The 121,896-nt window shown below is 40.8% G+C and overlaps 6 protein-coding genes across 11 annotated transcripts in view; 3 read left to right on the forward strand and 3 right to left on the reverse strand.

The window, feature by feature from the left end:
* extl2 (exostosin-like glycosyltransferase 2) overlaps positions 1-246 on the forward strand; it is a 3,050-nt gene extending 2,804 nt beyond the window's left edge. For both annotated transcript variants that reach the window (XM_075483444.1, XM_075483445.1), the window contains exon 7: positions 20-246. The gene's annotated coding sequence lies outside the window, so the exon portion shown is untranslated. The remainder of the gene's footprint in view (positions 1-19) is intronic.
* An 801-nt stretch (positions 247-1,047) lies between these two features.
* Positions 1,048-6,024, reverse strand: parla (presenilin associated, rhomboid-like a). Its single transcript, XM_075483438.1, has 10 exons — positions 5,917-6,024; positions 5,003-5,186; positions 4,648-4,752; positions 4,400-4,532; positions 4,223-4,318; positions 3,888-4,037; positions 3,300-3,370; positions 3,118-3,219; positions 2,734-2,831; positions 1,048-1,587 (listed from the first exon to the last, which is right to left on the reverse strand). The coding sequence occupies exons 1-10, from the start codon at positions 5,994-5,996 to the stop codon at positions 1,425-1,427; spliced, it is 1,182 nt and encodes a 393-aa protein (XP_075339553.1). The 5' UTR covers positions 5,997-6,024; the 3' UTR covers positions 1,048-1,424.
* A 10,043-nt stretch (positions 6,025-16,067) lies between these two features.
* Positions 16,068-47,565, forward strand: fgf12a (fibroblast growth factor 12a). 5 transcript variants are annotated; one of them, XM_075483449.1, is made up of 6 exons: positions 16,081-16,642; positions 23,934-23,981; positions 26,833-26,943; positions 34,859-34,962; positions 42,645-42,843; positions 44,735-47,565. In XM_075483449.1, exons 1-6 carry the CDS (start codon positions 16,552-16,554, stop codon positions 44,848-44,850), a joined length of 669 nt encoding a protein of 222 aa, XP_075339564.1. In that variant the 5' UTR covers positions 16,081-16,551; the 3' UTR covers positions 44,851-47,565. The 5 variants fall into 5 exon arrangements, with proteins under 5 accessions (XP_075339565.1, XP_075339564.1, XP_075339566.1 ...); XM_075483451.1 differs by lacking the exons at positions 16,081-16,642; positions 23,934-23,981 and adding exons at positions 18,739-22,682; positions 22,742-22,842 and having other exon boundaries at positions 26,892-26,943; XM_075483447.1 differs by lacking the exon at positions 16,081-16,642 and adding an exon at positions 18,739-22,682.
* Positions 47,566-55,608: 8,043 nt separating this feature from the next.
* Positions 55,609-78,499, reverse strand: LOC142399516 (uncharacterized). The gene is made up of 49 exons (XM_075484243.1): positions 78,428-78,499; positions 76,554-76,607; positions 74,585-74,674; positions 74,348-74,392; positions 74,196-74,240; positions 74,012-74,074; positions 73,838-73,891; positions 73,710-73,736; positions 72,545-72,604; positions 72,335-72,397; positions 72,225-72,260; positions 71,788-71,832; positions 71,565-71,651; positions 70,397-70,462; positions 69,587-69,631; positions 67,909-67,987; positions 67,697-67,732; positions 67,431-67,607; positions 66,548-66,637; positions 66,235-66,342; positions 65,979-66,043; positions 65,710-65,898; positions 65,301-65,472; positions 65,117-65,206; positions 64,921-65,028; positions 64,704-64,798; positions 63,745-63,886; positions 63,541-63,642; positions 63,067-63,231; positions 62,497-62,583; positions 62,160-62,288; positions 61,907-62,005; positions 61,718-61,816; positions 60,594-60,730; positions 60,303-60,429; positions 60,108-60,188; positions 59,910-60,008; positions 59,774-59,812; positions 59,194-59,376; positions 58,722-58,852; positions 58,358-58,430; positions 58,008-58,082; positions 57,708-57,827; positions 57,351-57,446; positions 56,854-57,063; positions 56,556-56,733; positions 56,252-56,366; positions 55,990-56,162; positions 55,609-55,726 (listed from the first exon to the last, which is right to left on the reverse strand). The coding sequence occupies exons 1-49, from the start codon at positions 78,497-78,499 to the stop codon at positions 55,609-55,611; spliced, it is 4,839 nt and encodes a 1,612-aa protein (XP_075340358.1).
* A 5,199-nt stretch (positions 78,500-83,698) lies between these two features.
* Positions 83,699-98,984, forward strand: LOC142399517 (uncharacterized). The gene is made up of 39 exons (XM_075484244.1): positions 83,699-83,760; positions 84,393-84,437; positions 84,881-84,997; positions 85,293-85,358; positions 85,695-85,757; positions 86,003-86,027; positions 86,207-86,290; positions 86,458-86,502; positions 86,589-86,779; positions 86,865-86,918; positions 87,304-87,331; positions 87,821-87,913; positions 88,230-88,391; positions 88,695-88,784; positions 89,494-89,556; positions 89,676-89,748; positions 90,043-90,149; positions 90,293-90,467; positions 90,559-90,630; positions 90,770-90,877; positions 91,032-91,232; positions 91,382-91,540; positions 91,640-91,807; positions 92,034-92,177; positions 92,884-92,990; positions 93,392-93,519; positions 93,811-93,874; positions 94,089-94,163; positions 94,321-94,428; positions 95,627-95,705; positions 95,991-96,062; positions 96,680-96,715; positions 96,953-97,117; positions 97,205-97,312; positions 97,415-97,543; positions 97,670-97,798; positions 98,038-98,232; positions 98,352-98,635; positions 98,724-98,984. The coding sequence occupies exons 1-39, from the start codon at positions 83,699-83,701 to the stop codon at positions 98,982-98,984; spliced, it is 4,335 nt and encodes a 1,444-aa protein (XP_075340359.1).
* Positions 98,985-99,412: 428 nt separating this feature from the next.
* Positions 99,413-120,350, reverse strand: nyap2b (neuronal tyrosine-phosphorylated phosphoinositide-3-kinase adaptor 2b). Its single transcript, XM_075483453.1, has 7 exons — positions 119,480-120,350; positions 116,940-117,141; positions 113,002-113,318; positions 109,132-110,208; positions 105,012-106,274; positions 104,761-104,864; positions 99,413-101,733 (listed from the first exon to the last, which is right to left on the reverse strand). Exons 2-7 carry the CDS (start codon positions 117,116-117,118, stop codon positions 101,446-101,448), a joined length of 3,228 nt encoding a protein of 1,075 aa, XP_075339568.1. The 5' UTR covers positions 117,119-117,141; positions 119,480-120,350; the 3' UTR covers positions 99,413-101,445.
* Positions 120,351-121,896: the final 1,546 nt, after the last annotated feature.

Genomic DNA, 121,896 nt, shown 5'->3' on the forward strand with positions numbered 1-121,896 from the left:
CTCTTATGATCCTGAACAGTTTCAGCCTGGCATCGCAGGACATTGATGGACTTAAAGAATTTTCTGCACACAACCTAACTTGATAAAACGTCAGTATTTGATTTAACAATGGAAAGGCCTCCTTTTCATCAGTGTATACAACTCTGGGTGAATTGTCACTTTAAAATCTGTAGATGTTGGTCTAAGGTCCAGTTTGACATCTTGACTTGTTTGTAACTGTGAACCATTAAATATAATCACTCTGCGCCCCTTTGTCCTCGCCCCAACTTTTCACAATGTTTTACAAAATTCAGCCTAATAGATTTCGTTTAATCAGCTGACAGCTTTGATGTTTAAATGATTAAAATATGTTTTGGTTTCACCTGAGAATCATCTCCCCTTTCTCCAAAACAGAAAGCTTGTGCTCAATGAACTGCAGGTTTAATGACACAAGATTAGCTCACAGCTCTCATCTAAATCACTGAATAGGATCAGCACGCTTTCCTGTCCATCTGGAAACTCTAATACGAAGGCTTTAGGTTAAACATCTGTGAAATACGAACAAAAAGGAGTTGTATTCATTTTAGCTACAGCGGACAGCGGAGTCATTCTCTTTGGGAGGTCTGCTAATTATACATCCTCTTATATCGGAAAAAAAGAAAAAAAAAAAACACACTGTAACTGTACATTTCTGCAGCACCTCAGAACCATCTTTTAAAACGCTCCCGTCTTGTTAAAGGTCCTGAATTCAACCTAAGGAAACCATAGGTTGATGGCAAAAGAACAAAAGAAGCGCAGTCCAAAAATAATCGAATCCAAAACAGAGTGCGGAATTTAACTTTGAGCCTCTTGAGCTGCTCTTGGATTGTCTCACTTGGCTGATTGTGGTCTCATCCCTTGTTTTCTGCAAGGCTTTTTTTTTTTTTAACCAAAGAAAAAACGCTATTTAGAGAAGGAAAATCTGGCAGTTTGCTCACTCTGTACTTCTCAGCAGGGACTCAGCATGCACAGCCAGCCAGCCAGACCAGTCACCACAGAATACAGCAAATAAGCACAGACTCGGAAATATATACAGTATGTTGTACTTGGGTTCAAAATATCTCAAGTTCAACCTTTGAGGCCCCACACCCATAACATCCAACTGACTGTTACCTCCCTTTTGGTGTGGACTTGATAATTTGGAAAAAAATTCTACATGCATGAAACCACCTACGTAACAAACTGAAGTAGGTTTAAAAAAAAAAAAAAATTAATAAAGGCCAATATGGCCTAATTAAATAATTGAGTCTCACTGCCATTAAATCTAACTCTGATCACTAACTTTGGATGGAGAACTATATTTATTGATGAATAATAACAGCACACTCCATATCAATGGATAAAAATGTCCCAGCTTATTCCAAGGTAAGCAGAATTCTGTTCCCTTGAAAGGAATGGAATATTCCTTATTGGTGTCCAGGTCCTCGTCCTCCTCCTTCTCCACTACTGGATCCTGGCCCTCCACCAGGCCTGGATCCTCTGGTGCCCGAAGAGCGCATATCATGCCACAGCTTCACAAGGGGCTCCCTCTTTCTCCAGATTAGTTTGTGACCATATGCCACATACCATCTACAGGGCACAATAAACAGAGATGGTTAAAATGAAGAGACTGAATAGAGCAGCTCTTTCAAACCACATTTAAAGCAGACACAAGTCCTTTTCAAGGATTTAAGATGACATGACATACAAAGAAGTACAGCAATGAGTGTAAAAATGCCCAACAAAACCTTGAGTCACAAAAAGTGTACACAAAGAGCAAACGATGACCTTTACAGCAGTTTGGCCTTTGGAATAGCGAATTCCTCTACTGGTCTGATGCAACTATTTTTAGTCTGTTTGAGTTGAAGGTTCATTGTTGACCTTCTCGATAGTAGTTCAAATAAATCATCTTGGGCTTAAAGGGATAGTTCGCCTCTTTTAACATGAAGCTGTATGACATCACATATTAGCAATATCATTTATTAATTTTGACTTACCCCCCGCTGCGTCCTGTGAGCCGAATTCCAACCTCGTTTTGACGTTGACGAAGGTAGTCCAGCTAGTTGGCTGGGGTTGCAAAAATAAAGCGTTTTGCTTTTCAAAACAATATGCATTCAAAAGAGTAATACATCTGCATCACAAAATCGTTCATCCAGGAAAAGTCAGACCTCACAAATCGCTTGGCGCTATTTTCTCTCTAACTTCATATCATTGCATGCAGCCACCTGCCGATAGCTGCACCTGTTACGGTGTTTACTGCTCGGTCTGAACTTCGGTCTGCACAGCGCGCAGTGATACAAAGGTAGAGAGAAAATAGCGCCAAGGGATTGTGAGGTTTGAATTTTTCTGGATGAACGATTTTGTGATGCAAATGTATTACTCTTTTGAACGCATATTGTTTTGAGAAGCAAAACGCTTTATTTTTGTGGCCCCAGCCAACTAGCCGGACTACCTTCGTCAACGCCAAAACGAGGCCGGAACTGGGCTCACAGGACGCAGCGGGGGGCAAGTCAATGTTCATAAATGATATTGCTAATATGGGATGTCATACAGCTTCATGTCAAAAGAGGCGAACTATCCCTTTAAGTCACACAGATTTAAGTTTTCACATGACCAAAGGTAAATGCTAAGATCATGTGGAAAAAACAAACAAAAAAAAAAACAGGGATTACATATTGTAGCTGTAGAACACTGAGCAGTCAATGTGCTTAGAAAGTAAGTAAGCTGGGGACTCACATTCCAAAGAGGGCTCCGCCGAGGTGAGCAGCATGGTCGAACAGCCGCCATCCCAAAATGAGCCCCGCCGTATCTATCGCCACAAGTGCTTTCAGAGCCTAAAGACAAACCAGCAACAGAAACCCAAAGTCACGCTGAAGAGCACCAAGAGCAACCGTCTCGCTACCCTGCATACAGACATGCACACTGACACATTCACTCATTCTAACACGTGCCCGTTTTGTTCGTGCACAGATTTACATCTTTTGCCTGCGGCGAAAAACACAGCACGGGGGTGCCGACATGTTATCATCTGTATAACTGAGCCAACAGTGTCTTCAGATTACGCTTCAGCGCTACCTAATTAACAAACACAGATATGCATACAAACCGTGCGTCACTTACACTTCCCGCTGTAAAAGACACCATGGGAAGCAGAATTATGCCCAGTTTGGCCTCTGGTACCTTTGCGCAGACTGCGGCGAGTACCGCCATGACGGCACCTGACTGTGGATAAAACCAATTCACAGGTCTCAATCTGTACTGAAATAATGGAACCATGTTTGAAGAGTTAGAAAATATCTTACTGCTCCTAGTGACGGATAGAGTCGCCCAGTGGCTGTTTTACACATGTAACTGACCATAGTGGAAATCACACCTGAAAAAAAACACATACAATGAAGAAGGAGAGTTTAATAATAAAAAAAGAGATAAGTTAACCACCTCTTGTTTCCCATTAACATTTCCTCAATCAAAACAACCAATCATGTGTATAAACTAAGACCTCAGACTATTACAATGCCTCCATAGTAACTAAACGGAAATAAAGTGAAATTTCAGTCCCTCTGGAAGCATAGAAGCATCTGCACTGGGATGCTGAACGTAGCTGAGGTGACGGGATTAAAATCCCCTGGAGATGAATGGACTTTAGACAGCTGAAGTTAAAGGGAGCTCACTGACGGCTGAGAACAAGAGGAGATTAAATTCTGGGCTGAAGGGTTTAAACATTTCACTGTAAACAGTTATGCATTACTGAGAGCTGTCACAAAGAAATCATCAAGAAAAAAAAGGTCTTCAAAATAGATTTGGATTACATGGGCTCAGTTCCAAAATACAGACGTTTCTATTCAGAATTGATAGTATTGACTTCAGCTCCTGTTCTGCATTTAACTCACCAGCAGAGAGGTAGACTGCTAGAAACTGCTCTCTCCCTAAGAGAGAGACAATTCCAGAGGAGAATGTCCATAGGACATACATGTTGGCCATCATGTGGATGATGGAGTAGTGACTGAAGGAGGACAGGACCATGGGAAGGCACCGTGTTTCTGGGGGGGGGACAAAACAACGGAAACTTTTGCACAGAGGAAACACAAAGAGCATTTGATCATGGCCAGGTGATCGAGCTACAAAACGTCCAACTGTAGGAAAGTGTCCCGCTTCGCCTTGTGTTCCCGCTCTCTAAGAATGATCTCATTTCCCCTAAATAAACTTAGAAATAAGGCATACTCACTGGAGGCTGGGTTGGATGTGAAGTATTTTATCATGCTTCTCTGCATTGACGGGATCCGCCAGCAACACAGCACTGCAATATTTATTGCAATAATTCCTGGAAAACATGAATGAAAACAATGATGTTACTATTAGTCGGATTTGAAGCAACATCCAATGAGACTGCAAAATAAGCTACCAGTGACAGTCTTCTGTCCTTCTGTGAGGCTGCTCCAGAAGTCGTCCACCACTGACATCAGGAGGACAACCTGTCGCTGGAAGTTGGACAGCTGGTTCCACCAGTCATGCCAGTATGCCATGTCCTGGGAGCCCTGGTGGCAGAGTGCGGTTGGGTGAGCAGTCGGAAGCAGCTTGCCAGTTAAAACTGGCAGCACAGGTCGACAGCGTTGGCAGACACAAACCACGACAACTGTGTTGAATTCTCACCATCATTAGTTTCTCTAACTCCTCTCCATCTTTTGCAGTCTGAACTCTCGCCTTTAGGGTCTCGTACTGAAGAATGGCCGCCGCACCGAAGGAGCAGCCTGTAAACTGGCATGGAATCAGACGACAGCCAACAGCACCCTTCTATCCTTAATCTCGTTTTAGCAAGCATCTAGACCGGTCAACCTCTACTTGTCTCCAAACTTGTATCTCGCTTCATCAACTCAGCTCTGACTCCTCGGGGCACCATAATCTGGTGTCTATTCTGCATCTATTCTTACTGTACTTTCAATAATGAATTAAATCTTTTTTTTTTTTTTTTTTTAAATTGTTGAAGAAAGAAACCCAAGGAACCTACCCCTACTGTGAACATCAGCGGTCTGAAAAGTGCCGGCCTTCGGACTTTGGGAGGAGGTTGGGGCACTGGTGTGCCAGTGTCGGGGGGTGAGGCTTTTGTTTCTTGGCTGACATTTTCTTTCTTGGTTTCTGTCCGTTTGGCTTCCCGACGAAAACCGCACCTCTGCTGGTTGTAGTGGTTGAGTCTGTCAAAAGATTCAGTTTTACTCATTAGACGCACGGACACCTGCACAACTGAGGGACAAGCTGCGCCGAAGCTCTGCTCTGTACATTGAGAAGGTGAAAGGAGTATGTTCAAAGTCTAAGTAAAGTGCAATGTCTTTAAATAATTCACTGTACATTAGTTTAGTATAACGGAGACAAAGCTTCACAGCCACAGCAGTTGGCAACAATGAGTCATTTTTATTTTGGGAACAAAAGTTTAGTCAGTCCAGTTGTGTTTTTTTCTGACTAAATAATCAGTTAATGACATTACAGAAAATTGCATGACACTACAGCTATGACCAAGCTCCTTTTGTTTTCTTTTGTAAAACTCACACATGAAATATATCAAATAGTGACTGAGTGGCACCACTGACACTGGTTAGCTCTGATGGTTGACACCACGCAATGCTGGCTGCATGTTCAGTGTGCAACACATTCAGCAGAGCTCACCATATGCAGTGTCCATCAGCTAGTTTCAACAAAAATACACTAAAACAATGGACAAATAACACCGACTGCACAGGTTCTGCAGGTCATTTTCGTTAATCGGACCAAACAAGGGTAACTTTAGCTTCGTTTACAATGACAGTCGGAACGGTTAGATAACCTCACACTGCTGGACGGCAGGCAAAGGCGCACACACACACTTCCTGTCAGCGCGTTTCTGATTTAAACAACCACTGCTACCAACACGTCGCTTTATTTGCTCACCTTGAGCTTCGAGAGAGGGTGTTTTGGGATCTAACGAACTCTGTTTTGGCCCATTTCATAACACATCCTCTCCACGCCATGATTGTTGTGACCTCCTGCGCGAGAGAGGCCCCTCCCACTGAAGCCAATGCTGCGTTCACAGGCGCTTCTAAAAGCTCCGATTTATCAATGAAGCACCTCACAAGGCTTTACCATTGTTTGTGCTAAATTTCCACAATTATTAACCCCTAATACACAGTTTAAAGAAAAAGCATTCGCATACTCTACTGTGCTGTATTTTATATTGTTATGCCCTGTTTGCCATCCGGTGTGTTTGTAGCATACAGTGTAGTTGTATAGCTATCTTTATCCCTTAATTTTTTTCTATTGTAAGTGCTATTTTATATTCTAATTTGACTTCATTTCAGATGGTTTATTTTCAGTCCACTTGGTACATTTATTTGACATACTGTGGTTATATGGATTAAGATGTTTTAAAAAAACAACTCGTGCTTCTTTCAGTAATTCACAGACATAAATGATAAAAGTAAGGATAGCTGTATTCCAACTGGCATTTAGTTATTATTTATGTTGATTTATTGATACACAGGAGCACAAAAAGTATTTTTCTTTGTAAAGAAAACGCCTGACTGCTACTGCTAAACATCATAACAGGTAGTTAGAATTACATGTTAAGGGAAGTTAGCTTTTGTATTTAACATGGGTATGCTGGTATTTCATCAAGGTTATTCTATCATTGTACTTTTGAGGTAAATGAAACCAGGTGTCCATAATGAAACTATAAAGAGAAACTAAAAACACAGACAGAAAAAACACACTCAATATTAGTAAATATATACCAAAATATTCTTAGATTTGTTCCTCCTATCATAAAAAGAGTTGGCAAGCACACAGAAGTTTTCTTTTGTAAACAAAAAAACAAGAGAGACGGTAGGACCCTTGGACAACAGTTAAGCAGTATTGACAGCACCGAGAGTTGCTATTGGCTTTTGGACAAGTTCCACAAACTTTTCGCATACTTGCCTGTGACTCCAGAAATAGGTAAAGAAGGTAGAATTTGCAGCGAGAAGGCTGCACTGCAGTGTCTGCAGAGGGCTCTCCTCCTATGCAAAATCTGCACTTGCTTTATTGCTTTAGCTCCACACATTTTCATTCAGAGGGCGGCTGTACTAGAGCGGGGAAAGAATAAAAGCTTCAGAGAAGTAACACAAGCAATTCATCTTCACCCAAAGAGACAATGCATCCTGTTGGTACATTACAAAACGATCGCATTTTCAAATCTGAACAGAAAATCACACGGTTATACAGAAAATAGGGGGTGTTGCAGATTCAGGGCAAAGATACAGAGTACAAAGAAAGGAGAGCAATATGCCTTTGTCACTGTATGGACCAAGGACACACTGCCAAGTCAGATGATATCCTATGGGTGCAGGTTTGGGGCAGGGGAGGACACAGAGATGTGGGAGAGGAGTTGTTGGAGGAGGATGGATGTAGAGAGCAGAGGAAGGAAGGGAGAGACTACGGTGATAGCGGTGAGACAGGGACGAGGTGGAGAGGCCGCATGGAGCAACAGAAAGAGAGGAGACGGGCAGTGAAATTAAGTTAAAGATGTAGGTTATTTGATGTTTATCAAATATATGTTGTGGTGCCTTTAATAAAACAGTACACGTTCGTCTCTAACTGATTCTGTGGGACCCTTCTGATCAATGCAGTTCATTTTTTTACCGAACAGAGGTGTCTTCTTTCAGGCCCTCTCATTGATTCACAGCTATCCGACGCCAGCCTGTGCCGGCAATGGAGGAGGAGGGGGGGGGGGCAAGGCCTCATCCATGTGACGAGAGAGTACGTCTGAAACCAGAACAACTTGTCATTTGTGTAGGACAACCATTCACCCTATTGAGAGTGTACCTACGCAGGGAAAACAATAAACCAACTCTGGCATTCTCCTTTTGCATTTGTGCTGAGATGTGGATCCAAAGACACATGACGCCGCACGTCATTTGGCCTTGAGGCTTCCATTTCAGCAAAAGTCTGAAAACATCTGATGCCAGCAGCACGGTCTTTTTATACCACCAGAGGAAACTCTAGCTGTTGTCATGGCGTCCCATCAGTGTGCTGACAGAGCGGTTTCGAAGACACTGATCAATGAGCCAGTTAGATAATACCACACTTGTTCTCTGTATTATCCTGCACAGATTTTGCAACTCGGTGCTCAGCACATGATTCTTTGGACAGCTGTCTGCAGCATTTCATGCTGTATGAATTGGACAGTGAGTGCTAATGTTTGTTTGTCCCATGAATACCACAGAGTACAGCGTACATCATGACAATGTCAGCCCCAGAGGGTAACACTAATTGTGTTCATGCATGTTAGTTTGGGTTGACAAAAACCTATAGAACAAGTGGGGCATTTACAATAAATATGAGGAGCACACTTTTATGCACAGACCGTATTTTTGTGTTCATTTCTGTCCTGACAAAATTTGATTACACAACACTAGCAAGCTCCCTGAGCGCATTTTGCACAAATCCATCACACTGGAACATGTACCTCAGTCTGAATGTACAGCTGTTGTGTATGCACGACACAAATAGCACAAATCTGAATTCCACTGCAGTATTATCAAATAACAGAAACAAAATAGCATCAAATGCCCAGGACATAATATTGATTTGATTCATACATTAAACATTGATATCTATAAGCAAACTGTGATATGCCTTTGGTCAGGGTGGAGCGACATGGTACATGATGTCAGCAAGTGTGAACGGAAGGAGTGCTTTGCTGTAAAATGAACAAGAATATTTTTAGTTTTAGCAGAGAATGATTTTGAAAGAAAAGAAGAAAATATGTAAAGTCAACCAGCACAAAATTCATAGATAGGAGCGTGTTTCACTGTAAACATGCTCTCATTAGGGGGTGTACTAAAGCACTACATTTTCCATTAAGTAGCTCAACGTAAACCTGAGAATATCAAGTGTTCAGGTGATGAAAAGTGTAGTTGCTGTTCAAATTTGACGAGTTCAAGTTAGAAGCCAAGAAAATGAGGCCAGATTGGATCAGACAAAGCACAGAGCAGGCACCATTTCTAAAAATTTCCACTTCCAAAAGTTGTGGAAAAGTTTATGTCGAAAAAAGTAGAATTTGCCAAGGTTGCCATATCTGTTTTGCTACAGTAATTCTGCATGAAGACACAAATGCACACCCAGCAGCCGCTCACCCCTGCAAAACACACGAGCACACACAAGTCCCACCCCTCGCTCACTCTTTACCTGAGACCTCAGTCCACCTTACTCAGAACCACCACGAGGGAAGCCAGCACGAGCTCCCTGGAAAGCTCATCATAGTGTCGCTCAGGGGTGCTCGCAGGATATAATTTTGCCAAATATTACAAGACACAAGCAACTTGCCTCCTTCTGCTCGGCTGTCCTGACTGAAGAAGAGGACACGCGCGACAGACAGACCCACATTACCTCAACCTGCACCTTATCTAACTTCTGGAAAGCTCTGGGACATGGGGGATAAAAACGCCGGTAAGAAACTCCCACGTGCTTGTTGATGAATAAACCATGAGCTTATTTCGTGTTTGTTTAGAGCTATTATTTGGGGGTGGAGGGAGGCTATTGCTTTTTTTTTTTTTTTTAAATGTGTTTTCCCACCGTTTTTTCAATTTTAACTCAGATTGCGGACCAGAAAACATTTTTATTTTGTTCAGTTGCATGCAAAAAAAAAAACGTTTTTAAAAAAACAAAAACAAAAAAACAAACCGTTAGAAAATTATGCACTTTAAGATAAAGGACATAAACTTGCAGTGGGAGACGAAAAAATAAAAATATCCACCGTCAGATCACCATATTCTTCAATGGTGCAGCGCGATACTGCTGCTGTGTCGCTGCTCCCTTTAGTTTGCTCTCCCCAGTGTTGCACCCTTACTTTTCCTGGTCCTAGTATTAGGCTGTATGCATCTGTCCACGTCGTTGTGAAAATCATTAGCACCGCATACAAAATGCAACTTCTGTGAAAATGTTGTGCCTGCATTACCGTCCCCCCCCCCTCCCCGAGTGTTGCGCAGGGTAAACGGTTTAGTCTCCCTGCACCCTGCTTCCCTTGACTCTGTCGGTGCTGTCAGCTGATTTAGACAAAAATGCTGCCTCTCCACTTTCGCCGGTGAGATGGGAGTGTGGGCTGCTGTTCCCCGTGCAGCGGCGGTGTGGCCCCAGCGATCAGCATGCGTATTGTTGACAAAGCTTTTCAACTCTTTCAGTAAATGTCACATCGGAGAGCTATTGAATACATCGTCTGCTGCATTGGAACAAACTAGCCTAGATATTGCCTTTGAGTCATACACTAAGATATTACAGCCCCCCACCCCCCGCCATTATGGGTCCTGTTGGGTTTCTGATGCAGTGTTTTGCAGATGTTTTAAAGATGCATGGGGTTATGGCACAAAGCAGGAACATTACCTGCTCAGCACACGTTTGGATAAGGAGATGACTGCCCTTGTTTAAGTAGGGTAACCTTCTCTCATCCTGCCCTGTTTTACCCAGAGTTTACTGTAAAACTACAGTGTAGCAGAACACAAGAAAGCAGACACCATAGCCTCAGCAGTGTCCCTGTCTTGTGTACACTTCACATTTTTCCTGCATCATCTTCCAGTTAAAAACTTTAGACAAAACACCACCTTTTACCCAGCTTGGGATCAGCAGAGTTCATGGCCACATGTACACAGAAATAAAAAGCCTCAATTAAACCAATATTGTCGCATTGTGATTTGTGTCATCTAAGTTGGACATAGCATCTTTAAAGTACCTCTTTCATACTATATATTTAAAACTAGAAAAAAAGCATCTACATGGGACATTACATCTATCAGCCATGTGGCTTATATCTACAGTAAAGAGACAATGCCAGCTTAAACCGGCAATCAGTCTTTTTTTTTTTTTTTGTGTGTGTGTGTGTGTGTGTGTCCGATCAAATGTTTCATATACAAAATTAGCAAATAATGTGATCGATAATAAGGACCTTAAATAGACCTTGCTTTGCTATGATGAGACCTTGTCTTGAATATGGAAACTGTGTGCTTATTCCTACATTAATTTTGTGTTTTGTCACCACACAGTTGTGGGGTTGTGTGTAGCTGTTCATCATAAGAGTAATGCATTTCTCCAGGATCCAGTATAGGTGACTGCAGCCATGAGGGCTGGAGTTTATATGCAAAAGTGCGTGTTTGTACGTTTTAGTTGCTTAAACACTACTTGTTACAATCCCCACCATGCTGTGCATATTAACATAAAGCACATTTTTCTCTGTATTTGTTAGCTATGTTGGTGAAGTTCTCACAGAGCGGGTCTTTATGTATATCCCTTCTGAGCAGATAAAAAAAAAAAAAAAGACCCATTTCATGCTGCTGATTCATTTCTTTTGCATCCATCTTCCAACTCTCTCTCCCTCAACCTTTTGAATCCCATCTTACTTCGTCATGCAATGTCAAAAGCAATTTTAACCTTAGGCCTCCTACACCTTTGCTATCTTGCCTGTCCTGAGATTTAACATTTACTATATTTGCATGATAAAGAGAGCTTATGTTTCAGCGTTTTGGAATTCAGCTGAGTTTATGCATTGATGTGTGCTAATTGGATGGGAAAGTCACTAAAAGACCGATTTAAAATGCTGCTTGCACATTTTATACCATCTTGGCAGTCTGTTATCTGTGACGGGTATCTTGTTGCTGTGGTATTGTACATAGACTCAGCCCCAAACCTCAAGTTTGCACACTTGTCAATTTGCAAAAGATTTTTGGCAGCACTCCTTGCTGCAACCATTACCGTTTTGAAGGGCTGCTGTTTTTAGGGACGGGCCTGTCTTTAGGCTTGCAGAATAAGAGAATGAGAATGCTTTCTGAAATTTCAGCAAATGGTTCCATGCTTTTTAAAAAAAAAAAAAAGAAATTCTATTTTTTTTTTTCATTTTACTGTTTGCACTGTTTTACCACACAGTGTATATTTTATTCCATTCTACTGATATGCACCTCTTCTTCCGCTTTGTGTGTGCATCGGCTGCCTTAGTTGAGCAATGGTGGATGTTTATGGACTCTTTAGCTGTGGTAAACTAATTTGAAAACTCTGAAGGGTGTTTCAGCGTGGCCTCTGAGAGAAAGCACATATGTTGTCACAGTTTAAAGGGCCTGATGAATATTTTAAAATGAGGTAGGTCTGTGTTTGCTTCAGCTTCTTTGCTTCAATACATCTACACAGTGGTCTTAGTTGATGGAGTTGCAATAATGTAGTTGCTCATACAGATAACTGTGAAGACTCTGCACTGCACCAACACACAAGAATGATGCCAAAACAGAGCGGCAAGTGCAGATACGTCCACATACAGCAAACATCCAGAGAACAAAAGAAGAGTTAAGCACACTCATTGATTCAGTGAGTAATTGTGAAAATAGCAGTCTTCAGTTTGAACCATACTGCGCCTTCATCAGAGTGAAAGTGGACATAACATGCTGGAGACAATCAAACCCAGCCTAAACCAGTAGTTCAGCTGTCAGATCATTTTTACCGAACAGGAACTTTGTCAAAACCAGACAGCAATTAGATGTTTCCAGCAATGGATTAGACTGTATAGTTCAGAGAAAGACAACTGGTAAATTATATTTTGCCCAGAAAGGAACTGGAACCATCAAAAGAGCACAAGCATCACTGTAGGAGCCATACATTGATTTTTGAGTTGTTTTATTTTGTATTATTCTATTTTTTGTTTGCACATGCATGATGTCAGCAGGAGGCTGTCGCCGGTGTCTGTGGGTGGCACTTTGGGTGTGTTTTTCCTTTAAATGAGCAGGTGAGCTCAGCTGTGAGGGGATGAGCTTGGATCATGGCGGCTGGGTGAGCTTGGGGAAAAACTTTTTGTTGACCGTAAACGTAAACGTAACCGTAACCGTAAACGTAAGCATAATATTAACTGCACTGTCAGAGGCATCCTTGCACGGCTTGTGAAATGCATCAAAAGGAATTAAGTGTCTGTCTTTTACGTACAAGCTTGTGAGATGGAGCAATAAACAACACCATTTGTGCAATAGTTCTGCGTGACGCGTCTTCAGTAGTAAAACCCCATGTCTTAGCCGGCCGCGGCGTTTGTATTGGTTTTTTAGTTTATACGCCGCAATAATCACATAAAAAAAAACTAAAAAAACCCACCAAAAGATAAATGGAAATATAAGTATATATGAATTTAGCTGAATATACTTAGATATACAAAACTATAGTACCTTAAATAACTTAATGATGAAATGCAGGTAGTGTATGTAACAGTATACACAACCGCAGTGAGAACATTCTCTACTGTAAGACCCTCTTACACATACAAATATTAGATGAGAGTGTGTCTCTTCATATTTTTTTTAATGATTTGTTTTTCTCAGCCAACATGCCCCACCGTGGGCAGCTCTGGTGTGGACACTCAAAAAGAACTGAGTCATCCACACAGTAGTTTACAGTCGGATTAGTTTTACACTTTATCGGCACTGGATAATGTACTTAAATGTAATGCTTGGACCGTTTTGATACAAATTCATTTACATGTGTGTTTTAAAGCTATAACTGATGGATTTATGAATGGTTGAGAAATACTTTACAGATATCTATAGATCAGTTGAATCAATTTTAAAAACATTGGCTCACTCGATTGTTGAGGATTCCTGCAGAAATACTCTTTATCTTTTTAGATGTTCTCCAATGATCTGTTTAAGTGTTTCTTTTACTGGAAAATCCTTCAGAACATCCGGACTGAAGTCTTTTTGTGAAATGCAGGCTAAATATGGCATAGTTTCATATTAATGCATGCAGTTTAACAGTTGATTTGTGTTGTGTGTACAATGTAATAATATAGAGATTCCAAAATGGTAAGAATAATTTTTCTTAGCTGTAAAGTGAAGAAGATTCTTAAAGATTGTTTTTAGTAGTTAGAAATGTAAGAACACCATTACTAAAGCATAACGTGTAAAATTGGTATAATTTTCTCAGGAGGCAGTAGCACGCGCTATTAAGTCATTTGCATTTTTAATTTGAATAAGTCTTTGACTCTCTATTCCAACAAGTTTGCATTTGTAGATGTCATCAAAGAGTTTGCCAATTCATTTTGGTCCTGATTTCCTTAGAGCAATGTGTCATTCTTCAATTCTCAAAAAAAATATTTCTTCTATCAATGTTAATTAAATTCACATCGGTGTATAAAATTTATGTTGTGTCACTGCTCATTTAAACACTTTGTTGATGCTGAGTGCAATATCAAAACGAAAAACACAATTTGAATGGCTGTCTTCTCTACAAAATTGAATGGAAAATGCACGATGTCTTGGGCATTCATGTGTTCATAATGGTGTCTAATCAATGCTTTATAATGACGCAGCCACCTTTGTATTTGATGGTTTTAATAGTTTGAGGTTGGATACAGTTGAAATGCAGTAGTTTAGTGCATTAAACAAACCAACAACCTTCTTATGGAGAAATAATGAATTGATTGATTAAACATTTTGAATCTGAGAGGATAGTGTGAAAAGGCTTCAACTCCTCTGACCTGTGTACACGTGCCTTGTTAATGACACGGAACAAATTGGTGCTTATTGTATTTGCTCTTGGTCTCAAGGGTTACTTAACAAATCTTGAGTTCTATGCTGTGCTCGTCTACTTTTAATTTAAACCGATGCTAAAATGAAATAAAATAACTCCACAGCCTGAGTTGTTTTCTCATTTAAGTGCATGTTAGCTCCGCCACGGGATCTCTGTGATAGTCTTTTTTTAAATCTTCCTTTCTTGCCCTCTCTGGCCCTTTCCGCTGGTGACTGGCTCTGCAGTGGGACAGTGTAGTGGGAGCACCAACCCCATTTCTGTGACTCTGGGTCCTATGCCAGCTCCTTCACTCTCTGACCTATTCTGATTTGCAACTTGCTGACCTGAAGTGTTTTTTTTCTATACACTATATTATGCATGGTGGGGTCATGTTTTCAAGGTGTTAGGTGAGGTTTAATTAATTGTCCTTGTGGTGGAATGTTATGTGTGTTTACATTATTTATTCATATGCATACACACACACACATATATATACATAATGTATACACACAAATTATTGTTTTCTGTTTTGAGTAAAACTGTAAAATTACTCTCTGTATTTGTCTCCTTTTGCAGCCACTAGGTCTTCGTCATATATTCAGTGTCCCTGACTCTATGTTTTATATTATAGCGTCTTCTAGTGGCAAAAGTGACACATTGCCCTGCTTTAGGATTGCATCTGAGAACAGAGCTGGTCATCCTGGGCCAAAATGCATAAAAAGATCTTGAAACTTGGCTGTTGGATCATGACTCATAACTGAAATAATCTCTCTAAATCACTTTCCAAGATAATTACATTTCAATTAGCACGCAACATGTGCATTCTGCAGCCAATTTTAGCCATTCCTTAAGTTACTAAAACTTAATGGCTGCATCGCTTGCCGGTGGGGTGCATTATTCGCTTAGCGCTCCATCTGAAGCTGTGTAGGCGTTGATCAGTAGCCGTAGATCTCACACCGATCAATCGGTATTTAAAGTGCTATGACACAAAGTTGGTTTCTGCCTGAGCTCTGTTTTGATGTTGACGTCATTTCTGCTTAAATATTTGTGTCCCCCTCTTTTTTTATGTGGAAACATTAATTTGTTTCAATGGACTGGCGACTTCTTGCACTTGTTGTCTTTAGTGCGTAATTCAATTTTTTTCGCTGTTTGATTACAACAGCTAATTAAAACAGTCAAAAATAGCTCTGTCTCGGCCAGCATATAACGATGAAATGCTGCTTTTACACCGATGCTTGACAATGCGCTCATGAAGCCATTGCATGGCAGACAGAAAGGACACAGAGGTGGCCTCCGGCGACTCTTTCATAACGCAGTGGCTGAGCAATAAACTTTCTGGTAGGCTACTATCAAGCAGGAGCATCGTTGACTTTAAAGCTACGCTGCAGCTGACGTAGTCTCTGCGTTGTTCACTCGTTCCCAATGGATTTTCGGGCAAAAAAAAAAGTCAGGAAAAAAAAAGAAAGAAAGAAAAAGTACTGGCTCTCGTGCTGCAACATCTGTGCAGACCTTGTCGCCCTAACTGTCAGCTCCGCATTAGCTCACTGGTGGCCGGCCTGCCACTCACCCCTGCAGTTTAACTTTGGCGTGCAGGCTCCTTTCCTCCCTCCCTTCTCCACAATCTCTCCCTTCTCCTCTCCTGCTCCTGCTATTACGTCCGTTGTTGGGAAAGACGCGGAGGAAGGGGGGAATGTACAATTAAGAGCACATTGTAACGTCCTTGCGTTGCCTGCTGTGGCGGAAGAGGAGAGTGTGCCGAGAACGCGAATGACCGTCGGTGGATGAGAAGAGGGTACACAGAGAAAGAGACAGGGCTAGAGAAAGAGAGGAGAGGGGGATCAGTCAAGATGCCTCGTTTTAGCGTAATTTGTCCTGCAGACTGTGCCCTTCCGGCGTTTTGAGGGCTGCTGTGAGCCTACCGAGAGAGGCTGGCTGGCTGGCTACGCTATGCAGCCTGACCCTGCTGTGTTGTGATAGCGCTGCCCGATTGTTTGGATTGAAGAAGGCTCCCATCAACCCAAATCAATGAGGATTCTGAGGCCATTCCTCCAGAAAGGAGCGCATATGCTGCAGTGTTTCTGTGGACAACGATCGAAGACGACCACTATCCCCGACGGTGAGATACAAACATAGCTTCACAGCTGCCTTTGCTTTGCTTTCTCTTTTGAGTGATAGAAAAAGAAAGGGGCTATACACAGGGTAGGAGGGGGTTGAGTGGTTTCATTAAACGCTCGAGTGTTTGAGTAACACCTTCCGACTCTGCAGTGGAGAGCGCTTTCTCCTTGTGTTCCTCGCATCTTTCCCGAGTTTTGTGTGCAGTCTTAGCCCGCCGATGGCTGCCGGCAGCCAGCATTAAGCCGCACTGCTCCTGAGAGGAAAGGATTCCGGATGCTTGATCTAATTGAGATGTATTGGCGGATGAGCGCGTTCCAGTGCTGCATCTGAAGCGGGCCAAAAATAAAAACGGACAATGCAGAGATCAAGTCATTAAACTTCAGGGGCCAGATGAGGCGGCATTCAATGAGGGCCCCAAACAAGCAGCGCGGTTCAGCACCACGGATAGCTCCATAGCAGACGCACTCCAGGGCAGAGGCTCAAACTTTTCTTTGATTAGATTTATATCAAACCCGATTGACTGGTTCGGTTTGGTGTAAGGAGTCCTCACTAGAAACTCAACAAGGGTTACCTAACAGCATATGTCCTGAGCAGTTAAATTGCTTTGGATGCTAGTGTGGATTTTCAAGAAAATTGATCTGACAAAACCCTGTGGAAAGTCGTCAAACTTAATTTTGATTGAGCTACTTGAATACGTATATTGATACAAAGTGTCAGTAACTGGGGAATCAATAAGTCTCTTTAAATTGGACTTAGTTTATACCCGTCCACAACAAAACATACTACGTCTAATGATGTAAAACCTGACTGACATCCATATGCACACACAGGCCTGTACACAACCATCACTTACCAGTGTTTGGCACCAAGCCTAAGATCCCTGCCATGTCCTCTAGTCATCTCTGAAGCGGGTGACTGCATTGCTACAGTTGTTCACTCATGACAAAACCCTACGGTCTTCAAAGCGAATAAAGAAACTATCCAGTATTTACAACGCAACACAGAATTCTATTTTACTGGAAAACCAATGCAACACATTCTGCTGCCTCCTCTTGTCTCTTGCAGCGTCTCGGCTCTCAAATTCAGGGCAGACAATTAGAAAGTCCATTAAGCACAGTTGATTTCTCTGAGGGAGTTGGACCAAAAGCAGCATGCACACTGGGATCTGTAGGACTCGGATACAAAGTACTATCAGTGCTTATCCTGCGCCTCTGCTCACTGTTACATGAACCTTATGACCTCAATCAAAACTTTATGAGTCAGCTCATCGGTGTTGACAGAAATGGGTGCAAAGTGTGAAAGCGCAAATTTAGTTAGAGCTGTCTGAGATGAAGCTGTGTAAAGAGTTTGTTTAAACTATCTTTGATTCTTTTACAAACTTGCCAACTCCTTGACAAGTTTAAACTTGGTGAACTCGTATAGTGGAGTTGATTGTTTTATTTTAATTTCAAGCGGGGATTGTCCTGTTGGCAAGGGCGTCACTGGCTACTATTTCAAGTTAATTCAAGAATATTTCCATTCCTGAGCACCTTTGAAATAGAGTAAATCACTGGTAAAACAAAGAGGAAGCCCACATGCTTAACTCTTTGGAGGAAGGGGCTTGTACGTGTACTCTGTACAGCATTCTCACTGCATCATTTACTGATCATGTATACTTTTGCCATTAAAAGCTCATGGAAAGGAAAGCAGCTGGAGCAGAGAGTGCGTTGTTTCTTCAAATTCAGGTTGTATGGCAAGTTTACTTCTGAGCGATTTCTTATGAACAATGTTTTTGATTAGGCTTGAATTCACTTGCTTTTTAATGTTACATTTGCACTTGGCTTTTTCTCTTAATGTTAACCCCGAAGATTTCCAGTTGCTGAGACATGCTGTCTTAGAAGAAGTTAAGCACACTAGTTGTTATAAAAGTCAAGTCTTTCTTTCTTCATTAATTTACTTCTATTGATGCTTTCATGTGGATTTACCGTGCCACCCAGATTGAAATAGCCCAGGCTATGCCTTGTGTCCTATTGTACTGACAATCAGTGGCCAAGGCTACAGAGGGTCCTGCAAACTTATATAGTGGGCAGTACAATAGATAAATCACAGATAATCAAGTCAAATCTTTGTCTGTGGTTACATGCAGGTATATGTCTCACTATAATGTTTTACAATTGTTGTTTGGTCAGTTTTTAGTGACTTATATGAATATCACATCCACCCATCTATTTTCTATACCCGCTTAATCCAAATCAGGGTTGTGGGTGAGGGGCTGGAGCCTATCCCAGCTGCCATTGGGCGAGAGGCAGGGTACAAATTGGACAGGCCGCCAGTCCATCAATATAACATCAAACATCTTTTTTCTTTTTCTTTTTAGACAGCTTGTGTTTCATCAGGTGCTTTTATACGATAAGCACATTGAGTTGCCTGTGGTATGAAATGCGCTATATAAATAAAGATTGATTGATTGATATACACACACATATTGCTGTTTTTTGTGTCCCTTGCTCTCACGAAAATTGATCAGGGATGCAGGTGTCTTTTCTTTGCATCGAGTGCAGTTTAAAGAAGAGTTTTTCCATACAGATTAAGTTTAACGTTTTATTTGCTGAAACTTGTGTCTTTTATTGATGATTTATAGCAGAAGTGTGTTGATGAGCAGTGTGAGATACGGAATCGCTTTCATTCTCTCACATTTGACCTCTTCACCTCCCACGTACTTGGTGAGACAGTTGAGTAGACATTACACTTTGAAATCGAGCTCCAGCTATTGTGAGTCAACAAATCTATGAGGCATCTCAAGGACACTCAGAAGTGACAAACTTCAGAATGGGAACATCCCGACTTTCTTTCTGGGGACTCGTAGTTCATTTATTAACCACATGATGGCAGCAGACACAAAGACTTTACGAAGTTACTCGTGTAGGTTGCATCGATGGCAAGGAGCACACAGATGCTGAGACTTTGATCCATGTCTGTTTCATTTAATTGTTGTGATGCAGTATGACTGTTCTACACCTGACAAGAAACATTACAACAGTATTTTATAGCTTGTAAGCGTATCTCTGTTGGAATGAGGTGAACATAAATTGTTTCTGGTAGAAAGAAGAAGCTTAGCAGATACTCATTGGGGGATTCTTTGTTCTTCTCCTGATGATGAAATATGTCCATGTCTGTAGCTCTCATGAACTACGAAGTCCCTCCCTTTTCTGGGCAAATCCCTTCATACCCCACGCTACATGCTCACTTTTTTTTCTTCTAAAAAGTGTACAGTATATCACACTCCTGCATATTCTTAGGAATAGGATGTTATATTTTAGAAATTTGTATTAATATTTCTTTGTACTACAGTGTCATGATGTTTTCAACCATACACCAACATTTCAGTAGCTGCAAAGCTAGATAAGATGATAAATTTGGATTTTTAATTTGAATCTGTCTAACTTGGTATTTTTAGTCTGTTTATCTCACTCTGGGAATACAGTAATTTTCTCTGCCCTCTGTCTTTCTCCTTCTGTCTTTCTCTCTCTCTCACACACACACATAAAGAGCACACAAAGGACTAACCAGGGTCCCAGCTCTTCACATTCAACCCCCTCAACCACTATATTCAAGTCTTACATAAGAAAGCCATACAGTGGCTGTCAGTAAAGAACCTCTCCCGCTGTCTCCGTGGATTTGGTTTGGATAGAGAATGTCAAACCAGGTCATAGAGAAAGCCTCTAAATGTTTCATAGTGTTTCATCATGGGGACAAGAGACATTTTCTGTGCTGCTGATTGCTGGTGTTTTCTTCCTCCCACAGTCTGTGTGCAATAACAGATGAAACCAAAAGCATCTTGGCACGACAACTTATTTAGTTTTTGTTCTACAGTAAAAGACATACAAACAGACAGATGTTTGCTGGGGCACTTAGTATATATCTGTACACCAAAAAACCATACAGTATAGCAATACATAAGGGTGTAATGAAGCATTTTGAATTTGTGTTGGGGGCAGCTAGAGTGGAAATAATTAATTGGTTTGCACGTGGCCCCACTCAGAGGTTACTCGTATAGTGCTGCACTGGGCTCACATACACATGAACCAAGAAATGTTTTAGAGACAGTTTTCTTTTAATGTAATTGTTGCAGTGCGTGCTGTTGATCATGTTTGTAACATTTTCATGCAGCCTTTGTTGCACTAGTCCATCTCATTTGTACCGGTTCACACCAATTCATTTGTTGTGACACTGCCTCAGTCTCCACTCTTCCATTCATGTTTTTTGTTTGCTGATACCTGTTGCAGGTCATCTTTTATGTGTCCTTCATTGCACGTGCAGACAGGGGGTTTGATACTAAAATGCACATTCAGGTTTTGAAATAAGCTTTTAGTGTAAGGCCATTCTGTGGAATCCAAGCCGTGGCTGGCTAAGATTGATCTTTTAACACACCGTGCCTTCTTAACAGTTAAATGCAGGTATTTTTCTGACCCAAAGGGTCTAAACCAGCTCCAGAATTGAACACAATGTCTCGCTGTGTATCCAGATTCATGTATCGTGTATTTATTTTCCTCGAGGAAAAAAAATGGGTAATGAAACAAGCAGCACCCTCATAATCATTGAGTAAATGATAATGATAATTGGCAGTAAATAAAAGAATGCATCAAACGACTAAAGCTCACATGCGTTCGACCCCCCCCCCCCCTTCCCAACACACACACACGCAGAATTTACCCCCTCTATTTTGGTGTTTTACCTGTTTTTATATTCACAACTTTTCATCACAGTAATGATCGATTTTTATTTATTTATTTATTTTTTTTTTTTCCCAGTACGACCCCAGATAATCCCTAATGCAAACCTCAATCACGTATGATTGCGTTAAAAGAGTTGGGGAGGCAGAGATGTGGGAGAGAGAGGGGGAGAGAGCGAGAAAGAGACAGAGAGGGGGAAGGCTGTGGACCGCGACCGTTCACTCTGTCTCGGCGATGTAACACACCTTCTCGTTCGCTCGGGACGCACAGGCAATGAGGCTACTTTATTATTTGTGCGCTACAACGAAAAGCACTCTGGCGTGCACACGGCTCGACTAATTGTTGCGTTTTGAGACTTGAATCGCTCCCTGCTGGCTTCAATTCCAGCTCTGCAGCATCCTTGCAGAGTAGCGTTTGCCGTCGATTCCATTTTCCAGGACTGCATTTTTAGGTGCCATCGACGGAACCAGAGACTGGACTAACATATCTGGGCTCCTGTCCCGCATCCTGAACCAGCAGCGGACGGTCTCACTGTTAGATGTGCACGGAGCACACGTTTTGAATCAGAAAAAAAAAGTTAGGATATTTTTGTCCATCCATGCTCAAGAGCCCGATGCTGGGGTTTATGTTGATGCGACTTATTCAAAGGCGTTAAGAATCCAGAGAACAGGCTGCTGTGCAGATGAGGAATCGTGCCCGTCAGACGCGGCGCTGTTCACCTGGAATACCTGAAGCTCTCCAATGACAACGCAGCTGCATCAACTTATAAACACTGTTGAATGTTTTCACGACTGATATTCCGGCCCCTGTGGCCTTGCCCGTAGATTAATGTTCAAAATATGATCGGTCTTTGATATCAAGCCCTGAGTGTAACGGAAAACTCGAAGCAGCTGAAATCGGCTACATTTTACTGTCTCTTCAAGAGGATGCCTGACGCGCAATGATGCACGGGAGTCGAAGGATTTTGTGATCAGGATGACATTTGGTTAAAACACTCGTGGACCACAGCACAGAATCAACGCCCATATATATAAATAAGTATATTTATATATATATACTTTTTGCGTCAAGAAACTGCATCAAGACCCGACCTCTGCCGAACTAGACTCGCATTTCAGACTCGGTTCGGGGAGATGGCCGCGATCGCCAGCTCCCTGATCCGGCAGAAACGCCAGGCGAGGGAGTCCAACAGTGACCGGGTCTCTACATCGAAACGTCGCCCCAGTCCCAGCAAAGACCCCCGCTCTCTCTGCGAGAGACATTTCTTGGGGGTCTTCAGCAAAGTCCGTTTCTGCAGCGGCAAGAAAAGACCAGTTCGGCGGCGACCAGGTCAGTGAGAAGAATTTTTTTTTTCTTCTTTAAACCTAATGTGTGTTATGTGTGTGTAGGGAAGCGCCCCCTTCCCCCTCCCCACCGCACCCCGCCCCTCTTTGGAGCAGCAGAGGCATTACACTGCAGTCAGGGGCTTCAGTCTGAACCGGGGGAGAAGGTAGATTTTCTCCGCGGTGCGAAAAATCCACCTGTTCCATTATTGTAGGTATTCCTGTTGTCTGTCGATCCCCTGCACGACACAACCCTCCCATACCGACCAGGGACTGTACAGTAAAAAAATCTATATGCTGTGACAACCCTCCTTTTGGTTTTCATAATGACAGGGGACTGATCAGAGCAATCAGTTAAACTGAAACAAAATTGATGCTATTCTTTCCCAGCCAAAGCTTAAGTAGGTTTATTTCCTCCAGACATTATATAGCCTGAAATTAAGCCCCCCTGCACCCCAAACCGTTACCCCCTCTAAACACAAATACACACTTGAGTACATTAAAATGAACTGTTTTAAATAGTCTAATTCAATATTAATGAAGATTGGAATATTGAGGGGAGATAAATTGCACCGCAGTGCACCAAAGCTCTTTTCAGATTAAATGTTTTAATGGTAAATGTTTATTGCAGAGAGGGAGCTTTGCTGCAGTGAAGGGAGGTATAGCCTTTGTCATTAAGAGCTGTATTGATATACATGTAGGCTCTGTTCATACAGCGCTTCATGGTAGAGCCTTCTTCTTTTGAATCCACTGGTTCTATCCTGGTGCACAGATAACAACCCAGTGGTGCAAGTCACCTCCCTCACCATCATCCAGATAGTTCTGTTGTGTGATGTATGGCAGCCAGGTCCTCTCAGAGTTGTGCAGACACACTGATGAGAAGGGAGACAGGAGGACATCAATTTATAAGGCAGACTGGGAGGACAGCAAACTCCGCCAGACAGACCCTGTTGTCTTGCAGCATCGTCATACAATCTCTATGCCAGAAAGGCCACAAACTGCTTGAATCTAGACAGACAGACGACAAAACAGTTAGGCTCCAGACATTGTTGGGCAGGTGGGTAATTATTCTCGGTGGACAACTGGCTTTAGACAAGGAAGCAAACAAATGCTATATGTCCTCTCTTTGATTATCCTTACATTTCCGCTGATGCCTTGCCATATATTTGCCTATAAACAGCCGATACACTGGAGAATTTATGAATTCTGCCTGTTTAAAAGACTGTTGTTTTTCCTTTTATCCTCCACCCCCCATAAGATGCACCCTCGAAACCTCCACAGGTGTCCCATAAGGGCTGCAGGCTAGGTCAGTAGCTCAGCCTCCATCCGTGTGTGCTGTGTTTCTCCTCGTCTCCACCCCATCTCGCGCCCATGTCGACAACCCCTACGGCCAGGGAGGGAGGGCTGGGTGGGTGGGTGGTATGGGTCAGGAAAGAAGAGGGAGGGGAAGGGCGGGGGCTTAAACACCTGTCTGACAGCCGACGACCCTCTCCCTTTCTGATTTTCTTCTTCTTTCATCCCTCCTTCTGTGTGGCTTTTTCTTAGATTTTCTTTTTTTAAGCTTAATTTCTTACCCTTACCCTTTCCTATAGTAGCTAAAGCTCTCCTACAGCCAGTCGTCTGTTGCTCTCTCTACCTCTTCTCATTTTGTTTCAGCCTCATTCTCTTTGTCAGTGAATGTCAGATCAGTCCTTATCCTCGCTCCTCGTTCTTTGTCTGTAGATATGTGTTGAGTACTGTCGTGTCAGTGTAGAGGCTGTTATTGTAGTATTTATTGGTGTATATTGATATGATGTGTTTCTCCTTGTCAAACACTATATCAGAATAGGTGATCATAAACCATTTCATGGTCATGATGCCATTTGTCAACGTACTTGAATGTTTTTGTCCTTTTGTATTAGTATGAAGTGAATCTAATGGTCCATACACTCACAGAATGATCTTAAGTTTGTTGTCATTGAAAGACATTTTTTCATGCACAGACATAACCTCTACAGGTCTGTGTCTACCTACATATAAAACCACACACATGAATATACATGCACACATGCTCTCTGCTAAATGACTAGAACAGATGAGCCGTCAGCATTTGCTCGGGGCCCGTGCTGTTGCTGTAATTTATGGAGGTGTAGTTATCACATGTGATTTACTGATGTGTACACTCCCATGTGCTTTCACACACGCATAAACACTCACACATGCTCACATTCTCCTCAACGTGCCCATGATGGATGATGAAAGGCCTGTCCCAGGAATTGATGGCCCTAACCCAGGGCTAGGTGAGTTGGGAATTGATGGTCAGAATGATGTACAGCTGAGCAAACGTGAATACACTCTCGCTGTGGGTCACCATTGGCTTAGTCTTTCTGTCTTTCTCTCTTCTCCATATACTGGTCCCTCGCGAAACATAAATAAGCTTTTGTAGAAAAAATTGCTAAGAATCTGTTATTACTGTCAAATTCAGCTCTAGCTAAAAGTGTCCTCTTTGTCAAGGTACAAGGTTGAAAATTATTAATTTTACCTAAATCATTCGGGATGCTATGTGCCTGGCTGGACTGTTATGAGGTGTGTTTCCTCCAAGTCTTGTTGTGACCTTGGGGGACAGTACAGCTCACTCATATCCCTTAATTCCAATCGTATACATCATTTATCTGAGCACAAAATGTGTACCCATATCATTCATGAAATTGTGACTAAATGCTGAATTTGTTGCCTCAGTCAGATGGTAGATAAGAAACATGCAACATAGTTTCATTTTTCCCAGAGACTTATGAGATATTTGTCTGTATATTCTCTTTGTCCATCTTTTCTTTTATTAGCACTGACAATTATTTAATTGATTTCAAAGCGGCTTTCAAAATTGAGCAATCAATACGATTTTACCTACACGACTGCTCCGTGAAAAGCCACTACCAAAGTTTGGTTAACTCTAATGGTGTTGCCCGACACTGTCTTCTACTTTTACACCAAATCAATAAACCCGCTGGATATTAGATAGACCTATAGACAGAGTCTACATGTTCCTCTTAAATAAGAATTGTTTACACCTGTATATATCCCCGGAATTGCCTGGAGCTGAGAGGCTTTCTTTGCCCTGAGCTAATACTCGTTTCCACCTGCTCCCTTGAAGTATGGAGCTCTTTGAGCAGCTTTCTGGCCCGGAGCCAGAAGTCCTACCTTTCAAAGGTTGAGGTCAATTTAGGGTTATTGTAACGTACAAAAGGAGACAAAAAAAAAACCTCTAGGTCAGCTTACTAAAGGCCAAGAAATTCAAACGGAACCAGTCAGGTTGAAGAAAAAACCTGTAAAAATGTGTCTGGAAAAAGGAGCAATGTTACTGAACGTCAAAAAGCAGTCACTTCATACCTCATAAAGAAAATACTGTCATGTCAGTGATCATTGAATGTGATTTTCAAAAGGTTTCCAAATGATGCAAGACCCGTCAATTTTCTGCATTCGGTATGATAAATCGTATGAGAAGCATTCTCATATTTTCAGTTGTATCCTCATTGTAAAGCCTGCCAGCCATATAGCCGTTTACCCTTTTATGATATTACGTGCAATAGATGATTTATGACAAACCTTCCTTCATCATTAAATTGATATCCGAGTAAAAAAAATCTAAGCTATCTGATGCTGTAAGTTAATTCATATAAGAGCAGCTGTGAAGGCTGGATTGTGCCACATGATTGATTAATTGCTTTTAAACGTGGTTATTTAGAATTTGAAAATATCAATATATTGATAAATAGGTTTCTATTTATGTTTCACGGTTCAATTTTTTTTTTAAAGATGCAAGTATATGACATTAAACCCAGCAGCGAATGTTCTTAGGTGGTATACCATCAATTTTGCGATTGTGTGTAAGACTCAGATTCTTCTTGGTGCACTCCATTTTTCACAGTCAACCTGCGCGCTTGTAATTAATTATGCGTTCCATTTTCTGTTTGTGAAACACTCCTTTGTGATGATTTCAGCAGTGGCTTTTGATAGAAGCATCTTTGAGTGTGATAGCAGTGAAAATGTCTTTTTTTTTCTTTTCTTTTTTTTTTCTATGATCATGAGCATGTTTTTCTGACATATTCTTGGTGGGGATGGGGCTGTGGCTTTGCCGACCGTTGGTGTGTATGTGTGTGCGGTATGTGTGTGGGTTTCAGAGCCACAGCTGAAAGGCATCGTGACGCGACTGTTCAGCCAGCAGGGTTTCTACCTGCAGATGAAGCCGGATGGAACCATCGACGGCAGCAAGGACGAGAACAGCGACAACAGTGAGTGGAGCATTATGGAAGCTGTGGCTTTCCGTTTAAAACATTTGATGTCTGCGAGTCAGTCGGTTATATAACATTTTACAACCTTTTGTACCCGTTATCATTTTTAATTCTTATGTAACTCAGACCCTTTGGGACACCGCGAAGAACTCTAAAATGAGTTTAAGACACCCTTGCAAAAATTGATTTGGTTTACTTGTGCACAATTTGAAAAAGAAACCGTTCTGCCAACTCCACAAGGCATGGATGCCCTCTTTTCTGCATCTGGTTATGCAATTGTAGGGATGGAAATATGTCAAATACTTACCAAAATAGTTTGCTTTTTTAGCTCATCTATGCAACAAACTGCCTTTCACAGTATAACATTTGTGGAGATTCTGGTATGAAATTAGTGAAATTAATTCTGATATCCCTGCCAGGGCCTTATTAAGTAACCCCGTTCTGCTGTGTACACTACATGATTGTAACTGTCACATTGTGTTGATTGATAGAGCTCCAAAGCACATGTGATCACAGCAGCATTTCTTCCCGGAAACCCCTGTAACCCCGCTGCCTCATCACAAAGATCACCACCCTGCAGTATACCGCCACCAGTCTACCTATAGTGGTTCTCCGGTGAATAAATGGTCTCCCGGGTAGAGTCAACTTTATGCTCTCATTCCCTGTTCACCTCCAGTAAAAGGAGCAAATCAGTTATGTCTGCCCAAAGTCTTCTACACTAAAAAAACAGGCTTTTGAAAGAATTTCTCTTTAGGCATTAAGGAGGAGATATATGTCAGAGCAGAATGGCCATCAAAGCGATAATGATGGCACTCCCAGTGTGGAGTTAGGCCAGACAGGAAACCAATCATGACCTTTCTTCTCTGAAACATCCTGCCAATCTTTAAGGAAGCTGGAGCCAAAGCTGCTGGATGGTAGCAGTCATGCAGTGAAAAGAACGGCCTCTCCCCGTCACATGTCACTTCATATTTTACGACGAGATAGCTCATCAGCTAAACCTATTCACTGCACAAAGGAGAGGTCTTCAGGACAATACCTTACCGGGAAGGTAACGGGATTACCAAGTAAGGGGGAAGCAACATCAACACAATACATTTCATCCGTGCAACTGGAGCACATTTCTCATTTTAGGGGCCCCTATTGTGTTGTTAAGGTTATAGCTGGTGAGGGTTCTTTGTTGGATGTGAGGGTTTTCCCCACCTCTAGGTAATCCTTTGGTTAAGCAGTCCCGCTGGCCCAGGGATGGAGGAATGCAGTGAATAATTCAACCGTAGAAAACTAAAAATACCACCATCTCCGTTTGTGCCCAATGAATAATTCTCTTAGCTTAGAGAAAGTCCAAAGGAAAACAAAGAGAGAGCAGTAATAAGCAGTTGAGCAGAGAGAAATTTGAAATGTTTTGAGCAGAGACGGAGAAAACAGGAGATTGATGAAGAGAAATAAAAAATGGAGGAGGAATATTTGATATGCAGGTCGTGCACTGAACTATTGATTGCCTGGATGGAATATTAGAATAATAGATTACCCCCACCCTTGAACCACGCCACCTTTTGACCTGCAGTATCCTTAGCAGTAGCAGATATAATACAGTAATTTGTTTTCAGGGGGTGGCTCAATGGAACTGATTGGATTGAGGGACACGATGCTGCCTGCATGGAAGTGCGACCTGAACTCGGAGCACACACAGCTAAATTTTTTTTAAATTATTTTCCGAATCTCTGTGAGAACAGACAAGTACAGAGAGAAGAACACAAGGGATTAGAAAATAACTTTTGAGATGAAATGCTTTTAAAATGATAAAGGAATTATGCTTTAATTAAATATCACTGTTTGATAAAAGTATAGAAAGATGAGGCTTTCAGCCCCTGCATCAGAAAAAAGATGACCTTTAGTGGAACGCGTGACTTGGTGACAGATCTACGCTTAATTAACTGCAATTGCTGTGAAAGTCCCCAGAGTTATTGAAAATCATGTTCAAATTTGAACATTAATTCATTTGATTTCACATCAGCTGACTGGTACAGTAATTACCTTCACACTCTGAGGCTCTAGAAAGATACAGCTGGTAATGACCACTGTGGTATGAGGCATTCACTCTCCATCTTTTTGTGATGGAGTTTTGATGGATGTAACAACTAAAGACTTTTTTATTTTTTTTATATATATATATATATATATATATATACACTGAAGACCCACCCTTTAAATTCAACTACTCTGTCTCAAGGAGTGCAGTAAAAACGAATATTTTGAATCGACCTGTGTTTTAATTAAAGCTCACCTGTATTTATGACTCACTAAAAGAAATCAAAGCCTATCTATGATTTATTCATCTTTTTTGTTACCTTACACAACACATTACTTATACAAACTGACATACAAACCTACTGAGTGTGAGGATGTACAGCTTTGTTGTGAGAGTGAGGACACATCCCTGCTTTCATCCTTCAGCCAGCACAAAATGGTTTTGGTGAAATGCTTTCACAATGATGGATATCTTCTGTCTTTCAGATAAAATTCCAGTTTAAGCTCACTTACATCAAAACTTGGCTGAAAAATTACTACACTTGTTCCACTGTGATATAGCGCTGCTGTAATTCAAAATACATTAATAGACTGTGAAATGAATTGATGCCCTATTTAATCAGAATTTACTGGTGTTTCTGCAGCCAGTATTTTACTTTTACTTTATGAATTTTGTGATACTGTAGATCTTTCCGAATATACCAACACAGGAGAAATTAAAGAAATTACTGTACTCCTCTATTCACTAGAATGATTAATTGATCTTTAGCTACTCAGGGAATATTATCTTTACTTCGAAACTTCGACACAGGAAATGATAATAGTAGATGAAACCCCAGATGAAACTGCGTTAAAAGGAAAATTAAAAAACGGAATGCAATGATCTCAGAAATCGGTATTTCATTCAGAATAGAACATGGAAAACAGATGTAATGTATCAAACAACATGAGAAAAATGTACTCTTTAATGAAAAATATTAGCTGAGGTTGAATTTGATGCAGCAACACATGTCAAAAAAGTTGGGACATGGACATGTTCACCATTTCTAATATCTCCTCTTCTTATGACAACAGTCTGTAAACATCTGGAAACTGAGGAGACCAGTTTTTGGATGTAGGGGAGAGGAATGTTGTCCCATTCTTGTCTAATATAAGCAGTCTTGGGTCTTTGTCGTATTTCATGTTTCATCTTGTGCCAAATATTTTTAATTGATGAAAGATCTGGACTGCAGGCAGGTCAGTCCAGCCGTACTGAGACAAAGCCACTATTGCTATCACCACGAAGCCATACTTATGTAAAAGATGCAGTATGCTATTTAGCGTTGTCTTGCTGAAACATGCAAGGCCTTCCCTGAAAATATCTTCCTGCTCTAAATCTCTACATAACGTTCAGCATTGACTGTGCCATTCCGGATGTGTACGATGCCAATTCCAATGGCACTAATACACCCCTGTGCTGCAGGCTCTTGATCTGAGCACTGACAACAAGCCAGATGGTTCCCCTCTGTAGTCTGTGGTCTCAAACTTTAATTAATCTGGCCACAGCACAGTTTTCCACTTTTTCTCGGTCCATTGTGAATGACCTTTGGTCCAGAGAGGAAGAGTGCATTTCTGGATCAAGTTCACAAATAGCTTTTTCTTGGAGCTTTTCCCTGTATTTGTGAACAGAACTGTGTTCCCAGGTGATAATTTCTAGAAGTGTTAGTGAGTCCAAGCAGTTTATCCATGACAGATTAATGACTGTTTTTAAAGCGATTCCACCTGAGGGCCTGGAAATCATAGGCATCCAACACTGTTTTTTGTCTATATCAGGTTGCAGAGAGATGTCACCAGATTCTAGTATTCAAGTATTTTGGTGATATTATATACTGTAGATGATGGGATATTCTAAGTCTTCACAATTATATTTTGAGGAACATTATCCTGAAAGTGCTCCACAATTTGCAGATGCAGTTTTCGCATACTGCTGAACCTCTGCCCCTCTTGTTTCGTGAGAGAGACTGCTTCTCCAAGGTACCCAAACATGTTACTGATCTGTTGCCAATTAACCTGATTAGTTGCCTTCAGGTGTTTCGTTTTGGTACCACATACTTTTCCAGCCTTTTGTTTCCTCTGCCCCAACTTTTTTTTTTAAATGTGTTGCTGCTATCAAATTCAAGATTAGCTGATATTTTTCAAAAAACAGTAAAATGTCTCACTTTCAGCATTTGACATTTTTTGTATGTTTTGTGGTGAATAAGATACTTTTTATGATATTTGCAACTCTTTGCATTCTGGTTTTTATTCACACAGGGTTTCCAACATTTTTTTCAGGTGGGTTTGCATCATATCGGGGTATATTTTATGATTGTCTTTTCAAAATAGTTTGTATCATTAAACTTGATCCATTCTATACAGTTCACTTTCTGACCAATGTACTTAAATAGAATTTTAATCATTGTGTAGTATTTAGAAACACAGCAAAATGCTTCCTTACAGTGAGGAGTAAGGGAAGATGAGGACATAAATAAATATGTATAAAAGCACACAAACTTGCACTGTAACCATGTATCTTGGGATTTGATTTTCTCTCTGGATTTGGAGACCTGTCCTTAACATTTCAAATTTGCTCACTTTTTTTTTTTCTTCTTTTCTTTCCTGGTGGGTTCCTGCTGCTCCAGTAGTCCTCGCATGAAATGTACTTCCCTTAGCATACCTGCAGGATTTGGCTCGAGCCAATTACTGCTCAACTGTAAGACTTGCAGTTTCATGGATTTCGCTTTATTGATGTGTTTGAACCCATTTTGTCTGGACAATAGAAAATCCTCAGAAATCTCTTAACTCCCCTTTTACCCCTTTTTTTTTTATCATTAAGGTTATTAAGGAAGAGAAATCGTCGTCAAGATAGTCTTCAGAAACTGTAACAGCAGTCAGTGAGGTTATAATTATGCAATCCATCAGCTGCTTGAGCTGGAAATAGAAAAGCTGGACATTTAAGAGGTAGCTGAGTGACAATTCTTGTCGGTTCAGTTATTGTTTTCTTTTTTTGTTTTTGTTGATTGGCAAATTAAAATAGGAATAACATGTAACTAAAACTAAAATAGTGTAATGGCCATTTTTTTTTAAATTTCAATTTGTCTTACACTTTTCAAGACAGAATAAACAGTTAATGGCACACCTGACAGACACGGACAATCTTCAGAGAGACAAAGGCCACAACTATGAAATGCTTATAGAATTAAGGTTGAGAAAACAGGAAAAACTAAAAAAAAAAAAAAGACATACATATACCCACATGAGTGGGCAGTGTGTATCATTCACTCTCGTAGCCTGAGGGCAAGCTGAAACCATTGGCAAGCAAAAGCAGCATGTCAATATTTATTGAGTGAAATTGAATCTTCTCAGAGGACAGACCATTGTTGGCATGTCTCCACTTTTTCCTGCCAGCTTTATCTGATAGCACTTGCAAATCAATCATTTCAGCAATACAGGGAGTCCGCAGGAGGTAGAGAGTGTCCCCATGCCGTCTCCAATCCAAAGCCTGTCAAAGCCACAGTTCAGTCTGTAGAGCTCAGTGAAATTTCATTAAAATCTCATCAAAACCATAGTCACTCAGTAAGTAAATAAGTAAAGTTTATCCACTTTTCACAGGTTAAAAGCCACAAAGTGCTTTACAATAGTCAAAAAATAAAATGAAAAACAAAGCATAAAAGCAGTCACACATAAAAACATAAGAGCACATGAGATAAGAGATAAGACAGAGGGGAGATAAGAGCAAACATCAAATACAGCATAAAACCAAACAGACAGAAAAACATAAAACCAAGCGTTTGTCTAATTAATAGCCTGTCTACATAGAAGGGTCTTTAGCTGCTTTTTCAACACAATCAAGGCAGCGTAAAGACACTAGCAAAGGGTTCCACAGTCTGGGGGCCACTGCTTTAAAAGCCCTGTTCCCTCGAGACTTAAAATGAAAATGGAACCACTAGCAGTCTTTGACCAGCTGACCTCAGACTGCGAGGAATGATGTGGATATCTAAAGTGATCAGCAATGTATGCCGGGGCTTGACCAGAGAGGGCTCAAAACGTGAGAACTAAAAAAATTTAATTCATTCTAAAATACACCAGTGGCCAGTGCAAAGAGCCCAAGACCGACACATTTTACTCTTTCTGTTGATATAACTGCTCACTATCTGACTGACGTTTTGTCCCGCTAAAAGTTAGCAGTCACTGGAAAGTTCCTGATTTCTGTTTTTGCAGAAGTGTTTCACTGTCTGGTGCATCAGTGTTCCCACTGTCAGTGCCTTGTACTGTTCACTTTAGTGCTGACAGTTAGCCAAAGAGCACAGATCGGAGACTGTCGTGTCTAGAAGAGTTGAGTGAAAAGTCAATGGCCCTCATTTATCAAACTTGCGTAAGACGAAAAACATGCGTAGGTCGTGTGTACGTTCTTTTCTGCGCAAAGGTTGGCATTTATCAAATCCATCGTGAGCGCAGGAAAGATGAAATCGCCACGACAGGTCTGAGGCCGTGTACGCACTTTTCCATTTTGACTTGCGGTGACTGTAATAGCATACATAAACAGCAGCGTCACTAGTGCGTGCCTCATGAGTCGCAACAAATCCCTAGGTTAAAATTACAGACTTATCACTTCAAAGAAGGCCCATGTTTTATTTGACTTCAACATAAATATAAACATAAACGCAAATTAAATAAATAAAAAAATTAAACAAGTACAACTCCGTAATTGGAAGAGTGATGGCTCATTATTCAACCGCCTATTTAAGAGGTGATTCTAGCGGCGCGGTAATGGCGAAACGATGGCAGAACTGGCTTTGTTAGAGGACCTGAACGCGCGAATCAGGCGCGAGAGAGTGTTCCGGGACCGGCAGGATTTCTTTCGGGAAAATGATGAGTGGCTTATTAGCCATACAGGAGAGGCGGTTTAACACTGCGCATAGTACGCTTGCCACTGTGGAGAGGTGTACAGGGCTCCTAAAGGGCAGGTGGATCTGTCTCTCGGCTGCGGGGGGAACCCTTATATACGCCCGATAAGGTATGCAATATTATTATTGCATGCGGAGTGCCATTTCCAGATGTACATCCAGAGGACCCCATACCCAGAGATTCTTTCCACCAGCCTGCACAGCCAAGAGCGCTCAGGAGGAGAGAGGAACTGATTCAGCGATTCTGACTTTTGGTAAGCATTCTGTTATTCAAGGAAAAAAGACGTAGCTCCGATCAGGCCAGCCACCCTCTCCTCCAAGGCACTCAAATCCAAACCTGGATCGGAGCTCTCTCCCCCCCCCCCCCCCCCCTGTTTGTGACGTCGGAGAGCTGTGCGACCTTCTTTGGTGGCAAATTTCATATCGGACCACTTCTTCCTGATCTTATTGGAGAAAAAGTAAAACATCGTTCAATTTTAGATTTCATTTAATCTGGAGTTTATCACATTTTATTGACCATCACAGTAGGGGGAAATACATAACTCGTCCGGTCTGCGATTTACATCACCAACGCTGTTGACAGCCGTCCCAGCTGTCAACGCTGTTGACAGCGTTTCTTTGCCGCCTTTCGTCTATCCATGTCGCAAATTCTAGAGGTGCGGCCTTTTGTAGAAGGCGTGGTTAGGATCATTACGATGGATTTCAGCCGCCGGATTTATCAACAGCCGCTCGGTCTTACGATGGGATTGGTGTGGTACGCATGTTCTGTAAATCTCACTTGAACCTCTGCGTACGACGAGTTCTCCGCTCATATCAACGATGCTTTCTACGACGGCTTGATAAATGAGGGCCAATAGCCCTATTCTGTCCTTTCTGCCTGATGTCTCTCTTTGTTTCTGCCTCTGTGTAACTGTCTGTCTCTCCCTCTCCTCCCTGCGTCTGCCTTTCTCCGCTGTGCTCTGCAGCCCTGTTTAACCTTATTCCTGTGGGTCTGAGAGTGGTGGCCATCCAGGGGGTGAAGAGTGGATTTTACATCGGCATGAATGGCGAGGGAATGCTCTACGGATCGGTAGGCTCCAGTCACATTGTTGGGGTGTGCTAACCTGTGTCACAAGCATGCTCAAGTCCTGATTTACACGTGTTTTGTTTGGTTCTGCTTGTTGTCTGTTTTAAAATCCCGTTGCAGCAAACACTCAGCCCTTTCAAAGTCTTTCATCACTGCTCAGTTCAAGAGCTCCTGAGATATGCCTTTGTGTTGCTCTGCGGCACCCACCCCACACAGCCTTTGATGCAGCATGGCACTTGTTTTTCATTTGATTTAACATCAAGTTTTGGGCTTAAATCTTTTTAAAAGGGATTTCAAAATCCCTACCAACAGAAGCTTATCTTGTGGCAGCTATAAACTAAAGTTCACATGAATTTAATTGTGCTTTTTCAAACCATACTTTCTTTTCAGGATTCCTGCTGCACTCCAAAAATATCCTTAAATGAATACAATCTACGTTGTGTGCCTTCTTTGTTCAGATTAGAAAACTGCTTAATGACAACAACAGACCAGCACCAGCCTTGGAGAAAAATAATCATCACCCAACACATTATCAGAAATTCTCTTTGAGGTGAAGAACTCTGGAGTCTTTAATCATTTAAGAGCTATAAGCATATAGGCCAGTGTGGGTGGAGTGTGCGCAAATGTAGGTGGACCTGGTTGTGGATGTCAGGTGGAGAAAGGCCATATATGTCCATTGCGGATGGACACATCAGAGTAAAATTAGCTGCAAATGAAGAGCGTGAGAAATGGGTCGGGGACATAGACAAAGGTATAGAGGCAAGAAAATATCGTAGGTGCCATGGTTATATAACCTCATGTGTCATGATTCTTAATCCAGTTGAAGGTAGAGTTACTGTGGAGAGAAGAAGATGGAAGAGCTACATTGCCCACATACCTCTGCTGAAGGCTGTCTTACTGCCAGTCAGCCGGCAAGAAGTTGACTTTACAAACTGTCCATCAAACTTTTTCTACTCATAAATACTAGAAGGATACAGTGAGAGCACTGTGATATATATCGGATAACTTTTGCTTGAGAATAATTTGGCAGATGGAGGGTAATGTATAGTAAATGCTGTTATGACTCTTCCAAGTACATGGATTCATTCATAACTAAAGGTTCATAAACAGGTGCACGATTCATAGCCCAGCTATGAGGTCTATAATAAAACCCCACCCATCCAAACCTAATTAAAGTTTAATCACGCTCAGAGAGGTCTTTTCATTTATCAAATTGACTGTTGAAGTTAGTGATACTGTATGACCCTCATTCATAACCATCCCTTTAAGAAATCATCATTCCTGTCAGAGTCCATGATTATTATTAATTACAAGTGATTGAGTACCTCTGTGTCAAATGGCAGCTTTCAGCCTATCGAATGTAACCATATTTTTATGGGTGAAGGGGGAAAATTTTGACCTTTTAAGAGGGGGAAGATGTTTGTGAGGTAACGCGAGAAAGACCATTTTAATTTAAGCCACAAATTGAATGCACTCTCTGGCCATGAAGAGGAGGTGCAGTATCTCAAATGGGAAGTATGAGTGGATCACTTAGAGACTTATAAACCATGGAGAGGTGCACAATGCTCATAAAAAGTCTAAATTATCCTGCAAACAATTGAATGAAAGCACAGGTGCCCCCCCCCCCCCTTTTTTTCTGTAATTTCCATTATGTACCTGTTTAATTTGTGTGTGTTTAAAGAGGACAGTTAAGGGGAGCATTTCTGTTCTTTATTCACACTTTTACGAGAGCTCTCGTAGAGCAATCGCACCCATAAAGCAAGTCCTTCACTTTCACTCCTCACAATTACATTTACTTTTTATTATTGTTTGCCCATGTCTCTCGTTAAAACCAACATCTTCCCTTTTTATTCTTCTCTGCACCCCTCTTTTTTTCGTTCTTACTCTCTTTTGCCTCTCCAAACTATAAAGTTTGTCACTGCTTGTCTGGTTGTCTTATTTAGTCTTTGTACTATTTCAGAGTGAAGACGCGCAGCCCCCAACCCCTTGGGACACAATTACTGTGGGATATCCTTCTACCTCTCTGTCATCCCCCCCTTTTTCCATCTATTCTCTACTTCCTTGCGCTGTCTGGTTAGTGAGGGAATGTGACATGCTTTATCTAGAAGTTGTGTTGCAGCTCCGAGGAACCTTTCTCTCAGTCTTGTAAAGTGTCAGATATTTGGCCAATCTTTAGAAGCCAGTTTATGATTGCTGTTGATCTAAGGGGTTGCATGCAGTTTATACTGGTTGCTGGTTGGCTTCTTTTTTTGTGTGAGTGCAGAACTCACTGTTGAGGCTGTTGCTGATTGGAAGCTGTGGGGTGGGCCAGGTGATAGTGCTTATGTGGAGTGTTTAGTGATAAAGTGCGTGGGGGCTGAGCATTTACAATGAAGAGTTCCCTTCTATTATTCATAACACACAAAATGACCTACTTTACTGCACAGCAGTAACCACTGTGCTTTATCTGATTGCCTCTGCTGCACATCTATCTATCTCTCTATCTCTATCTCTCTTTCTAGCTCTTACTGCTTTTAATGTGTGTGTGTGTGTGTGTGTGTGTGTGTGTGTGTGTGTGTGTGTGTGTGTGTGTGTGTGTATGTATTTATGTATATATATACTGATCTTACTGGAAGTCCTTGAAGAAGAGTCATGGACATTGGTGTTTAAGGGTTAGATTTAGTTTGAGTGATAAAAATGATGACGTGTATTTGTGAGTGGCTGAACTTCTCCTTGATACCTCGCTCTCTCACCGTCTCTAGAAGAAAATTTGTTGGTTAATGTTGTGTTTTGGGGTGCAACTATGATTAATATTGCTTAATGGTTTCTTCTCCAAAATGAAAGAAACTGGAAAATATTACATTTTTAAATCTGACATTCTGGTCTTGTTGTTGCTCTCCTTGTAATCAGTCGGTGACCAACTATGTCAGTAATTTGTGTGGATACACATCAAGTGGTTGCATTTCTGTGTTAATTTTGTGCTAATGATAGCTAATGGGTGAGAGGAAAATACAAAGTTGAAAGCATGAAGAAAAGTAACTATTTCCTGTAAGACTATTAGAGTCTTAGCATATTTGGGATTTCATTTCAGCCACTGATCACCAATGCCCTTTTTGAAAGAGAGCAAGAACAGAACAAAATTTCAGAGTGAGACGGAGAGAAAGATAATTAGAGGCGGGTGTATAATAAGTGATCAAGCAAGACTCTCAGTCTAAGTAATGTCTAGACAATCACTGACCTGAATCTTTTTCGGAATAATGGTGAGCTCACTGGGCAGGCCTAAGATTGTCACAGAGACCGAATCCAGGATGGACTGCTGGTTAAGGCCCAAATTGGAAATTAGGTAGTCCCCATATCCTCCACATCTTTATCCTAAGTCAGAGGGAGGATTTTTGTCAGCAGCTCCTTTATGCAGAGTAGGAAAACTGCCTCCCTTTTCAGATGGAGCAAGTAGCTGATTTAGATTCAGGATACGTTCATTTCACTTCTTCTGGCGACACAGTTTCACATCCATTACATATTGTTCTTCCACTTTGTGTTTCATTTCGCACTTATACTCATACCCAGCACCTGTCCCCAACACAGGTATCAACGGCCAAATCGCCTGACTCACATCTGCTTGAATGCACAAAATCGCCAGGGAATTTGTTTTGTTTTGATTGACATTTTGTAGCAACTTCAAAAATGGAATTGATAAACTTGTAATCCTGTGAAAAAGATGACACACATTCTGCCAAAGGGGCAGCTCTTGTAAAAATAAGTAGAGCAGCTTTACAGGGACTTCCCTGTGGAATATTTTGAGCTCTAGTGGTGCTTTGGAGCTGCTCTTCTATGAGAAAGTCCCCATTTTGTTTATCTTAAGCAGACGCACAATAACTCATGCGCTTGCACGTGGTGACAAAATTTGCCGGCTGATGATTTAACGCTGTTCCACCAGAGAGATGGCACAAACTAAGATCTAGTGCTGCCAGTTTTAATCAGAAATCACAAATGTAGTCAAATTAAGTCCAATTATGCACCTGTTGTGAAAGGCCTCAGCGTGTCCAACACTTGGCGAGGGGCACCACCAAGGGAACACCACAATGAAGACTAATGTACACTCTAAACAGGTCAAAATTCTGGATAAAATGAGTACAAATTATGGCTACGTTACACAGCAAAATTCTAACTTTGCTTGTTCCTCAGAGAACCATTCACTCAACTTTTGAGTTGAAAGGAATGAGGCACCTCAACAAAAATGTGACGGAAGGGCAAACCACCAAAGCTTGTGCACCAGATGAAAATGGGATTGATCAGAGATGTAACAAAGAGCCCATAGATAACCATGCAGACTCTACAAAGATCCACGGGAGATATTTCCGTGTCTGTCCATTGGACCACTTAAAGCTGTATATTCCACAATGGATGGATGGATGGATGGTCTTTGTGGAAAAGTGGCCATTGTTTCCAGAAGGAAACAAAAAAGCATTTTTGGAGCCCATTGAAAGGCATTGGCGACTCCTCAAACATGTAAAGGAAGGTAGTCTATTTGGCAGTCGGCATATTTTTGAGGAAAATCTGTAACATTCCTCTAGAGAATGTAGACTGGAACAGAGGCTCGTACCTTAACATTTCTTGTTACCCTCTAAAGACCCAGTTTGCCCTAACTAGGTAGCTCATTGAATCAAAATGGAGCAGTGTTAACTCTTAGTATTTGTGTTAAGTTACCACCAGACAGACATTATGTTAAAAAGATTTCAAGGCGATGTAGTGAAAGATTGAGGAGCAAAAGCCTGGACTACAAACGGGGCACTCCTTCTCTGGAGGAGGATAATGGTTTTTGGGGTAAATTATTGGTTTAGCATCCCTAACAAGTCATTTGTTTCTCTCTTTTGAATCACTGCAGATCATTTTTTAATGGCAGATATTTGATTGTATATTCCTAGCACAGAGAGAGTAGCAGAGCAAACTTGTAGCTGTGCATTTTGATGTGTAACCACATGTGCATTGCAAAAAGTTTGAACACACATCTATATGTGCACCATTGCGTAGTTCAGCGCTTTTCCTCCTCTGTGTGGTTCTGTGGTTCACATCCATTAAGTATGTCATTAATCGCAAGACACACCGACCTCCTCTCTTCACCTCATATTTCTTCTCAGTCATCCACAAATGCAATACTTTGTCAAAGACTTTAAGGTCACTTACACTCCACACCTATCATTCCCAAGCCCATGGTCAGGGTGATTTCTGAACTCCTGCAATCCTTTTTATAAGCACTCGCAAGCTTTGTCCTTGTGGAGAAATTTGGAGCGAGTCAGAAGGATACAATGGTACCAATGAGTGTGCATGTGTTTGTGCTCAGCCTGATTTGAGCTCCAAAAGGATAATAAATAAGGGACAAAGACTAGTGGTTTGTAATGTATCAGTGTCCGACCCCTAACCACGCTAACACATATGTTCACACACCAACACACACACACACACACCCAGACAGGCACAACGTGACCCCTTGTGCCCCAACGGCGAGCGAGATATCTGCTATTTGACAGCGTGTCAGCAGGCCCAGATAAACATAGCCACCAGCTCTCCACAGAGCTCTTCCTCCCTCCTGCTGACCAGTGAGACGTTTCCACACCTCTGACCATGTGACCTCACCTTCCCAAGTCCTTTACCCAGCCTGCTAAGCACTGCTGTGCCTTGTAAATGACCTGACATACAAGCTGTGACTCATTTAGCTGGACTCAGGCATGCAGTGAAAAGTAAATGCTTTGTTATATTTATTTATGGTTTTTTTTCTGTTCAGTGTCCCACAGCAGACATTTGACATAAGTGCCGTGGTTGTACAGTCTATTTCATTGTTTTACAACTTTTTGTGTTTGTTCCCCTAAAAAAAAAAAAAAAAAAAAAATAGAATTAGCACTGCCTGTTTTTTAGAGTTGTTTTATCATAATGTAGGTCATTTCACCTGTATTATAAAGGTTGATATTTGCTCATATTTCTGCAACTCTTACACTGCCTTTGCATTTTAAAAGCCCTGTAATTTTGGAAATCCTGCTGGAGACGATAACACAGGCACCCTCCTTTGTTTTGTAATTAGGTTTTTTGAATCAGCAGGTGTCTGTAACAGTCTATGTTTTCCACTGCCATGACCTTCAAATACTCATGTGCCGCTGTCTTCACATCCATTTCATCACTGGTCCAAGCACGCAAATCTCTGGTCTTACTTTTTTGCCATTACATCTCTTCCTACAACTAAGCAACCATGTGTCTGCTTCCTGTTTACACTGACACAAGCTCATGATGTGTGCATGAATGGAAAGTATAATGTTAGAATCATAAAAGATAATATCTGAAGTGGCATTAATGCTCCGGCCAGAACAGTGATTTTTGTCTTTCCATCGAAATGTCTAAATAAAACCGTATCCAAAGATCTCCATTTAACCCAGAGCTGGTTAACGAGATTCCCATAGCAACCTTTTGATATTTTTGTATATTTTTTTTTAATCAGATTAAATATTGCATTGATTTATATTAAAATGAGAGACACTCTGGTCATAAATGTAAGCATTCTATTAATTTGTGGATATACAAACATGTTTTGGTGTGTGTCTTTATCAGGGTAACCTGAAGCAAGTTTAATGCTTTATGATGGGGACATATGTGTAGGCCTATTAATGTAACTGGGTAAACAGATTTTGGGCCCCGTAACACGAGTAATTCCTGGATCACACCTACACCTTCACACACGTTCGAAAACAGTCACCTCCAGCAGGAAGCAGAATTGGGCTGTCAGTCAAATAGACAACCTTAAAAGGGCACAGAGCCCTGGAGGAGATATTAATAAATGAAATACAGCTCAAACACACACACACACACACTTAGTACAACTCTGCCAAAAGTGAGACGGTCCAACATCGTCTAAACCAGCTGTTGTGGATAACTGCATTTATTATGGGCATGCACGACTTGCCCTCCCTTAAACCGAGCCTTGTTTGCATTGAGGAAGCATTGGGACAATGAGGCAAGCGGGGACAAGAAGTAAAGGTGATGACTGGCATCCTTCTTGTCAGCATACGTTAATCAGCACACTTGGCTCAGTAGATAGAGGTTTTGTTTGGGAAAAGTAAAGGTATACATTTTGCGGCCTATTTTAAACACAGTGCCACCATTATACTAATTAAAGTTATATAAATTACACAAATTACTGGTGCTCAGATCTGGGATGCATTAGTTTCCTCTCACTCGATGCCCATGGCCATGATCTGGCACCACATTCAGTCCCAACTGTGTGTCCAATACTAAGTACTATCCATTTCCCTGTCATTTCTCTCCACTTTTCTGTCCTCTCGACTTTCTCCTTGACTTACTGATTTGATATTGCAGCTGTGAGATAAAAATCTTCCACCATTCCCTGCTATTCTAATAACACTATAATTCTTATTACCTCGATTTTGTGTTAATATGTGTGTGTGTGTTTTTGAACACATAAATGCAGTATGTCAGCTGACCTTGGCAATGTTCACATGCTGCTTTTGAGCGGCAATTTTGGCAGTGAAACAGACCATTTTTCTTAATCAGAGTCTCCTGTCTCTTGTGTTTACTATTTATTTTTGCTTGTGGCATTGGTATTGAGTTTGATGCGAGTACATTTTCAGTATAAGAAGTATTTTTTTCTCTGTGCATTCCCTAATTTTTGCATCTATGTCCTTCACTCAATCTTTTTGCAGGAGATGTTCACGCCAGAGTGTAAATTCAAGGAGTCAGTATTTGAAAACTACTATGTGATCTACTCGTCCACTGTGTACCGGCAGCAAGAGTCAGGCCGAGCCTGGTTCCTTGGCCTCACCAAGGAGGGACAAGTCATGAAGGGCAATCGAGTCAAGAAGACGAAACCCTCATCGCACTTTGTGCCCCGGCCCATTGAAGGTATGAGAAAGTTTGTTGAAAAATCTTTTGAAGCAGCTTTTAAGTGATTTTCCTTCATTTGATTACGCATGTACTTCATTGTCAATTATACCTCCATTTCATGGTGATATGGTGTATGATATGGATATCTTCGCATCTGTTGTTTACGATTGTAGCTATTCTTTAAGAAATGTGCCTCTTGTTAGTCTTCCAGCTTTATGAAAGGGCTGAAATGTTTTTGAACTTTTTTCCAATCTTTCTGCATATACTTGACAAAAAGCATTGTGAAATTAGCACACAATCTGCAAAGTGAGAGAGAGAGCAGGTTAACCGTATTAATAGGATTATGGAAGAATATATTACTTGGTAACTTATTCATTGAGAACAATAATTCAGTTTTCTTCTGTTTGAGTCAGCTGTTTCCTATGATATGATTGCCTATTTATTTTTTTTTTCTTTTGCACAAAGATCAGTCTAAATCTGATCCTTGGCACACAAAATTGGGGAAATGTATGACAAACAAAACGGATTTCTGCGGAGCTCAAAAATTAAAAAAAGGGATTTATTTAGATGGAAAAACTAAAAAAAAAAAAAAAAAAAAAAAAAAGCATCTTAAAAGGGTTTACTCTCCAATAAGCCAAGGTCAGGCAGGTTTTTTGCAAACTGAGGAAGTTTAAGAAAATATTTACCCTCCCCAAAAGGAAAGGAACTTTAAATGTGACCGTAATTGTTTAAGAATTGACTATAGAACTAGAGCACTATAGCACTACAAGAACATTACTGATGAGATCAAAATTTCTCGGTTTCAATGAGAACCTTTATATTTGGAAAAAGAACACTTTGCACTCTCTTATAGGTTTCATTGTAGTAAACGTTACATATACCTATGTCTTTATAACTATCATTCCTTATCTATACTATCATCATTCCAGTTCCTTTTATGGAAATTCTATCTTAATTTTGTTTCTGGGAATGAATTTCGGTTTAGTTTCTGATGCACCCATCTATGAAATATAGTGGTGATGCTGTAGAATCACAATTCGGACCCGTTTTGCTGTATCTGGGATCTAGATAGCTTGCCAAAGTTGCTGGGACAATTAATTCTAAACAATACCAACAAAGTCTATATTAAAATGTGTCTGTGAACTGACTCCCATGAGAAATTTAATCAATGCATTAAACATGACCTTAAACATGCAGATTGTGATGCCAAATAATGGTAAAAGAAGGATGAACTTAACATTTTGGAATGGCCAAGTCAAAGTTCTGACCTTAATTGATTAGAATTATATTGTAAGAACCAGAGAGGAATAATTCATGTGAGGAAAACTGCTAACATTGCAGAGTTAAAGCTGTTCTGCACAGAGTAATGGGCTACAGTTCTTTCAGTCTGCTGTCTGGTCAAACTTTTAGTCTTATTTTTGAAGAAATACAGGAAATTATAGAATTCATTACCTTTCAAGCACCACTATAAATGTCTGGAGTGCTTCGTTAAAGCTCATCACATTGTGCAGCATTAGAGTGAGCTCAGAATTTACTCTGTTTATCAAAACCGCCCAGTTTAACTATCAAAGGGAACATCACGGCAGTCATTTTTTGCGTCCATCTAGCTGTTTTGGATACAGGTTTTTTTTATTGAATGTCACCTGTTCATGTTAATGGTGAGATCAGTTTTATAAAAAGCATGACAAGCAGTGTGATGGGGGGGAAAAGTGCTGATGTAGCCCTCATTCTCTTGTCTTATACCTCTCAGCCTGGTATAATTGTCCCAGCCTCACACCTGACCTTGTCTGTCTGCACACCCATCTCTTCAATCTACTCTCCATTGTCCCCCTTTCTGAGCACCTCCTATCTTTGTCCTTCCCTCTTCTTTCCCTCCTTCTCTTTGCCTCTCTTTACATCTCTGCCACAGTTTGTATGTACAGGGAGCCATCAATGCATGAGATAGAGGACAAGCACCGCTCCAGGAAGAGCTCAGGGACCCCCACCATGAATGGAGGAAAAGCTGTCAATCAGGACTCCACATAGCCCCGGGGAGAGGGGCTTCCAGCAGGGGGGAGGGGCCTCATCCTGACTCAGGGGAAGGGGCCAGAGAAAACTTCACCCCACCCCCCCCTCTCAACAATACGCACCACTGTACCCTCTTAATAAAAGAAGGATGTTGCGACAATGACGAGGAGCTACTACTGTACAACTGAGACAACAAAACAAAAACTGAACTCTTGCCTGTGAAAACCTTTTAGACAAATTACTATGAAACCAGAGAGGTATATATATCTATCTATATAGATAGCTATATATATGTATATCAAAAGAATATCATTTTCAATCAGGACTTGACCAACATTTTATGCAAAAAAAAAAAGAGAAAAAGCTGTGATAAACAAACAAAGAAATGGTTGTCTCCCCTCAAATAGAAATATGTCATTTCCAATTTATGCTGTGAAACACAAGCTTTAATACATGTTCGAGTTTCATACAATTATTTTTCCTAAATGCTATTGCACTCTCAGATGCTTTATGGTTTTATTGTTGTCAGTAATAACTATACCACTGTCATTACAGCCACTATTACTAATCTGCTGAGCATATCATCACAGGTACTGTCATAGTAATTCTGGCTCAGTTTTGTTTTTGACACAGAGTCTCTCTTTAATTACCCCCGATTTGTTTTTTTTTGTTCTTTCACCGTTTTATCTTGAATGCACTATCACACTCTAGTGTGAGGGTATGACCGGAAGTATTGATAGTTCTCTGTGTCGGACTCCAGAGTGCTTTGGGGGAGATGTAGTTTACTCAGGTGTGTACTGTAAGTCAGAACAACACTGATACAAGCAATATAATAGAGGGTGACATTGTATGTCTCTGAATAATACTTATAGTAAGCTGACAACACATCACTGTAATTGTTGTTTGTTGAAAAGACTGACTAAGAAAGTTGTATAAGTAAGTAAATGTCAGAATAAAAGGAAATGTGTTTTGATATAGTTTCAATATGACTTTAACAAAGATTATTAGATTATAAGCAAAGTGATGTCAAAATGACAGAGAATAGGATTCTCTCCTAAAGCTGAAAGGAGTTAAATGACCAGCATCAGCACTATGAGCCACAGCTAAAATGTTGACATTGCATTTGCACCTCAAGAAACACAGATCCTGTGTCTCTGCTGTTAGCTGTAACAACAAACCTCGAGTTGTAAACCTATAACAGTTTTCCCGCTCATGAACTATATGGACAAATCGGGAAACGATTTATGACTTGTACTGTTTTACCTAAGGACAAGAAGGAGATGGAAAATGCTTTGGCAGGCTTGGCAGAGAAGAGTTGCGTTGATGAATTTTCAAGTTCTTCCATACGTGTTGCTTTTTATTGTGAAATCATTCAAGAATTTTCAACATTGGTGGACAGGGTGTCTGACTGTTTAACAAATCGTTGACCTGACATATTGATGTTTTCAGCACGAGGTCACAATCATTCTGACTTTCCCATCATCACGGAAGCAGAGGGTTTCATTGAGGATCCAGTTCATCCAGATTTAGTCAGGTTCGAGGAGGGTGTGAGCTTTGGTTTTCCGAGATGGCACACAGTTTCCACCCCACTGTTTTTTTGTGACCCATGAAATGAGCCATTTGCTGCATTGTGGGGGAGAGCTTTCATAAATCAACATACTGACAGGGCTGTTTAAACAAGTGAATTGAGTGGTACACCTCATACGCTGTGTAGGCTGCCGTGCTCATTCCTAATCCCCCATTAGTTTGTCTAACTCAGGAAGTTCCATACTTGTTCTGTGAATGGGGCCAGGCTTAAAGGATAGCCGCCCATCGTCCAGCGCTTGTTGCACAAAGGCTAATGTTTGAGGACTGGTCTGAGGACACACAGCTAACTCTAGCCAGGTTAGGAAAGCTGGAAACGGAAGACGGCGTGACGAAGCATGATCATCGCATGACTGTAAAAGTTGATGTGAGTTTGGTTTCAAGGGGAGATCTAATTTAAAGAAAATCTTTTGAATTTGGGGAGAGTAGGTCCAAAACTTTTATATGCAATATTTTGATGAGTATTTTAGTGATCAGTCTGAATACATCTCTCCTACTGTTTATCTGTTTGGAAACATTTGCTAGGTTGGTGGTATATACAGTTAATAGCACACATTCAGTTGCACAGAGCAAACAGCAGTGATATATCACCATGGATCTGGGAGGGTCTTTCACCTGGAATCCAGGTCCACAGCTGATGCAAGTTACCTGCAAGAGGCAGTGGTAGAATAGTTTAAACTTCCACATCACCGTCTGCATTACAGTGATACATACATTATATTAGATGTGACACTGAAAGTCAACAGGCAAGACCAGCATACAAATATCTTTTTACAGAGGTGTAAAGGGGTGAAAATGAGATTCACGTGGACATAAAGAAATGCATGAAATTGAATGTGTACATTGTTAACTGACAGCAGAATGAAAAAAAAAAAATCAGAAATGAACGAAGGAAGAAAAGGTAAAGGAAAAAAATAGCTGACGTGAGAAAACTGAAAAGTAAAGCACTTTTTCATGGATTTGTTGATGTATGATAGGGTGATTGAAGGCCTTGGTGGTATGAGATACTGAATATAATTTGATATTTTTTTATGTTTGCAGATGATTTCACTGCATTGGAACACACTCATATATGCATTATGAATTGTGAGATGACAAAAATATGCATTGATAATAAAATTCCGAATGAAGTTAGTGATTGTTTAAGAATAAAGACTATGTTATCAAAAATGTTCCCCTTCGCAGTGATTGATTCGGTGTGTTATTGATCATGCCCCTCTTTGCAACAGTAAGTAAACAACGAGCTGACAAAGGTAATCCGTCACTGTGGCAATTTTATGTGTTTTTCAAATCAAGAAAATCCAATCCGTTCTCTCTCATTCACCAGCAATGATTTATCCTCACACTAGCCCCTAAATCCTATGTGTCGTTTTGGGATGGTGCTCCTTCGCCTTTAATTCTCTCGTTGTCATGGAAACAGACCTTCCGTGCTGTCTGCAAGGAGAATGAGGAGGAGGAAGATGAGGAGGATGAAGGCTCCCCTGACTTTTAGGATGCGGAATGTATTCTCTCCTGCTCAGTGGCTGCACCACTGAACAGCAGGGTTTTGGGAAAATGGTACACTTTTTTTTTTTTTTTTCCATTTTCATGTTTTCCTCACTCAATGTAAATAGCAGAGGAGACTACAGGGATGGAACTCGAGAGAAAATAAGTCCTCACATTGAAATGTTTTTTTTTCTATAAAAACACTAATTGTCACTCACTCTCATGCACCAAGTGCTTAATGTCACTCCAACCCAGACTGTAATGACTGGAACAACCCTAGTTTAAAGCAAATAAAAGAGAATATCTTTAACAAGAAGACAGGGTGATCTGATCCCAGAGGTTCAACGACAGTGTGGCTAATGGATCTAGACTCAATATTTTGCCCAAGTTAATCCCAGCTAATCTGTCTGCAATGCAAGATACCAACTACAATATTAAAAACCAGAGTATCCTGACTGATAAGCTGATGTCCTACTTTGACCATGTTGCATCTGAATCTCGGTTGTGCAGCTTTGCACTTTGCAACATAAAAAAAAAATCTGACTGTATCTGACCCAGTATGGCACCCAACTCCTGGATCTCCTGCATTAACAACTGTAAAGCTCTTTAGCTAGGTCTCCAAGTATTCACAGTAAAATGCTTGCTAATGGTCCAGAAAGTGGAAGTGTGTCTGGTATTTGATCAGCATCAAGGGTGCATGCCACTCCACTACTCATCATACTCCTCTGGCAACCCACAGCTGACCAAATTGAAATACAACCCCTATTGCTTGCTAACACAATGACTTCAATGCTTGCACCCAGCTATCTGAACTCATTCAGGCTTATGCTCCTTATCAACCACTGCATTCCTCTCAGGAACGTCTAGCACAGCCATCCCTGTGCACAAGGCAGTCTCAATCCAGACTCCATCTGTGGTCTCCTGATTGTGGAACAAACTACAAATTGCTTTCGGAGCAGAATGTCTTGAAGACTCATCTCCTCCCAGATTACTTTCTCTCCTATCACATCAAACAACCCAACATGTAACAACTTTGCTCTTCTGTTCTACTTTTATTCTGGCATTTAAATAGATTTAATCTATGTTAGGGCTTCTTACTCTACTGAAACTTGAATGTTTTTCCTAATTTTTTGGGTTGTTTGGATAAAAGTGTGCGCCAAATGACTAAGTGTAAATTAAGAATTTTGTAAAGGTACAAAACATGTCACCCTTTTGATGGCTGAAAGGGAGAAACTCATGTGCAGTCAATCATCAGAGTCGGCAGGATTTATCCTCTGTTTTCATGGCAATCCATTGAGCTTCTGAAATATTTCCATCAGGATCAAAGTGTCAATTACTTGTATCAGTTTCGACATTCACATTCACAAGCTTCCTTCACTGCAAACATCAGGGAATTCTTGTTAGTTTTGTTCAAGATGTCACGTGGCAGGCAGGATCTAAGAAATTTGTCTGGCTGCCTGTAAACCCCACTATGTATCCGATGTGCAATTTGATACTTTAATCTTCTGTCTAACATCTAAGAGACAAAACATTTGGAAGAGTTTGTGATAAACAGCTTTTACTAGCTTAGAATATCATTTTGTAAAGTAGAATTTATTTTTTTATTTTTTTAAATTCACAACAAGTGACTCAACAGAATTCCTTTCTCTCCTAGTTACTCTCAAACCATCTGTGCTACCATATGGCAGATTTGTGGTAAAAGTGTTATTGCATTTTAAGGGTCACCGCTGGCACCTTTTACAACTTCTCTGTGACCCATCACCAGGATATTGTCAAATCAAATTGTTTCAGAAGTTACACTTCATGTGGAACCAGTATCTGAGGTCGAATTCACCTGGAGCTGTTCAGTTGGAACTACCACATTAAGAATCTGGCTACAGATTGGCTACAGATCAATTAGTTTTTGCATTGATCTAGATTAATACCATGGACATAATTCTTCATTTGTTGTTTATACAGGCTTGCACATGAGTTTGTCTTTTACAAGCACATGAGTGTGAAGAAAAACAGTCTTCTTCTATGTCTGTCTTCTTCTATCTGCTTTGTTTTTTGGATATGAGCTTGTGCCTCTGGGACTCAACTCGCCTCTTTCCTTTCATCCTCCTAGGAAGTGAATGAAGGAACTCCTACTAAGAAGTAGGACAATCAGTGCTTCTCATTAAAAATAATTAGCCTGTGTTCAATTAAGACTCAGTGATGCTTCTTTGATGTAGCTGGCTCGAATTTTTAATCTGATTGCTTGAGAGTGATACTAGAAGTTTGATGATGCTCCGATGGTTAAGAAGGCTGAATCCAAACCTTCAGGTCTCTGCTGCTGCACCTTGTCCACGGTGAAATGACACAAACAGACCATTTAATAGTGCATGGATACAGGATATGCACACCCTCACATATACAAAACCCACTCACCAAGCTGGCTGCCCACACATATTTTGAATTTCCTCATGCACTATTAATTTATTGAAGGAGCTCTGCAGCATGTGCATGTTAATGCGCTGGCAGTGGTTTTTACAGAGGAAAACTGTCCTGTTGCATCTCAGTAGCCTGGGGACAGAAAGGATGCTAAGCCAATCTTTGACTCCAGTTATGTTCCAACACTGTTAATTCCCTCTCTCATCATGCCTCTCCTTCCTCTGCTTTCCCACTCTCCTAATCTCTATTCCCTGTCCATCCTTCTATCCAATTTGATACGTCTCCTCAATCTGGCCTTGTTTTGCAGCAGCCTGATTCTATTCTATTTCTGTCTACTCCTTCTTTACCTGTTTCTGATTGATAAGTTCACATTCTTCACTTCAGATTTTCTTCAGTTTTATATGCATGCATTCTTTAGGCATAGTGAAGATCTACGTGTTTTTTAAAGGAGGGGTTTATAGGATATTCTATTATGATCATAAATGTAACAATGAGTTATGATCCAGGGTGTTTTTCATGCAGAGAAACAAAAGAGTATCGAGAGAATTCTGGAGCAATATGTGAGCCTCATGTACGTATGCCAGACATTTATACATAAGATCTGCTATCTCATGTGTAGGAGTCCCCTGGTAGTTCAAATCCCAACATGCATCAATGGTATAACAATTCTTGCAACATCAAAGACGTAGACAATCGTAAAGTTGCTGTTATATTTCTCTGCTGGTCTACCACGAACAGAAAGATCAAGCACACTGCAGGCATTCATTTCATATAAGAACTACATGCTCCAGGAATTAAAACAAGTTGTTCATGAAATACTAACAGAACAATGCTCTGTGGAAATTAATACTGACAAATAAGTGGATACAGGTTATCCTGGTTGATTTTCCAGATTCACAATTTAACATAGCACTGCAGGGCAGTGGAGCACAGCTGGCCATCAAAAACTCCTGCTGAGTGTTTCAGCTTTCTGCAGGGGCTCATTTAACGATGTCTTTTTCACATGGAGGACAAACAGGACTTTGTAGCAGCGTCTTCACCATGACTTTTCATTTACTGAGCATTACAAATTCAGCACCAGGCTGGCTTCTTTAAACATTGCAGGCATACAGGATTAAGGTCAATTATTGCTAAACTAAGTGCAAGAATGCAAGTTGTCTGCAGGGCTTTTAAACAGATGTGAGTGTTGGTACAGGCTTGAATTTTTTTACATCTCAAACTACTAAAACTACTTGTAAAATTACTTCTACTGAAGAAGGGGCTACAGCCAGACATCAAGCACTGTAGCCACAAGAGACATTTATGGCACATGCAAAATCATAATTCATAAATCATGAACAGAAGCAGTGGAGGGGAGTTTAAATATCTATTTGTCCATACCATATTGGCCATTCCAGTCTGTGACACCTTTTGCTGAATTGTGCTTGTACAGCTTATGAATTCAACTTACTTTGGGAGAAAAAGGGTGTGATGAATTTTGTTTGAAAAGCCATACATCTGTCTCTATCATGCATAATAACAGATGTGTGGCAGGATGCTAACAACTCAGTCCAACTCCAGATGTCCTGTTTCTAAGTTTTTTTTAGCCTCCCTCAAATAAAGTTTCAGTGGCAGGTTATTCCAAAGTTTTGGGATAGTTTTCATAAACATTCACGAATAGTCTGTGATCTTGCAAAGCAAAATGTTATGATAGACATACAGTAATATAGACAATACATTTATGAGAATGTTTTATTCATTAAGGATGTTTTGTGAGCATGAATAGCATAAAGTCCATGTTTTCAACTGGGGTGGTGAAATAGCAATTAATTAGAAATGTTAAAGGCAAAACTAACTCTTGGCTTTGACAGTAACTCTACACATTCATTTCATGAGGTCTGGCTTTCAAGTGAGGATAAGGTTAGCAGGAAGCCCAGGATTTCCAGTAGAAGGTTCTGCAGGGTTTGGGAGTTGAGACACCACGTCCTGATCCACGCCGATTCTTCTTCTGCTCCTCTGAGTCTTTAGATTCTTGGGGGATAATTCCATTTTCAGATATGGAGAGTGCATAAAGCAGCTCAATAAGATTCTGCCCGTTTGCTGATTCCTATGGAAGAAAACATAAAATGAGTGCAAAGAATTTTCTAGACAATTTTCCGCTTCTACTGATAGGCTTTATTGCCATTGTACCACCTGGGAAACTGTGAGTCAGCGTACAGTCAAGTCAAGTAAATTGGACTGCACTTTTCTCATCTAGCTAACCACTTAAAGCGCTTTAACACAACTCATCACATCCACCCATTCACACACACACACACACGCACACACACACACACACACACACACACACACACACACACACACACACACACACACACACACACACTCATACTGCACGTCTTATAGTTTATACAGTGTTGGAGGTTGCGCAGTGCCTTTTTCCTCTATTCACACACCGATAGACGCATCACAGGCAACACGGGGGTTCGGTGTCTTGCCTAAGGACATATTGACATTTTGCCCGGAGAAGCCAGTGATGACTGCCTTTCCTCCTGAGCTACAGCCGTGTCTGAGTTTTCATGTATCCTATAAAGTATAGTGTTGGACTGCATCTTTTTTTGTTCTCTTCTTTTCTTTTGCATCTGCTGCCCAAAAGAATAGGGGATACATGCAAAAAAATTAAATGTACCGTTTTATGGATGCACACTGGACAATTATGAAATGGCATAAATTTACATTATGTAACGATGTTTAGACTGTAATTGGAGCCATAGCCATAGAAAATATCAAGGACCGACATTAGGAAATTACATGGGAAAGTACAACAAGGAAATCAAAGACCGTACCTGACTGTCTTGTAATTTGTCAGTAGATGACATGGATTCTCGCTGAAGTTGCAGGTTTCCATACCTTTCCTCAAGCTCTGTATTTTCCACTGTACACAATACAAAGTACAGAAGTCCAAAAATGCACAAGATACGGGCCATCCTTACAAAGAAAATTGTGCCTGTCTTTTTCTTGGTGTAAGAATTCTTTTTTTTCCCAGCGGTACACCACAATACCGACTACTTATGTGCATCACCTGTAAAACACAGGGAAACACCTGTTTTATAAGTAGCACTCAAAACAAAAAAAGGAGGAGTCTGTAGTTAATCTGCACCAAGACTGTCCTCAACGTTGTGTTTGTCCCCATCAGTGCACTAAAGCATGTGCTCTCTAATTTACAGCAGTCAATAAAAGTGAGATAGAAGTTCCAAATAAGAACATTTTTGCCATTCCGGTCTTGGTCAGTGTCATGACGTACATAAACCCCTGTAACCATGCCATGTAAGTGAATTACTTCATTGGTCTCCATGTCTCCTTGTTCAAGGGTGTGGGGTTAGGGCCATATGATGTTATGGCAAATCCCCATAAACCAAGTGCTCTCTCATGTGTACTCCTGTAAAATAAACTTAAATGGCACTAACATGAGGGAAATAATGATTTTATTAACCCTGTCATACTATAAAGCTGAATCATCGACATTCCAGAGACATTTGGACATCCAAAGGCCACAAAGGTCAACTTATCATTAGTTACACCCTGGTGAGTTTACGCTGGTTATCTCTTTAATGGGATTTCTGCTCTGTTTAACTTTACAGTTCTACTGCACCTGAAGGAAGATGTTTTGTTCCAAGGCAGTAATAATTTTACAACAGTACATAAACAATACAGGTCCATTTTTTTTCTATAATGATTACCTGGAAATTCTATTTCAGGAACATTCTCGAAAGCAAGTCTTTACATGCAAAGGTTATCCGAATTAAAATAATATTCAAATTGGATCTAATTATTTTTAAGCATTTTTAAAAAAAAAGGTACTCTTTGATGTAAGAATCCAGCCTGCAAAAATATTAGTAGGTATCAATGCAGACCATGTGAGGCATGTGAAGAAAAGTAAAAGGATGAGTCCTTCACATGGGAGGCAACCTTGAAGTGCGTAATCTTTTCCACGAGTTGTCACTCTAATCCAGTTATAGAGTTATGGATATGTGGAAGCATGACACATGCTGCCTAAACAATTAGTAAGAGCACTGAGTAGAATAATCCTATTAAGAAGGCTATGGCCAGCACTGTACAGCAGGAGTGTTTCTATCCATTCTGACAACTGTCTGTGCAAGGCCGTGTAAGGTTTGTATAATGTAAGGTGGCAGTGTTTATGTTACAGCAAGACTTTAACATGTGTAGGAGTTTGAATAAGCTGGATTTTTCTCCAATATGTCAAAACCTTATTGGATAAGATATGTATACAAACACATAAATATGTGTGTGTTATATGATTAAAGTTTTTCACTGGTTTTTAATTCACTGAAGAGGTTCAGCTCATCTTCAGCATCCTCTTGTGCTGGCTGAGTCACTTACATAACCATAAGAGGCTATTTGTTATTTCTGACTCTGCACAATCAATACCTTGGAATATCTGCGTGCCAAAAAGCAGCTCTATTTTAAACACAGTGGTGTTTAAGGGCATCATTGCACTCTTTTGCATCTGTCAATCACAGTGACAGATAATGGATGAGTACGTTTGAACAACTGTTCCTTTGGGAATTACTTTAGTGCTTGGAGTGAGTAGTGTAGTGAAAGTTACATGGAAATCACAAGTGAATGGGAGGTCAGATTTCAACATTTTATACCATATTCATCCAGCATTTACTCTCAGCAATACATTTACAAAACGATTGGAAAGAGTTTCAGGCAGTGTGAGTCATAAAGTTAAATCTTTTCCATGCTCCATTTAACAGGCCTATTTTCAGAGTGAGGGAACAAATCACTCAATATTTGTGTGTTAAAACACAGCAACATAACAATTCCATAGCAAACACGTCACATTTACAACATCTAATTGTTTTAGGAAAATGAGTGTCATTAATGGCGACTCAGTTAATAGCGACATCATTCACTGACTGGACTTCAACAGTCCTGGCAGGTCACTTGGAATCTTACATGGAAATTACAATAAAGAACTAATTAACTTAGACATCATCCCAACTCAGATTTGTTTTGGACAAGAACGCCTTGTTCTCATTATTTCCCTGGATTTTTTGGAAGAGTAAGACAATACAGATGGAAAATTTGAATCAAATTGTCAGAGGAAACAGAAACACTTGAATAACTTGCAGCACAAAACAACTGTAAGGCATAAAGGAATAAAATCTTCATCTTTAAAGATGCTACACACATGGATTTGCAGCATGAACACACCGTTTTCAAAAGCAAGTACACCCGACACACACACACACACATTTAAAATACTGCTGTATGTCATTTCTCACGTTTTTATACTTTCAAAAAGGGTCTGTGAGCTGTGCCATATTGCTGCAGTTTTCTGCAGACTTGACAACGGCTGATGATACTTTGTGGAGAAGGTCCCTTGACTGTCTGGGGAATTGGTTTACTGCATGAGAGAGGAAAAAAGCACACACACAGACACACCATTTTAGAAATGTAACTACAATTAAAAAAAAATCAATCCAACATAGATTTAGATTGAGAATACATGTATTTCTCCTTGGGAGGATGAGAAAGCCTCAGGAACAGCATTGAGTTCAGGAAGACATTGTGTGAAAGAAGCAAAAGCTAAAGAAATTCTACTTTAGGAATTTAAACTGTGAAGCAGAGACACCCACCACTGGCGACCCGGAGAAGTGAGCAGTTTACCTGAACATGTTGTTTGGGTTGAGGGAGGCTAACCAGTAGCTGTAGGAATCAGGGTAGTAATTACATGTCCCTCTGCCATGACACTCTATAAAGGGCACTTGGCGAAAATTTTCCAGACATGAGCCAGGAGAAATCAAGGGTTGAGATGATCCTTCTGCCCCAGCACCAGTTTGCTATGTTGATTGAAGAGTAAAGGAAAACAATGGGAAATGGGATATGACAATATCTTGGGATTCAGGAAGTAAAATACTTGATTCCTTACCATTACAAATGAGTACCCAGTCCACAGGGATTCCCAGTTTCTCGGACATTTAGGTGTCAGAGATGTCTGGCTGTGGACAGCTATGACATTGGAGGTGGTTTCACACACTGAACACCTAAGCCATAAATGCACACAGACATCCAAAAGAATGAAAATTTTAAGAAGGTGAAAATTTTCTGCTCATGATAGCCAATCTGAACATGTATATTTTCACTTTTAAATAAAAAGAACATCAATGTTGTATGTTTTGTTAGGAAGTGTTCTGCAATAAATTTGTGTGTGTGTGTGTGCACTCTTGTCTCACCTACTAATGTAGGAGGCCAGCTTGTCTGCTGTGATAGCAACCATGTTGGCAGGCATTGGTTCGTCGGTTGACAGCCAGTATGAGTAGTCATTACGAGATGCATAACGGCAAGTATTCTCCGTGTCACAGAACAGGAAGGGCATGGTGGTGAAACGAGGGAGACAGCTCCCCATGGTGCCTGGGAAACCACAAGAGAAATCAGAGAATATAGTCCTATTTGGGCCCAAGTAAAGATGCATCTGCATATAATGCATAGGGTAAACATTATTTCTGGATGAGATGGTTTCCATCTTCTTACCAAGGTCCTGACCATGAGCTTTCTCATTTGCACTGATGAAGAGGAAGGAGTAACCGGAGTAGATGAGACTGGTACCAGTGGGGCAGTCAGGGACATGGATGCTCTGACTATGCCTGGCTATCAGGAAACTGTCAATATGACGTGGACCAGCTTTGCCAGGCAAGCCTGTCTGACCTTTGTGGCCTGAGTTTCCAGGTCTGCCTTCTGGACCTGGATAGTACAACAAAGTATCATGTGGGCAAGGGGAGGGGACAGTTCTACACTTTTTGTCACTTTCTAAGTCACTGTGTTGGACTCAGGAGTGTACTGACCAGAAAACGTTAACATAATGTAATCTAGCTAATGACATTGCCACAGATAGCTTGAAATTGAACTGAACTGGATTTTCTCAGTAATTTTATTACAGCACCAAACTGTTGCACCACAGTGTGGTATTTTATTGAATTAGAGCATTTCAAGCTGGTAACCACACGCATAAACCATACACATGAACATACCTGGCAGGCCTGCTATTCCTTTGTCCCCTTTGTGGCCATTGAATCCAGGTGGGCCATCTGGGCTGATTCCACGGGTTCCTTTGACACCTGGCTTGCCTGAGATAGAAAGCTTCCACGTCACAGTAGCAGTTCAAAGAAAAAAACATTTCGTGGAACTTGACAAACTCGTTAAAATTTTACAATCAAGTGGGCAGAATACATCCCAAAACATACAATCAGCTTCTATTTTTTTTGTCAGTGGCATGTCATTTTTAAAAAAAAATTTTAATTGCTGAGTAGAATTTTAGAGACAGAAGCTAAAACATGTGAAAACATCTTAAAATTGCTTTGCAGTCAATGGACAGAGATAATTCTAACCTGGTGGTCCTGCTGGTCCTGATGGTCCAATGAAACCTGGGGGTCCTTGATTGCCAGGAGGACCAGGAGGACAGGGAGGTCCTGGTTCAGGTTTTGCACATGTAGCTTTACCCTTGGGGCCTGTAAATACACAGCAAGTGAGGATTTAGAAAGTCAATATATATGTCACCAATGCTTGATAGCTACATGTTCCAAAATGTCTCAATTACAAACAAAACAAAAACAACAGTAGTGTGCTCTGTGTTAGGGTGGTGAAATACACCATTTATTGATTCTAGTAAAAAAAAGTTCTAGCCACACCTCGGGGTCCAGGAAAACCTTTTCTTCCAGGCAGACCACAAGAACCCGGGATGTATCCAGGGTCTCCTTTGTCACCTAAAACACAGTGCAAAAAAATTAAGAACATTTTCTTGTTCTTGCATCCTATTGCAAAAATCCCAGCTTTTCACGAATTACTGAAAAACATCAACTGATTCCTCATAAATTTTATTTCTCCTTGTCTCCTTTGTTTTCAGTTCCATTTGCTCGTCTCTATTATGGGAATGTATATCTGGTGTGGACTATTATCCTCTTGTGTGTTTGATCACACTTTGTCTGGGGTTGGAATTTCTTTTTAGCCTAATAAGACTAAATCTGAAATGATAGATTACCAGGAGCCCCTGTGTTTCCAGGGGGACCCCTATCTCCTCTTGGTCCTGGGTCTCCGGGTCTGCCTAATGGACCCTGGAGTGGGAAATGAAACAATGAAAAGTCAAAGATGAGAATGTAAGTCTTGCTGTGAAGATTTAGCACTTTATACTGCAGTGACCAAAATAGATTTTGTTTGATGTGCAGACAATACTGATGAAAAAAACTTTTTACATGCGCTGCCATACACACATTTAGTCCTTTTTCAAGAACCTTTCTTGAAAAGTAAATTAGACCTAATTTGTTAAGTGCGTATATTTATGTAAAAATATTAATCAGAATATTTGTTAAGCCTCCTCCCTCATGACAAAGCAAATTCTTTCTTACAGGTGGTCCTTGATCTCCTGGAGTCCCTGGGGTCCCTGGAGAACCAGGAAGTCCCAAAAGACCCGGGTCCCCCCTCTCTCCTTTGAACCCTGGCATTGAGGGGCCTGGAGGGCCAGGTGGGCCAGGGTCGCCTATATTGAAAATCAGGCAGATTGATAAAGAAAGTAAACAAACAAACAAACTAGAACAACTGGGCTCTTATATTTCAACATCAAAGTTCCCCCTGTTTGAGATCAAGAACAAAGGCCAAATTATACAGACAGCAAATGTGCAGGTAGCTTGTTTGTGTGAAGAATTTCTAATATATCAAAATAGACCTAAAACACCTTTGTAGGGGAAAACATACATGACAACATCTGGTTGTAAGCCACTTGTTCTTCAAAGACGTGCAGCATGAACAGTTTAGAGCTGTTATTGTGGACTTATATGAGGCGTTATGAGATCCTTTAGTCCAACAGCAGCGCATCCTCACCTTTGTTCCCAAGTTTACCAAGTAATCCACGATCTCCTTTAGGCCCAGGAACACATGTCCCTTCTCTTCCAGGTTGTCCTTTTTTGCCATAGTCGCCAGGTGGGCCTGGAGGTCCTTTGTCTCCGATCGGTCCTGGACTTCCTGTGGTAGACATGCCAGGAGGTCCAGGATCTCCAGGAGAACCTATAGGACAAAAAAAAGAGGACAAAGTAAAAATCAGTGGTGAGGAAACAATTTCATTAATTGGGAGTCAGAGTGGTCACTGCAATAGTCCAATACAACACATACCTAATAGTATAGCATCAGTGAATGGAGTGGCTTTCATATGATTTATGTTTGGAGAGGGTTTCAGTTTTAAAGATTTGCCTAGTGTTCCCCATCTTTCTGATGTTCACAGTAACAGCACTACTCATAGTGTCATCTTCAAAATTCAAGAAAAGCTTTTGCTAATGTGCAAAACATTTGAAAGCAAAGAAAACCCAATGGATCCAAAAGCATTTTTTTTTCCAAAAAGATAAATAACTGAGTACTGTATATACAAAATCAAAAGGTAACTTGAATTTTTTGACCAGTCACTCACCTGGCTGACCTTTTTCACCAGGTTTCCCTGCCTTTCGTTCTATGATTGCAGAGAAGAGATACAGTATAATAGGTTAGCTTTTACTGCAGCCAACTACTGGACAAACATTTTACAATTTTACAAGGTTTTGTCCTACCAGTGTCCCCTTTCTGCCCTGGTGGCCCAGGGATCCCATCCTGGCCCTGGTTGCCTTTAGGACCAGAGTCACCACTCTTACCTGTCATGCCTGGGGTACCTGAGGCCAACAGATTGTAGACAGTAAATCAATTTTTTTACTGATTTGGGGTAAAAATGTTGTGGTATCCTTATTGATTAGAAAATTAAAGGACTCTGCCTGGCAGTCCGTTCGGTCCTGGTCGACCTTTAACTCCTGGTGGACCATCGGAGCCTTTCAGGCCTTGATAGCCTTGGGAACCTTGAACATTAGGGTATGGACAAGAGTTGGGTAGTGAGGTAAAGTTACAATTTTTTTTAAAGAAAACATCAAATCCATCAAAGCTTCTGAGATAGAACGACAAGTATTATTCACCATTTTTTCCAGTAGGTCCTGGGTTTCCTTTGGCTCCATGTTTTCCTGGCGGACCTATTGGCCCTTCATTACCAGGTTCTCCTTTCTGACCCTTTAGCACGGTAGTACTGTTTGATCCTGGTTCACCCTGAGGACAGAAGGTTGAATAAACAAAGAACAACAAAGAAAATTATCAATAAATACATTTTTGTTAACAAATACCTCATGGTGTTGAATTCATGTTCATTTTATTAGTTTACCAGATGGGACAAGGCCCTGATGCATTAATCAGATATATTTGGTCATCACCACCTTTTGTCCTGTCGGTCCAGGTGGTCCATATCCAAAGCTTGGTTCTCCAGGAGATCCTTTGCAACCAGTTTGACCTGGAACACCATCTGCTCCCGGTCTCCCGGGGTTTCCTAGGTCTCCTTTTATTCCTTTGGGCCCTGGTAGGGGTTAACACAAACAACTATAGTATTTTTTGGCAAGATTACATTAAGGAAATAACCATTACTGCACATGAAAGATCCTCCTTAGTAGTGTTCAAATGCATGAAAATAGGCTACGCTGCACTGCTTTCAACAAGTATTTGCTAAACCTGCTATTTCAATGACAATGAAAAAAAGTTGAAAATAAAAATAAAAACCTCTTTACCTGGTTACATTTTTTTTAGATAACATTAATCATATCTCTCTCTCTCATTCAAAAATCTAACAATGACAATTCAGATTTCAAAATTGAAAAAACTGTTCATATCTGCTTCGTAACTGAATGACCACTCTGAAACGTGACACAGAATAAGCCAAAATTGTCCTCATCATGCTGGCATATTTGAGAATGTAACAAATCACTTGTTATGGGTGTCTTGATCTTTAATTCAATAAAACTAAGGGGGCATGAAAGGGGGTCAGTCAGTCTCTGTTGTAAGGGCTGGAATCTTGTGCTCTGCTTGACTAATCTTGATCTGTTGATGATGGGGTAGTATTCAGAAAATACTTAACCTTTGACATGCAAAACTTGCTATTAGGTCCTTCAATCCCAAACACGTCCTTTATGAATACTGCAAGATTCTCTTGTATCTTCAAACTATAAAATAGTTGTCTGGATGCTGAACTGCGTCTGCTTGTTTGAGTTCTACCTTTTATGTGTGGTCAACATCACTTTATAAATTAAAGTGTAAAATCATGTGGATGTAGACTCTTATTCGATGGTATCCTGATCTTTAAGTATATACAACTTTTAAGCCGTTTCAAGGTCAGGTCAATTTTCATGAATGTGCAAAATTTTGTACAGTGATGGTCAAATATCAGAAGACATTGAAGAAAATGATCAATTTTTACATTGAGAAGAGTTTAAATTTTACATTGAAGGTAAATTTTTACGAAATCTTCTTTATAAGAGTTTAAGGCCCAGGGGTAAAAAGTGGGTCTTACCTGGAGGTCCTCTGTGATCTGAGTCTCCTGGTTCTCCAGGAGGTCCTCGAATACCATGTAAGTATATTGGTGCATCAATGCCCGGTTCTCCAGGGGGACCTACGCACATTGTAGTTAAAATGTCATAAATATCATGAAAGAGATTTAGTACACAAAATATTGAAAAACTAACTAGTACGAATTTCAAACCGCTTTCTCCAGGACACCCTGATCGTCCCTCTTTTCCTTTCCATCCCTTTGATCCAAGACTTCCAGGTTCACCATTTGGACCCTGTAGACCAAGCTGACCTGACAGAATAGAGTTAGAGCAATACCATCTTGAATTATAACATAATGAATAACATCTTTAAAAGCCATGATTATATTCTGTGTTGTATCTCCATCTCAAATTAGTTAGCTGTGAAATCACAGTTTCACAAAAAGGGTTCACTATGAATTGCACCTGGTTGTCCTGAATCCCCTGGTGGGCCAGGTGGTGATGATGTGGGCCCTGGAGGACCTCTGGGGCCAGGGTCACCAATCGTGCCTGGGCAGCCTCGGCCTCCTTTGGCTCCTGCCGGGCCAAGATCACCTACAAACCGTCATTAGGGATTTAATTTTAATCCCAGCTGAGAAGCATACATACATCTTCAAAGAATTGCCATCAACACAGAGGTTGAGACTTACATTGTTTGTGATCTCACTTGACATTTTGTAACTTTCTTCCGTTTTGTTTGATGTTACATATGTCTGCTTGATACATAAAAGTGACAGTGTGTATTTGCATATATGTGTGTTACCTAATTGACCAGCTGGTCCTACAACCCCTGGCAATCCCTCTCGTCCTTGTCCCACCTTTCCTTCAGGTCCAGGATCTCCTCTCAATCCTATCAAAGCCCAAATGGAAGGCTCAGAAACGAGTTTTAACATATGTACAGTACCAGTAAAATAGTCTGACCGCACTTAGTTATAGATTTGTCCTTTTTTGGCAATTTTCAACAATGTAGAACAATGAAGACATCCAAAATATGAAATAGCATATTATGAATTGAAAGTGCTAAAACAAAATGTGTCACAAGCTTTCATCCTATTCCCCTTAAAAAGCATCTCCCTTTTGGTCATTTTTTTTTTTCTGCTGAGAAGGATCTGTCATCCTACCGAGGACAATAAAGCAGCACAGTCATCAATTTTCTTGACAAAAGAGTTGGCCCCCAAAGAAAGACTTGCCTGGACTTACTGAAAGAAAAACTTTAAAGTAAGCAATAGTTCTCCCGTCTGAAGGTGTTTCAAAGGTTTTCTTTCGATGTTGCCTGATTTTTCACAGATTTTCAGATCAGATTTTGTACAAGAAAATAGAAAGAATGCCATACCTGGGAGACCAAGCGGGCCATTTTGTCCTTTAATCCCTTTTTGTCCAGGAGGCCCATGTGGACCCGGCACTGATAATCCAGGAAGACCAGGATTACCAAGACGGCCAGGCTGACCAAACCCAGGCAAACCCACATTTCCCTTTTCACCAGGCAAGCCTTTTGGTCCTGGGAGAAGGAAGACATGGAAACATGACAATATGAAAGTAGGGAGCACAGGAAAATTTGGAGTTTTAGAGAGGGCAGTAGCTATTTAAACCTGTCACCTTCAACACAAATTCTACACACCTTTTGAAACTGACATTGTAGAACATCCATGAACTTAACATTGTAGTGTAGTGGTAAGATTGCTGCCTTTCATGTGGGTGACCTGGGTTTGAATCCTGACCCCTACCCCCAGTACGCTACCTGCCTATCTTGTGCCTTATGAAAATAAGTTGCTTTGGATGAAAGTGTCTGCCAAATCCATAAACAGACCTGTATGACCTGGATTACCAAATGGTCCTGGTGGTCCCTCTCGTCCTGGCACACATGAATCATTGCCATTGGGCCCTGGAGGGCCCACAGAACCTTTCCTTCCTAAATGAACCACAATACAGAAAACAGACAGAATATGAATGTACATGTCAGGAACTCTAACGGTTTGTGTTTTTTATAGTGTGATACTTGCAATATAAGTACCCTTTTCTCCCGGAGACCCAGGTTCTCCAGTTGGTCCTGGCTTCCCTGAATAGCCAGTGATTCCAGGATCACCTGCTGCCCCCGGAGCACCATCTTCACCTGGGGGGCCTGGAAAGCCAGGATTTCCAAGGACGTTTTCACCCTAAGAAAGGGGAAACAAAAAAGGAATTTGAAAAAAGAAATTAGTATTTGTATTTACACTATATATCAGATTATAGGCATGCAAGATTAGTGCAACAAATGATAAAAAAAAGTTCTTGTATTGTCATTAGTGATAGTGCTGAATGATACAAGCAAGACAATTCTTTTAGATTTTTTGATATCACATTGTTGACCTTTGACTTTTGGTCTTCCTGAGTGAATATTAGTTATTTGTGCGTAATCTGAAGAAGTTCCTTCAAAGTGTTCCGATCCAGATCTGGGGGGGGGGGGGGGGTTAATCACCTTATGTAACAGACCTGGATACTGTAATAACTTTCTACACAGGGATATGACTAGAACACATTTCTCATGTCTTATGTAAACATCCCGTCCAGAATATGATCAAAACTGTGCATGCAAATAGCCATGTAAACACACTCTCTGAATTCCTATGGTTCCCAGGCATCCTCACAATGATGAGAAGACTCAGGAGAATTAGTGAGCTTTGGAAGTTCCGGTTGTCAGATTTTGTTTCTAACAGAGAGAAGCTTAAGCCAATACTGCTGACTGCAGCTAAATATTTACTTTATAGAGAGAGACATTAATCCTATCATTTGTTTCTCTGCATAAGAAAAAAAAAAGCCTTTTTCAGTAAAATGTTGAACAATTCCTTTTTGATAGATCTTCTCTCTCCACCACAAAGAAGTGTACTTTCTAGTTTTTTTTTAACAAGATGCTGAGCAAAGTGCTTTACAATATTTAATAAAGTGTCAATATAGTCAACTGTCTTTGCAGAAAATTCTGTTTGTGCTTCTGACCTTCTGTCCTGGAGGACCAGGAGAGCCTTGTGGACCTGACTTCCCAGGAAAACCCCTACCTGGAGGGCCTTGGGCACCTGGCAGCCCCTTCTCACCTGAAGAACACCCACAGTGATACAAATGTGAATGGCCCATTAAGAAGAATTTTAACGTGTATAAAGGGATTTCTTTTCTCAAAAAAAAAAAAGAAGTCCATGCTTTGTTTAGCCTGGATTACCTATTTGTCCTGGGAGTCCCGGACTTCCGGGAGAAGACAGATGTCCTCTTTCTCCTTTTTTTCCTGGAAAACCTGGTAATCCTGGAGTACCTGCTGCCCCTTGATTACCTGGATGTTTGATGGAAAGCATACAAGAATATACCACCCTCCGTCATATGGTGATTCGAAGACAGTGCATCCATCCACCAATACTCACCTGGGCTTCCCGGTGAGCCAGGCACACCTTTAAATCCAGGTGGTCCTGAAAGCTCTGTAATGATACATCGACCAGGTTCTCCTATTTGGCCTAGCAATGAAGGATGGTGAAAGGAATACCTGTCAATCTGTCTACTTCTGTCTTGTTATATTAGTGTTTTCTGGCAGAGTTTACATTTCTTCACCTGGAATTCCAGGCTGTCCAGGTAGGCCAGGTACCCCAATAACTCCTTTAATCCCTTGAGGTCCAGCAGGTCCATATCTTATTGGGCCGGGGAGGCCAATTGCTCCTGGTTTGCCTGGGGGCCCCAGTGGACCTGGCAATCCACGATTTCCCTCTGCACAAGGATAGAGATCCTAGAAAACAGACATGATTACTTTCTGACATAGATCTTGTGCATATCTGAGAATCCAAAAGCACAGAAGAGTCAAATGTTTCAAGTTGATTTATTTAACAAAGGGACAGCATATATTACTAGCATTTAAAACAAAATGCAAAATATACAAGATTGTAGCCATAAGGCTAATTTCCATATTTCCAGGTTTGATGTTCCTTAAAAAAGAAATAAAAAACCAAGTAAGAAATGGGTTTACCGAATCTCCGGGAAGCCCTTGACTGCCTTTGCGACCCGGTAATCCAGGAGGCCCGGGCAAGCCATTGGCACCGAGTCTGCCAGGCGGCCCTGGGTCTCCTTTCCCCCCCTTCAACCCAGGGGAGTCATAGGAATATGGGTCTCCCTTCTGTCCTGGAGAGCCTGGCAATCCTTTTGCTCCACTGAGACCCTTTAGAGTTTAAGTGTTTATAATAAATAAATGAAAATAAGAAGGAGGAATACTTTTGTAAATAAAATACACTGTCTTACTAGTTGTCCAGGTAAACCTTTAGGTCCAGGGAGGCCTGGATCACCTTTTTCTCCTTGCTTAGTGCCTGAGTGACAGCAGAAACCTGTCTATATTAAATGTCTACATTTTCTATGCTCTCCAATAATACAGTAAAAGTCAATTTGAATGTCAGATGAGTGGAATTTGTGTGCTTTTATGAGATGAATAATTGTACATTACATTACATTACATTACATTACGGTCATTTTGCAGATGCTTTTATCCAAGGCGACTTACAATGAGTGTGTTCCACATCGGTACCAGGAAGGCCAGGTGGACCACGGGGACCTGGAAATCCAGGAAGTCCGAATCCAGTACACAAGTAACAAGTCTCCCCCTTCTCTCCTGGACAGTGCATAAATGTGGGAGGAATTCTATTAGTTGCTTTTCATTAAACAATGCTATTTCATGCTTTTTGGAAATTTTAAAGGATTGCATAAACCGCTGTTAGTAATAAATGCTCATAATATTTTGCTTATACAAGTAGGTGATACAAATGTAAACTAATTAGATAGTATTTATCAGTTTACAATTTACACAAATTTCCAACCTTTCTTTCCAAAATGTCCGTCATATCCCCTTGGCCCAGGTAAACCCTTCACTCCCTTTATTCCAGGGAGACCCTTTGCAGTCCTGTTAGCTATGAGCAACACAACAGCAAAGTGAATTAGTTTCCTTTGCACAACATTGCCACATTTATACCCTACACTACACCCTTTTCATTGACACCGTTTTGTCAGAATGACTTTGTGTCTCCGATGGTAGCTCGGTCCTGCATACTCAGCCCAGGCATGTGTAATGAATGAGTCATTCTACAGTAAGTTAAGCTGGTGTGTCCTAGAACTTCAGAAATCCCCAAAGTCTTTGATCATGGAGAATTAGAAATGCTGCTCAACACAGGCACACACAAAATGATAACAAGAAAAAAGGTTGCATTAAATGAGTTTCAGTGCAATTTAGATTATTACATGTTTCAGCTGTGACACATTTGCCTGAAACGAGAACAAATTAAATTTAAATTATAATGCTCAACATGGGCTGCACGGTGGTGTGGTGGTTAGCACTGTCGCCTCACAACAGGAGGGTTTCTGGTTTGAATCTTGGCTGGAATATGTTCCACGACATGACTATAAAGATGTTTCAATAAAACAGTCTAAGTGCTCTCATAGGGGTTACCAACCCCTTTTAACATATTAATATCAGAATTAAAAAGTCCCAGGTTCACTCTTGTCTTCTATACCGGCTGCTCTCCCTTAAGTTTGCTTTACTGTAAGATAGTTGAAGCCTTACAGCAAAAAATATGTATGTATATCAAAGACTGATATAACCTAAAACATTGCGTAGTATCATAAGAAGGTTAATGGCTTATGGCATTTTCTTAACTAGAAGTGATTGATAACTAAACCTTTTTGAAGACCAACATTTTCACCTACTTCTATCTTCAGGGAGACCAGGTGGGCCTGGATCCCCATGAAGCCCTGGATCACCAATATCCCCATCTGGACCTGGTGACCCTGTGTAATTACGCCCAGGCTCTCCAGGGTCACCTTTGGGGCCTGGACGACCAGGGGAACCATGGGGGCCTGGCATATCAATCCCAGAGTCATTGCCTAAATAAATCAAAAAGGGCTATGATATATATATTGGTGATAATTACGCAGAAAGAAAGATTGGTATAAATAGCCTCTTATCTACATACCTGGAGGTCCAGCAGGACCAGGAAGTCCCACAACACCTAAAACAAAAACATATAAATTGGTTTGTTTTACAAAGTTCTAACGCTCATTCTTCTAACATAACAAATCACATCATTCAAGTTAGACACTGACCTTAGTCTTTGCTGTACCAATCTGTTAATCAACTCATACATTTTCATTTATTTTTTTATCATAGAGCATCCCGTTCATCTACCTTGTTGTCCAGGAACCCCAGGATCCCCAGGAAGACCGGGATCTCCCCTGTCACCTCTCCGTGGCTCAGGTCTAAATATCTGTAAACAAGACCACGTAAGGGGGCATGTCCGAAATTTCATTTCAATCCCCATATTTGATCATATCTGTGGATGCTAATCTTGGTGGTCTGCTAAATGCTCTTACTCTGCAAAGAATCTCATGGTGCTATTTAATGTCAACCTCTGCAATTATGTTCAAGTTGACATGTTATGTCTAGTTTTCTCTTGCATGCAAAGATTTTTAAAGATGTTTGATTATATCAAATGTAGATTTGCAAAAACACTCTGCAAGGGAAAATATACGTTGCGATGTTGATGAGAATCTGTGGCCAGACAGACAGCAACGTCTGGACGGCCAGGAGGGTGAGGACAGTGGTCATGAGGGAGGGGCGGGGGAGGGTGAGGGTGAGCGGGAGGGGGACGACAGCGACCAGTAAAGTGTTGCTATAGTGTTTTCTGTAAGCTGCAGATTAATTTACATTTATTTACAGTACTGTAGGCCACATAATTTTGCTTGTTTTTTGTTTGTGTTTATATTACAGTATATGTGTGCTATGTATATTTTTCTTTTCCTTCTACAATACTATACTGTATGGAAGTTACGTACTTCACAGTATTTGTGTGAATAAAAATGGTTGGTATGAATATATTGTGTGTGCTTTGAGGCCACTCTTTCTGTGAAAATGTTTTCCTTCAGTTTTATACACTATTGTATTCTGTTATGTAGTCCTATGCCATAGTGACAAAACATCTAAACATTTTGACTTGTAGTGCTCACACAATGCCAAAAGGACAATGCATTTCGGGGGCACTGACTATTTGAATGAGAAAGAAACTTCATTTTGACACATGGGTGAACTGTTTAGGGGGAGATATGAGCTTTTCCTGGTGAACCATGGTGTTTTGCTGAACCATTCAGTTTAGTTTTGCAAAAAGTACTAAAGAGTGTTGAAAACGTCCGGTCTGTTTCAAGAAATGAGCCTAGGCAATTGAGAAAGATCTTTGAAATTTGGGTTGCACTGACTCTTTACATGGGAAATAAATCAGGTCTGAAGCATGGGTGAACAGTTTTGGGTGATATATGTGCTTTTGCAGGTTAGCTATGGTGTTGTGCTGAACTATAAGAGTGTTATACCAAATGATCTTAGAGTTTTGAGAATGTAATTTCTGTTTCAAGAAATAAGCCAAACCAATAGAGAAATACTGTAATACAAACTTACCTCTCCAGGTGGACCAAGTGGACCCGTACTTCCCCTTTCACCCTAAAGATCGGTGAATAAAACCAACGAGTTATCCAGACAATCAACCCAGTAAAGGATCATGTTCTGCGATAGATAGATAGATAGATAGATAGATAGATAGATAGATAGATAGATAGATAGATAGATAGATAGATAGATAGATAGATAGATAGATAGATAGATAGATAGATAAATTGATTGCTTGAAGACTGACCGTCAATCCTGGTGACCCTTTACATCCTGCATCACCCCTGGGTCCAGGCGTTCCCTAAACAGAATTGTATTGAATTCAAAAGTTGTATGAATAAGTAAACACATGCACCCACACACATGCACACAAACTTGTAGGCAACATTATGATGACTTTGCACACAACATGCTCTCAGTAGTTGATTACCCTATGTCCAGGTTGTCCTGGATCACCATCCTTCCCTGGCTTTCCCTGTAAAGACAACAAGGATTTACTAGATTGTGTTTCTATTGTTTACCATGACCTCCGTGCCTTTTTTCTATTGTTATTTTTGGTTGGGCCACATCATAGTAACAGAGATTTACACATACTTCATCATTATTTGTGCCAAGCACAGCCTAATATCAACTTACGAAACTTTAGAAATCCTCAGAAAGGATGATCTGGTTCGAGGGATATTTTATTTCAGATACACGGGGCTCAATTACATTGGCTTTTCTTTTCTTTGATGATCAGTTTTTTTAAATTAATTTTAGAACTTTCACAGAGAGATAAATTAGACTGACCATAGGCGTTTGGGCCCTCTTGAGGGCATTACGATGCTGCATGCATCCATGTGTGTGTGGATTCAGGCTACACATTCTGTAGGTGCACTGAAGCTCAGCACCTATAGTTTTGTCAGAGTAATTGCTGTCAAAGTTTTGGTCCAAAAGCAGGAGCTTCAGGAGTGTGGCTATAAATATACCGTGTGATTTAATTTGGACTGAGAATGTTTATTCGTGCTGTTATAGTGGCATAATCAGTTCTGTTCGGTTGAGCTTAATGCTGCACCACTGCCCTCTGCTGATCATCTTCTATTCTTTATCTACAGTGGAACTGTGGATTGTCAATGCAGTGAAAGGCAGTGAAAACGTTTGTTTATTGGGAGCTACATGGTGCAACAGACAGATAAAAGAGTATTTTCAATGCGCCACTAGATGACAGGAATGAATAAAGTAGGGTGATGCTGTGTCGTACTTCTGGGCCCTGGTTTCCTACATCTCCCTTTGTTCCTTTTGTTTCAGAGCCATAACCAGGGTCCCCCTGGTGAAAGATTGACATAAAGACAAGAATTAGAAAAGTATGTTCCTTTCAAAGCCTGGAAATGTTTCCCAAAGTGCAGTTTCTAGGTCAGAGACTGTTGTGTGGCTCTTAAAGAGGAACTTACTTGCTCACCATTGCAGCCTTTTTCTCCCACATTTCCTTTGTCTCCCTTTACACTCTGAAACATAGGCCTCAGGTTATTGCTAACAATAACAACAATGCTGTCTGGTCATCTGTGAAAATAGTGCATGCTGTCAAAGAATGACTCAAGTTTGCTTTTAAGTGGCTTTCTGTTCAACTATTATATCTTCATTGTTCTTTTGTTCACACTGTGTAGATTACATCTCTCTTTTCTTGTTATTTTTCAGCACTGACTATATCTTTCTTTTTAGAGCAGCTGATTAAATATTCTCTAGACTTGTTACTTATGAGAAGTCCAATAACTCTGAAAACTCTGAAATAGGCCCTGACCCTTTCATCTGCAGATTACAGTATTAGACCATTCGGCAAAATAAGTGAAATAATTTGTGAAATCAGCTTAAAATCCCACAAGGTTTACACAAACACGATAAAGATAGTAACGTGGAACTGAATCACTGCAAACTCGTGTAACTATATCCAAGAATACATCTGCAACACCTGCTATTAAACATTATTAGACATGTATTACTCTACTCCATAGAAGTCACAAGAGTTAACTAAATTATTATTAGATGAACTGGAAGCATTCAGTTAAAGCTTCAGTTAAGTTTGGCTTCATTTTTTTCATCTACTTCTCTTTCTAAAAGTACATCTCCCTCTGTTGGCTCTGCTACTGACACCATTTTAAACCTCAGCAAGATGGAGGTTGTGTGAAAACCTGCTGTTCAATCAGCCACCACTAAAGTTGGAACATGTCCAGCTGTTGAGGTGAGATACCACTGGGGTAATAATTAATTTTAATGTGTGAAGCTGCTAGTGTGGTGAGAACTGTCTTTTCTCCACTGCGCCTGCAATGTCTCAAATAGGCTTTTGCCATTACAGCCATAATGTCTTGTTACCTTAAACAAACAGGAAACACCACTCTGAGAAAATTTTTTAAATTTCTTTTCAATGACATCACCTTTAACACCAGACTCTCAGAGAAAAGCTCCTTTATTCTACCCCATGGCCCAGGTGGGCCTGGTGGGCCTTGTGTCCCATGTGTCCCCTGTGTCAAGCAAAGAGAAATCGAGATCATCTCAGTGAAGATCAAATCATTTAATGACATAAAAAGAGTAAAAAATGGCACAATGTTATACTTTTCTTTTTAATCTACTCTTTACCTAAATAGAACCTAAAATTACCTTCTGTCCTTGAGATCCTAGGACACCACTGGGGCCTTCTTGGCCCTGCAGGATGGAATTTATAACTTGTTATAAATAAACAGTCAGATTTAACATCTTTGTATACTACACCCCACAAAACACCTTTAGTGCCCCTTCCCTGACATTAATCCTGTTTCCAAAATGACTATAATTGCATATTTCACAAGCAACTAGGAGATGTCACAGCATGTTAATAGTCACACAATGTTAATGCTGATAAATCAACACTACAGCAAGCCAGCAGAAGGAGCTTAAACAAATGAATTGCTTAGTCTTTCCCAGGTGGTGATAACCAGGGAGTCCGACCAAACAAAGGCCCTGCAGGTGTGAATTTGTTTTCAAGAGACATATTATCAGAAATAAGTGGTCAACCTTGAGCATGCATGTCAAAAATAAGTAACACTCCTCAGAATTACCTTAGATCCAGTTTCCCCTGGGCGACCTTGTAACCCCTGAAATACAAACAGTAATATCAAGCATAACATTAAATTTTTGTCAAAGGAACTAAAATTAAGACTTGACTCACTGCAGATCCCCTTGGTCCGAGGTCCCCTTTTCGGCCATGCTGTCCGGGGGAACCTGGATATCCCTGAAGTTAAAGGAACAGTTGCACAACGTTTGTAGAAATTCTTGCTGTAGAATTTTTGCATCTCAAGTTTATGGCAGTATGTTTTTCCTATAAAAACTCATTGTATGGAACAGACTTTATTAGTGCAAATGTGACTTAAAAAGTTACTTGGTTTCCATCTCTCCCTGGTGGCCCAGGTGGTCCTGGGTTTGAATGAGGGGAGTCACCCTGTAAAACAGATGCAGGTTTTGTGCATGTCATCATTCGTCTTTTTAGTTTTGTTTGATCTTTTTTTTGTTTGTTTCACATTTTATTTACTTGCATTTTGTATCTTAAACAAGGCCAGTCAGAGCATCCACTGCTTGTTTCCCAGAGGCATCATAGAACAAAAGCTGGGAGGTGGTGGGGGCATTAATTTAAAGCTTATATACATACTTCTTCGGGCTATCTGCAATAGAGCTTTGCAAAAGCACATTTAAATCTTATGGCATTTAGCTGCCACTTGACTGCTCTCACAGAAATATGTGGAATAATCTGAGCTGTCCTTGATTGTGTAGATGCTATTGTTGGTACTTTACCTTTGTTCTAATACTGGTGTGGAAAACACAGAAGTGAAAGTGGACAAAAATCTGCTTTGTGGTGGAGTGTTAAGGGATAACTAATTGTCCAGTGCAGCTTTTGTGTGTGCTTTTCACCTTTACCTCTTTGCTCTTTATAATCTTTGGAATTTTGTCCTTATTGCTATGAAATAATTTATGCAAGTATATTTATGCAGTTATTCAATGGGCTCTAACACCCTGACACCCTGACACCATCACATGATATGTACATGAGCAGACAATGAAATGCAAATTGTTGGTCCACAGATAAACAGATGTGATTCGGCCTACACGGACCTACACGGATTCTACAGATGCACATTCAAATGTAAAACCTGCAGCTGTCATCTACAATTAAAAGCATAACCAACCTGACTTTTTTGTCAAAGTTCAAAAGAACATTAACTGTTGTCAGCAGTTTCTGCCCCATTAATGAGCTTTGAGAATTAACACAACTTTAGAGTTTAAAAGACAAACAAAGAAGAATCTTCAAACAAGTTATTGGTCTCACATGGAAAAGGTACAAAATGAGCTCAGGGAGTTTGAGGAAACAGTAAGGGTAACTGTTTGTGCAGCATCAGGCTATTCTTTTTTTTTATAATTGTGCATCAGGATCTTCCTACCATACCTCTTAAAAGATAATCATTCCTTAGTGATTCTGCAGTTTCACCTTTCCGAAATACAAAAGCCTTTTGAAAAAGGGCTCAAGGGTAGCATATCATACATTTTATTACCTTAGGTCCAGGCAGACCGAGTGGACCCTAAAAAGTAAAAAAACAAAGTTGGAAAAAAGTTATATATTGATTGTGGTCAAGTTGATTAAAAGTGTAGCATGTCAGAATTCTATATTTGAGTTTCTTACTGGCTGTCCATCAAAACCAGGGGCACCGAGAACACCAGGAGGTCCAACATCTCCCTTATGTCAGTGGTTGAAGTTGAACAAACATTTTCAAGTATAAATACAGAAAATAGAATAGGTCAAAAGTTCTGCACCAACAATCACTGATGTCACTATTAAAATGTAAGATTGCTTTACATCTGTTCCATTGCAGCCCGGGCTCCCTGCGGCGCCTGGGGGCCCCTGTAAGCCTGGGATACCCTATCAGAAAGTTTTTGTTGAATTTAAAAGGCAACAAACGTATACAGACATCCTTTGGAGCATTCAAACCCATAATACAGATGGTGATTTGTGTACAGTATAGAAGCAGGAGGGAACTTACAGGTAAGCCATGAGACCCAGCAAATCCCCCTCTGCCCTCTGGTCCCTGTAATGATCGGCCAAAAAAAAGAATGCTCGAAAATTAAATGCACTCTGGTGTTTTATGGAGTGGAAACCCAACAGATACATGCTTGGAGATTATTGCTACGTTACCGGATCTCCTTTCGGTCCCATGGGCCCGTCAGACCCAGTGTTGCCCTGTCAAAGAATGCAACCCATAATTAATCTTGGTGATCCTATGAGATGTGTAGGTAAAAGTGCCTAGAACAGAGGCTGGTGTAATTCATCACTGTGACTGCAGGATTTGAAACCAAGGGATTCAGATTTAGACTTAAGACATAGAGAGAGTCAGAATGAGAAACAATCGTCAAAGCTTGGCTAAAACTCTACCTTTGGTCCCATCGGACCAGCATGACCCATGGATCCTGGATGGCCCAATGGTCCCAGAGGACCTGGATACCCTGGAAAACCTTTTTCTCCCTTCAAGAAAATGTAGGTGTTTTTGTTTGTAAGAGAGAAAGAAAGGCTGAGATGGACCACAAAAAATACAGATGCCAATTCAGATCTTACCAGTGATTATTATTTTAAAGCAGTGTTGTAAAATGTAGCTGTTTTACTGAATTTTTACTGAACTACTGCTACATGCATATATAGATGGGTTTTGCAATTTTGCTAATGGCAGTTAAAATATTTATTACTATGTTCCCAACTCTTACTATTATAATCAAATCTTTAGCAACTTTTAAAAATATAAATAACATGCTCCTTGTTTTAAGACTTATCTGTACCTTTGGAAGTTATATCATATTGTCTGAATATATTTTGTCCTTGTTTATTTATTGTCTATATGTTGATTTTTCACAAGATAAAGACCATCCATCCATCCATTTTCTATACCCGCTTAATCCAATTTCGGGTCGCGGGGGGTTTGGAGCCTATTCCAGCTTTCATTGGGCGAGAGGCAGGGTACATCCTGGAGAGGTCGCCAGTCCATCACAGGGCCACACAGAGACAAACAAGACACACAACAGTCCACGCTCACACTCACACTCACTCCTAGGGACAATTTAGAATCACCAATGAACCTAACATGCATGCTTTTTGGGTGGTGGGAGGAAGCCAGAGAGAACCCACGCATACAAGGGGGAGAACATGCAAACTCCACACAGAAAGTCCCCAGCTCACTAGATAAAGTGAATGTCAAAATTATAACTTGAAGAATCGTTACATGAGGGTGAAATTGATTTGTTTCTTCTATTTAAGTATAACAGGACACTAAAATAGACACATTTATTTCTGTAACGTTAACGCATTCCAACCTGCATTTTTGTGGATATGCAAAGCTTACATATACATAAACTGATGGAATATGTGTTGCACTGTGCAAAAGTCAAAACCACACAGGCTTCTTGAGGACCATTCCAAAGCTCTTCTTTTTTGATGTTGGCTTCCGTCCTGTTCTCTGTCAAGATGCCCACACACTGCAACAATAATGTCACAGTCTGGAGAGGATTCCTCATTTCACAAGACCTATTGATTCTTACTCCAGCTCTTAGGCAAATTGGCATACCTCAGTCTTTTTTCCCTGTTTTTCTTCCTCAAGCATGGCTTTTAGACAGCCACTCTTCCATGAAGGCTTTGACAAACAGAAGCTAGATCAACTGAGGGGCCAGATGCATCTCTCAGGTCATGTCTTTGCTGGATGTTTTCCTATTTCTTAAGGAGATCAAATCGAGATACCTTTCATCTGCTGTAGATTAATTCTTAGGTCTTTTACTTCTTCTTTTGTCCGCCACATTGCTCAGGTCTACTACTGGGGTGGCTCTTTGGAAGCATAAGCTAAAGAAATGAGGGGTGGCTCAAGCTTTTTGCACAGTATTCTACAGTCAAATGATTTTTACTTAAAAAGCCAAATAGTTTTAGCCTTCAGGGGTTTCCTGTGTTTGTACCCACTGCTTAGGACCAACTGCAAACACAAGATTCACCATATTAAAATAGTAATGAAAAGACTATTTTGTATACATTTCTGTGAAAGGGGTTGACTTGATTTTCTACTTTAAAATGTAAATTATTCTTATTATCCATATATTTTCTTTAGCCTAACCGTTCAATCCAATTCAGGGCTTTGGGGGAAAGGTGGGTACACTCTGGATAGGTCCCCAGTCCATCACGGGGCCACACAGAGACAAACGAGACAAACAACTGCTTACGCTCACACTCTCTTCTAAGGTTAGTTTAGAATCACCAATTAAACTAACATGTTTTTGTTTGTTGGGAGAAAGTCGGAGTACTTATAGAGAGCCCACACATGCACGAGGAGAACATGCAAACCTCACACAAAAAGAAATTTTGCACTCACCCTGCTGCCTTTTACTCCTCTACAGTGGCAGCTTGATTTCCCACTGCACACACACTAAGAATGAAAAGGGAAACATATTATGTGAAACATGAATCAAATGAATGACAATGCCCAGTTAGTCGGTTATGAATTGTTCTCCTGTATAGGTCCTCTTTAAAAGCAAACCGTAATTCCTAATATCAATCACTGTAGGTGTGTTTAATTTTCTTTCAACTCCTTCTCGTATTGCAGCCACAGATCAGCAAAGCAGGTGAACTTAACCTGAATGAATTGTTTCCCCTGAATTTTGTGAGTACTGCCACATCAACAGTTTCATTTTCTTCCATCCATCCATCCATTATCTATACCGCTGAATCCGTCGATCGGGTCCCGGGCGGGCTGGAGCCTATCCCAGCAGTCAATGGGCGAGAGGCGGGGTACACCCTGGACAGGCTGCCAGTCCATCGCAGGGCCACATAGAGACAAACGAGACAAACAACCATGCACGCTCACACTCACTCCTAAGGACAATTTAGAGATGCCAATCAACCTAACATGCATGATTTTTTGGACTCATTTTCTTCCATGTTGACAAATTCTGACATTGTGGTACACTAAATTAAGCTATTAACTTCTGTGAACCAACTTATTGCACCATCAACTCTGACTTTCATATAAATGATGTACATCCATAATATAAAGAGAGAAAGGTTTCTTAGAGATGACGTTTGGGAAGCTTTTGAATCAATTGGCCTACATTCTATCTATTGTTCTGGATGCTTCTTTGTTCAATGAAATGAGCTTTAATCTCAAAGCTGTAAATGTTACTGCTTTTCAGCTGAGGAAGCAGCTTGTTGGAGTTTACTGACTGACAAGGTGGAGCACTAATAATGAAGAAAACAGTTAGCTGCACTGTGGGTTGTCTGTGGACTAAATAATGGGTCAGTTATGAGCTATTAGCTCAAATATAATTAAGTTATTCCATATGAATCACATTTTCATTTAAGCTTTGCACTGTGGAGTGCACTGCTGAAGAAGAACAGTGGTTTGTCATTCCATATCACTGGCTTATTTAACACTGTGGCCATTTCACTGCAATGAATTTGACCTCCTTATTCACATGGATCAATCATTAAGTATAGAAATATGATCTATTATTATGCAATCAAAGTTTACTTAAGCAGCTCAGCTGTAACATGAAAACGAAGACCTTAGTCATTTTTCAAATTTCTCTCACAGATTTCCATCTCCATGAATTATCATTACTAGGCCCGCCAACAGATTCCACAAAAATAACTATTGCGCACACTGAAGTAAAAAGCAAACAGACTACAAAAACATCCCACATTTCTACAGGATACAGGATGTGTCACAGAAGCATAGATGCTTCGCTTACAAACAGGCCACAGAACTGTGTATCAAAGCAAAGGCGGCATGAAATCACAAATGAAAGAATGACGTTGTTCCACCATACACAGTGAATTAGATGACCTTAAAAAAAGAGAGGATAGGCGACATTACTGTAAAAGGCATGAGTACTCATAACTCATAATAATTTTACTGACATTGCGGATATTTGGTCATAGGACAATATTGAGTGTTAGTATTGAAGCTGCGTGATAAAACAGCAGACAAGAAATGCATCTGATTTGGTAAAACAATTACCAACAGGGACATAATCAGCGTTGCCGAATAGCTAATCCAGTATGGGTAGATAATGTAAAAGAGATAAAAACAAACAAACATATTTAATCCCATGTGTGCATAGTGTAAAAGGAAAGCAGACATTTAAAAAGAGAAGAAACTACAACAGTGTTGGCAGAATTAGTTCAGCTTTAACGACCTCTTTCGACAATGCTTGAAACACTAAAAGAAACACTAAAAATATTTCTTACATTTTTTCCCTCGGTCACCATCAGCATCACAGCAAACAGGACTGGAAGAACTATGATCACTGGTTTTCCCATGGCTTTTCTTGACGCATTTACATCAGTAGTTCAAGATATCCCAGGCTCTTCAGGGATGATTTAAGTCTTTTTTTTTATTGTCCACCTCTGCTCACAGCTTTCGAGTCACAACTCTCAACCATTGTACTTTCGGTAATGTTTGATCATTGCCTCAGTTTCCCATCTGGGTTCAAGTGTCCTGATATTCACAGGACAGCCACGAGAAGCTGTTCAGTTAGACCTTGAATGGGGGGGGGTGTTGCCTGAACTTACTGCTGCGCTCAACCCCAAACAGAATCCTGCTGCTCTTCACACTCCCACTGCTCACAAGTAGTGACAGTTTGGTTTCCACCGACATGGAGGCAGGAGATTAGTTTGCATCTGGTCGAGCATTGTCCTGCATGGGATGCACTAAAGTCTTGATGAAATATCTTTCCAACTATTTGGGTGAGTTGTCAATGTTTGTGTGCATGGTGGACTGTTACTTGTACATAGTGCAGAATCCTTTTGGAAATGTCTGGCATATTCTCATGTTTAATGTCATCCTTGCATATAATTGCTTTTTCCCCTTCTATGAGAAAGTTAGCTGTTACTGTCAAATCAAATCAAATCAAATTAAATTTATTTATATAGCACATTTCATGTACAAACAGTTCAAAGTACTTTACATAAAACATTACATAAAACATTGTCATACAATGTTCAGTGTTAACTGGCTGACAGGTGTGTTTGATGCATTTCTTTAAATTACCAAAGGGGGGCAGCACTGAGGCCAACACTCCCCTGTCCAACAGACTGATGAGAAGAAAGATGAGATTCCCAGTAGTAACTGGGACTTTGTACCCCCACCGGTGAGTCCAATGCATCATTGAATTCTACAGAAAAAGTAGACTGACCTATAACAACCCATTGCTCAAAATATCTACTTTCTGTTCATGCTGTGATAGAGAAATTCTTAATCAACAGTAAGTCACTGGGCCAAGTTACACTTAAACTAAGTCAAACATCAATAAAGTATGTGCCACAAATATAGGTAAAATTTACTCTCTGTGTTTTTTAAGTCTATTTACTTTACGACAAACACACTTCTCGCCTTTTATTCAGATCTTCAACACATCTGCATGTTTGTAAGAACTGACCTTCACTAAACCAAGGCTCACAGGGGCACAGTTGCACTAACACATACAGCACTATCACTTGTTTTGGTAGACCACATAAATAAGACCTCAAAAGCCAATTTACCGCAGTTTGGCAAATGTTCTTGTATGATTTAAGTTTTGTGACTCATGACAGTTAAGACCAATAAGGATTTCAGGTCAAACTGCACACAAGTAGGATGTCTTTTCAACAAATGCTTCAGTTTATCTGACGTGTATGAAGACATTCAGTATCTGGACTAAAGGAGAACTCAGCTGAACTAAAACCATGGTTGCATTCACAGGTGGATCCTTCTTCTGGTCATCTGTGTGCAGCAGCTCAATGCAGTAAGAAATTATTACTAAAGTCTTTCTTTGGATTGGTCTTTCTTTCTTTTTTTTTTACATCAATATCACTCTTCAGACTGCACATACAGAAGACTTTGTGACCATATTGCTAATAATATACTAAGTGAATGGGATGTCATTCAGGACTCAAACAACATGCAGGAATAGACACATCAGTCATATACTAGTCACTCTCATGTTAATAATTTCATAATTATTTCCAAAAGCTTCGTGTGCTCTTTTTTTTCTCTTTCAATCTATTCATTTATGCTGTAGTTTTTAAAGTAAAGTGTAAAGTGTTTTTAAAGTGTTTCTGTTCTTGCTCAGTATAGGATTTCATCTGCTCAACACCCCTCCCCCCCCCCCCCGTCATATTATTATTCCTTTTATGATGTGTTAAACGTGTTCATTAGGTGACACTAAAAGGGAAAGTAATCTGGATTGCATCACATTTTATTTCAAAATGTGTATTTCATAGTTCTTCATTAAGTTTACATGTGTTTATGTCTTTGTACGGCAGAGTTTTGAGACCAAACGTTACCACTTGTGTTCACTGGTGATGGTTTTCAGAGGCGTTTATCTACATTTTGTTGTATTGCAATGCAGCAAAAATATGTAGGCCTGCTAATTAGGTAACTCACACATCACATGTTGTGCTTTAGAACAGATTTATTGCAATGTTTTTAAATTCCTTAAAGGCTGAAACATTGTCCGCCTAACACACTCCACCAAGTGAAACATTTGCATATGCAAGGCACTGCCACAGCTCTGATATTAAAATCAGTTTATGTTGTGATTGATTTGTATACTTGATATTTTATTTGTATGTTTGCCTACACATCACCATGGTAGGCGACCCTAACCCCTGTACATTTCCAATTTTTCTAAAGATGTTACACTACATTAAAGATGCTGCCAATGATGCTAATGTGACCCAGACAGATCCGTCACCTACTGAAAACACTGCTGGTTATACTGCTGCTGCTTGAGTTGTCATGAATGCAGTTTGAATCTGCATTACACAATCCATTCATCCGTGTAACACTGGGATTACCCTGAACATGTTGTTTCATTGATCCTTTAATGACTGGGTTGTTGTTCCTTTTTATATGTCACTCTTTTCGGTTTGTTTACACACGTTGGCCCAAGCCCAGTTTGAATAGATGGGATATTAAGTTAGCATTGGCTAAGATTTTGTCAAAAGATTTCTTGAAGAACTTAATGCAATCCGAAACGTCATATTAAAAATCTTATTGTTGAGAATATTTGTCCTCCAGAATTGACATCTTCCTGTAGTTTAAGTCCATATTATAACATGTATACGGTGTGCTAGAAATACATAACTAAAGTGTACATGGCAACACAATGGTCGAGTTGACTCATGACATAAAGTATAATATTTGTCTATATCACCCTGCTAGGATTTCCCACTTACAGTGCACAGTGAAAATGAGTACACCCCTGTTGAAAAGTAACATTTTGAACAATATTTTAATACACACACAAGTTATTCCCAAAACGTGCATAGAGTAAGTTTAATACAACATCTGTTCAGCTTACAACAGAAAAGAAAGGTCAATAATATAACTTAAATGACATATTTGTCCATTTTTGTGAAATTATGCTGGTGCAAAAGTGAGTACACCCCTATGTTAAACTCCCTGAGAATGGGCCGTGTTGGCCCGAAATGTCATGAAATGAAAAGGCATTAAAAGGGAGGTCATCGTTGTGCGTTTCATCCTTGCCTTACATTGAAATTTTACATTTTGAGTCTGCACCAGGCTAAAAGAGACGTGTGTGAGATTTGACTGAAATCCTATGGAGAGTATCATGATCTGCTTCAGTAGTCACAGTACATGTTGACAAGCATGTTTCTTTTGGTGAAATTCAGCTTCCTACTGTTGATGGCATCCATACAGCCCCAAACCATGTCACTCCCACTACTATGCTTGACTTTAAGCATGGGGCACTTTTCTATGTACAAATCACTTTTTACCACCACACATGCTTGACACCATCGAAAGCAAATTTGTTCATCTTGGTGTCATCAGATCACAGGACATGGTTCCAGCAATCCATATCCTTAGTTTGTTTGTCTCTGATGAGACAATGATAAACAAATTTGCTTTCGATGGTGTCAAGCATGTGTGGTGGTAAAAAGTGATTTGTACAAAGAAAAGTGCCCCATGCTTAAAGTCAAGCATAGTAGTGGGAGTGACATGGTTTGGGGCTGTATGGATGCCATCAACAGTAGGAAGCTGAATTTCACCAAAACAAACATGCTTGTCAACATGTACTGTGACTACTGAAGCAGATCATGATACTCTCCATAGGATTTCAGTCAAATCTCACACACGTCTCTTTTAGCCTGGTGCAGACTCAAAATGTAAAATTTCAATGTAAGGCAAGGATGAAACGCACAACGATGACCTCCCTTTTAATGCCTTTTCATTTCATGACATTTCGGGCCAACACGGCCCATTCTCAGGGAGTTTAACATAGGGGTGTACTCACTTTTGCACCAGCATAATTTCACAAAAATGGACAAATATGTCATTTAAGTTATATTATTGACCTTTCTTTTCTGTTGTAAGCTGAACAGATGTTGTATTAAACTTACTCTATGCACGTTTTGGGAATAACTTGTGTGTGTATTAAAATATTGTTCAAAATGTTACTTTTCAACAGGGGTGTACTCATTTTCACTGTGCACTGTAGGTCAAATATGCCTTTTGAGAGAAACTTTGTTGCAATCGATTTCTAGTTTATGGTGGTAACCAAAGACTGAAGTAACAGCAGAGTGAACAGTAGGTGGCAGGAGCTTCCAGTAACTCAACAGCACAAAGATGTTAGTCGTCAACCTCCCCAAAGCCAACTCAAGTATCTCCTTGCTGTTTGACAGTGGGAGTATCTAGTCTAGATGATCCATTATGGAGCTGCTTGAGACAGATGAGTGACCGGTCAGGTAGAAGAACTAATCACCCTCTCATCTGCCACCACCGGTCGCTCAGCTACCGGTGCGTGTTTGTCTTGGGTCGGATCAGTAGCTGGTGCGCACGCACGCACCCACTTATCAGTGGTGAGCAGCTTAGTTTGGCTCTGCACCACCGCTATAGACCTTGTGCCCAGTTAATAGAAAAAAAGAGCTGTCCACAATATTTAAGTTCGGCAGAGATTATACCCGTCTTCAAATGGTAGTTTAGATTGTCTTATACTGAAGAAGACCTGCTAATATTTTCACTGTGTACAATGTGTTCCCAACACACCGAAGGTCCACGGTCTACTGAAAATACAGACAAATGTTTATTAGTATGTTTTTCTTACTGACGGAGAGGTTCCCATGAAGGCCTGTATCAAAGTGAAAGTAAGAGAGTATTATCAACAGATGTCCTGTATAATCAGCATAAAACTACTCCAAATATTCGCAAAGCTTTGGGAACACACTATCCGGTGTAGAACTCCCACAAGGCACACACATTGATGGGAATATGTGGAGTCACAGGATGGGGTTTTCAGCTGAAAGTCACAACATTTAAGAATTCTAATCAAAGTCAGAGTGGTCTTATTCACCCCCATCTAATCAGAATGCCTCTGTACACAGTAAGACTCAGGATAGTTCTCGAAGCAGTTAGACATTCACAAGTGTCTCCAAGCCTAAACTATAAAGCTTTATCATCTGCCTTCTGATGTCAGGTGTCCTTTTACTGTCTGTGTTTGTGGTTCAAGGGAAGGACTGATGGCCCATGTGAAGGCAGAGACTGCTCAGTATGTCGGTGTCTTCCTGCCAAAGGTGCACAGGTATAAACCTCATTAACAACTTCTTCTCATGTTGCTGTACTACAGCAAACATTATGAAATTGCTCTTCCAGTAGCATCTCTCCTCTTTATTTCCAAGTGTTTGTTTTGTCCTTGATTTTTGTAAATGTCAGCTTATCTGTTCTGCTCAGCCTTCATAAGGAAGAATTATATTTACAATATTTACAACCACTTACATTTTTGCTATCAAGGCCAAAAATGATCATTGAGGAATGAATGTCAACAGATTTTTTTATAACAGTATCTTTATTTTATTCTATGGAGGGGCGTCCGGGAAAGATAGGACAGCGAGGTCCCCGTGGACCAATGGGACCACAGGAACGTATTGGGCCACCTGGAGAGAAAGGCAGGAGGGGAGCAGCGGGATCACATGGCTCAGAGGGTCCAAAAGGATATCGTGTTAGTGTTCATGTTCATGTCCACATATGTTGTGTCTAACACAGAGAGAGACCATGAAATCAACACCAAATGCAAATACAGTTGACAACGTTGATCTAAATCATTATGTCTTAAACTTATTCAAAAGTATGCATTGCTAGGAACAGAGAAAATATTGAAAATGGGTATAAAAAGTTCAATCTAATCTAATCTAATCTATTTTTTTTTCATTTTAGGGCTCGACTGGTGTTCCTGGATTTTATGGTCATGATGGGTCACTGGTAAGTTAACTTTTGCTGCTGTAGATTTATATGTAAGCAGCAAAATGCAAACAGCTCTCCCTGACACTAATATATTCTTAAAAGTGAGTACATTTCTGGATGGATTGTACCAGTTTGAGACCTCAGTGTGTAGCCCCTTAATATTTCTCAGGCATGTGTTGAAACGTGTATGCTAAGCCCTCTGGTGGACAAACGAAAGTTACCGTGTAATATCAGTGCCAGCCTGCTTCTCATTAATTCTTTATATAGCTGCTCAGGAGTGTCTGTTCTAAGTAATAATGAAAAACTATCTTAACCACTCAATTATATAAAATACTAGAATGATGCTGTAAATGCAATAAAGCATATTTCTGAAACATTCTTAGCTTTAGGGAGGAAGGCCACAGCTGTCGTTTCCAATACTTAGCAATGGTACTTCACCATAACTGTCATATATCCCACAGGGTCACCCAGGAGCGGGTGGTGAGCCTGGTTTGCCAGGAGTGGATGGCTGTAATGGGACAAGGGGTCGACCAGGAAATTCTGGTTTGCCTGGTTTGGATGGTCTTCATGGGCCACCTGTGAGAAAAGCACTTGTTTTGATGTTATTCAGTCAAGGATAAGATCTATGTCCTCTTTTCAAGTTATTGGCAGACACAACATACGCATATTGTACACCAAATACAACAAATAGAATAAACATTTGCACTGAATTTTCATAACCATTCTCAAGGAATGTGATTAAAATGATTGTCCTATTGTCCATTTTTAAAATATGTCACACAGTAGTATTGTTAATGAATACAAATGTGCTCTTCTTCAGCTATCATGTACAATATCAATTCTAATGTAAGGCTTTGCTGTGTCCTCTTTTAGGGATTACCTGGTGCTAAAGGAGCTAAAGGAGAACCTTTGTATGGTGCTACCCTTCCAGGTCTTCCTGTAAGTTATGTGACACTGTTCATATTGTTATGCAGGGTTGACTCTATCTATGTCAGAAGCCCCTCTTTTTTGTGGAGCTTCAAAATCACATATGTTTTTTTTAATTCCATATCCATAAAAATCATCATCATCGCTGTACAGGGGGAGCGGGGAAGAGATGGAGAGACTGGTCTGCCTGTAAGTTTTCTGTTGATTTGATGCGAGAGGAATATTGCTCAGTAATACTACGGCAGTGAAAAATGTAAGCTCTAAGCTTTTGTGTGTGGTGATGCTGACCCCTCTCTATATTAATTATCTTTCATTTGTGACTGAGCAATTTATTTATTCTTAAATCAGGGAAGACAAGGAGACATTGGGCCTGAAGGGCGTGCCGGTCCTCCTGGCCTTCCCGGGTTTGAGGTATAAAAAGCTCTCGTTCATTCTCATGAAGTCCACATTAACTCTTTAAGTGCATGTACTGTACAGGATTCCACAAGCACAAAAATATGAATGTGGGGTTTCTCTTAGGGCTTGGAAGGGCCTAAAGGCATAAGAGGACCACCGGTGAGTGGCATGCGTCACAATTTCTTGCAAGTGCTCAGTGCAATGAAAAATTCCCGTGTGCTCACACACAAAACCCTTAATAAAGCTTTGTTTTTCTGCAGGGTGACCCAGGAGGATCACCGGCAGGTGATAAGGGTGACAATGTAAGAAGCCATTCTGGCCTTTGGCAGCTATTCAAAGAGGTTTTGCACGATACATATGAGTGCGTCTGTAATTTTTATGTGCATGTTTATGGATGTATCCATATGGACAACTTAAGAAAATGTTATGGTAAATGTATTCACCTCTTTAATTTCATACTGTAGGGTGAGCAGGGCCCACCTGGTCTACCAGGACGAGAGGAAGTTGTAGAATTTCCCCCAGACTTTCTTCCCCCAAAGGGCTACAAGGTGAATGATGAGCTTTTGTTTACTGTCATTCTGTGGCAACTGATTTTTACTTCATTTAGGATTTTATGGCAGACCATCAATTCTAATTAATCCAAATGAACTTGCCATGCTTTAGTACATTTCATATGTAAACTTACATTCACAGTTCTATCCTCTTTGCTACTCAGGGAGACCCAGGTCCTCCCGGACCATGTGGACCAAAGGGGGAACGTGTAAGTTTAACTTTGTCTGTTAGCTTACAAGTATGTGAGACAAAGACAAACGGCTTGATATGATTTTCATTTTTTCTCCTCATCAGGGAGGGAGAGGAAACAACTCCAGTCAAGAAATTAAAGGAGAACAAGGAATCCTGGGATTTCCAGGAGCGAGGGTAGATAACTCAGATACTGCTTCACACAGAGACATACAAAACAACATTTTTCAGCTCATTATTGCCATCCTTAGGGTCGTCATGGATCTCCTGGTAGGGATGGACCAAGTGGACCAGAGGTACATCTGTGGTATCACTGAACGTTCCCTTATGATTCCATACTCAGACATTTTTTTTGTCAAGTTAAAATTGATTTATCGTCAGGGTTTACGTGGAGACAGCGGACTTCCAGGCCTTACTGGAAAAACTGGTGAAAAGGTGGGCTTCATTCAAACTAGGAAGATATCCCATTGCAATTAAAGCTCAGATGCCATCCGAGAAAGGTGAATCAGTAAATTTGATATTGATGATATGGAGCTACCTGTAAGACATGCTCGTTGGTAGCATTTCTGTTGTTTAATGTGCTCTGTAAGCATGTAAAACAATGAAATAGATACGAAACTAAAAAGATTCCTGATGAAACTGAATTGGATAAAGCAGGTATAGAAAATGTACGGATAAAAAGATTATGTCCCCCTCCTCTACTCCCCTCTTGTGGCTGCTTAGTGATCTGGTCAAAGGTACTGCATAACAAAAATGGAACAGAAGAATCCACTTACCTATTCGTGATTATGGCCCCCGCCTCTGTCCTTGCACTCAACAGGGTGACCCAGGAGATCCAGGAGCTCCAGGTCCTATTGCAGCCGTGATGGTAGTCAAAGGTGAGACTACATCACCCATCCTCTTCGTGGATTTCCGACACTCATAACTGTCCTTTTGTATTTGGTTTTATTTGATACATAAACTTATTTTTATAATTTACCATCTTTATATCCCTGTTTTGGTCAGTAACACGGTGTTTACAGAGCATGCATTATCTTTTTTGGGGTTAAATGAAAAAAGGCAAAAAAAAGTGAAGAAGAAAGAAAAAAGAGAAATAATAAATATATGAATCAAAGGTATTTAATCTAGTAGCTTCTGAGGACCACACTGGAAGTAGAATTTACTGTTTCCAGTTTTCATGGAGAGTAAGATTTAATGGTAACACTTTTTTTTTCTTTTTTCTTGTAGTATTTCCAAAAAAAATGGTCAGATAATCAAATTAACAGATAACCAAAAATGCAATAGGAGATTAACTGAACCATTTCTGGTTCTATATCTATATGTTTGAGGTCTTAAAGGTGACCGTGGACTTCAAGGATTACCTGGATTCCCAGGAGATCCTGGTCACATGGGCATGCCTGGGCCTCCAGGGACACCAGGCATGCCAACAGGTCAGAGTTCAGAATTTTGTAAAGCTCTATGATAATCTTACAGATTGCACCTGACTTTTTTCACGGTCTACAATACAAACGCATAGTTTGCTATATAGCATATACACATAATATTACATAGCACGTAATACTACAGTCTGAAAACTTAGCCTTATACTAGAGGCAGAGAGCTGTACAGTAATGGAAATGTGTTCCTTTACCCAAAACATTTTATTTACTCCATCAGCAGTGATCTGCATTATCTTAGAGATTGCAGGCCTCGATCACACATCATGTGAAGTTTCACATCATTTTTGTCGTGTCCCCCCCCCCATAGAGCCACGGGGGCCCTCTGGTCTGCCAGGGCCAACTGGTGAAAAGGGCTTCAAGGGAGAGCCAGGGAAATACGATGAAAATGAAATCAGACTGCTTTCAGGGCCCAGGGGTAAAAAAGGACTCCCAGGAGTTAAAGGTGTCAGAGGCCCTCCAGGTCCTCCAGGTATATCTGCACTCACTATATATCATACACAACAAAGACATTTGTTATTTGTATTAGTTAATCTTCTATAGTGAGGTAATTATTAAACTATAATTGCTTATCCATGAGTTTTTGCACATGTTCATCTGAATGATGAGCTATCTCCTGGTTTGTGTGTCTGTGTGTGCATGGTATGGCAAATATGATGGGATCTGACCAGGGTGTGGAGGTAATGTGGACAATATCTCATCAAATATCCATTCCAATGTCTTGTAGTCATTTTCAACCATGTTGGTCAACATGTCTGATTGGTTATTTGCACAGACTATTACTGCGAGCCAGGTGACCCTGGGGAACCTGGTGATGACGGACCCAACGGATTACGTGGAAACAAAGGTCTCAGAGGAATTAAAGGTGATCTGTTGCTATTAAATTCAATTATGTTCAATTTTCTCACAACAAAAGTAGGCTCTTTAAAGATCCAGTCAAATTTATTCTGATCATTATTCTATTCATTCAAATCAAATTAATTTAAATCCAAAAACTGGAACAATATCTTTCCGGATTATTCTCATCAGAACCCTCGCTCCAGGCTTTTGGATCAGCTAGATGCTTTTCGGAGAATTTGGGAATGTACTGGGTGTGAACTTAGTTGTGCATCTCTGCTTCCTTGTAAGGAAACCTTGAAAGTGAGGACACTTTCATTCAGTCAATTGTGCAATATTATTGATTCTCAGCGGGGAAAATGATCAGTTTTTGTAAAACAAACAAGAAATGGTACAACAATAAAGACTTGGCAGGTTGTTTTGGCCAGTAGCTGTTGATGAGAAACTTGCAACTCTGGAGCCAAAAGTATATGTGTAAGGTGATAGTGGACCAAGTAGCAAATGCACAAACTATTACAGACACAAATATGATGACACGCAAAAGTTGCATATATGTAAATCCATGGAGAATGTCAAGAGGACAGCAGTGGAAGAAAAGCAAAGTTTTACACCTACTATTAAAAGTGGAGAGGATGTCTGCCTCAGCATGTCTGTTTATTCACGTGTTTCATCACAGTCATACATTTTCCCTTCTCTCATCTTGTAAAGGTTGTCCAGGGCAATGTCTGGGTTTACAGGGACCTCCAGGACCTAAGGGGTACCCCGGACCCAGGGGAGATGATGGTCAAAGAGGCCAACAAGTAAGGAGGACATTGCATAAACTAAACTGTATTTCCTTTTCTATGTTTAAAAGTATATTCTTAGTAATAACCAAACAAACATAATTTAAAATTTGACTAAGTGTTCTTTTTTTCTACAGGGCTACCAGGGACTAGTAGGGTCAAAGGGACAAAAGGGTCAGAAAGGCGACTCTTTTGTGTCTGGTGTTAAAGGTGAGCATGTGTTAAAGTATTGCTTGTACTGTACAAAGTAATTTGAAAAATAAGAAAGTCCTGTTTTAAAGTTATAGATGAGTATAACATTAGTCTTATAAGGAATTTGACGTTTCTAAGTACTTCAGTATCTTCTGTTTTGCAAACCTTAAACAAATGTAATCACTGCTCATTGTATTCGGCTCACTTTTCAGTACAATAAATCTAAATAAATCACAAGCTGTAGCTGTATGTGGGTAACTTATATATCCAGTGATTAAACTGATATGCCTTGTTTCTTTCTTATATTGGAAGGTGCTAAGGGTGACCGAGGAGACTCTGGATTTTCTGGTCTTCTCGGTGAAACAGGAAGGCCAGGACAGGATGGTCTCCCTGGCCCTGTGGGAGACCCTGGACGACCGGTGAGGGTGTTTCTTTTGGAAGTGGAAGTGTATTTTTTGGAAGCTGGTTATTTACACTGCACGTGTAAAAATATTCCACTTTGCCACACTTTTGGGTTTCACTTTTCAACTTCTATTATTTGCACCCTGCAAAAATGTTGCAGGGTGCAAGATTTCCTGGCCCCAAAGGTTACCCAGGTGTTGCTGGACCCAAAGGAATTCCAGGGTCTGTGGGTCCCCTAGGTCCTGGTTTTCCAGGACCAGTTGGGACACCTGGACCTTCGGGAAATCAGGGACTTCCTGGCACATCAGGAATCCCTGGAAAAAAAGGCACTCCAGGTTAAATTTAATTTGTCTGATACTACTCACCCATTCCTACACAAGACAAGGTGTCACTGACTCTGAAAGAATGTTGCATTTGTGTCACGAGGTGAAATAGTGAAATGCTGCCACGCAAACAGGACTGGCCCACCAGGTCGAATGGGTGAGAAAGGTTCACCAGGTCAGTCTTAATCAGCAAGTCTGCTCTCACCATTATCTTCCAGGCTTCAATCTACATCATCAATGAATAAGATTCATGTCATGAGACAATGATATAATTCAGCTTTCAACATTTTCAATTTTTTTTGGCCACTTTTCAGGGATACCAGGAGAACCAGGAAGATATGGCTTTCCTGGAGCTCCAGGACAACCGGGCCCTAAAGGCATGAAAGGAGATGACGGTGGATTTTGGGAGATGGGACCACCTGGTAATGACTCTGATATGCTGGCAAATAATAGATTAAAACAGCTCAAGCTGGAGGACCATTAAGCATCCACATGTCATGAATTTATAAAAAGATCAATTATTGATTATGTGGAAAAGTTGTCCTTATACTAATTGGTCTATCTCATTTGTCAAAGGACCTCGAGGTTTAAATGGGAATCCAGGGGACCCTGGTTCCAGCGGAGTTAGTCTTGATGGTCCTGAAGGCCCTCCTGGGTTACCAGGACCCCCAGGTAGGAAGGGTGGCCCAGGAGAAGTCCTGTCTGCCAGGCCAGGTGCACCTGGCCCACCTGGGAAAAAAGGAATCCCTGGAACACCAGGATTTCCAGGACTACCGGGTAACAGTTATTTGCATATATAAATCAACACAAACAAACCTTTAGAAAATGTAATCAAAGCTACACTAAGCGGACAAAAATGCTCATCTTACAGCTTCCAACTTTTACTGCATTGGCATTGTTTGACCATTGATTAATTTGCATTACAGGCATACAAGGTCAATCAGGACGACCAGGTCACAAAGGAGAGCCAGGGTTCAATGGAGACAGTGGAGCAACTGGTCCCCCAGGCCCATCATGTACTCTTTGTGAACCGATACCAGGTCGTCCAGGACCTCCAGGAGGCCCAGGAGTGAGGGGAGGACCAGGTAAACACATGATGATGTCATAATCAATAGTTCTGAGAAATCTATGAGATTGCTGGCTTTGTGTATTTTATGCTATACGAATTTTACAATGTTTTGCAGGCTGCCCCGGTCAGAAGGGTGTTAGGGGATATATAGGTCCACCTGGCTATGGGCTGAAGGGACCACAAGGTTTTCCTGGTCCTCCTGGTGATCCAGGCTCGGCTGGACCAAGAGGCACTGCTGGTCCCCCAGGAGAAAATGGTACTGATGGTTGGCCAGGACAGAAAGGTAAGTCAGGGGCATTTCTTTTTAGTTTTTGAATACAGTATACAATCACACAGGAGCTTTGGTTTTTGTTTCACAACCAGTTGGTTCATCCTAAAACAGCATTTTTAGTTTTATTCACACACAGCTGGGCACAATTAATGTTTGAATATCTCAATCTGAATTTGAATTGAATATTTCACATCTACTGTGTCCTGATTAAAATAAAACTTCCCTTTGATTCATGGAGGTGAAAGAGGGTACTCCGGCAGGCCTGGGACTGGCAGTGTTCCAGGACCTCCTGGACCTCCAGGACTGAGAGGTAAACAGGGAGAGAGAGGTTTAAACGGTCACCCAGGTGATGCAGGAGACCCAGGACTGCCTGGTAATAAAGGTAAGAGTGTGTATAAAGGTACATCTCTGATGACTATACTCATGGCTCATGAAACAGAAAATCACATAAATGTCTGGAGCACTGTGCATGTATTCCGCATTCGGTTTCCATACAAAATGTGAAGTTAGGACAAGAAAATATATACAACACATTATGCATGACGCATTAAACATTATTTTTCAACAAATTTGGGATGAAACTCTTTATTATATTATATTTCACAAATTCTAGTGCTTCAAATTCAAAGTCAGATCATGCAAGACTTATAGCATAAACAAAAAGCACACTAGAAGGATGATGTCAGTGGCAAAGGCCTGTACCATTCCAACAACTTTAAGAGGGCAATCTTGATCCATACCAAAATCTAATAAGTTCTTCATCCATCAGTGTTCCATCTCTGTCTCCTGGTATCTTGAACATTTGGTTTATAAACATTTTTTCCTGTCAAACAGATAAACAGACAAACATACAAAAGTTATTGAAATTATCCTTCCACTGGCGAGGGGATATCAACTTGTGCAGGCTGTATAGAGTGCCTCTAAAACAGCCAGCCAGCATAAAGACCACAGTAGTAGCTAATCAGTTAGCCAGATGACCAAGGAAGGAAACGTGTTTAAGCTTTTGTTTTGGTTATTGTGGTACATTGTCTATCTTCTTAATAAATCTGAAAGAAAGGCATTTTGTTTTAACTGTGTGATCTATTCAGGTTTACGTGGACCTCCTGGAATACCAGGAATTTCCAACTGGACAAAAGGCCAGCCAGGAACTTCAGGAGAGAGAGGGCCACCAGGCCAGCAAGGACTTACAGGCAATGTATTTTTAATTTGTCTTACATATGTCTGTAAAATATCCATCCATCCATTATCTATACCGCTGAATCCGTCGATCGGGTCGCGGGTGGGCTGGAGCCTATCCCAGCAGTCAATGGGCGAGAGGCGGGATACACCCTGGACAGGCCGCCAGTCCATCGCAGGGCCACATAGAGACATACGAGACAAACAACCATGCACGCTCACACTCACTCCTAAGGACAATTTAGAGATGCCAATCAACCTAACATGCATGATTTTTTGGACAGTGGGAGGAAGCCGGAGTACCCGGAGAGAGTCTGTAAAATATGTATTTTCAATTTTTTCTTTACAAGAAAGATACATTGTGTTTTAATATAAACAACATAGAACTGCATCAGCTTATATTTGTTGCGTCACTTACAGGTCCAAAAGGCGCAAGGGGCATCCCAGGTGATTCAGGCTGTGATGGACGGCCCGGTCCACCAGGATTTAAGGGTTTTGTTGGTGCTCCAGGCAGGGCAGGAAAACCAGGACCCCCTGGGAATCCTGGAGTAAAAGGCTCTCCTGGTCCAAAGGGATTTCCAGGGCATGCAGGAGATCCGGTACACAGCAAACCATTTTCTTTCTTCATATTTCAGTGAGAGTTGTTTGTGCCTAATTTACTATCTGTCCAATGTATAACCAGCTGCCACTTAAGTCAAGTTCAATAAAACAACTAATCCTGTACACGTACTGTCATAAAAAATTGCCCTCTCAATCTGCAACACACAGCAGATAAGTTCCAGTTGTCTGTAACACAGAGCCATGTTTGCTCCTATAACTTGTGTCCCTGTGTCATACAGGGAGATCCAGGGCCCATGGGACTTACAGGTATCCCCGGGATTCCGGGATTTCCCGGTGCTAAGGGTGAGTCATGAAGTTGTGATGGGTAGGTTTATGTATGGTTGATTTCATTTAGTGGAGATGATACAAATCAACAGCAGCCTGGGTCAAAAGTAAGTGAGTAAGTATCAAAAACACCAAGCTATATGGTTATGATAAATGCAAATATAACTGTATGTTCCCTTTATTTAAGTCTTATTTTGTTGTGCTGACTGCTATTAAACCAAACCTGTTCCAGGTCTTAAAGGGCAGTTTCATGGGGAACCTGGTTCACCAGGACCCAAAGGATTACCAGGGGAGGATGGCCCCAGCGGTAAGTTAGAAACATGTCACAGTGGGCAGAATTTTTTCATGTTATGTAGATTATCTTGGTTAAACCTGTCTTACAAGAGATCTGTAGGTTTCTTGGACTTCATACAGTAAGTATACAAATTACTGGAAATACAGTTGTAACTAGTCTCTTTCGTTAGCAAAAAGAGGTTGGCCAGGAGATCCAGGCGACCCAGCACCCAAGGGAAGGCCTGGACATCCTGGACAACCGGGCACCCCTGGGGAATCAGGAAGACAAGGCCGACCAGGTGATTTTTAGTAAACGTTTGGATTTGAAAATCAATACACTTGCCGTGATTAACAGTAATTCCGCCAGAGACAAAATGTTCTAGGCTCAGGACCATCCTGTTCTGTTCTCTTTGTGTATGAATTGTTTTTTTGTCAGGCATCTCTGATTTCCTTTTGCAGTCCAAAGACGAGCACATTAGGCTTTGTGGTCATATTGAATTGGGGGCAGGTGTGAGTGTTCTTGTTCCAACCCCAGCCCCAACACCCTACAGGTAGAAATTGGGTATAGCTTATGGATATATGTACTGTGTATGGATGCTGCTGATTCGCTCAAGCATGTCTGTCTGTGACTCGCTGTCCATTACCAATTTGCCCGGTAGGGATTAGGATTATGGGTTATAGGTAATGCAATCTAAAGTAAAATAACAAACAACTGTGGGAAGAGTTAGATTGTCAAACTCCACCTTCCCGCATACTGCTGAAAGCCACTCAATACGCTAGGAGGGCTAACTCAAGATACATTTCAGGAGCACGATAGCACCCAGCTCTGAGGTGTCACATATCATTCATTAAAAGGAAATTAAGTGGTCACTGCAAGAAAGTGACCTGCAACATAAAAATACAATAAAGCTCACATATGCTTATACAGTACATAAAAAGTGCAAAGAGTGTTATTGTTATATGTTAATAATTTGACATTTTTTCACACTCTTCAAGTTTAGAATAGAATAGAATAGAATAGAATAGAATGGAAAAATACTTTATTTATCCCCCAATGGGGGAAATTCAAATTCGTCAAGTAGCTCAACATTTTTTTTTACATATTTACAATGATTGAATTAACAACAATAATAATACTACTACTAACTAAATAATAATAAATGACTAAATGGCAAAATAAACAAATAAATACAAATCAATCAATCAATTTGAGAAGAACTCAGCAGCCACTGTTATAAAGCCTTATGCCTGTGGGAACAAAGGACCTCTTGAACCTCTCAGTCCTACAGCGCAGAGAGATGAGCCTCTCACTGCAGCTGCTCCTCTGTCCTGTCAGGATGCTGTGGAGAGGATGTTTATTGTTCTCCATCACAGAATCTAACTTCCTCCTCATGAGTTTCTCCACCACAGCACCTCTTTTAGAAGATGGATTTGTATTATTTCTCGTTGAATATCTTTTACTTCAAATATGAGTTTTTGCCAACGTGTTGATTCCAGCACTTTGAAACATATGTGTCCCCAGGCTTTCCTGGGCCTTGCGGTCCATCAGGTCATCCAGGTCTTCCAGGTCCTCCAGGTGACCACGGGGGTTTGGGACAACTAGGCCTTGCCGGCCCATGTGGACCTCGAGGTACTAACATATTTTAAACTGTGTGTCCTATTCTTGAATATGCCAAGTAAATAAAAAAAAATCAGCTGCTTAGATGTGGACAATGAGTTTGTGATGAAAGTTTATTTTTCAGTTAAATCTGTAGAAACATACATGTTCAAATCCTCAAAGGAAATTAACTGAAAATATAACAGAAAATGATTATATTATTTTTATTCATTGATTTATTTTTTTATTATGATCTTATGTTAGGCCCACCTGGGCCACCAGGTCTAGATGGACTGGATGGGCTAAGAGGTCCAAAAGGCGTAAAGGGAGCACGCGGTAAGAGAAATAAAACTTTGTAGTGTTGATGTTCCTCTTTGCTATGACAAGTTAATGTAAATATACCTGTTCAGAACTCTAGAAGGATTTTTTCAACAGGATCGCTGAAGAGAACTGTTACACAAGCTTTCCCTCAAAAGTGTGACAACTTCAATTTTTTTTTGCTCAATACATAAGTAATAAATATGAGCATATTATAGGATGTAATACTATATTCACTTATATTCTAGGCATATATACTCGTGGCCCACCCGGACAACGTGGTTTTCCTGGAGACAAAGGTGTCAGGGGCTGCTCAGGACCTACTTTTCCTGGCCCTATAGGCTCAAGGGGACCACCTGGCAGCACAGGTATTATATATATCATATATGAGTTTGATTTTTAATAGGCATCGGCGTACATATAATAATGTACTTTTGAAAGTAGCATAAAACTACTTTACAGTACAATTGAAACTTATTTCAAGTTATCTTGTCCTTAGAATGCCAACAGTTTCAGTTCCTTCGTCCGTTTTAATTGCTGATCCAGTTATTTCTTATCCGACATGCTTTTGCACTCATTTTCAGTACTTTATTTACTGGTCTCTCCTCCCCATGATTTTGTATTTCTTCCTGCAGGTCCTCCAGGCAGACCAGGTGAACCGGGTCACCCTGGTAAGGCTTGCCTAACACCTTTACAAGGACCCTGTGGAGATCGAGGATATGAAGGGCCTATGGGACCCTCAGGTTTTTATGTGTCTACTTAAGTTGATTTATTTTTGTGTCATTGTTGACCTCTATCTTTACGCTGCCATACTTTGAGATAAACACTGTGAGGATTACTGTATACGTGTACCGTGGGTATGTGTGCCATTCTGTATATTTTCTAGCAATTTGGAATTTGTTTTTTAGGTCCTCCTGGATTACCTGGGGAACCGGGAACCACCAATTTCTCCAAAGGAGAGCCAGGACCAACTGGCCTTCCAGGGTTACCAGGCCGTAAAGGAAATAAGGGCCTTCTAGGGCCCCCTGGGCCCCCTGGGCCTCAAGACTGCTACAGTTTTACAGGACCAAAGGGTATATAAAGTGCAAGACTGATGCAATTGTGCTTTAAAGTGTTACATTTCCCTTGAAAATATTCCAAATGTTGCCAAACTTTGACAGGTGAGAGAGGTCCTGTTGGTCCAGGTGGTCCTCCAGGACCCAAAGGTCAAACAGGAGTATCTGGGCCTCAAGGCTGCAAGGGAGAAACTGGCACAGCTGGAGATGTAGGTGGGTGGCACTGTAGCAGAGAAATTAAATGACTTACACGTACTTGACTGTTATCAATAGGTATTTTATTGCAATCAGATCCATTTGTTGTGATTTTTCCAGGTGAAAAAGGTGCACCCGGTGACTTAATCACTGAATGTTCAGGCTTTGATCCTCTTGGACCCCCTGGACCACAGGGCCCCCCAGGTCCTGTGGGAATTGTGGGTCCACCTGGACCTCCAGGACAAAAAGGTAAGAACATTTTTTTTGGCATGATTTTGGTCCGTGTCAGTAAAAATCTGTGTTGAATGCTACTCAGTTGCCTCTGCCAGTTTGCAAATGTACACATGTGCTTGTTTTTTCTTCTGTATGATTCAGGAGAGAGGGGTGCTAAAGGGTCCGTGGGCTTCCCTGGCAGAACAGGTCCGCCTGGTTGTAATGGTCCAGCTGGAGACCCAGGAGATGTTGGTGTGCCAGGATTTGTTGGGCCTCAAGGTGAACAACCAGATACAGTAATTTAATCATCCCAACCTTTGTGCTGACACAATAACCAAAATCAGCTGCACATGACTGGTAACTTGCACAGCGTCTTTCAATAAAACTCTGAGTTTACGTTGAAGTGAATAACATTTCTGGCTTTTTACTCAGGGTATCAACTAAAATGAGAAATTTCATATCTCCTTATCTAACCTCACTCTCATCTTCTCTCCATATTATCCTTTTGCTATTTGTTCAATCACTCCCTCCGCCAGGTGCTCCAGGTCCTGCTGGTGATCCAGGTTCACCAGGCTGTGGAGAGCCGCTGAGGTCTGGCTTTCTTTTAGTTATCCACAACCAGTCAGTTGAGGTGCCACAATGCCCAGTAGGCAGCAGTCAGCTTTGGGTGGGATACAGTCTCATATACTTTGAGGGACAAGAGAAGGCTCGTAGTCAAGACCTAGGTAAGTGTCTGTAATATTAGAATATATTTTGTTGACCACTTGAAATGAGTTTTCAGCTTTTTGGGTTTAAAAAAGTCTGTTTTACCATTTCTGTCTTTGTTTCCCACCTCTGCCTATAGGCCAGCCTGGCTCCTGCCTCCCTGTTTTCTCCACCATGCCTTTCTCTTACTGCAACAAAGGTGCCTGCCACTACTCTAGTCATAATGACAAATCCTATTGGCTCTCCACCACTGCTCCCATACCCATGATGCCGCTCTTTGGTTCAGAAATTCGCAACCACATAAGCCGCTGTGTGGTATGCGAGACGGTTTCACCTGCTGTGGCTTTTCACAGTCAGGATCACAGGATCCCTCCATGCCCACCCAGCTGGAGGAGTTTGTGGACAGGGTACTCTTTTCTTCTGGTGAGTTTGCTTAAAAGCTTGATTGGGTTTATGGGAAGTTTATAGTCTATTCCCTTCACAGAGCACCTCCTTTTTTTTCTGTTCTCAGCACACAGGGGCAGGGGATGAGGGTGGTGGACAGTCTCTGACTTCTTCAGGTAGCTGCCTGAAGGATTTCCGAACTCACCCCTTCATTGAATGCCAAGGTGCGCGGGGCTCCTGTCACTACTTCGCCAACCTCTACAGTTTTTGGCTGACAACCGTGAGTCAGACGGAGCAGTTTATCACTCCAAAGCCTTCCACCATCAAAGCAGCCGAAAAGCAGCGACATAAGACCAGCCAGTGTAATGTCTGCCTTCGAGAACAATAATGTGCCTCATCTAATGTCAGCTTCATCTTTTAAATATTTCTAACATCTTTTAAGATAATCCATGTTTGAAATCTTACTAAGAGGGTTATAGATAATGAAGAAAAAAAAAAAACGGAAGTATGCACTTACTATGGGAAAAGCTTCTCTTTTTTTAATCAATAAAAGATTTTCTATCTTTAATTATAAAGAATGTTTTCATCATTTTTAATTTTGTGCTTTGACTTTATTTGAACTTGATCATTTTTTTTTCTTTTAGAAAACCTTTCGAAGAAATGTTCAGAGAACCCTCTCTTTTCTTCCTAGTTTTGCTTCTCCTGAATTAAAATTTTAAAAATAAAGAACATGAGTCATGCTGAGTTCAGTTGCAAGTACACTTTAAAACAAAAGCCACATGCCAAAAAATCCCAAGATAGGTGAAAATGGATCGTTTCAACAGGAGAGTTTCAAGTTCATATTTATTTATACCTCTCAACAGAACCCAAGTGACAATCAGAATACAGTACTTTTTTTTTCCTCTCAAACATGTTTTTTCCTTTTTTCTTTAATAATGCAAAACAAGAGAACACTCAGTGCAATAAGACAGAGGACTGACAGTGCGGTGCTCTCTCTACCTTTTCACAGTGCACGTTTATACACACAAAGAGATTGTACATCATCATTATTACATTTCCAAACTCCACCCACCAATGTCATGACGGGGCAAAGTGAATGTCTTAAAACAATCATTTTTAACTTGCATACAGTGTAGCTTGGCACACACTCAGAAACACACACAGCTCTCTCCCTCACACACATACAGTTACAACAAAGGGGGACCTCTGTATCACTGATCCTCATCAAATAAGGGGTACTGCACTTGCTCTCTCTGGGCTAGCTCTGGGCTCCAAAATCCATACAGTTTTGGCAATGTCGACCATGCATTTTATGTGCAAAAGAAAACCAATTGAGATGAAGTAAGGAGGGGCTTGAGGTAGAGGGAGAGAACAGGAGGAGAAGGGCATGTATATGAACAGCCTGATTCAGTGTGATGGAAGATGAGGTTAGTGCAGTTAAAAAAACTAAATAAAACAAAAAAAGATTTGTAGGCCCCTGTGCAACCCCTCGGTAGAGCTGTTGCCATGTGATAGGTCCTTCAACGATTTGATCTCTAAAATGGTTGCCAGCCAATTAATAGGGAACATCATCAGAGACAACCAAATATAGATGACTGCATGTTACACATAGCCAGTCTCCTGAGACTTTTCCTTTCAACCAATAAATTGAAACACACATGGCACAACTCATTAGTCCTAAAATTTTCAAAAAAATATATATAAGCATAATCTTGAAAGTTATTTCTTAAGCAAGTGCATATGGCTATTATTATAATCTGCAGTAAAATGAAGAAATCCTCTAAAAGCTCAGGTGTTGATTGTACAGGCTGGTTGTTGGCATCAAGTATTTACACTGTCATGGTGCTCGCAGTGTGCACGGCAATGTAAGGGTGCTGGCACTTGCCAGCCATTGCCACCGACCCCATTTTAAATGACCAACCATCCAAAGTGCAACCGCACTCATGTTTTACACGCTTTGGCTGGTCTTCAAAATTAAACTGTTCATTAATGTATGTTCTAATTTTCTACCTCTCCGACTCATCCTCATAGTGTATCTTAGAATACAGCAGAAACATTTCCCACCTCCTCTGTCCTCCACAAAATGCCAGCCAACATGTTTTCCTATAAAACAATTCAACCGCTTCAAAAGGCTTTGACATAGTGACAACACAGTTTCTCACCGTAATATACAAACTGATGCACACAAAGTTTCCTGTTTCTGTTCTAGGACCAACTGTTGTACATTCTAGAACACACTGGACCAGGCGTGGAAAGCCCTGGAATCTAAAGCATGTTGACGTTCACTCCTCAACTTACAATACAACAGTAAAAATGTAAAGTATATAGAGATAGAATTGAGCAGTCCATTCGTTGTAGTGCTTCGAGCACAAAAAAAACCAAAAGTGTTGGGCATAAGAAAATTATGCTACTACAGTACAAGTATCAATATATTATGATTTCAAATGTAAAACAACCTAAACAAAAATAACCAAAAAACGAAAACAAAGATTAGATTGCATCTACATCTACTATACATAATTTAAGATGCTTTTTGATCCCCGCCATTTCATTAGAAAATATCTATTCATCATCAAATATCTACTCTAATTATAATACAAGAGTCCAGTCACAGGAAATAGAAAAATATCAAATATCGATGATGATAAGAAAACATGACAACCTGAACGAGCAGAAATATTGCTGTGGTAACCACCATGGTCCTTTGACATCAGCAGTATCATCCCTCTGGTCCTCTATGTGGTTGCTAAGAAGTCTCTGATGGAGCAGGAGAGAATCAGTACAACCTGTCAGGGAGAGGAAGTGGGTAACTGGGGTTGTGTGGTATGGAGGTGTAAGTTATTTTAATGTCAGATGGCTGTGTCCCAGAATACAGTTGTCTGTGTGGGGTAAGGTGGAGGACGGATCTTCTTGGTCCCACTGCTCTTTCCCCAGCCGGGGAGGACGGATGCACTTTCCTGCTTGCACTGACTTCGCTCCTGGTGTCTGTCCTCATTCCTGTCTGGAGGTGGAGGCCTCTCTAGAGATTTCTGCAGGTGTGGATGTTGTCTGGAGCGGATCTCCATGCACAGGGTGCGCTTCCTCTCTATTTGCTCGAGCATTGTGGTGTCTCCACATATCCATGGCATCTGGGGCATCTGAGACAAAGTCAAAAGTATGAAATTGAAAAACTGAGAATTATTTGTTAGCCTGTTGTGACCATGTAGCACAAGTCATTTTTTTCCAAGTCCAAGTCAAGTCTCAAGTCTTTATGTTCAAGTCCAAGTCAAGTCTCAAGTCTGAGGACCAATAACAAGTCAAGTCTCAATTCTTTTGACCCAAGTCCAAATCAAGTCTCAAGTCTTTGAGGACCAATAACAAGTCAAGTCTCAATTCTTTTGACCCAAGTCCAAATCAAGTCTCAAGTCTTTGAGGACCAATAACAAGTCAAGTCTGAATTGTTTTGACCCAGGTCCAAGTCAAGTCTCAAGTCTTTGAGGACCAATAACAAGTCAAGTCTCAAGTCTTTATGTTCAAGTCCAAGTCAAGTCTCAAGTCTGAGGACCAATAACAAGTCAAGTCTCAATTCTTTTGACCCAAGTCCAAATCAAGTCTCAAGTCTTTGAGGACCAATAACAAGTCAAGTCTCAATTCTTTTGACCCAAGTCCAAATCAAGTCTCAAGTCTTTGAGGACCAATAACAAGTCAAGTCTGAATTGTTTTGACCCAGGTCCAAGTCAAGTCTCAAGTCTTTGAGGACCAATAACAAGTCAAGTCTCAAGTCTTTATGTTCAAATCCAAGTCAAGTCTCAAGTCTTTATGTTCAAGTCCAAGTCAAGTCTCAAGTCTTTGAGGACCAATAACAAGTCAAGTCTCAATTCTTTTGACCCAAGTCCAAGTCAAGTCTCAAGTCTTTGAGGACCAATAACAAGTCAAGTCTCAATTCTTTTGACCCAAGTCCAAGTCAAGTCTCAAGTCTTTGAGGACCAATACCAAGTCAAGTCTCAAGTCTTTATGTTCAAGTCCAAGTCAAGTCTCAAGTCTTTGAGGACCAATAACAAGTCAAGTCTCAATTCTTTTGACCCAAGTCCAAGTCAAGTCTCAAGTCTTTGAGGACCAATAACAAGTCAAGTCTCAATTCTTTTGACCCAAGTCCAAGTCAAGTCTCAAGTCTTTATGTTCAAGTCCAAGTCAAGTCTCAAGTCTTTAAGGACCAATAACAAGTCAAGTCTCAAGTCTTTATGTTCAAGTCCAAGTCAAGTCTCAAGTCTTTGAGGATCAATAACAAGTCAAGTCTCAATTCTTTTGACCCAAGTCCAAGTCAAGTCTCAAGTCTTTATGTTCAAGTCCAAGTCAAGTCTCAAGTCTTTGAGGACCAATAACAAGTCAAGTCTCAAGTCTTTATGTTCAAGTCCAAGTCAAGTCTCAAGTCTTTGAGGACCAATAACAAGCCAAGTCTCAAGTCTCAAATGACTGAAATGAATGTTCTATCATTAGACACATGCCATTTGGTCTAGATAAGACTGGATTGCTGTATGTTATGGACTGAAAGCATGTATTGTATTATCAATATATGTAATATCATTATACACTGCAGGATCAAAATTGATCAGAGCATGGTCACTTAAGTGGGCTATTTCAATCCAATATGAAGAAATGCCATGAAAGCTTGTTTGAAGTATGTAAATGTATTTACAAATATGTGTGATTGCTCTGCACCACAGGATACATTAACATATTAATAACTGGCTGTGTAGCCTGAACTTCTCATGCATAACATTTTTCAGCGCAATTTCAGTGGATTTTTCAGTTTTTTTGACAGTGTCAACCTGGAATTTTATCAGGTGTCCCTGAAATTGTAAAAGTAGGCTATTTTAAAACAGCAAATAGATTAACGTTCAACCACATCCACGTAGACTTGGCTTAGCAATTTATTTGGAAACTGTTAACCTCGGCTACTTAACCAAAGTCCTTCCCAAATTTCACAGGCTGCTGCAGATAAATCATCAATGCTGTGTGGTGAACAATGAAGCTATAATCTGCATATAGTTTACAACACTGTTTACTTTGATTAGTTTGTGAGCTGTCGATACGATAGTTTCCCTTTCACATTGCAAAGAGACTGACCTATCGTTGTGCGTTTTCAGATGCCTGATGAAGTTGGACGTAGTTGAGCCGGGATAATTTATCTTATTATAACTTATGTAGTGATTCTACATAAGCTATAATCATTATTTAATGAACAATGAAAGAAAAGAAATATGTGTAGACATGCATTAGGAATTTAATCATTTAATCATCCTGACAGCTTTAAGCAAAAACTTATTCAAATCGGGGTTTTTTTTATGAAAGAAAAAAACTTTCTTCATATTCTTGGATGTCAGTGCAGCCTTCAGTTCACAAATCACAAATGTTAAACTTAAATATTATGTACTCTTACTAACTTTGTAAAAAAAAGAAGATTGTGTAGTAGAAGTAAAAGAACTGACAACAACAATTATCTCTGACAGGATCCTGCTGTGGTCTGCAGCTGACTTCGTCCACTTCTTTTCTCTGTTATCACCAATGATTTACTTTATGTGAAAAACAATTACGCATGCTGATGGACTCTGTGGCGTTTCTACCCTTAAATGTACAGAATTGATTCTGGGCATATGAACTGACACATGCCGACGCTGTTCTTCATAGGTTTGCAAATAATGATATTTTAATTATATTTCAATTCAAAATCCACAAAAATTGGGGTAAAACTGGTTAGTTTTAATGCACCTGATATGGAGTTCAAATATCAATCTGATTCAATCAATGGAGATTGTACTAACTGATATCATTCTTAATTTCAGCATATTGACATTATCATATGATAATTGGAAAAGGTATCTGTCTCCAGATTTTCTTTTTTTTTGGTTACTTCATTATTTATGAAAGATGTAATTTGCTGCTAATAAGTAACACCTTAAAGGAGTTTAACAAGTACTTAAAGAAACTTGGATTATTAAAGTTTAATCTTCGGTGGTTTTTTATAGAATGGAAATGTTTATCTCAGCATTAGCATTGTCATTCAATAACAATGACCCAAAAAAAAATCATTTTTTTTGTCATTTAGATACCGTGGAATCTGACAATACAAGCAACTGCTATGACTGAAAAATGTTTTTTTTTAAAAAACAACCAGATCAGCATACCTGACTTTGATGTGTCACTGCAGCTCTCCTCTGTGGTGTTCCAATTGGAGAAGGATTAGCAGGCATAGAAGGTGAGCGGCTATACTTAGATGATGTTTTAAAATCTGCAAAGGAACGAAAATTCATGTTTGGTTGTATGTCTTGAGAATAGTTACATGCGTTTTTTTTCCAGTTGGAAGAAATTTACTGCGACAACTGTGCCTGTATTATAACATCTAATTCTCTCTTGAAACTGAAATAGAAACCCTCACCATTTCCTGTTCCCATGGTCATCGGTGGGCTACCCGATGATCTCCCGTGGTGAGTAGGTGTGGTTGTTGATGAATGCTGCCCTGACTTTGTGCTACCATTCCTCTCATGTGCTTTTGATTGGTCCAACTTGTGATTTCCTCTGTGATCTCGCCGCGGTGTGCCATCTGACCTGAATCCTCGTTCTTTATTATCACACCTATACTCCATTGCAGAAGGACTCTTTGTGCACTTGACATCATAATGATGCTGCTCTGAGCCATTAAGACTTCTGTCTTTGCTGTCTCGTCTCACCTCAAGGCCTGTTCTACTCAAATCTTTACTGTCCTGCCTGGGTAAAAGAGGAGGAGGAAGATCTCCTCCATTATGGCAGCTCCGATCTCTCCCCTCATACTTAAATTCTATCCTTTCCTTGTTGTTTCTTGATGTTTCTTGTCGGGGCAAGATCTCAGGTGGCTGGTCTATTCTCCCTTCGTGTCTATGTTCAGTGTCATTCCTTTCTCTCTCTTTGCTATTCTGAGGGGGTAACAAATCAGGATGATGGTCTTTGCTGTCATGCCTAAATTCTGGTCCATTTCTAGCTCTGTCTTTGTTCTCTTGTCGGGGCAGGAGCTCAGGTGGCCTGTCTCTGCTTTCGAGCTTTGAGTCCACACAATTCTTGGCTCGCTCTTTGCTATCTTGTCGAGGTAAGAGCTCAGGCGGCTGATCCAGAAGTCTCTCTCTGCTTTCATGTCTATAGTCTAAACTGTTTCTGGTCCTTTCCTTACTGTCTATTCTTGGTAACAGCTCAGGTGGTTGATCTAGAAATCTGTCTCTGTCTTTGCTGTCCTGTCTCAGTGAAGTCTCTATTCCAGGTCCTCCACTTCGATCTTTGCTGTCTCTCCTTGGCAGTAGGTCTCCATTGCTAATCCCTCTGTCCTTAGAGTCTCTTCTCATCAAAGGTATGGATTCTACAGAGCTGAAGCCCCTGTCTTTGGAGTCCCGTCTCAAAAGGATGGGCTCTACACAAGCCTGGTCCTTGCTGTCCCTGTGAACGGGCGGTGTATCTACACTGCTACAAGTGCGGTCTTTACTGTTGCGCCTGTTGGGTAGAGGTTCAGCATTGCTGCTGCCCCTGTCTTTGTCTTTGTCTCTTCGATGAGAGGACTCCTTGTTGTGTCGCTCCTTGGACTCTCGCTTGGATTCTCGCTTGGACTCTTTGCTATGACTGTGGCGTTCTTTACCCTCCCGCTTGGACTCACTGTGAGACTTGCCTTTGGACTCGGCTGCAAAAGGAAAAAATAAATAAATAGAATCACATTCTAAATATTCCAAAATTAGACTTTTTTTTTTTCGATTATCAAAACCAACTGCATTATTATTACTTATATATCATCAGTTCAAAATTTGAGGAGCAAATAATAAGCATTTGTAAATGTGGTGTACATTTTTGCTCGAGGCGCCATGCTATCAAATATCCTCTAGGTGTCACTCAACAACTGTTGAAGTAGCAGCGATTAAACCAGTGGAGGGAGCTGAATCATACTATGGGTATGATTGAGAATTCTGTTTATTGTGGTGAATGATCATACACACTATAATTATTTGTTTTATATTATATATAAAACTGATGCATTTTATTATATTTCTCAAGGTTTGTTTACCATTAAATCTACACTATGACTGATGACAGCAATATAAAGAAAACATGGTTACAACATTATTTTAATATACATTAAACATTAAATATTGTCTGTTTTTAGTTTTTTTTTTTATTAATTCATGGACATTGTCAATTTTAAATCTCCTTTACACAAAATATTCCAAACCTTACTCGTTGGAAATGATAACAGTGGACCTAATGTATGTCTCTGATTCAAGATCATCACTGCCTAAATAAAACATGTGCATGATTGATTTCCATAAAGCTTGCCTCTCTATGTGGTTTTTAAACTACAGTAACATTTACAAGCATCCTCTGTAATGCCTTCATGCCTCATACAAGTCATTGTTAAGTGTGATGCATACAGATGCATGCACAAGTGTGTATGACAATAAGTGTGCTGATTAACCAATTGATAAGTGGGTCAGGCTAGCCTTTGCTGCCTCTATTGCCTCAAAATGGAAGAAGCTCTTCCATAAAACTCCATGCTTGTAACACATGTAGTCACAGTCATGAAGCAAAGCACACACACAACCTATTAGTCTGTGTTTTCCATCTGGTGCACAGAGGTGTTATGGTAGTCAAATTATTTAAAAAGACCTATCGCCACAGCCCTCTCTTCATGCACAGACAACATATACAAATTGTTACAAAGCCTGTGCGTCTGGATAACAAAGTATTGTTGAAGGGCTCATTGGTGAGGCATCACAAGAAATCCTGGCACCTGAATTCAACACTCAACTATATAACAATATCTTCTTGAAAGCCAGTAATTTAACTTCTAAAATGAAAACCACACATAAAACTGCCAGCATAAAAAAGTGCATTCATTTGCACACATATACATCAACTGACAAATGCAAATCTCATTGCATTAAAAATGTAAAGAAATCAAAGGTTCCCAGCTTCTGCTTTCCCTCGCTGCCTGATTGGCTTTACCATGTGAAAAGTATGTGCTGATTGGCCAAAACGGAGATATTTGAGTTCAGAGGTATTGCAATCCCTGTCATGTGCTCATTGCTTCATCATAGACTGGCATACTCTGAGCTGTGATTGGCTGCATTACTCACAGGGAAAAAAATCTGCAAATAAGAAACAGGGATTTCTACTCCTTCCACTGTTGCTATGTTGTAGTTGCTAAGAGCACTGGGTGAGGATGGATTGTGGATTATGTGCACTTCCATCCTGATTTATAGTTTATGTTAAAGAAAGAAAACTTCCATCAATAAATGACAGTTTTAGAACACTTAATTGGAGATTTTAGTTTGATTGTCAAAATTCTCAGACTGTAAAACACAGGTGTGAAGAGGGATGTAACACTGCAGGTCAGTCCCCACGACAAAGCTTTAGATACTTTATCGTGACCCATTTCAAATACAATAATACATGACATGCCTCAATGGAAACTTTTCTGTTGTTTCTGCATTTATGAAACATCTGTTTCTTACTTTGTTTGGTTACCAACAGTTGGATTTTTTATTGATATAGGTGAAGCAGATAGATTTAAAAAAAAAAAACATTTAAGCCTTGTGGGACTATTTAACATAAAAAGTAATGGTTGTGTTGTTTAAGAGCGAGAAAGTTACATCGTAACAGAGAGATTATTCTGATAGCACAACATTTATTTATTTGATATTTTTATGCCTTTAATGATAGGACAGTTGGAGAGAGACAGGAAGCAAGGGGCAGAGAGAGGGGGGAGACATGCAGCAAAGGGCTGCTTTGTGCGGGACTCGAACCGGGGCCAGCTGCAGCAAGGACTGTAGCCTCTGTACATGGGGCGGCTGCTTAACCCACTATGCCACCGACCGCCCCAGCACCTCATTTATGAAAGAAAATATGAGCAAAAGTGATTTAATGGTTTTATATAATCTAAAAAAAAAAATTGGATAAAATCTTTGCAATTTGTGCACCTTTGAATAGCTTTTTTCCCTCCACTCCTGGACTGATTTTGGCAGCATCTTGAATGTGGCATGAATATCTGTATTTAAATGTGATGTTTACATATTCAAAAGTAATCCCGCCTGATGGCTTAATGCCCTGAGTAGTTTGAGAGACCAACTGTCCGCTTTGGTCTTTAATCTCCTCAGATTAAATCATACGATCTGTATCAGCCTTGGCTGGGTGGGCCCAGATTAAATGAATAGAATTTTGCAGCCAAACACGGTAAAAACGATGCATGTACAACCTCGTAATATGAGCTATTTAATCTAACGTAGTAATAAATGATGTTATAACTGATGAAGGAGCTGAAGATTGTTCACTTGTGTTTGGTCCAGGAGTCAAAGAATTTGGTCACTGACACTAACCCTGGTTCATAGATTACCCTGGATTTTCACATTGCTTTTTTGAGACTTTGGAGAATTTGCAGCTCAATTCTTGTGTTACAGTCTGACTAACTCTCCTATATAAATATGCTTATCTTATGAAATGGACAAGGTAAGGATGATAGGAGTGTTTGTGGAATTTAAGTCACTTACACTCTCCAGGTTCTTTAGACTTTCTTCCGCTGGCATTTTTCTTCAGCATGTTCCTGCCTGTGGTGAACAAGTTTGTTAGCTCATCCAGTGGGCTGGTGGGTGTCCGTGAACGTCCCGTTGACACATTCTGCATAGACCCATGAAGTCGTCCTGCACCGTCCTGTGGTGGTGAGCCTTTGCCATGAGGGGTGGCAGAGGCGCTACGTGGCAGCCCCCCAGGAAATGGCATTGGAGCATCAAACGGAGGTGTACGCATGAGGCTAAGAGGGGTGAGACAGCGGCCCATACTGACGGGCGATGGGCAAGCAGAATGACTACGCTGATAGGAGGATGATGAAGAGGATTTGTAGAGAGTACAGGGCAGTGGAGGCGCAGAGGAGCGGCCAGAGACTGTGAGTGTAGGAGTGGCAGTGAGCTCCCTACGGATGTGAGCAGAGGAGGGCGGCTCGGTGGAGGAGGTGGGGGATTTACTGTAAGATTGGTTCTCCAGCATGGGCAGTTTGTTTACATCTAAAGGTGTGAGGGGGGACTCATCAGAGTTGGGCGAACACTGGGCGGGTGCTGGTGGGAACACCAACAGTGGAGGCCGGTGGGTGAGTAAATTGGGAAAAGGTGCGGGAATGTCACAGAGGGGAATATTTCGAGGTGTGGAGCAGCGACTGAGAGGCTCAGAATCATATGGTGCAGGAGTTGGGCATGCCGAACGACATCCCACAGGATCAGTACGGTACTCCATATCATCCAAAGCAGGATACTTCATTTCCTCGTACACAGACTCTCCTGGCTCCTCATCCTCACTCTTCAAGGGTTCTCGCATTCCAACGTCAATTCCGCCCATTTCAATGTAGACTGGTTCGTCTTCACAGTCGTCTGTAGGGCTTTCATCACTCTGTGGCGGCGATGGGTTGAGCTCGCAGGGGGATGTAGTGTGGTGGAGTGGTTTGGACAGGCAGATCCCGCTGCCTCCATGGCTCTTAATGTAGGATTCATCAAAAGAAACACTCAGTTGCGTGTTGGGGTTCCTCTTGGGTTTGGGGGGTGGCACCCTCCTGCAGTCCTCACTGCAGCCTTGAGCTGCTAAATAAAGAAAGAAAGAAAATTTTAACACAAACTGATTCAATAAATATGCATTCACAGGCAGTACTTGCCCTGCATCAGGTAATAGTTTTGAGTTTATTCAAATATTGATTTGTGTGTTTAAGGCTACGCCAGTCTATGTGTGACATCAAAAAGTAATGTTGACCCTCCCTACAAGCAAACGACCACGACAAGCAAATCTGTTTTTGTGAATCGTCTTTAATCAAGTGAGAGATTAGCATTAACACAACGCCTTTTCCAGTTTGCTGGTTCAGCTGTAGGTCAACATGTTGCTGAGAGCAATACCTTGCTTCTGATATTAAGGAATATATGAGGCATATGCATGTTTCTAGGTCACATGTATAGCAGAGAAACAGTATGTGAAGAAAGTATCTGGGTCACACACACTGTGGAGCTTCTTTTTGATAGTGGTGACGTAGCATTGCAGTGTGAATCTCTTTAGATGTGGTGCAGTGAGGCTTTAGTAGAGTGTTCGCATTTGCTTTGATAGTACTGTACAACAGTGAGTGGTCCCAATACTAGTTTACTAATAGTAGCCATTCCTATATAGTAGTGACCTGCTTGCAGTCATTTTCTAGGTCAGACACTGAGATGTTTTTTATAGATGTGCCCTTCACTCTGATAGGCAGTGAGAGATAAGTGTAGTTAAGAACAGGACCATGTCTGAAATTTCCAAACTGCAGATTTTACACCTTTAATAATTCAGATGCCAGATGGCCCAGACACACGCACACTTCCCGTAACTGTATGACTCACCGCCATCACTACAGTACATGCAGGCGAGTGCGCAAGCTCACACTGCACATACCTACACATTCATGGAGGGAAATTAGGACAGGCGTGTACGCATTTTATGGCACATAATCTCACAATCTTTGAAGCAATTCTTTCAAAACATGAACTCGAACTGTGTGGGTGTTTGTCTTCCTTGTTTCTGTCACATCTAAGGTTTTAAATCTCATTTTGTTTGACAGAAAAATAGATTTATTTGTCATTCAAGGCTACAAGCCAAAACTGAAAATCAAATCTGAGCATTTTATTTTGATCTATAGTGACATGTTGCATGCAAAGCTCATGTTAATGTAGATCATGTTAATTTGGAATTAGGAACATGTTTTTTTTCCACACTACCAATACAAAAAAGGTACTCAAGGAAAATTTGGTTCTGCACAAATCTAGTGTGTCGAGTTTGTGATTAATTTGACCAATATGATACTCAAATTCCTAAGATCTCTGTCCGTTTCTTTGTGTAATGTTGTGCATGCATGTGTACACGTGCATTCAATAATCTGCACACACTGGAATACTTATACTTCTTTTCACCACTGCAAAATACATTGCTACACAAGGAGGTTTTCTTGATGGAAGCTGAGGTCTGCATCACCACTGATGATGAATCCAACCCTTCAAACATCCCTTAGTCCCTCTTTTTCTCTTCTCCTCACTCTATTGCTTCCTCTTTTCCCCTCCCCCTCCCGCCCGGATGTGTTTACGCACAACACCCTCCCCCTCCCTCTTCTCCTGGGGAAAACGAATCTAGGTCAATCGCGCCTCCTGAATGAATTCTACGCTGACAAGCTCCTCCCCTTCCTGCTAAAGCGCCAGCTACAGAGCACGCAACCCTCCCCTCAGCCAGGGACACCCCCACACTCTCTCTCTGATTGGTCCTAAAACCTCAGACTTTGGCATTTTCTGGAGCCTTATTGGCCTGAGCTGCTCAATGATGCTGTGATTGGTTGGGCTGCAGGGGGTCTTGTTTCTGTGGGATGGTTGCCGTGGTGCCCAGGAAGATCTGTGTGCACACTGAGATCCCCACCAATCTGAGCCAGGCTGGGCGACTCCCTAAACATTACGTTGGCAACAAAGCATACACTCTGAATTGAATATTTTTTTTCTTTCTCCCACAGCTACCTGACTCATAGTCAATCTACTTCCTATAAAACTCTGCTGTTTTTTTGTAAACTTGTGCGTCTGTTTACAAGAGCAATCATATCAATTTGCTCAGAAATGTGTTCAGCCCCTGATATTTGCAAAAGCCAGCTAATTTGATCACATCTGTCAGCATTTGGCCTTGTTGTGACAAATTAACCTGCACAAGATTTCTTAAGATTCTCGAGATAGTGTGACTATTGAATATCTTAATCAGGAAACTATGAATGAAAACTGTTGAACGGCAACTATTGAAACAGAGTTAAAAAGCAGACATGCAAAAAACAGACATATTCATTTCAGTGCATCACCCTCACTTCTAGGTCAGTTTGTTGGCAAAAACTTATCTGATATTTCCCTGGGTAATATGAGAAATATCCATTGTTTTGACTTACAATAACAGAAGATGACAGTCATCACTCCACTAGTTACAACTTATCCTTATATCCTTATCCTTTTCTTTTTTTAACTTTTTTTTTTTACAGAATCTGTTGCTTTCAGCACCTTCAGAGTGTTTATTCATACATTTTTATTTAAATATTTTTGTGTTCTTGACAGAGTTTGATGATCCATCATAAAATGGCCAAAATATGACAAAAATAGATTCTGCCACTTTAGGTAAGTTTTTTTGTGTTTATTGTGTTGTCTAGTGTATTTAAAATTTGTTTTAGTCATTGCTTAATGCCCCTCTAGTTGCAGAAATTCTTTCTATTATTTTGCAGCCAAGTATTCTGTGGATAGCTAGATGTCATGTCATTGTGGGAAAAACAATGCTGAGGAGGTCACTGCAGAGTAGCTAAATATAGATGCAGCAGCTGGGTGTGAAGTGCCACCACCACTCACCATCACATCTCTCCCCACGGCAGGTGGACATGGGACTGTGGTCCACTGCCTCAGATGACATGCTGAGCTTGGTGGCTGGGTCCCTCCTGGGCTTAGGTGGGGGCTGCTTCCTTGAGGTTGGACTTCCCACTTCTTCCTCTCCTCCTCCCCCGCTGCTCCCACCACCGACAGAGTGAAGGGACTGGGATCGTACAGAGAAGCCCTGTCCACAGGCAATGGCATGCAGGTGGGGCATGGGCATGCGTTCCTGAGGGTCCGGCATGGTTATTGAGCCCATACGCAAGTGCTTGCCTTCTGTCACTATGTCCTCACCCGCTCTGACAACAGCAAAAGAAGAATAGAGTGGGGGTAGAGAAAAGAAGAAAATAAACATCTATGTAAATGTGAAGGGGGAAACAAAACAACATATCTGGTGCAAAGACTGGGAAAATGTCAAATGTACTGAGATAAGAGTACCATTTACATGGTAAGGGTAAGGGAAGAGGAATAGACAAAAGCCTTGAGCCAAGTTCCCACAGCATCTCCTGTGAGGTGTTCCTGCCTGTGCATGTGTATGTTAGCTTATTTCATCCTTTACAAGTTGCTCAAATAACAAGACTACTAAATTGGAATAACAGACATGTGAGTGCCACTAACAACAGGGACCCTAACAGGGCAATGCATTGATTTGAGTTTAACTCTGGATATGTTCAATGCCCATCACACACCATGTAAATCCCCCTGACTGTAAACAATCAATCTTTATAAATGGATGACTGGCCCGAATGAAGTATTAATGATGTCTGTCTGAGTTTTGTGTGACAGTGGGATTAAGGAATTTTGTGTGTATCCCTATGTGAGAGTGTGTGTGTCATAGGGTAAATAAACTCATGATATGACTGTTTTGGAAAAAAAAATTCGTAAAGGAGAAGTGATGTTTTTGCAATGTATATGGGAGCTTGATCTCTGTTCAAACACAAGGCATGAAATAAAATGAATTTCCACGTGTGCCTTCACACTATAGATGTGCATGTGAGTGTGTGCGTGTGCACATGCGTGTGGCTGTGCGTGTTTGTGACTTTGCTGACTCTAACTCCCTCCCAGCCAGCTGCTGAACAGAAGGTGCTTGGTAGGTTGGGTTCATTGGTCAGAGGCTTAACTTTGCCTAGCAACAGGGTACCCATAGAAACCAGACACAACCTGAAGAGCTGCAGAATTAGAGTAAAAAGGCAGCAAATCAGGAGTCTAAAAAGTAAAAAACAAATCATATGCAAATGTTATGTTGCACAAAATGATAATGATTTAAATTTGCGTTAAAGTGTATCTCTGAACAAGTGGAAAACTAACAACTACCAGAAGTAGCCACAGGTGTCAACAGCACATGTTAACAATCTCTCCCTCGCATATGTTTTGGGTGTGCATCAGTTGTGACATGCACCCCTGTATACGTGTGTTGGTGGCTGGGTGTGTCTGGAGTACTGGTGACTGAGTTATTTATAGGATATTTGCCCAGTGATTGGCTAGAGGACAGACCACAGGTGCACTTGGACCGGTTGGAGTTGACTTGTCGTCGGGCAGCTCTGGTTGTCTTACTGTGACACCATGTGACAGGAAAAAAACAACATACCAGAAACAAACAAAACACTGAAGGTGATTCAGAGAGTTGGACAAAGGTGCTTGTCTGTGAATGCATAAATGTGTGCACAAAAGCTAAAGAGAGAGGAAAGCATTCGTTAGAAATTTGCATGCAGATGTAAATATAGGTAAATGACAGTGTGTGTGGCCGCATGTAAATGTAGGGAGTGGTGGTGTAATGCAATTGTTTGCATGAACGTTTGTGTGTGACCGTGATTAACCTTTTTCTTCAGATAAAATAAAATAAAAGAAACCCTGAGTAAAGTAGTAGCCTCACTCGAACCCAGCAAAATGATGTGATTGGCCTAAGGCTTTTCCAGCTGTCACCAGGCAGAACACTTCTCCTGTAACTGAGCTCACACTTAATCTCCCGCTAACAGGTTTTCTTCCATTCCCCCACACTCTCAAACACACTTGCTGTAACAAGATCTCTCTCCCTACCACAATCATATGGGCCATTTGCTCTTGCCTACAGTTTCTCACAAACTAATATATTCTTTGTTTCCTGTTGTTCAAGCCTATGCATGCACATGCACACAAGCATCTGTGTACATACTTATGCACATGCAAAGACAAGCGTGGACACTTAATTCTCACACTCTCGTTAAGAGTAGAAATGGGTCATCTGATTGACCCACTTAAAGACTTCATAAAAAATCCAGCTACTTTTTTTGCTCTTCCTCAAGAGACAGAGTATTAATGTTTTAGCTTTGACAAGACGGTGCACGGGTAGCGAGACAGCAGATGTCACTTTCCGCATGCATCATTCTGCCTTATTCATCAAATTACTATACAGGATTGCATTAGGCCTACCGATAGGTTACTGATTTTACTGGTAGCTAAACAAAATCTAAGCAAGGGTAGATTCCTTTATGACATTCAGAAGTTTAGCTGTCTCTCAAATACCCGAGGCATCTGGTCACATACAAACACTAAGCCAACCCAAACAAGTTCAATCTAATTATGTATAAAAAGAATAAACTTTTCATCATATGCCTACTTTGTACTGTGTCTGACAGTTCTGACAGAAAATAAGCCATTTTAGATTCCATAGCAACATTGTGCAGCATTTCCTAGAAACCTCTCTGCTGCAAACTGGTTTAGCCTGCTGCATCATTGGATTAACTGTGGAGAACAAGTGGAAGCACTTCTCTGCTGCTTTCTGGGTGGATAAAATACTCAAGGCATCCACTTGACTGATCTACTCCGAGTGAGGGTAAAAATCAAGCACCAAATGGAAAAATTACATTTGACAGATATGAAATGAAGATTTCCTGTCTTAAACGTTTCTTGACAATTCTACATTTCAAGACAAGTCATCATCTCTCAGACTTAGAAAAGTGGTATTTATTCAGTTTTAATCCATCGCTGACCCTGAAAACAAACAAAAATATCAATGACTTATGCAGAAATCTTTGTTTGGTTTAACTATTGAAAAATGATTAAAAAAAAAATTAAAAAGCCAAAAAACAAGTGTTTCTTGTGGGGGACTAATACATTCTGCACTCGGCTTTTTGGGAAATAGAAGGCAATACAGTCCAAACCCTGCAATGTCCTCCTGCCATCCCCAGTGACTTGGTGCTCATTGTTCTCCCCCACAACACAAGTATACTGCATGCATGTGTTAGTCCGATCTAAATGTTTGTCTCTTATTCAGTCAAGTTCAGGGATGCCACACATTGTTGTTGCTGCACACAGTGGCACTGCTTAAATGATTTTTTTCCCCCACCGTATGAACAGCGAAGCAACACATACAGTTTAACTAGTCTCTGATTATCTCAATTGGAAAACAAAGCTACATTTGAAATTCTCAGGGGTGTTCGAGCTACTGACATCACTTATATGTTTACATAGTTGAGTATTTTTCTTCCAAAGGATTATGCTTAAATTGCTGCAACGTAACCCAGCATGACTAATTTGTATCCTGGCCATCTAAAACACTTGCTGACAGAGCTCACACCCTTCCCTCTTAATTCTTAAAGCTCTTCATCTGAAAAATAGAGCAGTGGTGACCTCCACACAAGGACGAGTCCCAAATAAGTCTCAATGAGAAATTAATTATCCTCTGTAGATCATGGGGTGCAGCAGTCCACACTTGTAAACCCCAAAAATATAGCAACCTGGCATTGCCACAGAGACCCTCTGGCCACTTGTCCCAATTCCTCAAAACCTCAAGTGAACCCAGTGACATTCTTGCAGTTACACGCAGAATCCCGTTGCTATTCTGCATTTCAGCATTTCAGATTAATGTAACATAATCTGTGCTTTTTTTTCATTAAGTTTCTCTTTGTGTGAGCTCCCCATTTTGCTTGTGTTCTCCATACCTTCTTATGGCTTCCTCCTGTTTTCTTTTTTTGTCGTTTTTTTCCTGCAGGAATGCCTTATTTCTCTCATTCCTGGCGTGGTCCAAGTTCTGAGCTAGCAGTCCATTGTAGGCTCTCAGCCCATTCTCCTCAACATATTGGAAAAAACTGAGAGTTTCCTCCTCTTTGGAGCTCATCATTCTTCAAGTCTTTCCACTGCATTCTGATGAGGAAATATAAGAGATATTAGTCATAACTTTGAGTCAATTATTACCCATAAGAAACACAAAATATTCCTCAGACTCCAGAGCACCAAAGGATTATATCGTACCTTAGTATTTTCTGAATGCAAAACAATCATTGACTTTTGTCAGTAAATTGTCTTCCTGCTTTTACTTTTTAAGGTAAATTTTTATGATGTGAAAAACAAGCTGAGAAAGGCTATATTATCTTGACAATAATGTAACACATTAAGTTGGTTTGACTCCTAGTTGTTTTTTCATTTTTCTGACTGTTGCTGTTGAGCTCATAGCCATTGGGAGGTTCATGTTGGTTGCATCATGCCAGTCTAAGGAAGAGAAAGATTTTTCTCTCGAGGGTTGCAACATGTTTCTCCATCATTCACCATGTGCATACGCACACACAGATACACATATACAAAAGCGCACTTGGATATGGGCATATGCAAACTGCCAAGGGAGTCACTATTTAACTACAATTACTCAGAACCTCCCGTCTGTGTGTGGATCAGTAGCGGGTGCTCATTTTCTCAGTTGTGATTGCACAGTTTCTTCCTGAAATTACTGGCTTCAACCAACTGAGTGTGCAAATGAAACTGAAAAGAGGCTTTCATCTTCTGCAGCTGTAATGTGTATTGAGCTCACACACGTGGTACTGTGGCAGTCCGGGGACAAATTAAATCAACACAAATTAAATGGACCAATCTCACTGGACTGTGATGCACAATTTTGCACATATCAATCTCTTATCTTAGATCCACAAATATTGTTTCCTTCTGCACTTTGATTCTGTAAAAAGACTAATCCTGGCGGCATCATTTTAGTAAAGAAAGAGCTCTGATGTCGCTGTGAAAATATATATCCGAAGTGAACCATTCATATTGTTCTGTGTACCATTCCAAACTAGTAAACAGTTCAAAGTAGCACTGCTTGCATCTGCTTTAGATCTGAGCACAGAACGGATCAGTTGACGATATGTGCAAAATAAAAATCCTTGCAACTGTATGCAACATAGCATACACAGTGTGCAACAACATCATGGAAATGTGGAGAGGCTTGTAGTGTATGAGAAGAAGACTGCATGCTTTTATGTAGGTCAGTGTTTTCAGATCTGGCTAAGACTCATGCTTGTTTACGTGTGAGAGAAGCACTGAGCGTGAGTGTGCGTAGGGAGGGGGAGGGGTCTTGCGATAACTGTACGTATGTTTGTGTGAGTAGGGAGGCAAGGGCAGCAAGGGGGGTCTTGGAGGGCAGCCAGATGGAGATTGCAAGGCCAACTGAGAGGCCGGTCATTGTCTGGCCATCCCGAGCATCCCTTTACCTCATGTCTGTCTATGAGCAAGGCAAGCATGCAGACAGGTTCATTTGGGTTAATCTGCTGGGTCAACTCCTCTTGATGCATCCTTAACACTCTTTAGCACAGGTTTTTACAGGTGAGAGGAGATGACCGATAAGAGTCAAAGACAAGATCATCGTCTCAGAGCAGAGTTCAAACTAGGGCAGAGAAACCTGATGTCAAGTGGTGAAGAGATTTTTTTTCCCCGTTGAATATCATTTCTTATCTCTAATGCACATAAACAGCATTAAGATCTGAAGCTATGCAAAAGGAAATGAATCTAGGTTTCTGGGAAGAAATGAGGTGCACGAGTTAAGATGAGCAGAAATGAGAAAGCACAGTTCACATGGTGTTTGAGCTGAATTAAGCCTGCATGCCTAATCCCTGTAAGCCTGGAGCAGCACTCTGCACTGGAATCAGCTTGTTTATCACAGTGGTTTTACCAACCTAGCCTTTCACATTGGATTGTCCTCCTGGAACTCATTGATGTAAAATGCTATCATTATTTGCTTATCTCTGTAAAACCTGTAAATTCAGATACCAGCATTTTCAACAAATCTTCTTTTCCCCTCCCCCTTTTGCTCTTGCTCTTCACTTGATGTATTTTCTCTTTATTTCTATCTAACCCATCTCCCCTCCTCTTTTTTGTTTTGCCCCAGATGACATGAGCTCAACAGTTGGAACAGAAGTGCACTTTGCTTTAAAAGTAAATGATGGTGGCACACCATTTCTGTATCCAGGCAACCATGTCACAGGAGAGTGCCACCATGGATATTCTAAAGACACAATGTCAAAAAGATTGCAATGGTCAACAGTCTGGTGACCACATGCATGGATGCTCATGCATGTACACACACAGTCATTAGTGCATTGTAGTTGACTCAGGTTAAGGCTAACCTTTACTTGTTCTAATTTACACAAGTGCAATACTTTGCAGCTGTTCACACATGGCAAATATTTTTGTGGGCTTCAGTATCCATACTTACAATAGGACTGTGTCCCTGCTGTCTTCCCCTGAGTCCAATGTGCAGTAATGAGCTCTAACCTACGCTGGAGCACCAGTGCACTATTCCACTTAAATCCACAAAGACTTCCATCCATTGTATGGTCCAAACTATTAGCCTGCTATATGTAGACCCTGTGACCCGATAAAGCAGGTGCTAGAAGGGAGCTGGGCCATGGGATGCCCAGCCCAAAGCTCCCTCCCCTGGGCTGAAGATGGGACTCCTCCAATCCAGATTTTGCCTATCTCCAGGTATGGTGTTAGCAACACTTGTCCAAACATCTGCACATGCTACTCTCGAAAACAGGATGCAGTGTACATGGAGAAACAGACCGTACCCGCAACTGCATGCATTACACAAATTCACATTCACATGTTGTCCCAAAAAGTACCCTTTCGGTGACAGACCAGGCACTCAAAGTGTTTCAAAGGCTTTTTCCCAAAATGTCTCTTCTGCTTCAATGTGTCAAAGTGTCACACGGATGAAAAGGGTCCTCATCCGCGATGCATTAAAGGTTGAGGCAGAGCAAAGTGGTGTGGGTTTCCAGGTATGGCATTCCCTGCCGGTTCCCTCTGTCCAGCTCAGCCAAAGAGATCAGCTCGGTTGCTCTGTGCTTGAGCAGATGACACTGGGCTTCCCAACTACAGATCAGAACAAGAAGAACACGCCCACTGCCTACTGTAGCCACCATCCACTAGAACGTCAACCTCACTCCCTCTCTTCTTTTCCTGCACTGCTTTTCTTCTTGCTTTTGAACTCATTCTCCTGAGCACTCCTACCTGAGTCTCTTTCTGCAGTGAATAATTTCATGTTTTTGTCGCGTCCCTCATCTGCCTTCCCTTTGCAGCTGGAATCTAAGTGGAGCCCAAATGTGTTTTTCTGCTTTCAGCACCACGGAGAGTTCTCTGTCAGAGGGTGGGGGTGGAGTGGGTGGGCAAACTCAGAGAGGGGGCCAAGTGGAAAAATGGAGGGGGGGTGGGAGGAGTCACTGGGTTGCCAGGGTGTGACCTCATTAGACACAACCTCCTCTTCCCCTGGCAACCACTGTGATCCCCCTCCGTGATGCCCCCTCCTCCCTCTCCTCTCCCTTACAGCTCGTAAACAAGACCACGACACAAAAACACTTGCGGTGAATACAGTGTTGCTCTCAAGTGCCTTCATTACATGTATTGTAGCCAAAACAAAGACAGGTAAATGCACAGAGCAAACAACACACAAGAAGAGAACATCACTTTGCAATTTCTTCTACACACTTGCACCGACATGCTGATGCAAGATTAAAATGTGTTTGCATAAACATACAAAGCAACCAAATTCAATGCAAACTGGTTCCCAGAGGACATAAAATACAGGATTAAAGCAAGTACAGAGTTTAAGTAGAGTTTTGTGTTTGTCAGTGGACTACTGTGACCAGAGTGTACCTCTGCTCGACTGTCTGGGGGGATGACTATTGGTTTCAGCAATGGTGTTGGTTGTTTATGTGTTGGGAGTGCCTGGTATATGGTGCAGAAGCAGGAGCAGAGGGAGGGTGAATGGTATGGGTGGGTGGACGGACGGGGTTTGCTTGGGTGGATTAACACTGTGGACACAAAAGGATTAGGGAGCAGAGATCTGTTGTTTTCATGAACCCTTCCCTCCATTTCTTTTAACTCCCGCCCTTTTCGCCCTCACTTTCCCCCTCCCTCATTCGTTGTTGTGGCTCACACTTTGTTGGGGAAAAGGGTGCTGGAGTGGGAGGTTGGAGGCATCAAAACCAGTCTTTACAAACATGTGGTGGTCAGTTTAGGGAAAAGATAGGAGAGATAATCTTGTAAAAAATAACACTGGGTGGGGGTAAAAAAGAGAGCCACAGCTCCATTGCATGAATCACTATGCTCAACTGCACAAGTACCAAAAGAGGCATCTGTTTTGGTAGTGGTAAAAAGAGAGAGGTAAAAATGGGGGAAATTAAATAGTACAGCTTTGTCTCCACTTGCACACACCTCTCATAACAACATGCCACATGTCAAACATATAGACAATTGCAATGCTCTCACTGAGATAAAATGCTTAGTCAAATTGCTGTTGACCCTTTTTTTTATGCCTATTGTGAGTGATGTGGTTGATTGGTCATGTACAAAGCAAGTCACTCCATTCATACTGGCTCTGCATACTCACACATTCACATATACACAAAGGCCAGTCTAATCTCAGCGTGTGGCTCAAGTGTGACATTTCAAAGGAAGTATTCAGGTCCCATTGGAGTTCAATGCACTTAGACAGTAAGGACATCTCAGGGGTGAATGGGTTAAACAAATGTTTGCACCTAAACAGACAACAGTGGTTTGTTTTGTGAACAGTAGAGCACCCTCCCTCTGGGACAGTGACGTGTGAAACAGAGTACAGACTCACAGAAATGC

The sequence above is a fragment of the Odontesthes bonariensis genome, chromosome 14 (assembly GCF_027942865.1).
Source record: "Odontesthes bonariensis isolate fOdoBon6 chromosome 14, fOdoBon6.hap1, whole genome shotgun sequence".
Taxonomy (NCBI): domain Eukaryota; kingdom Metazoa; phylum Chordata; class Actinopteri; order Atheriniformes; family Atherinopsidae; genus Odontesthes; species Odontesthes bonariensis.

Excerpts from the sequence above, each read along its gene's own strand:
- parla (XM_075483438.1), bottom strand. The coding sequence starts at position 5,996 with ATGGCGTGGAGAGGATGTGTTATGAAATGGGCCAAAACAGAGTTCGTT. Across the intron at positions 4,533-4,647 it reads AGTTAGAGAAACTAATGATG|GGCTCCCAGGACATGGCATA; the intron begins GTGAGAATTCAA and ends CTCTGCCACCAG. Across the intron at positions 4,319-4,399 it reads AGGACAGAAGACTGTCACTG|GAATTATTGCAATAAATATT; the intron begins GTAGCTTATTTT and ends CATGTTTTCCAG.
- fgf12a (XM_075483447.1), top strand. The coding sequence starts at position 22,487 with ATGGCCGCGATCGCCAGCTCCCTGATCCGGCAGAAACGCCAGGCGAGG. Across the intron at positions 23,982-26,832 it reads CCATAAGGGCTGCAGGCTAG|AGCCACAGCTGAAAGGCATC; the intron begins GTCAGTAGCTCA and ends TGTGGGTTTCAG. Across the intron at positions 26,944-34,858 it reads GGACGAGAACAGCGACAACA|CCCTGTTTAACCTTATTCCT; the intron begins GTGAGTGGAGCA and ends TGTGCTCTGCAG.
- LOC142399516 (XM_075484243.1), bottom strand. The coding sequence starts at position 78,499 with ATGGGAAAACCAGTGATCATAGTTCTTCCAGTCCTGTTTGCTGTGATG. Across the intron at positions 67,733-67,908 it reads TGGGGTTCCTGGACAACAAG|GTGTTGTGGGACTTCCTGGT; the intron begins GTAGATGAACGG and ends TTTTTGTTTTAG. Across the intron at positions 65,899-65,978 it reads AAGGTTTACCTGGACAACTA|GGTCTCAGTGGAGCAAAAGG; the intron begins GTAAGACAGTGT and ends TAAACTCTAAAG.
- LOC142399517 (XM_075484244.1), top strand. The coding sequence starts at position 83,699 with ATGGCCCATGTGAAGGCAGAGACTGCTCAGTATGTCGGTGTCTTCCTG. Across the intron at positions 86,919-87,303 it reads CTGGAAAAACTGGTGAAAAG|GGTGACCCAGGAGATCCAGG; the intron begins GTGGGCTTCATT and ends TGCACTCAACAG. Across the intron at positions 91,541-91,639 it reads AGGAGTGAGGGGAGGACCAG|GCTGCCCCGGTCAGAAGGGT; the intron begins GTAAACACATGA and ends AATGTTTTGCAG.
- nyap2b (XM_075483453.1), bottom strand. The coding sequence starts at position 117,118 with ATGATGAGCTCCAAAGAGGAGGAAACTCTCAGTTTTTTCCAATATGTT. Across the intron at positions 104,865-105,011 it reads GACCATGGGAACAGGAAATG|ATTTTAAAACATCATCTAAG; the intron begins GTGAGGGTTTCT and ends GTTCCTTTGCAG. Across the intron at positions 101,734-104,760 it reads CAGTGACACATCAAAGTCAG|ATGCCCCAGATGCCATGGAT; the intron begins GTATGCTGATCT and ends ACTTTGTCTCAG.